Consider the following 136,345-nt stretch of genomic DNA (forward strand, 5'->3'; position numbering starts at 1 on the left):
GTCCTTCAATTTAGGTTTTTCTGATATTTCCTTGTTACTAGATTCATGCAGCAGGATGATCACAGAAGCCATGTCATGTACTTCTCATTGTATAGTATCAGATGGTGCACAATTTCAATTTGTCCCATATTGATGTCAAAAGACAAAATCTTGAATTTAGTTATAGACCTAACTGGCTTTTATTTGCAAGTTATGAGTTGAGATAGCCTCTATTCTATAAAATAGAAGAATAGAATGGCATTGGGCAATAAAGCAGTGGGTTACTTTAGGTTACTTTATTTTGTGAGACAAAGTCTTGTTCTGTAGCCCAGGCTGGAGTGCAGTGCACAATCTTGGCTCACTTCAACCTCCTCCTCCTGGGTTCCAGCGATTCTCGTGCCTCAACCTCCGGTGTAGCTGGGACTACAGGTATGCACCACCACACTCAGCTAAGTTTTGTATTTTTAGTAGAGACAGGGGTTTTGCCATGTTGGCCAGGCTGGTCTCAAACTCCTGGTATCAAACGATCCACCCATCTTGGCCTCCCAAAGTGCGGAAATTACAGGCATGAACCACCACGCCCAGCTCAGGTTACCTTTATCTAAGGGTTAAAGCAGAGGGGACTTCCTTATCAAGCTGGATAAAACTGGCATGTTTAGGGATTTGGCTATTTTCCCTCCTTCCTGATTTCTTGGAAGATCAGATAAACAACTTAGTTTTGGCTTGGTAAAGTGGAAATTCAGCATGACTTAACTCCATTTTGGTCTGTTAGGCCTAGAGCAGGAGCCCAGTTTAAACCAACGCCCTCGATTAAATTTTCTTTAATTAACATTGATGATGTTCATTTTGTATAATTTTTTTTTTTTTGAGACGGAGTTTTGCTCTTGTTTCCCAGGCTGGAGTGCAATGGTGCGGTCTCAGCTCACCGAAACCTCCGCCTCCTGGGTTCAGGCAATTCTCCTGCCTCAGCCTCCTGAGTAGCTCGGATTACAGGCACGCGCCACCATGGCCAGCTAATTTTTTGTATTTTTAGTAGAGACGGGGTTTCACCATGTTGACCAGGATGGTCTCGATCTCTTGACCTTGTGATCCACCTGCCTCGGCCTCCCAAAGTGCTGGGATTACAGGCTTGAGTCACCGCACCTGGCCTTGTATAATTTTTTTTAACATACTCTAAGAGACCAGAATAATGCTGCTGTGATCATGTCACTAGACTCCAGCCTATATATTCTAGGATCTTGCTCTGTCACTCAGGCTGGAGTCTAGTGATATGAGAACAGTTCACTGCAAGCTCAAACTCTCGGGCTCAAGCAATGATGATATTCAGTTGGATCACATGATTACCGTGATGCCTACCAGCTTCTTCACTATAAATATACTCTCTTTTCCTTTATAATGAATAACTATGTAAATATCCCATCCCTTCAAACTCTGTTTTTGCTTTTTTTTTTTTTTTTTTTTTTTGAGACAGTCTTGCTCTGTAGTCCAGGCTGGAGTGCACTGGCGTGATCTTGGCTCACTGCAACCTCTACCTCCTGGGTTCAGGCAATTCTCCTGCCTCAGCCTCCTGAGTAGCTGGGATTACAGGCACCTGCCACCACGCCCGGCTAATTTTTGGATTTTTAGTAGAGACGGAGTTTTCCATGTTGGCCAGGCTGGTCTCAAACTCCTAACCTCAGGCAATCTGCTTGCCTTGGCCTCCCAAAGTGCTGGGATTACAGGCGTGAGCCACTGCGCCCGGCCCCCTTCAAATCTTAATTTACTTATGTTTTAACGTACATCTGAGTGGGCTCGTGATTTCTATTTTAGCAAAGAGATCACAGTTTGTTACTATCATTATTTAGTGTTCAAATCCTGACCACACTGGTCAGGGGAAGCCCATTCAAGTTGACTTCTGTGTCCTCTGACAGATCCTCGTCACTGATGGAGAACTTTCTTGATTTCTGGTACAAGATGATGTAGGCTCATTGTGTACATTCTCCGTCCTAACTCTAGAATCAGCCATCTCTCCAAGAAGTCCTCATTCCTTTTAGTGAAGAACAATGTTTAGAAACCAGATCTGAGCACTAGGTGTCTTCGCTGCTCTCGGGGGTCACTGCTCTCAGCACATGGAACTAGGGTATAGAAGTACATAGGCATACATACACATTTATACCTATATTATTTGTTGATCTCTCTATATGAAAAACTTGACGTTTACATCAACACATCTAATTCCAGTTCAACAGTTCAGAATTTATTCTAGTTTTTTCCCTTTCCATAGAGACCTGGCTCTCTTATCCTTGTCCTATTTATTTATTTGCTCAATCTTCTGGAGGACGACAACCTCCCATTGAATTCTCCCATGTGACAGGCTTTCCCTCCTGTTTGAGACCTGACTCTCGCCTCTCCTGGGTGCTGACACTCCACGTCTCTTCACCTGGCATCCCACTTACACACCGTGCTCCAGCTCTGTTTCCTCATGCTGGGCCACTGTGGACTCCTCTTGCTCCCAACCATGGAGGTCCACCATGTTCACTTTATCTAAAAGAAAGAGGGAAGAGGAGAGGAGAGAAGGGAGGAAGAGACAAGTATAGGGAAAGTGATAAGTGGAAGGCAGACGAAGGAGGGAGGGAGGAATAGAAGTGAGTTGGGGCCGGGCGCGGGGGCTCAAGCCTGTAATCCCAGCACTTTGGGAGGCCGAGGCGGATGGATCACGAGGTCAAGAGATTGAGACCATCCTGGTCAACATGGTGAAACCCCGTCTCTACTAAAAATACAAAACATTAGCTGGGCATGGTGGCACGTGCCTGTAATCCCAGCTACTCAGGAGGCTGAGGCAGGAGAATTGCCTGAACCCAGGAGGCAGAGGTTGTGGTGAGCCGAGATCGCGCCATTGCACTCCAGCCTGGGTAACAAGAGCGAAACTCCGTCTCAAAAAAAAAAAAAAAAAAAAAAAAAAAAAAAGAAGTGAGTTGGGCAGAAGGAGAAGGGAAGAGAGGAGGAAGAAGAGGGAAAAGAAAGAACGAAGAAGGAGGGAAGGGTAAAGAGAAGGGTGAAAGAGAGGAAAGGTGAGGCAAAATGTGTAATTTCTTATCTCTTTAAAAAAGACAATGGCCAGGCTGGGTGTGATGGCTCACACCTGTAATCTCAGCACTTTGGGAGGCCAAGGGCAGGGATCACCTGAAGTCAAGAGTTCGAGACCAGCCTGGCCAACATGGTGAAACACTGTCTCTGCCAAAAATACAAAAATTAGTGGGGGCGTGGTGGCACATGCCTGCAGTCCCAGCTACTTGGGAGGCTGAGGCAGGAAAATCGCTTGAACCCAGTAGGCAGATGTTGCAGTGAGCCAAGATTAGGCTACTGCACTCCAGCATGGGTGACAGAGTTAGACTCCTGTCTCAATAATAATAATAATAATAAAAGGCGATGTCCAGGCATGGTGGCTCACACCTAAAATCCCAGCACATTGGGAGGCCAGGGTGGGAAGATCACCTGAGTCCATGGATTTGAGACCAGCCTGGGCAACACAGTGAGACCCTGTCTTTTTTTTTTTTTTTTTTTTTTTTTTTTTTTTTTTTTGAGACAGAGTTTTGCTCTTGTTACCCAGGCTGGAGTGCAATGGCACGATCTCGGCTCACCGCAACCTCCGCCTCCTGGGTTCAAGCAATTCTCCTGCCTCAGCCTCCTGAGTAGCTGGGATTACAGGCACGCTCCACCATGCCCAGCTAATTTTTTGTATTTTTAGTAGAGACGAGGTTTCACTATGTTGACTGGAATGGTCTCGATCTCTTGACCTCGTGATCCACCCACCTCGGCCTCCCAAAGTGCTGGGATTACAGGCTTGAGCCACCGCGCCCGGCGAGACCCTGTCTTTAACATGGTGGCATGTGCTTTAGCCCCAGCTAATTGGGAGGCTGAGGTGTGAGGATCCCTCGAGCTCAGGAGGCTGAGGCTCCACTGAGCCATGTAGGCCATTGTACTCTGGCCTGGGTGATAAAGTGAGACCCTGTCTCAATCAGTCAACCAATCAATTCAAATTAAAAAGGCAAAGGCAAATATGGTAAAATGTTAAGTTTTGCCAAAGCCTGGATAATGGTTAAATGAGTGTTTAATTTTTTGTTTTTTTTTTTTTTTTTTTTGAGACGGAGTTTCGCTCTTGTTTCCCAGGCTGGAGTGCAATGGCGCGATCTCGGCTCACCGCAACCTCCGCCTCCTGGGTTCAGGCAATTCTCCTGCCTCAGCCTCCTGAGTAGCTGGGATTACAGGCACGCACCACCATGCCCAGCTAATGTTTTGTATTTTTAGTAGAGACGGGGTTTCACCATGTTGACCAGGATGGTCTCGATCTCCCGACCTCATGATCCACCCGCCTCGGCCTCCCAAAGTGCTGGGATTACAGGCGTGAGCCACCGCGCCCGGCGGGACAGGGTTTCTTAATTCTTGAATTATTTCCAATTCATTATGGACTGATATCCTTGTAAATATCACTAAATAACTAGAAAATGAAATAGAAAACCAAAGACATGTAAAATATAGGCTCCCCAAGTTTTATTTTTAGATTCAACAGACCTAAGGCTATTCTGTGAAAGCGCCATGCAAGTTTCTGAATGCATTCTCTCAATTTCTTCGTTTCTCCGTTGACTGACAGTAAGAGCTGTGGGGAGCACTGTGCGTTCACAGCCCACAGTTTGAGTAATACTGTAGTCTAGATTTTTTTCATGCTTGACATATGACTTTTAAAAATAAGATAAAAAACAAAGACTAAGAGCCTGGCTTCTACTTTGAAAAGTCACAGCTGTGTTCCTGAAGTTGAGGGTGACTAGGTGAGGCCTTCTGCCGGCATTCATTCCGCTGCTGAAGCATCTTGCCAAAATAATGGTGTTTAGGGACTCGAAAGCTGCTCTGATCCTGACTCCCTGGAATCCAGGGATGAAAGAAGGGAAAGAGAGAAAGAGAGCAGATGGGGAGAATCAAAGGGACAGAAGCCAGGCAGACAGAAGCCCATCAGGAAGTTCCTTACAGAACACAGAAACTTCTGAGCAGAAAGGAGGTGGGCAGGCCCTTGTAAAGAGATTACTTTTAGCTGGGCATGATGGCTCAGGTCTGTAACCCAGCACTTTGGGAAGCCGAGGTGGGCAGATCATGAGGTCAGGAGTTCGAGACCAGCCTGGCCAACATGGTGAAAACCCGTCTCTACTAAAAATACAAAAATTGGCCGGGCTCGGTGGCTCAAGCCTGTAATCCCAGCACTTTGGGAGGCCGAGGAGGGTGGATCACGAGGTCAAGAGATCGAGACCATCCTGGTCAACATGGTGAAACCCCGTCTCTACTAAAAAATACAAAAAATTAGCTGGGCATGGTGGCGTGTGCCTGTAATCCCAGCTACTCAGGAGGCCGAGGCAGGAGAATTGCCTAAACTCAGGAGGCGGAGGTTGGGGTGAGCCGAGATTGCGCCATTGCACTCCAGCCTGGGTAACAAGAGAGAAACTCTGTCTCAAAAAAAAAAAAAAAAAAAAAAAAAAAACAAAAATTATCCGAGTATGGTGGTGGATGCTTATAATCCCAGCTACTCAGGAGGCTGAGGCAGGAGAATCGCTTGAACCTGGGAGGCAGAGGGGTTGCAGTGAGCCGAGATTGTGCCACTGCACTCCAACCTGGACAACAGAGCAAGACTCCATCTCAAAAAAAAAAAAAAAAAAAAAAAAGAGAGATTACTTTCAAAAATTGCATCTGTGTTTCTGGATCTTCCCCAGACAAGGCAGTCTCCTTTCCAATCAGTCATTCCTGGTCCCTGAGCCTGAGTAACTTGGATGAGTGTTGGCAGCTACTCTGAAAACCACGCCTTTGGCTCCACGTTTTGCAGACAGTGACTACCCCATGAGAGCCTTGTCTCCTGTCATCTGTGTGGAGACTCTGCAGTCCCTGTTGTTCTGGGATCCTATAAACAAAATCACAGTGGAAGAGGGGAGATAAGGAACAGATGTGACCAGCACAATCAGAAATACAAAACAAAGCACAACGGAAAATAAGGGTGCTGCACAGGCTTCTCCACAGTGGGGATCAGCTTTCTACGGGGTTCAACTTCGCCTTGGCACAGGGCGCTCCGAGTGGGTAGTGAGCATGCTCGGCACAGGCAGAGAGGGGCTCTCGGCTGTGTTCATTTTGAAGGATTTTGTTTTCAGAGCAGCCATTTTGATTTGAAAAATGTGTCAGCTTAACGCCCTCTCCCCAGGGGCGAGAAAGACCATTTCTTAAGTGGGAATTTCCCAGCAAAATATTTACTAGTTTTTTATTTGTTTTGTTTTGTTTTTAAGTGCAGTTAACCTGGAATTTTCCCTAATAGTTACAAATAGTTTTTTCTTTAAACGAACTCTTTAGCACTGTCGTGTGGAAAATATTATTCTTCATATTTTCTCTGCTAGAAGACTTTAGGTTGCATTTGCTTTCCCCTGATGGCGTTTTTATCCATGCTTGACAAGCCACTTTGACAGGTGGCCCTGGGAATTCTCTAGAGGCCAGGATGAGGTCTGGATACCATTTCTGGGTGGTCTGAGAGCAGGGTATTTAAAGCTAACTTTTCACATTCTGGGTCTGGAATCGTTTCTGAATCCATTCCTCAGAGCTCTGCTGCTTGTTCTATGAAACTTTTCCTTCCAGCATATGAACTGGGATTTTGGCTGCATATGCTCATTAAGAAAATTCATGTCACTTGTCACAAGTGTAAAAAGAGTGTTTCAAATGTTCCTGGAAAACTTTCAGCTGGTCCACGACCATGCCCAGGTCCTTCGTATAATTTCCCATGTTCCTCCCTGCCCGGGTTGCCCATCGGAGTTATTTCTCAGGCAGAATGAGTGCCACAGACCAGCTGCCTGTAGGTGAGTGGTAAAGTTATTGATGTGGATGAATAACTGACATTGTAGAGTTTCTTAGGGATGGGGTTCAGGGGTGGCAGGGGGTGTTCCTAGGCTAGATTTCTGTTAGTGTGGCCAAGAAATAAGATTTATAACAACCCTTCAAGGATTTAACATCCTTTTGTGGATATGATCCCAGAGAATCTTATTAAATACAGGGGCTCATTCTGAAGTGAAGAAACTCAATAGACGTAAAAGCAGAGGGGAAACCAAATCCAGACTTTATTCCCAAACATTTACTTAGGACGGAATTTTTTTTCTTTCTTTCTTTCTTTTTTGAGATGGAGTCTCACTCTGCCACCCAGGCTAGAGTGCAGTGGTGAGATTCCGGCTCACTGCAACCTCTGCCTCCTGGGTTCAAGCAATTCTCCTTCCTCAGCCTCCTGAGTAACTGGGATTATAGGCATCCACCACCACGTCCGGCTAATTTTTTTTTTCTTTTTTTTTTTACACAAAGTCTCACTCTGTTGCCAAGCTGGACTACAGTGGTGCAGCTCATTGCAACCTCTGCCTCCTGAGTTCAAGTGATTCTGCTGCCTCCGCCACCTGAATAACTGGGACTATAAATGCACGCCACCGGGCTCAGCTAATTTTTGTATTTTTGGTAGAGACGGGGTTTCACCATGTTGGCCAGGATGGTCTCAATCTCTTGACCTTGTGATCTAGCCACCTTGGCCTCCCAAAGTGCTGGACTTACAGGCATAAGCCACCATGCCTGGCCTTTAAAAAATATTTTTAGTAGAGATGGAGTTTCACCATGTTGGCCAAAGTGATCTTGATCTCTTACCTTATGATCTGCCTGCCTTGGCCTCCCAAAGAGCTGGGGTTACAGGCGTGAGCCACCACACTAGGATGGAATTTTTTTTTTTTTTTTTTTTTTTTTTTTTTTTTTTGAGACCGAGTTTCGCTCTTGTTACCCAGGCTGGAGTGCAATGGCACGATCTCGGCTCACTGCAACGTCCGCCTCCTGGGTTCAAGCAATTCTCCTGCCTCAGCCTCCTGGGTAGCTGGGATTACAGGCACGTGCCACCATGCATAGCTAATTTTTTGTATTTTTAGTAGAGACGGGGTTTCACCATGTTGACCAGGATGGTCTCAATCTCTTGACCTCGTGATCCACCCACCTCGGCCTCCCAAAGTGCTGGGATTACAGGCTTAAGCCACCGCGCCCGGCCGGGATGGAATTTTTTTTAATGAAGCTCCATTTAAGTGTAATTTCTTAAATGTTTTTGAGCATATGTATCCTAATTATTTTATCTTCTATTTTTTGATTAACAAATAAAAATTATATATATTTATGGCATGCAATGTAATGTTATGAAATTTGAAGTGGCTGAATGGAGCTAATTAGCATATACATTACCTTACATTATTTATTATAATTTTTAGTTACAAAAAAAAAACTTTGGTGTGATTCTTTTGCATTTATCTTCAGCATGGCTATGAACATCCCCTAGTAAGCACTTGAGACTGTGCTGAGGTCTTCAGGATATTTTTTTCTGTTTTTTCATTTCTATTTCTTTTTTTTTGAGACGGAATCTGTCTCACCCAGGCTGAAGTGCAGTGGGGCGATCTTGGCTTACTGCAACCTCTACCTCCCAGGTTCAAGTGATTCTCCTGCCTCAGTCTCCCAAGTAGTTGGGATTAGCCATGCCTGGCTAATTTTTGTATTTTTAGTAGAGATGGGATTTCACCATGTTGGTCAGGCTGGTCTCGAACTCCTGATCTAGTGATCTGCCTGCCTCAGCTTCCCAAAGTGCTGGGATTACAGGTGTGAGCCACTGTGCCAGGCCTTTTTGTTGTTGTTGTTGTTGTTGTTGTTGTTGTTTTGAGACAAAGTCTCACTCTATCAACCAGGTTGTAGTGCGATGGCATGATCACAGCTCACTGAAATCTCTGCCTCCCCAGTCCAAGGGATTCTCCTGCTTCAGCATCCCAAGTAGCTGAGACTACAGATACTTGCTGCCACAACTAATTTTTGTATTTTTAGTAGAGACGACGTTTTCCTATTGTGGCCGGGCTGGTCTTAAACTCTTGATGTTTAGTGATCCACCTGCCTCGGCATCCCAAAGTGCTGAGATCCAGGCATAAGCCACTCTGTTTTTTCCTTTCTCATCATTTTCTGAAAGAAGGTAGTACTAAAGCTATGCCACTGGGCAACACCAGCTTCAGGGATTAAGGAGTATTAACCTTCATTCAAAACAATTATCACTCATCTTTAAAAAAATAAATAAATAAATTGAGAAAGGTCTCACTCTTGTCCCGTTTGGAGTGCAGTGGCGAGATCGTGGCTCACTGCAGCCTAGATCTCCTGGGTTCAAGAATTCTCCCACCTCAGCCTCCCTAGTAGTTGGGATGACGGGTGTGTGCCACCATGCCCAGCAAATTTTTGTGTTTTGTTTTTGTCTTTTTTTTTTTTCTTTTGGTGGAGACAGGGTTTTTCCCTGTTGCCAAACTCATCTTAAACACCTGGGCTCAAGCAATCCACCGCCTTGGCCTCCCAAATTGCTGGGATTACAGGCATGAGCCATTGTGACTGGCCACAGTCTGACCCTTAAGGGAATGAAAAGACAAGACTGGGAGAAATTCTTTTTAACACATATATCTGATAAAGAATTTGTATCCAAAATATACCAAGAACGCTTAAAACTCAGCAATTAAAAATTTTAATTAAAAATGGATAAAAGAGCTGAACAGACACCTCACCAAAAAAGATACGCAGATAGAACAAACATATGAAATGATGCACTACATTATATGCCATTAAGGAATTGCAAGTTAAAACAACCATGAGATACCACTACACACCTGTTAGAATGGTAAAAATACAAAACACTGACAGCACCAAATGCTGGATGAGGATGTGGAGCACCAGGAACTCTCATTCATTCCTCATTGTGGATGCAAAATGGTACAACCACTTTGGAGGATAGTCTGGCAGTTTCTGACAAAGCTAAACATAGTCTTACTACATGATCCAGCAGTCGTGCTCCTGGGTTTTTACCCAAATGAATGAAAAATTTATGTCTACTTAAAATGCTGCACATTGATGTTTATAGCAGCTTTATTAATAATTGCCAAAAACGAAACAATCAAGATGTCCTTTGAGAGGTGGATGAGTAAATGGTGGTACATCCATAAAATGGAATGTGATTCAGTGATACAAATGAAATGAGCTATCAATTCATGAGAAGACATGGAGGAAACTCAAATGCATATTTCTAAAAGTAGCTAGTCTGTAAAGGTTACACACTTTATGATTCCAAATATATGACATTCTGGAAAAGGAAATACTGAGAGGCAGTACAAAGATCAGTGATTACCAGGGGTTGAGGAGGAGGGAGGGAGGAATGGATGTGGGTGAAGCATCACTATTGTGTGTGATACTACAATAGTGAATACATGATAGTATGCATTTGTCAAAACCCATAGAACTAAAAAAAAAAAAAAATTAAATTAAATTTAACAAAGAAAAAAAGAAAAAAAAAAAAGAACCCATAGAACTGTATAACACAAAGAGTGAATCTCTTTTTTTTTTTTTTTTTTTTTTTTTGAGACGGAGTTTCGCTTTTGTTACCCAGGCTGGAGTGCAATGGCGTGATCTCGGCTCACCGCAACCTCCGCCTCCTGGGTTCAGGCAATTCTCCTGCCTCAGCCTCCTGAGTAGCTGGGATTACAGGCACGTGCCACCATGCCCAGCTAATTTTTTGTATTTCTAGTAGAGACGGGGTTTCACCATGTTGACCAGGATGGTCTCGATCTCCCTCGGCCTCCCAAAGTGCTGGGATTACAGGTGTGAGCCACCGCACCCGGCCAAGAGTGAATCTTAATACAAACTACGGCCTTGGCTGGGTGTGGTGGCTTGCACCTGTAATCCCAGCATTTTGGGAGGTTGAGGCAGGAGGATCACTTGATGTCAGGAGTTTGACACCAGCCTGGCCAACATGGTGAAATCCATCTCTACAAAAAATACAAAAATCAGTTAGGTACGGTGGCACACACCTGTAATCCCAGCTACTCAGGAGGCTGAGGCAGGAGAATTGCTGAAGCCTGGAAGCAGAGGTTACAGTGAGCTGAGATCACCCCACTGCACTCTAGCTTGAGTGACAGAAAGAGACTCCATCTCAAAAAACAAACAAACAACAAAAACAACAAAAAACCATGGGCTTTGTTAATAACGATATATTCATATTGGTTCATTTACTGTAAGAAATGTACCACATTAATTCAAATTATTAATAATAGAGAAAACTGGGGGAGATGGGAATATATGGAAACTCTTTGTACTATCTGCTCAATTTTTATGTAAACCTAAGACTGCTCTAAAAAATTCAGTCTAGGCCAGCTGTGGTGGCTCACACCTGTAATCCTAGCACTTTGGGAGACCAAGGTGGTCAGATCACAAGGTCAGGAGTTCGAGACCAGTCTGACCAACATGGTGAAACCCTGTCTCTACTAAAAATACAAAAATTCGCCGAGCGTGGTGCCATGTGCCTATAATCCCAGCTACTCAGGAGGCTGAGGCAGAAGAATCACTTGAACCCGAGAGGTGGAGACTGCAGTGAGCCAAGATTGCGCCACTGACTGCAGTCCAGCCTGGGTGACAAAGTGAGACTCCATCTCAAAAAAAAAAAAAAGTCTAATAATTTTTTAAAAGAGAGACTCACAATGGTCAGTTTCCATGATGAAGAGAAACTATCTTTTCACTATATCTCATATCTTTGCTAGTTTCTCAAGGGCCCCCTGGTCTAGCTTGTTCACCATTGTATCCCCAATGGCACATAGGTGCTCAATAAACACTGCTAAATCAGTATATTTAAAATGCTTAGCAATTAAAACCTGCTCTTGGCCAGGAGCAGTGGCTCACGGTTGTAATCCTAACACTTTGGGAAGCTGAGGTGGGCAAGTAACTTGAGGTTAGGAGTTTGAGACCAGCCTGGCCAACATGGTGAAACCCCCTCTCTACAAAAAATACAAAAGTTAGCCAAGTGTGGCATGCACCTGTAGTCCCAACTACTTGGGAGGCTGAGGTGGGAGGATTGCTTGTGCCTGAGAGGTTGAGGCTGCAGTGAGCTGTGATCACACTGCTGTACTCAGCCTGGGTGACAAAGTAAGATCCTGTCTCAAACAGCAACAACAACACTTTTGGTTTTATCTCTTTATACTGTTTGAACAGACAGACCTTGACCAAGCACAGATCACTGTATTAATAGTTATTACATATGGAACATTCAATGTGTATCAGCCATTTTTCCAGAACCTTGACATGTAGTGCTTAATAATTCATTTACTCCTCATAAGAACACCATGAAATGGTACTTGTTTTACGGATGAGGAAACTTGTCCATAAAGAGTTTAAATAGGCCGGGTGCGGTGGCTTACACCTGTAATCGCAGCACTTTGGGAGGTTGAGGCAGGTGGATCACCTGAGGTCAGGAGTTTGAGACCAGCCTGCCCAACATGGTGAAACACCACCACTACTAAAGAAAAAAAAAAATTAGCCAGGCGTGGTGGCACATGGCTGTATTCCCAGCCACTTGGGAAGGTGAGGCATGAGACTCACTTGAGCCTGAGAGGCAGAGGTTGCAGTAAGCCGAGATGACGCTACTGCCACTCTAGCCTGGTTGACAGCAGGACTCTGTCTCAAAAAAAAAAAAAAAAGTTTATGTAACTTGTCCAAAGTTGCAAAATCTGTGAGTTATAGAGCCAGGATTCAAACCCAGAAAGTCAAGCTCCAGAGGCCACATTCTTTGACAACTCACTACATAAAGCTGTGAGAACAAAGACCCATACCTCCTCATTCAAGGAGATTTCAGTCTATTAGGATACTGAGGCGTGAAGACTACAGAGTACTGTACAGAGGGCTGACCTCTGTCCTCTGGAGGGCTCACTCAGCGCAGCTCTAATGGACACACGTCAGGCAGGTGGCTTGTTTATCTACGCCCTGGGCCTAGTTTTTCCATCAGACACTATCACAGTCGACATTACTTATTGATTCTTTTTTCTGTGTTCATCATTTCCCCCAGTTAGACTCAAACTCCTGAGGTCGGAGACTTCAGGTCTTATAATTGGCTCTCTACTTGCATGGTGAATTGTTGTCTTAGTCTGTTCGGCTTGCTATAACAAAGTATCTTAGACTGGGTAGTTTATCAGCAACAGAAATTTATTTTTCACAGTTCTAGAAGCTGAGAAGTCCAAGATCAAGGCACTGGCAAGATGGTACCTGTTGCTGCATCCTCACATGGTGGAAGGAAGGCAAAAGACCAGGGAGCTCTCTGAAGCCTTTTCTATGAGGGTGTTAATCACATGTATTCATTAGGGCTCCATCCTAATGGCCTCCTCACCTCCTAAAGTCTCTAGCTCTTAATACTATCACACTGGCAATTAAGTTTTGACATATGGATTTTGGGGGACATACTCAGACCCTAGGAGTGGTTGATAAATACTTCTGGATTGATTCACTGTTGGGAGAACACTCAATGAGTGAACAAATTCAAGTCCAATTTTTTTTTTTGAGACAGAGTTTCGCTCTCGTTACCCAGGCTGGAGTGCAATGGCGTGATCTCTGCTCACCGCAACCTCCGCCTCCTGGGTTCAAGCAATTCTCCTGCCTCAGCCTCCTGAGTAGCTAGGATTACAGGCACGTGCCACCATGCCCAGCTAGTCTTTTGTATTTTTAGTAGAGACGGGGTTTCACCATGTTGACCAGGATGGTCTCGATCTCTTGACCTTGTGATCCACCCACCTCGGCCTCCCAAAGTGCTGGGATTACAGGCTTGAGCCACTGCGCCTGGCCCTCAAGTCCAATTTTTTTTTTTTTTTTTTTGAGACGGAGTTTCGCTCTTGTTACCCAGGCTGGAGTGCAATGGCGCGATCTCGGCTCACCGCAACCTCTGCCTCCTGGGTTCAGGCAATTCTCCTGCCTCAGCCTCCTGAGTAGCTGGGATTACAGGCACGCGCCACCATGCCCAGCTAATTTTTTCGTATTTTTATTAGAGACGGGGTTTTACCATGTTGACCAGGATGGGTCTCGATCTCTCGACCTCGTGATCCACCCGCCTTGGCCTCCCAAAGTGCTGGGATTACAGGCTTGAGCCACTGCGCCGGGCCTCAAGTCCAATTTTTAATAAAAATAGAACTTGGCCGGGTGCAGTCGCTCACACTTATAATCCCAGAACTTTGGGAGGTTGAGGCAGGTGGATCACATGAGGTTGGGAGTTCAAAATCCATATGCCTGATCAACATGGAGAAACCCTGTCTCCACTAAAAATACAAAATTAGCCAGGTGTGGTGGTGCACACCTGTAATCCCAGCTGCCCTGTAGACTGAGGCAGGAGAGTCGCTTGAACCTGGGAAGTGGTGAGCTGAGATCGTGCCATTGCACTCTAGCCTGGGCAACAAGAGCGAAACTCTATCTCAAAAAAAATAAATAAATAAATAAAAATAAAATAAAATAAAGCTCAAAAGTTAGTGGGTATGTGTTTGTTTTTTAGGACCTTTGGTAGCAGATTTCTATTTCGTTTATATTTGGTTAACTGTGAAGTCATAGTGTTTGACGTTAGCCATACCCTTGATGGCCCATCAGAGGGCCAAGGCTTGAGCAAACCATTCACACACAAGCAGAGAAGGGTCCCCACTGGATCTCAGATTGCAGGGGTCAGGAATCTCCAGGCCTGGTGGGAGGGGTCATCCTTGGGGAGTTGGAGAACTATGTTTTAGCCTAATATTGTCGCTGGTGCTGTGACAGGGATATATCATTTAACTTCTCTAAGCCTCAGTTTTCCCATCCATGACGTGAAGAGAATTTTGCCTGCCCTGCTACTTCACAGGCTCTTTGTGTCAGCTGAGATTTTGGTAAGTTGAGGATCAGGATGTTACGTAAATTGAGAGAGAACATGGCAGAAAAGGATAATGATGAAATATTTATCATTTCATCGTTATTGTTTGATAAGGATGGCCTGGCGAGGTGACTCACGCCTGTAATCCCAGCACTTTGGGAGGTCAAGACGGTGGATCACATGGTCAAGAGATTGAGACTATCCTGGCCAACATAGTCAAACTCTCTTTTTTTAAGAAAGAAAGAAATAGGGCATTGTATAATTTTTTTTTTTTTTCTGCTGTTGTAGGATATGTTAGAAGCTTCTGGACAAGGGTTTTGGTCAACTGGGTTAGTTGTTGAAGAACACCCAAGTGAATGTCCTCTTTTCTCTCTAAATAAATTTCCCTCTGCTGGGCACGGTGGCTCATACCTATAATCCCAGCACTTTGGGAGGCGAAGACGGGAGGATTGCTTGAGGCCAGGAGTTTGAGACCAGCCTGGGCAACATAAGGAAACCCCCATCTCTAAAAAAAATTAAAAGAAAAATTAGCTGGGCATCATAGCACACATCTGTGGTCTCAGCTACTTGAAAGGCTGAGGTGGAGGACCGCATGAGCCCAGGGGATCCAGGCTGCAGTGAGCTGTGATCACACCACTGCGATCCAGCCTGGGTGATGAAGACCCTGTCACAAAATAAATGAATAAATAAATAAATAAAATAACATATATAAAAATCTAGCCCAGTGACTCACATGTAGTAAGAGTTCGCTGGTTGTTACTGTTTCACATGACAGCTATGTTAGGGTTATTTGCATAAATGCCAGTCAGTCCTATTTGATTATAAGTCTCCTGGGGGTAGGCACTGAGTGTACTCTTTATCTTTCTTCTTCTGGAACTGAGAACTCCCTGGAAGCAGGGACCGTTTCTTACTCTTTTTTTTTTTTTTTTTGAGACGGAGGCTCCCTCTGACACCCAGGTTGGAGTGCAGTGATGCCATTTCGGCTCACTGAAACCTCTGCCTCCTGGGTTCAAGTGATTCTCATGCCTCAGCCTCCCAAGTAGCTGGGATAGCAGTCGCTCGCCACCATGCTGATCTCATTTTTGTATTTTTAGTAGAAACAGGGTTGGCCGGGCGCGGTGGCTCACGCCTGTAATCCCAGCACTTTGGGAGGCCGAGGCGGGTGGATCACGAGGTCGAGAGATCGAGACCATCCTGGTCAACACGGTGAAACCCCGTCTCTACTAAAAATACAAAAAACTAGCTGGGCGTGGTGGCGCATGCCTGTGATCCCAGCTACTCAGGAGGCTGAGGCAGGAGAATTGCCTGAGCCCAGGAGGCGGAGGTTGCGGTGAGCCGAGATCGCGCCATTGCACTCCAGCCTGGGTAACAAGAGCGAAACTCCGTCTCAAAAAAAAAAAAAAAAAAAAAAAAAAGAAACAGGGTTTCACCATGTTGGCCAGACTGGTTTTGAACACCTGACCTCAAGTGATCTACCGGCCTCAGCCTCCCAAAGTGCTGAGATTATAGGCGTGAGCCACTGCACCAGGCTGTTTCTTGTTCTTACAGATATGTGTTCTTAGCAAAGGGAAGGCACACGGTAAGCAACATGGGAACTAGGTTGAATGAGTGAATGAATGAATGAATGAAAGAGTGAATGAGTGAAAAATGCACAAAAATGAAGAGAATAGAAACCCAGGAATAGACTGTGATTCCATATGTGTTATTTTTTGCTTAAAATTAATTCTGAGATCTTCTCTGCTGGGATCTTGGCTGACATGCGTTTGTTGGGGTTGACTGGATTCTGTAATTGCTGTTTTCTGTCTCTTCTGTGATTATGACTCAAACAGTAGATACATTTATAGTGCTATATAAATAATAATTACTTTAATTATAGTTTGACCTGTTCAACATATTCTAGCAACGTAGCTGACTGTGCATGTATGTATGTGCTCTCTTAAGAGTCCTGGAGAAGGCTCCTATTATGAGGGTACAAAGGAATCTCCCCTTCATGCGCATGGTAATTTTATAATTATAACATGGAGGAGTACAATACCACTGTAATTATCATCAGTTTTCAGAACAAAATGGCTTTGAAATAATATATAATCTAACTGCATTGTACATAGATAGTATAAAATTTAATTTGATTAACAACGTTTTATTTTTGGTGCCAGGAAAAATGGGTATATAACAATGTTTCAGGCTTCCTATAAGAGTATGGGAGTGAATTATAGATTTTAAGTGAGTTAAGCAACATGATTTGTGTAACAATCTTAGCTAAGTGTCTGGCACGTAGTAAGTGCTCAATAAGTATTATCTGAACTTAATTGACAAGGATAAAACAATGGATATCATTTGGCCATAGTATATCTATGCATTTGATATACATGATGATGTCACTGTATTTTAAAAATAATCCCAAGGAACTCGGATTTGAGCCACATGCCACCTGTAGACCCTCATCAATTCAGTGAACTTTTTTTTTTATACCACTTGTAGTGCACAGGGGACCATGTTGACACTGGAGGGGTTGAAGAATGGTTTAGGCCCATGGAATCCATGGGTAGGTCACAAAGATGAATCTGGTAGTAACTGCTGTCGTGAAACTGTCAATGGAGTGAAAGAGACAAGACAGTCAAGGAATAATAGAACTCTCACTGAGCACTTTCTACATACCAGGCAGTGTTCTACGTTTTTCACTCATGAAAAATCATCTAATCTTTATACAGATGAGGAAACAGAGGCATAGAGAGTTAAATAGGACGTTACAGCTAAGCAAGAGGTAAGATTCCAATTCAGTCTATCTGATCAGAATCTACACTCCTGACTGCTGTGTTACATTTTCCCCTTTGCACCTTAAACCTTTAGTGTGCAAATAGCAGTGATACAAATATAATTCGCAGAGAGGGGTAAGAGAACTATCGTGGGAACATTACACCCAAGAGGTGGGGACTACTTCTCCAAGGAGTGGCATGGAGTAAGAAAGGACCGCTACCTAGAGATTTTGACTGATGCTCCCCATTTCCACCAAGTCTGGGGTAAACCACTCCTACGGGATCCCACATCAACTATAATTACCCCTATTGGAGCCCTAAGTACACTTTACTGTAATTGCCGGCTTATCTGTCTCCTTGGCCATTAAATATATAAGCTCTTTGACCTGCTTGAATATATTTGTATCCTGAGCATCCAGGAGATCCTCGAGAGTTCACTGAGGGCTGGGCAGAGTGGCTTGCACCTGTAATCCCAGCACTTTGGGAGGCCCAGGCAGGAGGACCTCAAGCCCAGAAGCTTGAGGCTGCCGTGAGATAGGATCATGCCACTGCACTCCAGCCTAAATGACAGCATGAGACCCTGTCTCTAAAAAAAAGTTTACTGATATGACCTGTCACCACTTTTCCCTGAAATTAGATATTTTACACAATAAAATGAATACATTTAATTTAAAAGACAAGATGCCTTGCAGAAATGCTCATTTAAATAGTGCTAAGATTTGTTGAGCATACAGCTTAAGATTTGACACAGTTTCGTGGCTAAAAATCAGTAGGATTATTGGAGCCAACGTCAACCTTTTAAACGCATACATCATGGAGAATGAAGGTTTCTCAATCATCTGGAAAGTTAATATGGCATTTTAAATAAAAATAATAATAAATCCTGCTCCTGCTGTCATCTGAGTGCTCTGTACTTTTCTATTCTATTCGCTCATAGAAATAGGATGTTCAGCCTTTCCAGTCTATTCTATTCTATTTTCTATTCTATTCGCTCATAGAGGATGTTCAGCCTTTCCAGTCCAGCAGCAAATGCATAGCTGTGGTTGTCAGATGTATTTAATGGAGTAGAGGGGGAAACCAGGTTCACATGAGAGAGGACCAACATATTTCAGAAATGCATAAAATTAACAATTTGTGATAATTAATGTATTCTCAAATTCCTTCCCAGGAACACTGTTTTTTTCATGTTATCCAATACTGTGAGTGTCAAAACTCCATACTCAAAGGTGATATTTAACATTCCATTGTTATTGAAATGTTAGACTACTAGAAGCATATTCTTTCTCACACCGAAGTTAGTGGCTTCGGGATCTGAGCCAGCTGATTCCTAAGGACACTATTTCCTGGAAAACATTAGGGTGCTTTTTGGAGACATGGAGGGCATGGAGGGTTATTTGATTATTTTTAAAAATTCATTTTCTCGGCCAGGTGTGGTGGCTCACACCTGGAATCCCAGCACTTTGGGATGGGGAGGCGAGTGGATCATCTGAGGTCAGGAGTTCGAGACTAGCCTGGCTAACATCGTAAAACCCTGTGCTACTAAAAAATACAAAAATTAGCTGAGTATCGTGGTGCATGTCTATAATCTCAGCTACTTGGGAGGCTGAGGTGGGAGAATCCCTTGAACCTGGGAGGTGGAGGTTGCAGTGAGCTGAGATCCCATCACTGCACTCCGGCCCCTTCAACAGCTTAAGACTCTAAAAAAATTATTTCCCAGAAGACCCCAACCCTACCCCAGGACTTAAGCCATGCTCTCCTTCTCTAGAAACCCTCTTTGGGTTACCTCTCGTGCTTTTTTTCTGGAGGCTCCTGGCTCACAGACAAGCTCTGAGCCGCTTGTCTATGCATTGCTTGGCCCCCCACTCAGGCTTTCTCCGTGTCCACTTTTGGCCATGTTTTTCATGTATCTTCAGTGAGTGTCAAAACTCCATATTCAAAGGTGATATTTAACATTAATTTGGTTGGACGTGGTGGCTCACACCTGTAATCCCAGCACTTTAGGAAGCTACGGAGTGAGGATCGCTTGAGGTCAGGAGTTTGACAACAGCCTTGACAACATAGCGAGACTCCCATCTCTACACACAAAAAAGTAAAAATTGGCCGGGCGCGGTAGCTCAGCCTGTAATCCCAGCACTTTGGGAGGCCGAGGCGGGTGGATCACGAGGTCGAGAGATCGAGACCATCCTGGTCAACATAGTGAAACCCCGTCTCTACTAAAAATACAAAAAATTAGCTGGGCATGGTGGCGCGTGCCTGTAATCCCAGCCACTCAGGAGGCTGAGGCAGGAGAATTGCCTGAGCCCAGGAGGCAGAGGTTGCGGTGAGCCGAGATCGCGCCATTGCACTCCAGCCTGGGTAACGAGAGCGAAACTCCGTCTCAAAAAAAAAAAAAAAAAAAAGTAAAAATTGTTTGGGCATGATGGTTCGTGCCTGTAGTCCCAACTACTAGGGAAGTTAAGGCAAGAGGTTGGCTGGAGCCCAGGAGGTCAAGGCTGCAGCAAGCCATGATCACAGCACTGCATTCCAGCTTGGGTGACAGAGCAAGACCCTGTCTCAAAAAAAAAAAAAAAAAAAATATATATATATATATATATATATATATATATATATATATATCTTACACATCGTCTGAAGTAGACTGGATTTATTCATTCATTCTTTTAAAAAGCATTTGATGAATGCCCATTAGATGGCAAGCACTGTCTGCCAGGCACAGGCACTAGAGTGGCATATGAAGTGGTGAGGCTCCCTGTTCTCATGAACTTTATATTCTAAAGGATGAAACAAACAAAAAAAGCGAGCAGATCATTATGTACCTATAAACTGTGGTCAGTGCCCATGTGGCACTCCTGTGATGGGAATAAGAAAAAGAAGGCGGGGTCTGGGACTTCCTTCCTAAGGACAGACATTATATCGGAGATAGAAGGGTAGGAGAGAAGGCTAGTGAAGAGGTGGGAGAGAAAGTGGATGGAGGAATTTTTTCCAGGAAGAGGAAAGCACTGCGCAGATCCAGAGGTGGGAAAGAGCTCGATGGATTTGATTTGATTTGATTATTATTATTATTTGAGACGGAGTCACACCCTGTTGCCCATGCTGGAGTGCAGTGGCACGATCTCAGCTCACCGCAACCTCTGCCTCCCAAGTTCAAGTGATTCTCTTGCCTCAGCCTCTCAAGTAGCTGGGATTACAGGCACCCACCACCACGCCTGGCTAATTTTTTTGTAATTTTAGTAGAGATGGGGTTTCATGGTGTTAGCCAGGCTGGTCTTGAACTCCTGACCTGGTGATCTGCCTGCCTCGGCCTCCCAAAGTGCTGGGATTATAGGCATGAGCCATCGTGCCCAGCCCTTTGATAGATTTTAAGAAGGAAAAGACCACTGTAGAAAGGAAATAGAGTGGTCTGAGATGACCTTAAAGAAGGTAGGCAGAGCCACATTTAAGTGTCTGGGTTTTGTTTTAAATTCAGTAAGAAGCCATTGAAGGCCACTAAGTAGAAAGTGACATTAATCAGATTTATGAAACAGCATACTGCCCATAAGAATGGCTAAGATTAAAAAGACGCCAAGTCCTGGCAAATATACAGAGCAAATGGAACATTCATATCTTGCCAGTAAGAGTATAAATTGGTATAACTATCTGAGAAACTGGCAATATCTACTTAAGTATGTATGCCCGGTACCCAACGATTTCATTCCTAGGCATATTTCAATAGAAATGCATACATACACTCACCAGAAGACAAGCATAAGAATGTTCACAGCAATATTATTCGTAATAGTCAAAAGCTGAAACCTACTCAAGTATCCATCAACAGTAGAATGGGTAACTAAATCATAGAAAATTCATACAATAAAATACTTCCAAGGAATAAGAATAAACAATCTACAGCAACATGAATGGACTTCATCAACAAAATGTTGAAGAAAAGATGCCAGGTACAGAAGAGGATGCATGGGATGATTCCACTTACATAAAGTTTTAAAGCAGGAAAGACCAATCTTATGGTGTTGGAAGTTAAGATAGTGGTTCCCTTGGAAGGAGGTAGTGTGGAAGGGGCGTAAGTGGATGCTAGTTGTGTCTTATATATTGATCTGGTGCTGGTCACATGAGTATGCTCTTTTATGTAAAACCACTGTGTTAAACAGTGTGGTTTGTGTTTCTTTGTACATGTATTTCAATAGCATACACATCACTTGCATAAAAAATAAGACCTTTTTTTTGAGATGGAGTTTTGCTCTTGTTGCCCAGGCTGGAATGTGATAGCATGATCTCAGCTCACTGCAACCTCCCGCTCCCGGGTTCAAGTGATTCTCCTGCTTCAGCCTCCTGAATAGCTGGGACTGCAGGCTCACACCACCACGCCTAGTTAATTTTTGTATTTTTAGTAAAGACAGGGTTTCACCATGTTGGCCAGGCTGGTCTTGAACCTCTGACCTCAAGTGATCCATCTGCCTCGACCTCCTAAAGTCTGGGATTACAGGCTTGCCACACCCGGCCAAAAATAGGACTTTATGTTTTAGTAAGGGTACCCCGATTGCTCTGTGGGGAATGAATTGACAAAGGCAGGAATCGATGTAGGTAAGCAATTAAAAGGTGATTCCTGGTGAGAGGAATCTCTTGAGATTAGGCGGATGCTGTGCAGCAATGGAGGAGTGGATAGATTTGAGATACACTTGGAAGGTAAAATCAATAAAACTTGTTATTGGCTGGGTGCGGTGGCTCAAGCCTGTAGTCCCAGCACTTTTGTAGGCTGAGGTGGGTGGATTGCTTGATGTCACAAGTTTGAGACCAGCCTGACCAACATGGTGAAACCCCACCTCTATTAAAGATACAAAAATTAGCCAGGCATACTTGCTATTGGCTTACATGGGAGTTAAGAGAAAAGGAAGAACAAAGTAAACTACTAGATCTGGGGCCTGGGCAACTGAGGGGCCGGTGGTGTCATTATTTGAGATGGAAAAGTCTAGGGGACAATCCAGCTTATGTGAAAATCTGCAGTTCGGGACTCAAGGCTGATTTTAGAGGAAATGGAGAAAATCAAAATGACTCAGAACACCTATAGCTTTGCCAGCTTTGACAGGGACTCTCTGGACAAAAAGCGGGAACATTCATATACAAAAGAATTTTCTTCCCACAATTTCAGTCTCTCCTCCAACTCCTCTCCACTCCCTTAGCTCTGGATCTGACAGACTCCCCGTCACCAGAAAACGGGTGAGAATATCCTTGCGTTCCTCTCTCTTGCCAGAAAGTGGAACATTCCCAAGTCTTCTTTTTAGGTCAGGCAGTGTTGCAATTGAAGAAAAGGTTTCCTAGCATAAGAAGGAAAGGAAACAAACATACCAACCAGAGAACACAACGTGGAAGAAAAACGAAGAGTGTTTTCTGAGCCACCTAGGTTCGGACCCAAACAACATGATGTTGAAAGAGCTGCAGTGTTGGCCGGGCATGGTGGCTTGCGCCTGTAATCCAAGCACTCCAAGCGCTTTGGAGGTGGGCGGATCACCTGAGGTCGGGAGTTCAAGACCAGGCTGACCAACGTGGGGAAACTTCATCTTTAAAAAAAAGAACAAAAAAAAAAAAAGATCTGCAGTGTGCAGGCAGGGGTGTCTAGGACAAGTTTGAAGCGGGTGTCAGGAATCCTATATTATATGGTGGCATAGTAGTTTCTGCAGAGGATGCCGGCACTCTAGCTTATAGTCATCGAACAGTTTTGAATAGCACAGTGGGGTTTGCATTTCAGAAGGATCCTTATGGTAGCATTGTGAGTGGGTTAGGGGGTGAGGAGAAGAGGTGAAGATTGCAGTGGGGAGAAGCAGTTAGGAGGTTGTGACCATAGTCTGCGCAAGAGACGACAAGGACTGGAACTAAGGCCCTGGAGGCAAGAAGGAATGAAAGGAAGACTTGGTGCCAAGAATGACTTGGGAGGTCAATCTGAAGATTTCCCAGTTTGGGGAACTGGGAAAATTCTGATGGAGAGGGGGATGGGCTGGTCAAGGACAATGTCCAGGCTGAAGGGACCCTTGGAACCATGTGACATCAATTACTGAGATAATATAGGACAGGAAGGAGGTTTACAGGATGAGCTTGAATAGGATTTGTTGACTCCTATGATCTGGTGAGAGCCTAAATCCTGCTTTCTGGAAAAGTCCTCATTGTTCTGGTCAGTGGATGCCCCACCCAGGCACTGAGTCACCAGTTCCACGCATTTGTTCATATGTTAATTTGTTCACAAACTTCGGGGAAATCGTTTTCGATATCTTATCTCTTTGCTGCTTCTTCCTGGTCACCAAGTACTCAGCCTTGCACATAGAAGATACTGTATCCAAATTGCCTTTTGAGTTCTGTGGCATTTATACAGTGTAAACCATAATGCTAGAAGAAAGGTACAGGGGGCCAGGTGTGGTGGCTCACACCTGTAACCCCAGCACTTTGGGAAGTGGAAGCCGCTAGGTTGCTTAAGCTCTGGAGCTGGAGACCAGCCTGGGCAACAATGACCAGATCCCATGTCTGCAAAATATACAAAAATTAGCCAGGCATAGTGGCACATGCCTGTGGTCCCAGCTACCCAAGAGGCTGAGGTTAGAGGATCGCTTGAGTCTGCAGGTTGAGGCTGCAGTGAACTGTGATTGAGCCACTGCACCCCAACCTGGATAACAGAGCGAGAGCCTGTCTCAAAAAGAAAAAAAAGCCGGGCGCGGCTCAAGCCTGTAATCCCAGCACTTTGGGAGGCCGAGGCGGGTGGATCACGAGGTCAAGAGATCAAGACTATCCTGGTCAACATGGTGAAATCCCGTCTCTACTAAAAATACAAAAAATTAGCTGGGCATGGTGGTGCGTGCCTGTAATCCCAGCTACTCGGGAGGCTGAGGCAGGAGATTTGCCTGAACCCAGGAGACGGAGGTTGCGGTGAGCTGAGATTGCGCCATTGCACTCCAGCCTGGGTAACAAGAGTGAAACTCCATCTCAAAAAAAAAAAAAAAAAAGATGAACACTAAAGCCCACCCCATTTAGATGAGAGGGGAAAAAGATTGTTTTATTTTGAGTTCTTTGGTTAGCAACTGTGTCCCCATTATGTGCACATAAAGTATTTCCGATGGGGAACAGCACAGAGATGTTTGAGATATCATTGCTGGGAGCCAGGAGGGTCCCTGCTTTTTCTTTATCTTAAGTTTGAGTAAATCAGTGACCTCACCTACTCAATTTCTTTCTTTCTCTTTCTTTCTTTCCTTCTTTCTTTCTTTCTTCTTTCTTTCTTGCTTTCTTCTTTTTTTCTTTCTTTCTCTCTCTCTTTTTTTCCTTCTTTTTCTTCTTTTTCCCTTTTTTTTTTTTTTTTTTTTTTTTTGGAGACAGACTCTTGCTTCATCACCAGGCTGGAGCACAGTGGCAGCAACATCTGGGCTCACTGCAACCTCCCAGGTTCAAGCAATTCTCATGACTCAGCCTCTCAAGCAGCTGGGATTACAGGTATGCTCCACCATGCCTGGTTAAAAAATTTTTTTTTTGAGAAGAAGTCTCTCTCTGTTGCTCAAGCTGGCTGGAGTGCAGTGGCACGATCTCAGCTCATTGCAACCTCCACCTCCCAGGTTCAAGCAATTATCCTGCCTCAGCCTCCCAAGTAGCTGAGACTACAGGTGCCCGCCCCCAAGCCTGGCTAATTTTTGTATTTTTAGTAGAAACAGGGTTTCACCATGTTGGCCAGGATGGTCTTGAACTCCTGATCTTGTGATCCACCCGCCTTGGCCTCCCAAAGTGCTGGGATTACAGGCGTAAGCCACCTCATCTGGCCTTTTAAAAAAATTATTATTGTTTTTTTTTATTTTTTAATAGAGACAGGGTTTCACCATGTTGGCCAGGCTGATCTTAAACTCCTGACTTCAAGTGATCTGCCCACCTCAGCCTCCCAAAGTGCTGGGGTCACAGGCATGAGCCAACATGCCTTCTACTCAGTTTCTATGTGCATATGGTGATAAATCGCTGCCCTTTTTTTTTTTCCTGTGGCTGTGAGGAGCATCAAATAAGCTCAAATATTCAGATATGCTTTGGAAGGAGTAAAATGGCATTAGAAATACCGGGCACGCCGGGCACGGTGGCTCAAGCCTGTAATCCCAGCACTTTGGGAGGCCGAGGCGGGTGGATCACGAGATCAAGAGATCGAGACCATCTTGGTCAACATGGTGAAACCCCATCTCTATTAAAAATACAAAAAAAATTAGCTGGGCATGGTGGCACGTGCCTGTAATCCCAGCTACTCAGGAGGCCGAGGCAGGAGAATCGCCTGAACCCAGGAGGTGGAGGTTGCGGTGAGCCGAGATCGCACCATTGCACTCCAGCTTGGGTAATGAGCAAAACTCAAAAAAAAAGAAAAATACCGGGCACATAAAATGGAACAGCAAAACAAAACTGAAAGGAAGTGACCCGTATACTTCTATTGGTCTGTCTGAATTTTGGAAGCATCAGGGTAACTGAAATATTTATTTGTCATTCAACCTTCAGGTAAAATGTAGACCCGGCTAGTGTTTATCCTCTGGATGGTGTGTGTGATGGCACGTGTGACACAAGGGTGAGCTATTTGTCATGCAGCCTTAGAATGAAAGTTGAAAAGGTCACAGAGAGGGCTGTGAGTTTTAACCTCTGCTCCAAGACAGAGTTCTAAGCAGCGCCTATCAGAAAAGGTCTTCCCTTGTCCTTGAGGTGAGACAGAGAGGAAACTCTTGAGTCTCCAATCCCACTTTCTCAGGTTCTATTGGCAGCTTTAGTGAAAGCAAACAGGTCTCAGGCAGGCAGATAAGATAACCACTATCTGAAGTGTGAGTCTACAGTTTTAAATTGCCTTTTACTTGGAAATACATTCAATCTCATTTGGATGCTAAGGGCAAACCTTAAATCGATCACACACAGCTATAGACAACTTGTTTATTAAACGTGCAGAATAAAGATTTGATGTGCACTTCCATGGCAATGAACTAGGTTAATGGACTCGGTATTAGGTTAAACCAAATAAATCACTGACATTCAAGGGATTTTTGGCCTGCAACAGTTACAGATGGCAGAACTGTCTAATCTAATCCAGATTCTGTCACTGGCAAATTCAAATCACCCACAGGAATCTTTGACAAAAATATGCCATTGCACATGTCTAACATAACACAATATTGGTTAGGGTTAGAGAATTAAACACAAAGCTTGGATGTCATCATGATCATGCCTGAGTTAGACCAGAATAGAAATAGTCATTAAATCTGAATTATCAATATGGTGTGTGTGTGTAGAGGGGGTACTGGTGTCTGTAGCAACATAACTCAACCACAAAGACGTGAATCTTTTAGTTGGATAAATCACTTTGGTTCAACCAACCTGTATTTTCCCAAGTGAACAAAATACTCTTCCCACGATAATAAGAATATCGGGGTTTTCACAGGGCTGCCATAGGACATTATTGGATAATAAATATTTCCTATCATGCATGCTTGTTTTAGAATGTTGTTTTTCTGGAAGAGCCTCAGAAAGTTAAATCTTTTAATTCTACAATGAGGGCTAGTCTGCCAAAGTACTGTTTTTGTGGTAATAAATGCAAAACCACTTATGGCTCCTCTCTCTCTCTCTCGCTCTCGCTCTCGCTCTCGCTCTCTCTCTCGCTCTCTCTTTCTCTTTCTTTCCTTCTTCTGGAGACTTGCTCTGTCTCCAGGCTGGAGTGCAATGGCGCCACCTCTGCTCACTGTAACCTACGACTTTCTGGTTCAAGTGATTCTCCCTCAGCCTCCAGAATAGCTGGGACTACAGGCGCCCGCCACCACACCCAGGTATTTTTTGTATTTTTAGTAGAGACTGGATTTCACCATGTTGGCCAGGATGGTCTCAATCTCCTGACCTTGCGATCCACCTGCCTTGACCTTCCAAAGTGCTGGGATTACAGGCGTGAGCCCCTGCGCCTGGCCGAGTTCTTCTTACTCTTAAAGACAGCTAAGGCAGAAGCCCCAAAAGCCCCCCCACCCCCCAACGCCTTAGTTTGGTTAAAGAGTTAGGTTAGACTCCTTAGTTTGGTTAAGGCCCTGATTCCGTGTAGTCATGGCTTTATCTCTGTCCCTATTCCGGCTGAAATAGCCCGTGCGCCTATGCACGGCCTGGCCCGCGGTGGAACGCACGCGGCTGCAGCTGGAATCGCCTTGCGCCCTCCTCCCATCCCCCAGCACTGACGCAGGAGCCCCAGCGTCCTGAGGTTGACTCCAAACAGCGTCGGACCTTCAAGTGGAACCTCAGGCTTGTTGAGGAGTGGCCTGGAACTGCACCAGATTTTAGGGGTGCCTGAGGAGGCTTACAGATGGGAGACGCCCTGACTTGGTTCCTTTCCAGAACATTTGGGAACACTTGGCCAACTTTCAGGCACCAAACGCAGACTCGTCCAGGGTGGACTCAGTTCTGAGGTGGCCTCTTGCGCCCTCTAGTGGTGTAAGAAATCACAGCCCTGCAGAAGGGTCAAAGACGGGTCCGATTTTTCTCCAAGGAGGAACCCAGCATTTAGACATTTACTGCGCAGTGAAGTCACTTTATGAATACATTTCTGAGCAATCAAATAATTCACCAAATGCACACACAATAAGGACTTTGAACCATCTTGTGGGATCCTTGCCGGACCTTGGGCTCTTCATTTTATCTTTTTTTTCGCCCTCTCACCCGCTTCCGGCTCTTCATTTTATAAAGGAAACCTAACAGGCTGTAAGTACCAAAGGGATCATTGAAAATATGCCTTAATTAGCCAGGCGCGGTGGCTCACGCCTGTAATCCCAGGTCAGGAGTTCAAGACCAGCTTGGCCAACATGGTGAAACCCCGTCTCTACTAAAAAAAAAACAAAAATTAGTTGGGCATGGTGGCGCATGCCTGCAGTCCCAGCTACTTAGGAGGCTGAGGCAGAATTGCTTGAACTGGGACCCAGGAGGCGGAGGTTGCAGTGAGCCAAGATCACGCCACTGCACTCCAGCCTGGGCTGCAGAGCCAGACTCTGTCTCAAAAAGAAGAAGAAGAAGGCGGGGGGTGGGGGGGGTGGGGGGGGAGAAGGGGGGGAGGAAGAGGAGGAGGAGAAGAAAATATGCCTTAATCAAAGGCAATCACCCTGTCATTGTCAGCCTGTGAAACATTAGCTCATGAAGCAGGATGACAGCACACAGTTCTCTTATCGTCCCGAGATAACTCCACTAGGATGACAGAAAAGTATCAGATTTGGAGATGTCACGAGTCTGGAGTCTCAGTTACATTCAAATCTCGTGATAGCCTATCCTAGGGTAACTGAATTGTTTCTTTTGAACAAAGACAATTTCTTTCTTTCTTCTTCTTCTTCTTCTTCTTTTTTTTTTTTTTTTTTTCGAGACGGAGTTTCGCTCTTGTTACCCAGGCTGGAGTGCAGTGGCGCGACCTCGGCTCACCGCAACCTCCGCCTCCTGGGTTCAGGTAATTCTCCTGCCTCAGCCTCCTGAGTAGCTGGGATTACAGGCAGTGCCACCATGCCCAGCTAATTTTTTTTGTATTTTTAGTAGAGACGGGGTTTCACCATGTTGACCAGGATGGTCTCGATCTCTCGACATCATGATCCACCCGCCTCGGCCTCCCAAAGTGCTGGGATTACAGGCTTGAGCCACCGCGCCCAGCCTTGAACAAAGACAATTTCTTAGTTGACTGAGTTCAGTCATTTTGTGATTCAATATCAGATCATTAGAATGTCTTTGGGATACAAAAACTATCGTTTCCAGAGACAGAGAGGAGTGTGCTCTGCTGTTTGTACTTGCCCTAAACATACACTTCTTCTTTTCTTTTTTTTTTTTTAAGATGGGGTTTCACCATGTTGGTCAGGCTGGTCTTGAACTCCCGACCTCAGGTGATACGCCCACCTTAGCCTCCAAAGTGTTTGGATTACAGGCGTGAGCCACCACACCCGGCCAAACATGCACCTCTTATGGGATCTACATTTTCTGAATGACTTCAAAATAAGAGCTGAATATGACATCTTTCCTCGGAATTGCACGAAGCTTTAAATATCACCTACTGTGGCGTGCGGTGGCGCATGCCTGCAATCCCAGCACTGGGGAGACTGTAGTGTATTAGGCTTCATTCTCAGAGTTTGAATCCAGCCTGGGCAACATAGCCAGGCGCCGTCTCAATAATAAATAAGTAAATATCACCTCCTCAGGGAAGATTTCCTGAGGCACCAGACCAACTTGGGCTTCCCACAACGCCAATGGCCTCCTACAGCACTGGGTGACCACAGAGCTCTAGTCACGCCTGCCATTTAATCCAGGCCTGGTTTGTTTTCCATCTGTCTCCTCTGCCCAAAGCTGAGCTCCATGAATGTTTGTTTGTCTGTTACAGCATCCTGGAGTCTAGCACAGTGCCTGGTATAGGAGGTTCTGAATAAATATTTGTCAACTGATACAATCTAGTGGGGTAAATGCTAAGGAGACAGACTACAGAGGAGAGCTGGTGGTGATTCTTTTTTTTTTTTTTTTTTTTTTTTTTTTGAGATAGGGTCTCACTCTGTCACCCAGGCTGGTGTGCAGTGGCGCCATCTCAGTTCACAGCAACCTTCACTTCTCAGGTTCAAGCGATTCTCTTGCCTCAGCCTCCCAAGTAGCTGGGGTTACAGGTGCCTACCATCATGCCTCACTAATTTTTGTATTTTTAGTAGAAATGGGGTTTCACCATGTTGGTCAGGCTGGTCTCGAACTCCTGACTTTAGGTGATCCACCTGCCTCGGCCTCCCAAAGTGCTAGGATTACAGCTGTGAACCGCTGTGCCTGGCCTCATTCTTATCTTAAGGCTGTGAGGGAACCCTTCATTCAAATTATGAGCAGAAAAAAATATCTGATAAAAAAATACCTGATTAAAGGTAGTGAGGTGAAGGGCTGAGATTAGCGCCCAGATGGTCGATGCACATCTGTAATCACATTAGTGCAGCCAGGGTAGAGAAACCCAGAATTCTCTCATTCAGTCCCCAAGTCAAGCAAGAGTCTTCATCTCCTGGCTCACGGAGCTGCATGTCTTTGCCAAGGGCCTGATGGAAGCTGGTCTAAGCTCTGGGGGATGGTTTACCAGCAGGACTATTTTATTACCTCAAAATGTGTGGGATGTTTACCTTTCCAAAGGTGTTATTTATTTATTTATTTATTTTATTTATTTTTTTGAAACAGTATCTCAGGCTGGGGTGCCGTGACACAATCTCAGGTCACTATAGCCTCAGTCTCCTGGACTCAAGAGATCCTCCTGCCTCAGCCTCCTGAGCAGCAGGGACCATAGGTGCATGCTACCACACCTGGCTAATTTTTGTACTTGTAGGTGAAACGGGATTTCACCATGTTGGCCAGGCTGGCCTCAGATTCCTGACCTCAAGTGATTCACCCTCCTTGGCCTCCCAAAGTGCTAGGATTACAGGTGTGAGCCACAGTGCCTAGCCTCTAAAGGTGTATTTTTAAATCACTAAAAATTAAACAATAATACAAATACCTGGAGGCTCCGGAGGCAGCAAAGAGAGAAGGCCAAATGTGTGCAGACTATAAGAATAGAATAGTGGTCGGGTTCGGTGGCTCATGCCTGTAATCCCAGCACTTTAGGAGGCTGAGGTGGGTGGATCACGAGGTCAGGAGTCCTAGATCAGCCTGGCCAAGATAGTGAAACCCCATCTCTACTAAAAATACAAAAATTAGATGGGTGCAGTGGTGGGCACCAGTTATCCCAGCTACTTGGGAGGCTGAGGCAGGAGAACCGCTGAAACCTGGGAGGCAGGGGTTGCAGTGAGCTGAGATTGAGTGACTGCATTCCAGCCTGGACGACAGAGCAAGACTCCGTTAAAAAAAAAAAAATAATAATAGAATAAAGAGTAAGGGTAAGACTATAAAGACGAATGAAAATATGCGGGTCGGGCCGGGCGCAGTGGCTCAAGCCTGTAATCCCAGCACTTTGGGAGGCTGAGGCGGGTGGATCACAAGGTCGAGAGATCGAGACCATCCTGGTCAACATGGTGAAACTCCGTCTCTACTAAAAATACCAAAAAAAATTAGCTGGGCATGGTGGCGCGTGCCTGTAATCCCAGCTACTCAGGAGGCTGAGGCAGGAGAATTGCCTGAGCCCAGGAGGCGGAGGTTGCGGTGAGCCGAGATCGCGCCATTGCACTCCAGCCGGGGTAACAAGAGCGAAAGTCTGTCTCAAAAAAAAAAAAGAAAAAGAAAAAAGAAAATATGCGGGTCGGAGAAAAGATAGGGAAGAGAGAACTGATGTGTACCTTCTTGTGCGTACTTTAGCTTTCCTTCAGAATCACTGACTATCGAAAGAGAAATTTAGTTAAACAGGCAGCATGTATGAATTGAATGCTGTGAAAGACACACATACATTTAAAATACATTTAAAAACATTATAAATGTGAGCAGGTCATCAGGGAGGCACCCAGCCTTGGTAGGCGTCCTGGGATGTCATGAAGCTGGGTGTGTGTTTTCAGCCCTGCTATACCACGTTTCTTTCTTTCTTTCTTTCTTTGAGACGAAGTCTTACTCTGCCACCAGGCTGGAGTGAAGAGGGGCGATCTCGGCTCACTGCAACTTCCGCCTCCTGGGTTCAAGCGACTCAACTGCCTCAACCTCCCAAGTAGCTGAGACTACAGGCACACACCACCATGCCCAGCTAATATTTGCATTTTTAGTAGAGACGAGGTTTCACCCGGTCTTGATCTCTGGACCTCATGATCCACCACCTTGGCCTGCCAAACTGCTGGGATTACAGGCGTGAGCCACTGCACCTGGCCCCAACTTCCATTTTTGAGTGAGGGTGATTATATTTGAAGTTAGAATGAGTAAAACCTTTTTGACTTTTTAAGTTAGGATTATTAAGGTTGGCTGTAAGCAATAGAAAAAAAATTAAAATAAGTGGCTTAATAAAATGGAATTTTAGGCCAGGCACTGGCTTAAATTTGTGGCTCACGCCTGTAATCCAAGTGCTTTGGAAGGCCCATGCAGGAGGATCACTTGGGCCCAGGAGGTCGAAGCTAGAGTGAGCCGTGATTTCACCAAGGCGCTCCAGCCTGGGCAGCAGAGTGAAACCCAGTCTCAAAAAAAGTGACAATTTTCTCTCTGCTGGCATGGCCAACTTGCAAGATGGTGCCACAGAAAGACAAGAAGCCCAAGAAGTCAACCTGGAAGTTTAAATTGGACCTCACTCATCCAGGAGAAGATGGAATTTTTGATTTTGGACATTTTGAAAAATTTCTGTGGGAGAAGGTTCAAGTCAATGGCAAAACTGGAAACTTTGGGAACATTGTTCACATTGAATGCTTCAAGAATAAAATCACAGTTGTTTCTGAGAAACAGTTCTCTAAGGTATTTAAAATACTTTACCAAGAAATACATTAAGAAGAACAATCTTTGTGATTGGCTTCGAGTGGCTGCAACTGTCAAGGAGACTTAGGAACTTGGTTACTTCCAGATGAGTCAAGATGAAGATGAATCAGTTGAAGGACTAGGCAAAGGCTTCCCTTATAGGGCTTTGCTTATTAATAAAATAAATTATGTATACATGAGAAATACCAAGAAATTGGATTTTAGTTTTTCAGTGAGAAAAAAGAGAGACTTTTTTTTTTTTTTTTGATGGAGTCTAGCTCTGTCACCCAGGCTGGAGTGCACGCGCACAATCTCGGCTCACTGCAACCTCCGCCTCACAGGTTCAAGCAGTTCTTCTGCCTCCCGAGTAGCTGGGATTACAGGCTCGCACCACCATGCCCTGCTAATTTTTTTATTTTTAGTAGAGACGGGGTTTCACGGTGTTGGCCAAGCTGATCTCAAACTCCTGACCTTGTGATCCGCCCGCCTCGGTCTCCCGAAGTACTAGGATTACAAGCGCGAGCCACCGCGCCCGGCGGAGACAATTTTATTTCTGGTACATTTTCAAGAAGACAGGAGATAGCTTATCAGGATTCATGTGGGGCTCAAGAGTGACGGATCTTCTACTCGATCGCATCACAGGGCAGTTTCCCTTTTCAAGGTGACCTTATAGTCTAAGATGGCTGCTGACGCCTGCGTCACACGCCTGCTTTCTACTCAGCAAAAAGACCAAACTGAGAAGGATGCATCCTTTCTTTTTATTTTTTATTTTTATTTTTTAAGAGACGGGGTCTCTGGCTATGTTGCCCAGGCTGGAGTGCGGTGGCTATTCACAGGCGCGATCCCACTACTGATCAGCACGGGAGTTTTGACCTGCTCCGTTTCCGACCTGGGCCGGTTCACCCCTCCTTAGGCAACCTGGTGGCCCCCCCGCTCCCAGGAGGTCACCATATTGATGTCGAACTTAGTGCGGACACCTGATGGGCATAGCGCACTACAGCCCAGAACTCCGGGGCTCAAGCGATCCTACCACCTCAGCCTCCCGAGTAGCTGGGACCACAGGCACGGGCCACTGCGCCCGACGCATCCTTTCTTTTAAAAGGCATGTTTTAGCCGGGCGCGGTGGCTCAAGCCTGTAATCCCAACACTTTGGGAGGCCGAGGCGGGTGGATCACGAGGTCGAGAGATCGAGACCATCCTGGTCAACATAGTGAAACCCCGTCTCTACTAAAAATACAAAAAATTAGCTGGGCATGGTGGCGCGTGCCTGTAATCCCAGCTACTCAGGAGGCTGAGGCAGGAGAATTGCCTGAGCCCAGGAGGCGGAGGTTGCGGTGAGCCGAGATCGCGCCATTGCATTCCAGCCTGGGTAACAAGAGCGAAACTCCGTCCCAAAAAAAAAAAAAAAAAAAAAAGGCACGTTTTAGCGGTTGCACCCACAACTCCTGCTTATGTCCTGTTAGACATAACTTTTCTTCATGACCACATCGACCTGTGAAAACAGTTGGTAAAAGGAAGATTTTTGTCCTGGGGGGGGGGAATCCCTAAAATTAAAAATCAAGGGCTCTATTACTGAGAAGAAAAGGAAAATGATGACTGAAGGACAATATGCAATATGGAATCTTTGTCACTGGAATTGAACATGTGTTTTTTTGTTCCTGAAAGTGAGTCTTGCTTCAGTCTCTCCAGGGCATGGTGAGGGGTAAGCATGGTAGCTGGTAGGGGCGTGGTGGCTCACACCTATAATCCCAGAACTTTGGGAGGCTGAGGTGGGTGGATCACAAGGTCAGGAGATCGAGATTATCCTGGCCAACATGGTGAAACCCCGTCTCTACTAAAAATACAAAAATTAGCTGGGTGTGATGGCGCACCATTGTAATCCCAGCTACCTGGGAGGCTGAAGCAGGAGAATCACTTGAACCCAGGAGGTGGAGGTTGCAGTGAGCCGAGATGGCACCACTGCACTCTAGCCTGGTGACAGAATGAGACTCCAACTCAATAAAAAAAGAAAGAAAGAGAGAAAGCAAGCAAGCAAGCAAGCAAGCAAGCTAGTGTCCTTAGGACAAGGATTGGCTTTAATCCCACTTTGGGTCATTGGGTGATCTGAAATCCAAATGTGGATACAAATGTCGCTTTTGTTTGTTTGTTTTTGAGATAGGGTCTTTCTCTGTCACTCAGGCTGGAGTGCAGTGGCACTATCTTGGCTCACTGCGGCTTCAACTCCTGGGCTCAGGTGAGTTTCCCACCTCAGCCTCCCTGAGTAGCTGGGACTCCAGGTGCCCACCACCATGCCAGCTAATTTTTTGTATTTTTAGTAGAGATGGAGTTTCACTATCTCATCTAGGCTGGTCTCAAACTCCTGGACTCAAGCAATCCACCTGCCTCAGCCTCCCAGAGTGCCGGGATTACAGGCATGAGCCACCGCACCTGCCACAAGAGTCTATTTAAGAGTACAAATGAGGAAAAAATAATCTAGTTTTGCCAATTATATTATCACTAAAGCTCTTACGATTTTATAAAAAGTCACCAGACATGTTGTATAATGTCAGTCCTTCCTTCCTTCCTTCCATCTCTCTCTCTCTCTCTCTCTCTCTCTCTCTCTCTCTCTCTCTTTCTCTCTCTCACTCTCTTTCTCGATAGGGTCTCACTCTCTCACCTGGGCTGGAATGCAGTGGTGTGATCATAGCTCACTGCAGCCTCGAACTCCTGCACTTAAGCCTCCTCCCGTTTAATTTAGATGGTAAGTGTAGGCAGGTCTTTAAATTCAATCAACTCTCATCCAATGGATTTAGAGACAACAGCCAAATATCCAGAAGGTAAAGATTCCTATCTGTTCCTTCTTACTGTCTTCTTTGCTTATGGGAAAATGCTGGAGTTGCCCCAAATTCTATCCTGTTGTTTTTTTTTTTTTTTTTCCCTCTCTGTCTTGCATTTTAATCTTTCTTTCTTTCTTTTCTTTTTTTTTAAGGATGGGGTTTCACCATGATGGCCAAGCTGGTGTTGAACTCCTGATCTCAGGTGATCCACCCATCTCGGCCTCCCAAAGTGCTAGGATTACAGGAGTGAGCCACTGTGCCCAGGCTGCATTTTAATCTTTCTTGAGCTTTTTCAAATGTGTCATATTTAAAAGTGGATTCATCTTTTTTTTCTTTTTTTTTTTTTTTTTTTTTTTTTTTTGAGACGGAGTTTCGCTCTTGTTACCCAGGCTGGAGTGCAATGGCGCGATCTCGGCTCACCGCAACCTCCGCCTCCTGGGTTCAGGCAACTCTCCTGCCTCAGCCTCCTGAGTAGCTGGGATTACAGGCACGCGCCACCATGCCTAGCTAATTTTTTGTATTTTTAGTAGAGATGGGGTTTCACCATGTTGATCGAGATGGTCTCGATCTCTTGACCTCGTGATCCACCCGCCTCAGCCTCCCAAAGTGCTGGGATTACAGGCTTGAGCCACCGCGCCCGGCTTCATCTTTTTTTTCTAACCCTGTTCCTGGTTGTCCCCCAACTGAGTAGGCTGCATCAGCCATGGCCCCAGCCATGCACCCCAGTCTCCCTCACAGCTCACATTTAGTGAGTGCTGGGCTTTCTACTTCCTTCTCTCTAATTCACTTTTTGCTTTCATCAAACTCCTGCCATCTGCCAAGAACAGGGAAGCATTCTCTCTTGCTAGATTACAGCAGGAGCCTCCCTACCTCCTCGGATCATCCAGGCTGATCCTGCTAAAAACTCAACTCTATTCCTGTCTTGCCCTCTTTAAACCAAATACTTCCATAGAAGTAAGCCAGGTTCTTTTGTCAGTTTTTTTCTTTTAATTAATTAATTTATTCATTTTTTGAGATGGAGTCTCAGGCTGGAAAATGTAGTGGCATGATCTTGGCTTGCTACAACCTCCACCTCCCAGGTTCAAGCGATTCTCCTGCCTCAGCCTCCCAAGTAGTTGGGACTACAGTCACCCACCACCACGCCAAGCTAATTTTTGTATTTTTAGTAAAGACAGGGTTTCACTATGTTGGCCAGGCTGTTCTCAGACTCGACCTTGTGATCCACTGCCTCGGCCTCCCAAAGTGTTGGGATTATAGTCGTGAGCCCCTGTGCCCAGTCTTATTAATTAAGTTTTTAGAGATGGGGTCTTGCTCTGTCACCCAGGCTGACGTGCAGTGGTGCAATCATAGCCTACCTCAACCTCAAACTCCTGGGCTCATGCAATCCTCCTGCCTCAGCCTCCCGAGTAGCTGGGAATACAGGCATGCACCACCACACCTGGCCAATTTTTAAATTTTTTGTAGAGATGGGGTCCCACTAAGTTGTCCAGGCTGGTTTTGAACTCCTGGCTTCCATCAATCCTCTCATCTCTGCCAGCCTAGACCCTTAACATGGCCTAGAAGGCCTCCATGAGTTCCATCTCACCTCTTTCTCGCTTTCTCCCCTCCGTACCTTTACAGGTTGCAGCCATTTCAAACTTTTCACTTCTGATGATCTCATGTTCTCTCTGACCCCGGAGCCAATGCAGTGAGGTTCCTCCCTAACTAGATTCTTATTCCCGGTAGATTCCCAGACAGGCCTTCCCAGAAAGAAGCCCTCTCCTACCTCCCAGATCGGGTTAGGCTCCTCGCCTGTGCTGACTTCATTCTCTCCCTCCAACATTGCTTAGAGTACTAAGTTGCAATTTTATGTCGAATTGATTGCTCAACTGGTCCATAAAACCTACGAGAAAAGGGCTGTATCCTTAGCCCTTGACACAGGGCCTTGTGCATCTGAAGTCTGCATATGAACCGCTTTATTTACCTGGGATATTATCTTATTTAATCCCCAAGACAATCCTGTGGGTTGGGCGTGGTTATTCCATTGTCATTGCTGTTATTTTAAATAAAGATGGGGCCTCACTATGATGCCTAGGCCAGTCAAACTCCTGGGCTCAGGGGATCCCTCACCTTGGCCTCCTAAAGTGTTAGGATTACAGGCGTGAGCCACCAAGACTGGCTGATTATCCTACTTTTAATGGATGAGCAAGGAGTCAAGGTTCCACTGGTTTTCTACTGCAGTGTCTCAGCTGAAGGCAAAACAAAAACAGAAACAAAAACAGAAACAAAACCCCACAGGGCTGTGCTGGCCTCCTGGGACTTCCAGAGGACAAGACCCTCTCTTCAGTGAGGCTGACCCACAGAGCCAGCGTGCCTTCCCTCCCGGCCACAGCTGTGTGCTGGAAAGCTGGAGGCCTGGGCCCCTAATAAAGAGCAGACCTCCCAATCTCCTGGCTCCCTCCTCCTCCCCTCACATGGTTTTTCAAATTAAAAGCAACTAAAACCTAAGAGCGGGAGAGGCACAACAGCATCCCTAGACTTGAGGAAGGGGCCCTCTCAGGAGGGAAGGGGTATCCAAAAGCCAGATCCAGGGGGTTCCAGTCCTACCAGCCTGTCACAAGCTCTAAGGAGAGTATGGCCCACCAAGCGGGGCTGGACCACGAAACAAGTTCTGGTAGTCAGTTAGGTCCCTAAACAGGCTGTGATGTTAGGAACCCTCTGCTTCTACTTCTCCCTGAAGAAAGAGCCCCCCCAACCCAGAAGAGAGGCTGCACCTTGAGATCCAGCCAGCAACTACAGAGAAGAGGAGGTGGGTGCGGAGTCCTGGGGGGTGGGTAACTTTCACTTCCAGCTACACAGACCCATCTCGATCTTTTTGGAGAATTCCCTTTCCCAGACTTGTGCCATTCTGAATTCTCAGCATGCCAATAGACTCCTTTGAGCTCCTTCTGAGCCTTAGCTGGGGCCGACCGGGACTAGGGCGTCCCTCTCTCCGTGGGGACCCCCCACATCTGTGCATCACCTCCAACACCTCCTGGCAAAGGACCCCTCCTCGCGGGACCCAGGGAGGCGACTCTTCCAGAGGCAGCCAAGAGTTAAAGGGGGTGGGAGAAGGGCAAGTTAGCATCGTTGTTTTCTTCGTTTTTTTTTTTTTTTTTTTTTTTTTTGCAAACCACCAAACGGGCCCTTCATTTTCAAAATGTGAAGCCAGAAACATCCCCGTTCTCTTGCCCCGCCCATCCCCATTTGAAAAAAATAATTCACAAGTTTAAATGTGATTTTCACAACTAACGGCTTTGATATGTTACATTCGCAAGGCTACTAGAGCAAACGGACCTGAATTCTTCGAGGAAAGTCGAATTGGGGGGTGGAGCTGGGGAGCAGAGGAGAAGACATAAAAAGCCAACTCAGCGGGAAGCACCCTCAAAGCCAAAGGTGTGGCGCTAGGAGCTGCGGCAGCCCTCCTCTCCTCGCCGGGAAGTTGGGGCCGGGAGTACCAGCTGGCCCTGGGCACGGCGAGATTTTGTTTTGTGTTTTTGTTTCCAGTGACCATTTTGATTTGGTTGTAAAAAGTTTAAAAGGTCGTCTTTTTGACGGTCAGCTCATCGGCTGCACCTTTTCATACCCTTGCCCCCAGTTTCGTGTCGCCTGCAGGCCTAGATGTGCAAGACCAGCGACAGAACTGTCACAGTCCCTACCGTCTTCTCCCAACTTCCCCGCCCGGCTCAGTTCGGGAGGTGGGCTTCCCTCTCCACTCGCAGCCTCCTGGACTCCCAGCTTGGAGAGAAAACCCACATTCTTAATCCCTTGATAATCCCTCAAAGAAGAAAAACAAAACAAAAACCTCCAAGAGGTTGAAAATTAGAATCCGGGCGCGGGTTGAGATCTGCGCAGACCTGCCCAGGCCGGTGTGGGTCGCTCCTCTCCCCCGGGTACACGTGGTGGCCTGGTCTCCACTCCCCACTCCCCACCCCGGGGGGAAGGTGCCCAGCCAGAAGCACAGGAAGCGGAGAAAAGACCAGCAGCTGGCCTCAGGAGGGCAAGGTTTCTCGCCGGCTGCGGCTCCGGGACCACCCAGGACCCGGGGCGTCGAGGGACCAATCTAGAAGGATCTTAGAACAACACTGAGACAGCGCGGCACGAACTCGCCCCACCTTCCCCCGGCGCCCAGAGCTGAGTGATGGGCGCAGACCCGACTTCTCCCGATCCAGCCTCGGACCAGCCAGAGGAGGCGGAAAACAGGATTCAAACCCACCTATGAGCAGTGGTAGGGGCGGGTGCTGTGGGGGCAGGACTCGATTTAAGGAACCAACCGCCTCGGTTCGAGGCCCTCCTGTCCGGAGGGAGGTTGCTCCTGACCAATGATTTTTGTTGTTGTTGTTGTTGTTGTTGTTATTTTGTTTTGACCACTGGGTTTATCTTGCTTTTGCAGAGGACGCAGATGTTGACCTCTCTTCTTTGCACGGTCTCTCCGCGAAATCTTCCCCCAACCATTTGCTTTCTTGCGCCACCCCCCACCGGGGCTCTGTCCCCGGAGTCAGCTCCTCAGGCCTTTAAACCTTCGAGAATGACACACATGGAAACCTTTAGCAAATGTTTGTTAATGATCATAACAAAGGCATCTTTCAAATTAGGCAGGTAATTACTACCAGAAGGACCGACAACTGGGTGCTCGCCGGCTCATCCATTGCTTTCTGCTTTAAACTCCCGAGGAGTCGCTGCCTAGACACCCCCGCCCGGCCTGCTTTTCGGGCTCCATTAAACGGCTCTGAAATGAACTGTGAAGTTACCATTTGTGGGCGGAGAGCGCTGGGGCCCTGCGGACTGGAGACACTGGCTTGACCGGGCTAGCAGTGTCGCCGGAGCAAAGCAGGCCCTTTGGGTAGGCTCTCCGTCTCACCTCCTACCCTCTGGGACAACTGGCGTAGAAATCCAGCTCTCCACTTAACAGCAGGAAGCCCAGCACCCGCTTTTCCCTTTTATTCCGCACTCTGTTTTTTGGGGGGATCGTTCATTCTCGTTCATTGTCTACAAACATTACGGTATCCTGTTAGCATTCCGAACAAGGAGCTGTTCATATATTTGCCTTCAATGATTTCCTGAAGGAACATGTGGAAGTAATAGCGAGCGGTGCAGTCACCCGAGCTGAAGATGCACGAGAGCCGGGCGCGTAGAAGAGCTGGGGCAATGGGGCCCCCAGCGTAGCCCCAGACGCCCTCTTTTCGACCCTGACACCCCAAGATCCTGTCCTAGTTAGGCACAGCATCGCGCGCCTTGGAGTATTTCTCCACCTCCTGGTGAAGGAGGAGACGGCTGCTCGACGTGCCAGGCCCAACCTGGCCACCCTGGCCATTTTCAGAGTGCGTGTGTAGGGGTGGGGGTTGAGGGAGAAGGATGAAGGATGACCCCCACCCCCAACAAGAGAATTCAAAAATCAGAGACCGAGAGGAAGGTGAACGCGCTCCCCTCCCCCACTGTCGCTGGGAAGGCCCACTCTGCCCGGTCTGGTTCCTGGAGTATCAGCGCCCCCTTTCCCTCGCCAGTAGGATCGTTTCCTCCGGACACTCTCTGGCCTCGCGCCTTGGGCGCAGGGTTTGGGGCTCAGCTGTCAACTCCAGGGCATTCGTAGGGTTCGACCCACGCGGCGGGAGGGAACGGAGGGAGAATCAAAAGGCACCCTCCCCCAAGACGCGGAGGCGGCGGGACGATTCCCCAAACGCCCACGCTTGAGCTTTTTTGTATGCGAGATAGAAGCCAGGGCAACCTCGCCCAGATAACCCCGAAAACAAAGGCACGACCAGATAAGTGGCTTCAAGGGAATAAAGGTCGTTCTATTGGAGAACGTTCCAAACCTACACAGACCCTCTTTTCTTAGTACCCTATTTCAGACTCCACCCAGCCTTTCACACACACATACGCCGAACACACACACCACACAAAACACTCACAACAAAAATCCATCATTGTCATATTGGACTCAACAGTTTGCCTAATCCCATTAAAAAACTAGCAGTTATATAGCCCTTTCCGGAAAAGCCCCTAGTTCAAAACCGCGCAACCGCTTGTAAGACTTTTCCCGAGGGTCCTAGTTCCAGCTGGGCCGAGTTTGTAGAAGGGACATTTCTTGATTCTAGATTTACATTCTCTCTGGGCATTAAATGCAATTTTACATGTTCGTTTTCTTCTTTTCAAAGAGAACACAAAACTATAGCAATGTAAGAAAATAACCCCAAAATAGGGAAGCAAACTCATTCTGGAAATGATGGGCTGTTTGTAGTTTCATAAAACCGCTTTCCCGGCAGAGCACCAACACCTCCCCCTTCCACCTCCCCATCCCATCTGGTCTGCTTCTCCCCGCCCCCCAGTTGTTGTCGAAGTCTGGGGGTTGGGACTGGACCCCCGATTGCGTAAGAGCGAAAAGGGAAGGCGCAATCTGGAGACTGGGACATTCGGCGCGCAGGGAGTTCCAGAGCAACTTTTATTTTGAAGAGACCAAGGTTGGGGGGGGGGCTTATTTCCTGACAGCTATTTACTTAGAGCAAATGATTAGTTTTAGAAGGATGGACTATAACGTTGAATCAATTACAAAACGCGGTTTTTGAGCCCATTACTGTTGGAGCTACAAGGAGAGAAACAGAGGAGGAGACTACAAGCGATCATTGGAGGCCGTGGACACGATCTTTACTCCATGTGTGGGACATTCATTGCGGAATAACATAGGAGGAGAAGGTAAGGGAGAAGAAAAAATGATTTTTGATTTTTGTTTATAAGGGAAGTCCCTGATCAGGCTCTGGGGCTGGAGAAAGTGAAGTAACTTTAAAACTTTAGGGGACAAGAAAAAAAAAATGGAGCTGAATTCCAGTTGTGTGTCCAGAGAGTAATATTTTTTTTCGGAATAAACTTCACTTCTGGATGGGCGGGAGATAACCATAGAGTTAGAAAGTCTAGGGATTCTTCTTCTTTTTTTCTTTCTTTAAACAACAACAACAAAAAACAAAAAAAAAACCAAAAAACAAAAAACACCGCACATTTTCCAGACCTACTTTTTAAAAACAATGTTTTTCTAACACCCCTATGGCCTCCCAAAGAAACTGTTTAGGCTTACATTTTTGAGGTTTCTTTTGGGAGTGGGGTGGTATTCGTGAATACTGGGCCGAACACCAAGGAACCGGGGGTGGAGGCAGAGGTGTTGGCCCTCTTCTTGGCAGTGGGTTCTGGAAGGCGACAGGTTTTAAATGAGTGTTTTCATTCCTCGTCTGCGGTTTGGCGGGACAGCGCTGCAGCCCGTGGTGTGGAGCGCAGCTGGGGGACCAGGGGAGGTAGGGAGAGGAGAGCGCCGTGTGGGGCGCGCGAAGGGGTTGCGGGGCGCGGGAGGAGGGCAGGGCTCGGCTGGAGACCGGACCTCCGTGCTGGCCCGCAGAAACGTAGAGCGGGCCGAATGCGCGTAATTACTGGACGGCGCTGCTCTGGGTGGGAGCCGGGACAGGTTTGGCGCGAGGGTGAGGCGGCTGCGGGACAAGCAGAGGGGAGCGGGCGAGAGCAAGGGTGTGGGGCGCTCTGGAGCGGTTTGTCGGGTCAGTGAGGTGCTAGGGGAGAGCTGGTGCCTGCCCGGCAGCGCGCTCGGGTTGCACGCCTTAGAGCGGGGGCGACAGCGGCGGCGCAGGCGGGCGGTCTGGAATAATGACAAACACATTTGGCCCCGAGTGAAGAAGTGGTCGTTGCCTCGCATTCCAGTAACTGGGATTTAAGGAATTTCGAACTGCACACTCAGGGGCCCTCATTGTGCGCCGTGGCCCCCGACCCCGCGGGTCTCCCCGCACCCCCTCCTCGGGGGACTCCACTCTGCATAGCCCGGGGCTCTGCTGCAGCTCAGTACTGGCCGAAGGCAGGAAGAGAGGGAAGTTCTCCAGGGCACTGCTGAACTTCTCGTGAGGAATTTAGGGACGACTTGGAACTGGGGAAACTTGTTTGCAGGTAAGACAGAAAGGTGGGAGGTAAACTATACTCTCCTTCCGGGCACCCGATCCCTGGGAACTCCCTACGCAGCGCCCCTCTCCGTTGTGTGGCACTCGCGGTCTGCGCTCGCCCTGCGCTCTTCAGTCCTCTCTAGTTGCCCTTTTCTCCATTCCTCTCCCTGCCCGCTTGGGAGCCGTCTGTGAGAACTTCTCCTTCCTCTGCTGTCTATCCCCATGGAAATCGGGTTTTACACACGAAAGTAACTCCGCCCGGCTGCGCCCGGGGAGCAGGCGGTGTTCATTTGGCTCTGAATATAATATGTGGGATCAGCGGTTCTGTTCCGAGAGGGTGTCGCCCAGATCCGAGAGACGAGGAGTGTGGCCCGACCCAAGTACGGCTGCCGGAGGGAGCCAGGAGCCCGGGACTGGCCAGGCTTGCGGGAGCTGCCGGTGTGGCCAGGCCTCGCGACTCGGTCCGGAAGGACTTGCTGGCCCGGCCTGCTGTCTGGTGTGTATCCCTCCCGCAGCCAGATCGCCGGTCCGGCTGTTCGCTCCCCAAGTTCTGCTAAGACCTCAGGGTGTGCCGAAAGCGTGCCTGGAAGAAGCTGCCACTCACTGCATCTCCCTGGGTGGGAGGCAAGCAGGGATGGCCCCTATCAGGTCCCGACCGCCCCGCGTCCGAAAAGCCCCGGGTTGGGCGGTGTGGGAAATGGCTTTTTGGCTCCGAGGCCGAATTGCTCAATGTTTTGGACCGACTCGCCTCGCCGCGGTCGCTCCTGACCAGATTTTTGGAGAAGGAAGAGGCATCCAGGGCAAACGAGGCACCACGCTCCTCCGCCGTGCTTCCCACGGCACAAACATCCCCGGAGCCACAGGAGCGCGGGAAGGGGCTCCCCGGGCGGGCGCAACCTCACCAAACGCCGCGGGGTCCCACTACCGACCCCTAATCTGGTTAACCTGGACCTCGGCTCTGCTGAATTGCATCTCCTCCCCCTCTCTCCTCGGCCTCCTCCTTTCCACCACCCTCTCGAGGGGAAGGCCCTGCCTCGACTCCTCGACAGGCGCGGGGCCGAGCAGCCTAGCTTTGACGCTACGGTCAGGCCCTGCTTTGGAGCTTGCATAGTTTTGGGTTGACCCAAGTGCAGCTGGACCTCGCTTACAAGAGGGAGGTGGAACGAGAGTGGGGGGACGCCAAGAATGAACCCATCGTTGGTCCCCGGTGTCCTTGCTCTTGCCTAAATCCTTACTTAGAGAGGGAGTTGGAGAGCCCTGGCTCTCAGCTCTCCGCCCCTGGGCCAGTTTCCTCTCGGGACGCGGACTGTGGAGGGATGCAGGGGGAGGGGCATTGGGCTGGGCTTTCCAGCTGCAAACACGTCTGGCGCCGAGGCGGGCCCATTTTGTGCCCCCTGGGGACGGACCGTGGGCGGCGCGCAGCGGCGGGACGCATTTTGGGGACGTGGTGGCCAGCGCCTTCCTGCAGACCCCGCGGAGAGCTGCGACCAAGTTATACGTTGCTGGTGGGAAAGTGGCAATTTTAGGAAAAGAGCTAAACGGGATCGGTGACCGAAAGGTGCGGCTCTCAGGGTCCCCGGAGTCTAACTCGCCGTGTCCACCCTCAGCATCAGCCCTGGGGCAGCAGAGAATCTTTCGGTCTCGCCCGGGGCGCAAGATGTAGGGTCTGGTCAAATTGCTTTTCCCTACTGCGCCCTAGTTACGGTCCTGCGGAGCTTGTCGTTTGCTGAATTGGCTTGGCCGCATTTCCTTTTGTTTTAAACCGATTAATGAGCGAACCCGGGATGGGTTGGAGAGGTAGATTTCAGGAGGAAATAATGGGAACCCCGACTTGGGGCGCCTTCTTCCCTGCCTCCTTCTACAGTTCCCCGGCCCCCGCGAAAGGGGAGTGAGAGGCGAGGGCGGGTGCGGACATGAGGGGGCAGAGGCGGCTAAGGCGCGTGTTGGGGAAGGTGGGCACCAGAAGCCACGATTCTTTTTTGTTTTTGGGTTTTTTTTGGAGACAGTCTCGCTCTGTCGTCCAGGCTGGAGTGCAGTGGCGCGATCTCGGCTCACTGCAACCTCCGACTCCCGGATTCAAGCGATTATCCTGCCTCAGCCTCCCGAGTAACTGGGATTACAGGTGCCCGCCACCACGCCCGGGTAGTAGAGACGGGATGTCACCATGTTGGCCAGGCTAGTCTCGAAGTCCTGACCTCAGGTGATCCCCCTCCCCCCCCCCCCCCCCCCCGCCTCCTCCTCGGCTTCTCAAAGTGCTGGGATTACAGGCGTGAGCCATCGCGCCTGGCCAGGCAGGGTTCTTAAAAGCCAAGAGGGCGCAGGCTAGCTCTCCTCAGCGTTCCCAGAGAGCTGCTACCCACGGCCGTGCGGCTCTCGTGCCTGTAGGAGGCGCTGGCGAGCGCCTGTAACCCTAAACCCCTTGGCCCCTTTCCTCCCACCCGGGCCGGCCCCTCTCCCTCCCTCCTCCACCCGGTCAGGCCCCGTCTCGGGTCTCAGTTGAAAACAATGCAAACGCCGAGCATCGTGCCTGGGGCTCGGCGGCCTCTGCGGCGCTGAGGTCCAGAGCGCGGCGCGCAGGTCCCCGGAGTGGCTGGGCATCGCCACCAAGCCCTGGACAACCGACGCCAAGGGCGTGGAGGAGGCGGGAGGGAGAGCTGACGGCGCAGGATTTCTGTGGGTGTGGCGGGGTTGTAAACGGGACGGTGGAAGGGGCTGGACCGAGCGGGTGCAGAGCCTCCTGGGCGAAGTCAGCGCGCTGCGCTCCCGCTGCGCTGTCTGGGACCCGAGCCGCGGCTGCGGGCGAGCGAGCGAGCGAGCGGGGTAAGATTCGCGGGGCTGTCGCGCCCTCTAGCGGGCTCCGGGGACGCGTCCCGCTTCCCCAGCCCCGGGCGGTCGGCGCCGCAGTCTCGGGGGAGCGCGGCGCTGCAACCCCAGGACCCCAGAGCGGAGGCTAGCCTGGGTCACTGCTCCTCCGGGCCGCAGCGGACGCGTCGCAGGCGCTGTGTGGGCCCGGGAGGCGCCGGGTGGACGAGAGGGGGCCGATGTCCCCGGGACTGAGAGTGGGGCGTCCTTGTAATTCAGCGTGGGAGAAGCAGGGTAGGGTGGAGGAGGACGGGTCCCGTGCGTTCTTGGGGGGCAGGCGCCGCCTTCTGCGTTCCAGCCCCTCGCCAGCTCCCCTGTCTCGCGGGCTGCCTGTTGCTGTTTGTTTTACGACCCTGCTTTATTGTGCAACGGGAACAGTCGTTTCCAATCCGCCCGCGGTCCCCGGGCTGCGCGGCCGTCGCGACCCTCGCAGGGCGGGTTCATGAGGGGCGGCGGTGACGCGCGGACAGATAGGAAAGCGCGGCCCGGGAACGGCGTCGCGGCCCCGGCGGGCCCCCTGCCCGGAGGGGGCGGAAACGCTGAGGTGGCGAAAGCGTGGGCTGCACAGAACCCGAGCGGCGAGTCGGGCTGAGCCTCTGCGGCCTGGCTTGGCAGCGTCGTCCTCCCGTTCCCGAGGCTCCGCTGCCCCGGCGCACCCGCTCCTGGTGACCGGGATGATGATGCGGATGATGGGGAGATGTCTGCCTTCCACGAATTCTCCCGGGGTCCCGAGGAGATTTAGCCATTTCCAACAGCAGTTTTCCTATTTCTGTTTAAACTCCGCGGGCTTTCAACGGAGGTCACCGCGAAAGCTAAAGTACAACCTAAGAAAGGAAGAGACTGAAGTGCAGATGTGGGACAGTGGAGCTCGGAATTCCTCCAAGCGGCGTCTGTGGGGCGAGCCCGGGACGTCCTTGGACCAACACTGCCATCTGCTGGCCACTCGCGGGAACTACCGCGACCCGCAGTGAGAGTGGGCTTCGCGGAGATTGCCGAGCTGGCACTGGCGTTAGGAAGGTGCATTTTTTTTTTTTTTTTTTTTTTCCCTATAAGACCGTAATAGGTGACTGATTTTCTCTTCCTTTGAGGCTGCAAGAATTGCTGGAAGATAACATTTTCATTTTGTGGAAATTTGTGTTGTGTGTCGCCTTGGTTGTTGGTGCTTTGCCTTTACATTGTGAACATCTGATCATCAGAGCAAGCCTGTGAGGAAGGTGGCGGGGGGGGCGGGGGGCGGGGCGGGTATTAGTGTTCGGGTTTCTGAGTAAGGAGACCTATGTCGGGGCTTGGTGACATCAAGCCGAATGATGTTTACCACAAACTGCTGCTCCTAAGGTTGTGCCATTAGGAGTCACGCCCATTTGGTGACATTCAAAAGGATATGTCATTTTATTCTCCCGTGGTTAAATATCTGGTGAAAGGAAAGTATGTTTATGAGGGCAGATTGTCCCATAAAACGCTCCTGTGTAAAACCACTCCAGCCCCCTCCCATCGCTGGAATGTCTGATGGAGCTCCGGGAGATCAAAACAACAAAACAAGCTCCGGTAGGGTGCAGAGGTCCTGGTAAACACACCCTCTGCTGGGAAACGGGGAGAACTTTCCACCAGTGTAGACCTGTGCTTGAGTTGCCTGGGCTCAACTTAGGAGGCTGAGTAGAAGGAAGATTAGTAATTTCCACAGTTAGAATTAACTTAGGAGAGCTGAAATTAACTGAGCTTCGGAAATCTGAATCTTGAAGTCACCAGTGGCTTTTGGGGCTGTGAGAGCGTCTCCTGTGGTCTTTAATCATGTGAGGGTGGGGTGAAATTCAATATTCAATGGTTCTGCAACTGGATGCACTGTGCAACTGGTGATCGAGAAACAACGTCTCTGGCTTTAGAAGAATGCCTTGCTGTTAGTTCTTCTGGAAATAGGGCCCTTGCATTGCTTGCTGTTTACGCTAGCTTTGCACATTGCCTTTGGTTGTATATAGCCATGCCCAAAGGCTCTTTACTTCTGTTTGCAGGGTAGGAGGTGGCACCCTGTTGAAAAGAAAGGATAGTAGCTGCAAAAGCATTTGTTTCTGTGTTTCTGTGACTATATATATTGGCTCATCTTTGAATGGTCTTTATAGCCACACCAGGCTGGAGGTAACAGGAGCATGGGTGTGGACTGCTGCCATGGGCTGAATCAGAGTTCAGATCCCTGTCTCCACGAGGCAGGAGGTTCAGGGCAAGTCATGTGGCTTTTGGGGCATCCTTCACTTTCTTAGTTAAGGAGAAGTTGAAGGAACTGATCTAAAATATCTTGGGATGCTGCAGAAAAAGTCATGAAAATTGGCCAGGCGCAGTGGCTCACACCTGCAGTCCCAACACTTTGGGAGGCTGGAGTGGGTGGATCACCTCAGATCAGGAGTTCAAGACCAGCCTGGCCAACATGGTGAAACCCCATCTCTACTAAAAACACAAAATTAGCCGGATGTGGTGGCAGGTGCCTGTAATCCCAGCTACTGGGGAGGCTGAGGCAGGAGAATCGCTTGAACTCAGGCACTGGAGGTTGCAGTGAGCCAAGATCGTACCATTGCACTCCAGCCTGCCAGACAAGAGCAAGACTTCTTCTCAAATAAATAAAAAGTCATAAAAATAAAAGCACCTTCAATTAAACTCTATAATTTAGTCCTTACAGTAATGCCACAGGGCAAACAACAAGTCAGGTCTTAACTAGTTGTGCTTTTGAGAAGAGACTGAGGTTCAGAGAACTGGACCAAGTGTCAGATTTGGCATCAGTGGCTAGTCCCATGTGATTTCCATCTTTTATTCTGAGAGCAAGCATAAGAGGGTCAAGACGATGGGGGAAAAGCACAAATCAGCTGCCTGAGAGTTAACAGGGCAGAGTCTCTTTCTCAATTTGTTTCTCTAAGCTATGGCGAATGCTCTTTGAGCTGTGATTATTGAGGATGGGGGCTGAAGTTCAGCGTGTAATTGGCATGACAGAAGTAATTATGATTGAAGAAAAGATTTGGATGAAATCCATTGTTCTTTTATGCAAAGGTGGTTGTTCTCACAGATTGTTATAGTGCCATGTTTCTCAGAATTTGTAGCTTCAATTACTTATATTTGCACACCTGACTTTTAGATGAGCTCCAGGATAGCAGTTACTAATTAAGGATGAGCATTTAGAGTAGAAAAATTGGCAGGAACAGCAAGACTCACTCCCAGAGAATCTCACGACAGGTCCAGTAGGTGAGGAAAGTCCCCATCTTTCCCACTTTTCTTCATTACCTCCCGGTGAGGCAAGCACTGCCATTATTCATGAGTAAACTGTCTGAATTTCAGATGAGTAATGACATGAAACTTCACAAACAGGCCAGGCACGGTGGCTCATGCCTGTAAGCCCAGCACTTTGGGAGGCCAAGGCGGGCGAATCACGAGGTCAGGAGTTCAAAACCAGCCTGGCTAACATAGTGAAACTCCATCTCTACTAAAAATACAAAAATTAAGCTGGGCGTAGTGGCGGGTGCCTGTAATCCCAGCTACTAGCGAGGCGGAGGCAGGAGAATCGCTTGAATAGCAGGGGAAGGTTGCAGTGAGATCACACCACTGCACTCCAGCCCAGGCGAGACTCCATCTCAGAAAGCAAACAAACAAACAAACAGAGAGGCCTAGATTTCTACCCAGGTAACCACTGTTACCAGAGAAGGGAATTTGGAATCTTAAGCCACAAACATGTTGATTCTCAGTATTTGGCTCCTGATGGCTGCTCAGAGAGCCTGTTTTCATTGCCCGCTTTGTATGTCAGTAAATAGTCTTCCCTGGCAGCGGGTCCACTGTGTCTGGATGCACAGAAGGAAATCTGGGGGTGCCTGGCCAGGGCAAAACACTCTTTTTTTTTTTTTTTTTTAGATAGAGTCTCTGTCACCCAAGCGGGAGTGCAGTGGCACAATCTCGGCTCACTGCAATCTCCGCCTCCTGAGCTCAAGACATTCTCCTGCCTCAGCCTCCTGAGTAGCTGGGATTACAGGCACTCACCACCATGCCCAGCTAATTTTTGTAGTTTTAGTGGAGATGGGGTTTCACTATGTTGGGCCAGGTTGGTCTTGAACTTCCGATCTCAGGTGATCCACCTGTCGATTACAGGCATAATCTTGGCCATGCCTGGTCTACAAAACAGTCTTTAGAGCTTGCACAGGAAAAGCAGTGAGCCCTTCTTTTAAGCTCAAAAATGCTTTAAAGACGCATCATTGGCAAGCCTTGCCAGAGAAATATAGGATCTAAATGTGATAAAACCAAAGGCATTAAGCTGGCTCTGGAGCCCTCCTTTGAAGTTTGCTGAGTGGATCGTCGATGGGATGCTGACATTTTTATGTGCAAACACACAAGAGTTACTGCTAATTGTGGTAAATCAGCCTGGTCAGCCTGGCTCTGGGGCCTGCTGTGCCTCCCACGGCAGCAGTGTGGAAGCCCTGCATCCCAGGCACATGCCAGCATCCTCAGAGGCCACCAGCCAGCCAGCATCGTGTGAACTGCATTTGGGTTCACAGCACTGTAATTGTGCTTCTCCTGCCGAGGTGAGCAAAAGAAGGAAAATGGAAGGAGGCAATGTGATTTGCCTTCGGAAATAGTGGGGCAGGTGGCACGCAGAGTTGCCTAAAACACTGACCTTCCCCTGACAGAGACCATATGGTGAAGTGGAGAGGGCATAGCTTTTGCATCACACGGCCCTTGTGTTAGAATCCTGGCTCTGTCACTAGCTGTGTGACTTTGGGTCATCTACAAAACGTCTCTGAGCCTCAACTGCCATTTCTGAAAATCAACTCTAAGTAATCAAAGGGTTATTCTTCACAAACACAGTATGCACATGCAAACTTTGGCTTAATAAATAGCGGTTTCTCATTCTCTTATTTTGTTTTCTATGACCCCACTCCCCTTCCTGTTAGGAGCCTTCCACCTTTTACTCTGTTTTCCTCCTCTCCCATTTTCCTGGTGGCCTTCATTAAAGCAGAAATCTGATTTCTGCAAAGTAGGCCACCTTACAGTAGAAATACATGATTAGGCACCACCAAAAACTGTGTTTAGGCTATTATCTACTGGATGCCCTCCAACCAAACCAAACTCAACCAGGGCTAAACACAGGGCTACATGAACACATGGAATGTCTCTCTCTTTTTCTCTTTTTAAACTGGTTTACTCAGAAATCACATACACACATATTTTAGCTTCTAAAGTCAATAATGAAACAAAATGAGTCCCTTAGGCTCACTCCATTGTACGAGTTACTGTCAGAGGAGTTCATACCAGAGTCATTTCATATCGAATAGGAAAATAAAAACAAGTTGAAAGAAAGAAAAAGGCCGGGCGCAGTGGCTCAAGCCTGTAATCCCAGCACTTTGGGAGGCCAAGGTGGGTAGATCACGAGGTCAAGAGATCAAGACCATCCTGGTCAACATGGTGAAACCCCGTCTCTACTAAAGGTGCAAAAAATTAGCTGGGCATGGTGGCGCGTGCCTGTAATCCCAGCTACTCCGAAGGCTGAGGCAGGAGAATTGCCTGAACCCAGGAGGCGGAGGTTGCAGTGAGCCGAGATCGCGCCATTGCACTCCAGCCTGGGTAACAAGAGCGAAACTCCATCTCAAAAAAAAAAAAAAAAAAAGAAAGAAAGAAAGAAAGAAAAAACAGTAAGTAGTGGAGAGAGATGTGAGGAAAGTAGGGAAGAAGAGGATGAGGCCTGCTGGGCTGCATTTCCGGAAGGTTAGGCATTGGTAGTCACAGGAGAGGTAAGAGCTGGGATGAGTTGATAGATACACTCATAAAGACCCCAGTGATAAAACAGGATGCAGGCCAGGTGTGGTGGCTCATTCCTGTAATCCCAGCACTGTGGGAGGCCAAGGCAGGAGGATGGCTCAAGCCCAGGATTTCAAGACCAGCCTGGGCAACATAGTGAGACCTTGTGTCTACAAACAACAGTTTTAAAAAAATGAGCTGAGCATGATGGTGCAGGCTTGTAGTCCCAGCTACTGGTCTGGAGGTGGTTGGGGGGCAGGCTGAGGTGAGAGGATCGAGGCCACAGTGAGCTGAGATCAGGCCACTGTACTCCAGCCTGGGCGATGGAATGAGACCCTGTCTTGAAAATAAATAAATAAGCCAGCAGAATCAGGCAACGCAGCAGAATGCAGTGAAGAAGCTGGCCCAAACCCGCACAAACGAAGATGGTGATGAGAGTGACCTCTGGTCATCCCACTGCCCATTGTATGCTAATTGTAATGCATTAGCAGGCTAAAAGACCCTCCCACCAGTGCCAGGACAGTTTACAAATGCCATAGCCATGACCAGGGGTACTCTATATGGTCTAAAAAGGGGAGGAACCCTCAGTCCTGGGAATTATCTGCCCCTTTCCGGGAAAACTTGTTAATAATTTACCCTTTGTTGAGCATATAATCAAAAAATAACTGTAAGTCTAGGCAGTCAAGCAGCCGTGCTGCTGCTGTGCTCGTGGAGTAGCCACTTTTTTATTCCTTTACTTTCTTAATATGTTTGGGGTCATTTTACTCTGTGGCTTGCTCTTGAATTACTTCCTGCATGAAGCCAAGAACTTCTGTGACCTCCCATGTTGAACCCCAATTTTGAAGTCCACCCTGTGACATCTTTTCTGTCGACCAATGAAGGGACAAAGGTGACCTCCTGCCGACTTTACATTAAGACCGATGGCACTATTTGGACTTCACTTCTGGGTGAGTCTGTCCTTGTCCAGATTCAACTTGCTAACATTTTTTTTTTCCTTCAATTTTGGCCTCTTTGTTCTTTCTAGTGTTCTTTATTTTGGACTGATGGGAAAGTGTCCGTGAGGCCTCTGGCTTAGCAGCCTGATAGCAGCCACCTATTGTGTGGGTGTCCCAGATGGGAGCACGCCTGGCTGACCACATCCTTTGTAACTCACCTTGTCATTCCTTCTCTAGGACCTTATTTCTTTAAAAAAATTTTTTTTGAAGCTTATTATTTCTTTAGTTTTAGAGGCAGCATCTTGCCCTGTTGCCCCTGCTGGAGTTCAGTGACATGATCATGGCTCGCAGCAGTCTGGACCTCACAGCCTCAAATGATCCTTCGTCCTCAGCCTCCTGAGTGGCTGGGACTACAGGCATGCACCACCACGCCTGGCTAAGTTTTGTTTTGTTTTTTTCTTTCTTTTTCTTTTTTTTGTTTGTAGAGACAGGGTTTTGCCATGCTGCCCAGACTGGTCTTGAACTCCTGGGTTCAAATAATCCTCCTGCCTCAACCTCCCAAAGTACTGGGATTATAGGCGTGAGCCACCGCACCTGACCTCTCTTTAGTTTCTAATGACGGGCTGTTTGACTTCTCTCCTCTTAGGCCTGAAATGCATGCTCATGCTTTCATGTTTATGTTTGTAGTTTTTGCCTTGGCTATTTGGCAGTTGTTTAAGGTAGGACACTTGGTTGTGAGGCGTCTCGCATTGTGTTGACCCTGGGATACCAGAGTCATTGTTCTGTAGCTCCAATTATGTTAGGTCTCATGCTTTCAGGGTTTACTGTTGGCCACCCACTAGATGCTCTGGGGTTTTTGGCTTTTGGTGTGGAGACCCTCGTTAGCTGATTCTCCTGGTTTTTTGGCATTTGGATGCTCCAGGGTATTTGGCACTGGCGTTCCCTCTAGCATTGTGGCTTAGAGTCCCACCCAAGAGAAATCTTGGCCTTGCTTTTTCTTGTTTTCTACCCTAAAGATACCATTTTCTATAAAAGCATTTTCTTTTCTTATTGTCACTTTGTTTAATGCTTTACCACAGGAGGTGGGAATTTGCAGAGGAAAATAATTTGGCCCTCTCTATACTTAGAAAAACTTCTGTGTTGCCAGGCACAGTGGCTCAAGCCTGTAATCCCAGCACTTTGGGAGGGCGAGGCAGGTGGATCACGAGGTCGAGATCGAGACCATCCCGGTCAACATGGTGAAACCCCATCTCTACTAAAAATACAAAAAAATTAGCTGGGCATGGTGGCACGTGCCTGTAATCTCAACTACTCAGGAGGCTGAGGCAGGAGAATTGCCTGAACCCAGGAGGCGGAGGTTGCAGTGAGCCGAGATCACGCCATTGCACTCCAGCCTGAGTAACAAGAGCGAAACTCCGTCCCCCCAAAAAAAGAAAAACTTCTGTGTCTAGTAGAGATCCTTGTTAGAGAAAGGGACAGCAGTGAGTTCCAAAGGACTCGTCACTAGGGTGCCTTTTAGGCAATTATAGTGAATTCAAATTAGCAAAAAAAGTTTAGCCATTTGAGGCCGGGCGCGGTGGCTCAAGCCTGTAATCCCAGCACTTTGGGAGGCCGAGGTGGGTGGATCACGAGGTCGAGAGATCGAGACCAACCTGGTCAACATGGTGAAACCCCATCTCTACTAAAAATACAAAAAAAATTAGCTGGGCATGGTGGTGCGTGCCTATAATCCCAGCTACTCAGGAGGCTGAGGCAGGAGAATTGCCTGAACCCAGGAGGCGGAGGTTGCGGTGAGCCGAGATCGCGCCATTGCACTCCAGCCTGGGTAACAAGAGTGAAACTCCACCTCAAAAAAAAAAAAAAAGTTTAGCCATTTGAATACATCCCAATTTTGTCAGAGAAATAACTTGGGTCCAGCTATCTTCTATAAAATAGTTTACATTACTACATTATGGCTAAAGCTCAAAGATAAAAACTATTGGATCTTTGTCTATGTATGTGTATACACATCTAGATGTGTTTATGTGTATGTACATTTATTATGTTATATGTCATATCCATATGGTACCAAACTGGCTTATAAATAAAAGAGCGCTCATTAAAAAAATCAGTCCAAGCATTTCTCAAGCTCATGTGACTTAAGTTCACTAAAATTTAGAGTTACTAAAAATTCATATATAAGTCTGTATGAATGTGCCAAAGAAGATATACTCTTAGTGAAAATAAATTCTTTTGGGCCCGTTCAGATGTCATTTATGTGTAGGGTTTAAAATGTGAATTTAGAAAGAAAAAAAGAAAAGTAGAAAGAAAGAAAAAAACATAAGTAGTGGAGAGAGATGTGAGGAAAGTTATTAATATGAAGATGTATTTTTGGTCAGAAAGGATGTAAAGAATTTTTATGAGAAAGGATCTTGTATGATAAATTCTTGTCCTAAAGTAGAATGACTGATTGTTTAGAAAAGAAGGAAATAGAGGACAAGTCAGAAAGTCCAAGCATGATCTATGTAAATCATGACAAGGTTTATAAGAGTATTTATTAAAATTTATGTATAATTAGCCATAACTGAAAGAAAATTTATTTATTTTTTTGAGAAGGAGTTTTGCCCTTGTTGCCCAGGCTGGAGTGCAATGACATGATCTTGGCTTACTGCAACCTCCTCCTCCCAGGTTCAAGAGATTCTCCCACTTCAGCCTTCTGAGTAGCTGGGATGACAGGCATGCACCATCATACCTGGCTAATTTTGTGTTTTTAGTAGAGATGGGGTTTCCCCATGTTGGTCAGATTGGTCTTGAACTCCTGACCTCAGGTGATCCTCCCACCTTGGCCTCCCAAAGTGCTGGGATTACAGGCGTGAGCCACTGTGCCAGGCCCAAAATGTTAACTTTTAATTCTGGAATCTGTATCCTTTGAAGGCCTCTCAGATTTCTGTTTCTTTTCCCTTGACAAGGTATATCCTTTGCAAGCTCAAAGCTGACTGCTCTAGACTCCTTTTGGGAAAAGCAATACAGTGCTTGTTTCAGGTTGTGGCTCAATAGCTAAGCCTTTTTTCTTTCATGGTGGTGACCTGGGTTCGGTTCCTGGCTTAGGGAATGAAAGGTTTCCAGTTTGCTACTTCTGGGACTTTTGTCATTTATTTATTCTTTTTCTTTCCAGTGACAGCTTCTGATTTTCTGAATTGAGTTTTTTTTTTTTTTTTCTTTCTGTGAGCTACCTTATGGGTAATGCTAGATCTTGTAAAAATTGTTTGCCATCTCTTTGGAGACACCTCTTGTGTCCATGATTAAGTCATAACTTTGGTTAAAGCCTGTTGGTTTCACTTGAGAAAATACCTTAAAAAAAAAAAAAGGCTTAAAAGCCAGAGATGTTGGCTGTTTGTCCTGGCTAGAGTCTAGTATTAAGGGATTTAAAAGGATTTTTTCAAAGGACCTGTATAGTTAAAAGTCAACTTAATTAAAAATGGATATTCAAGATACACACACACACACACACACACACACACACACACACACATATTTAAAAGACCTTTATGCTTTTTTTCTTCTTGGCTTTTATTGTTTTGAAAGAACATTTGTGTGTGTGTGTTTGTTATTTGTTTTTCTTCTCAGTGGACTGAATTATTTTTTCTCCATTCTGTCTTTCTGCCACTTTTTTTTTTTTTTTTTTTTTTTTTGAGACGGAGTTTCGCTCTTGTTACCCAGGCTGGAGTGCAATGGCGTGATCTCGGCTCACCGCAACCTCCGCCTCCTGGGTTCAGGCAATTCTCCTGCCTCAGCCTCCTGAGTAGCTGGGATTACAGGCACACGCCACCATGCCCAGCTAATTTTTTGTATTTTTAGTAGAGACGGGGTTTCACCATGTTGACCGGGATGGTCTCGATCTCTCGACCTCGTGATCCACCCGCCTCGGCCTCCCAAAGTGCTGGGATTACAGGCTTGAGCCACCGCGCCCGGCCCCTTTTTGCCACTTTTAATGGCCATATGAGAGGACCTAAGATAATTTCTCACAGGTTGGGACTCCTTGGGAGGGAACAGAAGGTGCCACAGACTTTGTTTTAGGAGAAACTTCTGTTTTCATCATGGAACCCCAAGAACTATAAGCAGACAGGTCCCTCTCAGAATCCAAGGTGCTGGAGGCATGAGCAAGTTGTAGAAGGTTTGTGAAAGATGAACACTGTAAAAGAATTCTGTGTATAAACCCTGGCTAACATTAAAGATATATTATTACTATTATTATTTTTGGAAATTAAACATTAGAATTAAAAAGCACAACAGAGTTTTCTACAGCACTGATCTGCTCTTTAACAGAAAAATGTAAAGGGTTATAAAAGATTTATGAGAATCTTATTTTGTGGTCAAACTGATTAAGATTGGGAAGATTTGTCTATAAAGTTTTATTAAATAGAATTGAGTTTGATTTGGCTGGGCACAGTGGCTCTCGCCTGTATTCCCACCACTTTGGGAGGCTGAGGCGGGTGGATCACCTGAGGTCAGGAGTTTGAGACCAGCCTGGTCAACTTGGTGAAACTCTGTCTCTATTAAAAATACAAAAATTAGCTGGGTGTGGTGGCACATGCCTGTAATCCCAGTTACTTGGGAGACTGAGGCAGGAGAATCGCTTGAACCTGGGAGGCGGAGGTTGCAGTGAGCCAAGATTGTGCCATTGCACTCCAGCCTGGGCAACAAGAGTGAAACTCCATTTCAAAAAAAAAAAGAATTGAGTTTGACATTAATAGTACACTAATACAAAGGTGAAATGTGACTTTCTCTTTTGAATAAGATTTTCATATAATATTACAAGATAATGAAATATTTTTGTTTGCTTTTCAAATAAGCTATAGAAAGAATAAGGGAAATAAAAGTGACAGTTATTTTGAAAGCTAAGTCTCCCTTATGTCAATGAGTGAAAGTTCTTGCCTTTTTTAAATCTTGGAGTTATCATTTTGGCTAAATAAATGCTTTGTGGTAAGGTGACCTGGAATTCTATTTTGTAATGTCAACTGTGTAAACCTTTTATATTTGATAAATGTTCCAAAATGAAATTCCAAATTAAATATTTTCTGACCTGATTAGTCCTTCTAGATATTAGGTCCTCTAAAGTCCAAAAGTGACATATTTGGCTTATTTGGTATATTAAAATCATATAGGAAGCATTGTCAAATACTATTTGGCTTTCTTTGGGCTATACTTACATAGTATACTTATATATAGTATACTATAATTCTGATATGGCTTAGTGTACATTATCAGTAATAATTATAGTTCTTATGTTACATTATTGTATGCCACAGCAGTAACCAAATTTGTCAATTGCATCTTTAATTGGCTGTTCAAAGACTTTTGTCACCTACAGACAGTTGTTGTCTTGTTTTAATCCTTTTCAAAAGGTGGTTTATAATTAGCTCTAGGACTCTGATGGGTACTCTAAAATGCAAGTCTCTGATAACTTTGAAAATTGTGCCATTGGCTGCTCATGGTGGCTCACAGCTATAATCCCAGCACTTTGGGAGGCCAAGGTGGGCAGATTACCAGAGGCCAGGAGTTTGAGACAAGCCTGGCCAGCATCGTGAAATGCTGTCTCTACTAAATATACAAAAATTAGCTGGGCATGGGGACATGCACCTGTAATCCTAGTTACTCGGGAGGCTGAGGCAGGAGAATCACTTGAATCCAGGAGGCAGAGAGGTTGCAATGAGCTGAGATTGCACCATTGCACTCTAGCCTGGGCAACAAGAGCAAAACTCTGTCTCAAAAAAGAAAAAAAAGAAAGAAAAAAACTGTACCATTGAAATAGAAAACACAAATAAATTTCCAAGATTCTCATGGAAACTTAATATATTCCTAAAGAATGTGGCTTAATATCAGGCAAAACAAGAATTAATAGCATGGACTGGACTAATAAAAGACCAAAACAATCTTTTTTTGACTTTTTGCTTAAAACATTGCTGATCCTTTCTGTTTTGCTTTTCAGAGTCAAGAAAACTTTTCCTCTGAAAAGTATTTACTGCTTTTAACAATTTAGTAAAGTATGTTACTGTAGATAAAATTTGGAGCAAATGTCTTTCTTTTTACCTGATTTTTCCAGAATTTGGAAACTATTTGTGAGTATTCTTAACTAATGGCAATACAGTTATTTGCGTAAATGCAGTAAGAATCTTTTCTTTTGTAACAGGGCACAATTAAAGCAACTGCTTATTTTATCAAGCCTTTCACCAGAATGGTGTGCTTTCAGATACAAACAGACTGCTTTAAGGGATCAAAGTTGACTTTTAGAGCCAATAAAAGCCACTTGGGAAAACTGACTTTATTCCTTGTCTATGCAAGGAACTCTGTACAGGATTCCTGACCTGTGGTAAGGGAAGGATGTCACTTTCTGACAGGCCCAGAAGCCCCAAGTTATCTTGGGACCTCAAGAGAAGAGAAATGCACCCAACTTAATAGTTATTTGCAGGCACAGATAAATCTGTGGTTGCCTCAAGGCTTTAAGAAGTCTAATTTGAGATTCTTTATGAATTAAAGTTCCATCAAAGCCAATTTAAGAAAGAGCCTATGTGGCAAATAATTATTCTTGCTTCACTTTATTCAAGTAATCACCACAAATATAATATTATTAAAACTTAATGGCAAACAAATTGGTCCCACCATGATTTGTCTTTGGTAAAAATGGGAAGCTAGAGAAAGAAGTTGTTTAAAAAACTGTGATACGCCAGTTATTAGATTCTAGTCTTGTCTGTTGTTTTTGAGTGTTTCTTCTGAAATTTAGACAGACCCTGCTTATTCCTGAGAATCAACCAGTGATGTATGGTGTTGCTCAGAAGAAATGAGTTATGGCTAAAATAAAGATCTGGATCAGTATTCTAATTCTAGGCATGTATTGGAATTGGCTAGAGATCCTGTATCGGCTTAGTTTTAACAATTACCCAGTTCATGGAAAGCCTTCTTATTTAGTTTACCTGGTATAATTTTGCTGCTTTTGCTTTACTGTTGTGGAATATATTGCTTTTGTCCTCTTGTGTGGGAATGCAGGATAAGCTTACTTAACATTTTCTTAAATTGAACACTTATTAATTTTTCCAGATTTCACATTTTGTCAGGACTCAGAGTTATGACTGACCCTCACTGTACTGACAACAGGCTCTGGTAGGGTGCAGAGGTCCCGGTAAACACACCCTCTGCCGGAAAACACGGAGAAGTTTCCATCAGTGTAGGCCTGCACTTAGGTTGCCTGGGCTGAAGTTAGGAGACTGAGTAGAACATTTGCTACAGTGAAAAAAGAAGATGTGCAATTTTGACAGTTAGAATTAACTTAGGAAAGCTGAAATTAACTGAGCCTCGGAAATCTGAACCTTGAAGTCACCAGTGGCTTCTGGGGGCTGTGAGAGCGTCTCCTGAGGTCTTTAATCATGTGAGGGTGGGGTGAAATTCAATGTTCAGTGGTTCTGCAATGGGATGCACTGTCAATTGGTGATGGAGAAGCAAGCTCTCTGGCTTTAGGAGAAGAATGCCTTGCTGTTAGTCCTTCTGAAAATAGAGCCTTGCATTGCTTGCTGTCTGTTCTGTTTACGCTAGCTTTGCACATTGCCTTTGGTTATAGAGTCGTGCCCAAAGGCTCTTTACTTATGTTCGCAGGGCAGGAAATGGCACACTGTTGAAAAGAAAGGATAGTAGCTGCAAAAGCATTTGTTTCTGTGTTTCTGTGACTATATATATTGGCTCATCTTTGAATAGTCTTTATAGCCACATCAGGCTGGAGGTGACAGGGTCATAGGAGTAAACTGCTGGTATGGGCTGAGTCAGAGTTCAGATTCATGTCTCAAGGAGGTAGGAGGTACAGGGTAAGTCATGTGTCTCCTGGGACATCCCTCACTTTCTTAGTTAAGAGGAAGTTGAAGTAGTCATTCTGAAATATCATGAGAGTCTGCAGAAAAAGTCATGAAAACCAAAGCACTTTCAATTAAACTCCATAATTTAGTCCTTACAGTAATGCCAGAGGGCAAGCAACCAGTAAGGTCTTCCTATTCATGCTTACTAGAAGAAGAGACCGAGGTTCAGAGAGTTGGACAGAGTGTCAGATTTTGAATCAGTGGCTAGTCCAATATGATTTCCATCCTTTCTTCTGAAAGGAAGCATAAGAAGGTCAAGAAGATGGGGGAAAAGCACAAGGCACCCGCCTCAGAGTGAAGAGGGCAGAGTCTGTTTCTCAGTTTGTTTCTCTAAACTATGGCAAATGCTTTTTGAGTTGTGATTATTGAGGATGGGGACTGAAGTTCAATATGTAGTTGGCATGAGAGAAGTAATTGTAATTGAAGAAAAGATTTGGATGAAATCCATTTTTTTAATGCAAATGGGGTTTTTATTCTCATTCTTTTATTTATTTATTTATTTATTTAAGATAGAGTGTTGCTCTGTTGCCCGGGCTGGAGTACAGTGGTGTGATCTTGGCTTACTACAACCTCTGCCGCCTGGGTTCGAGTGATTCTCATGCCTCAGCCTTTCCAGTAGGTGGGACTATAGGGGTGTGCCACCACACCCGGCTGATTTTTGTATTTTTAGTAGAGATGGGGGTTTCACCATGTTGGTCAGGCTGGTCTTGAACTCCTGACCTCAAGTGATTTACCCACTTTGGCCTCCCAAAGTGCTGGAATTACAGGAGTGACCCATCACCCCCAGCCTGTTGTCACTGATTCTTATAGTGACATGTTTCTCAGAATTTGTAGCTTCAGTTACATATATTTGCACATCTGACTTTTAGATAAGCTCCAAGATAGCAGTTGCTAATTAAGGATGAGCATTTAGAGTAGAAAAAGGTAGGAACAGCAAGACTCACTCCCAGGGAGTCTCACTATGGGTTTCATAGGTGAGGAAAGTCCCCATCTTTCCCATTTTTCTCCATAACCTTCCTGTGGGGCAAGTATTGCCATTATTCATTAGTAAATTGTCCGAGTTATAGATAAGTAATGAAATGAAACTTCACAAACAAGCCTAGATTTCTACCCAGGGAACCACTGTTATCAGAGAAGGGAGTTTGGAATCTTAAGCAACAAACACATGTTGATTCTCAGTATTTGGCTCCTGATGGCTGCTCAGAGGGCCTGTTTTCATTGCCCACTTTATGTCAGTAAATAGTCTTCCCTGGCAGCGGGTCCACTGTGTCTGGATGGACACAAGGAAATCTGGTGGGGTCTGGCCAGGGCAAAACACTCCTCAGAACTTGTGCAGGAAAAGCAGTGAGCCCTTCTTTCAAGCTCGAGAACGCTTTAAAGATGCACCATTGGCAAGCCCTGCCAAAGAAATACAGGATCTAAATGTGATAAAATCCAAGACATCAAGCTGGCTCTGGAGGTCTCTTTTGAAGTTTGCTGAGTGGATTGTGAGTGGGAGGCTGATATTTATATGTACAAACACACAAGCGTTACTGCTAATTGTGGTAAATCAGCCTGGTCAGCCTGGCTCTCGGGCCTGCTGTGCCTCCCACAGCAGCAGTGTGGAAGCCCTGCATCCCAGGCACATGCCAGCATCCTCAGAGGCCACCAGCCAGCCAGCATTGTGTGAACTGCATTTGGGTTCACAGCACTGTAATTGTGCTTCTCCTGCTATGAGGCGGAGCCAGAAGGAAAACGGCAGGGAGGGGTGTGTAATTTGCCTTAGGAAATTGTGGGGAAGGAAAGTGCACGGGGGTGGGACATAGCTAAAACATGGACCTTCCCTGGAGAGAGACCAGATGGTGCCGTGGAGAGGGCATCACTTTTGCATCCCACAGGCCTTGTATTAGAGTCCTGGCTTTGACAACAGCTGTGTGACTTTGGTCATTTGCAAAACCTCTCTGAGCCTCAACTGCCACTTCTTAAAATCAACTCTAAGTAATCACCAGGTTATTCTTCACAAACACAGCAGGCATATGCAAACTTTGGCTTAGGAAATAATGGTTTCTTATTTTTCCATCTACCCCACCCCCATTCCCATTAGAAGCTTGCTACCTTTCTCTCTGTCTTTGCTTCCTCTCCCATTTTCCTGGTGGCATTCAATAAAGCAGAAATCTGATTCCTGAAAAGTAGGCCACTTAGAGCACAATACATCATCAGGCACCACCAACTTAGGCTATTGTCTACTGGATCCTGTCTAACCAAACAAACCCAACCAAACCCAAGTCAGGCTAAATACAGGAACATGTGAATATATCGAATTTCTCCCCCGTCCTTTTTTTTTTTTTTTTAAGAAAACAGCTTATTCTGTAATTTTTTTTAAGATGGGGTTTCACCATGATGGCCAGGCTGGTCTTGAACTCTTGACCTCAGGTGATCCACCCACCCCGGCCTCCCAAAGTGCTAGGATTACAGGCGAGAGCCACCCAGCCCGGCCGTTATTCTGTAATCGTGTATACATAGTTTAGCTTCCAAAGTCAGTGATGGAACAAATTTAGATTCTAGTCCCATTAGGCTCACGCCATTGCATGAGTTAGCATCAGAGGCAGTCAAACCAGAGTGACTTCATCTTGAATGTGGGGTACGTAAGAAGAGGATGAGGCCTGCTGGGCTGCATTCCCGGAAGGGTAGGCATTCATAGTCACAGGATAAGTTAGGAGTTGGGTAGGGATGGCTTCACAAGATACAGGTCATAAAGACCCCAGGATCTGGTCCAGGTGTGTTGGCTCATGCCTGTAATCCTAGTACTTTGGGAGGCCAAGGCAGCAGGATTGGTTGAGCCTAAGAGTTCAAGACCAGCCGGGGCAACATAGTGAGACCTCATCTCTACAAATTATTATTATTATTATTATTATTATTATTTTAAGATGGAGTCTTGCTTTGTTGCCCAGGCTGTAGTGCAGTGGCACAATCTTGGCTCACTGCAACCTCTACCTCCTGGGTTCAACCGATTCTCCTGTCTCAGCCTCCCAAGTTGCTGGAATTACAGACACGCACACTAGCACGCCCAGTTAATTTTTTTTTGTATTTTTAGTGGAGACGGGTTTCACTTTGTTGGCCAGGCTGGTCTAGAACTCCTGACCTCAGGTGATCCACCTGCCTTGGCCTCCCAAAATGCTGGGATTACAGGTGTGAGCCACTGTGCCCAGCCTCTATAAATAATTTATTTATTTGTTTGTTTTTTAATGAGCTGGGTGTAGCGGTTTTACAAGATACAGATCATAAAGACCCCAGGATGCAGGTTGGGTGTAGTGGCTTATGCCTGTAACCTCAGTACTCTGGGAGGCCAAGGCAGGAGGATTGCTTAAGCCTAGGAGTTCAAGACCAGCCTGGGCAACATAGGGAGACCTCATCTCTACAAATAATTTTTTAAAAAAATGAGCTGGGTGTGGTTGGTGCAGGCCCGTAGTCCCAGCTCTTAGGCTGGGCATGTGGGCCAGCTCAGGTGGGAGGATTGCTTGAGCCCAGGAGTTGGACAATACAGTGAGCTATGATTGTGCCGCTGCACTCCAACCTGGGCAATAGAGCAAGACCCTGTCTCATAAATAAATTTTAAACAACCCCACACCCAGGATGCAATGAAGAAGGAAGCCCAAACCCACAAAAACCAAGATGGTGATGAAAGTGACCTCTGGTCCTCCTCACTGCCCATTATATGCTAATTATAATAACATTAGCCTGCTAAAAGATACTCCCACCAGCACCATGATAGTTTGCAAATGTTATTATTGATGACTGGAATTACCCTATATGGTGGAAAAAGGAAGGATCCTTCAGTTCTGGGAATTTCCTCCCTGTTTCTGGGAAAACTCATGAATAATCTACCCTTTGTTTAGCATATAATCAAGAAATAACAGTAAGTATACTCAGTTTAGCAGCTCGAATGGCTGCTCTGCCTATGGAGTAGCCACCCTGTTTTATTACTTTACTGTCTTAATAAATTTGCTTGAGTTCCTTCCTGGGTGAAGCCAAGAACCCATGTGGCCTCCCACAGTGATCTCCAATTTTGGGATTCGCCCTGTGACATTAGGAGCAACTTAGGAATCCCTTGCATTCCAGGCCAAGACTAACATGATTTTTCAGGGGTTATCTTAAAACTGGGGGTTCTTCCCAGGCCCCTGAGCGTGGCTTCTTCAGTCAAGACCTGGGTACTTACTGACGCCAGCACCTACAAGTTCATCGACAGTTCCTTCTCACTGACTTCACCAGTGACCACTATCCGTGACTTCAAGGGAGAAATGAGTGGAGACATAAAATAAAGTGAATGGGGAAGAGATAAAGAAGAAGGATCATCTTTTTACAGTTTGCCAGAATAGACCCTTCAGTGGTTTTACCCCAGGGCAACAGGGGCCCTCTTTTCATTTATTTGTTTCCTTTAATTTCTTTTCCCTTACCTCCTTTCTTTTTACCCGCTTCTTGACTTATTTGTGCCTTATGGACCCTCAGCTTCCATCTCTTTCTCTACTTCTTCATTCCCAGATTTTGCTGTAGGAAATCAGAAAGTTCTTGAACTTGGTTTCTACAGATACTTTTACCTTAACATGAAAATGAATAATCAGCCTCGTTCTGATTTTATCCTAGAGTCTACTGCATCCCCCTCTACCCACCGCACAGAAATTTAGTAACACTTGTCTCTCCCACTTCCTTCACTTTCTGTATCGTTCCTCCATTCATGCCTGTGCCTGCTTTTCCATGCCTTGTTTAGCTTGGCTTGGGATCCAGCGGTTCTCTGAGGGTTCCTGTGAGTACCCAGGCTGGGTGCCTCGGTCTGAGCCTGGTATGTGCCTCAGTATCACAAAGCCCTCCTGTAAATGACATCCACTGTTGGAAGTTTCAGAAATTCTAGGTAGTTTCAGAAATATGAATGGTACTTAATAGTTAATTAAGTAGGAAGTTTCAGAAGTTAATTAGGAAGCTTCAGAAATATTAATGACACTTAAATATTAAGATATTCACTCCAATCCAAGCAACTTTTCTAAAAGTTGTAGAGAGTGTGACCTCTTTACGGATCAAAACATGAAAATCAGCTCTAGTTTGGAAGTTGGGAAAATAGACGTAAGTATTTATTTCTCTGTTGTTCGAATTCTTCATAAAAATGGTTTAAAGGACCATTGAAAACTGCATGCAATCACAGAAGGTTGCGGCTTCAGGCAGCTCCTGCCATGATCTTGGAGCCCCATTGATTCTTTCATCTTTCAGGTGTCTTACTGTTTGAATCTTGAATTTTTTTTTTTTTTTTTTTTTTTTTTTTGAGACTGAGTTTCGCTCTCGTTACCCAGGCTGGAGTGCAATGGCACGATCTTGGCTCACCGCAACCTCCGCCTCCTGGGTTCAGGCAATTCTCCTGCCTCAGCCTCCTGAGTAGCTGGGATTACACGCACGCGCCACCATGCCCAGCTAATTTTTTGTATTTTTTTTTAGTAGAGACGGGGTTTCACCATGTTGACCAGGATGGTCTCGATCTCTTGACCTTGTGATCCACCCGTCTCGGCCTCCCAAAGTGCTGGGATTACAGGCTTGAGCCACCGTGCCCGGCTTGAATCTTGAATTTTAATCTGGGACATGTTTGATGAAAATGATGCTGTTAATATTTTCTATTGTGCAAAACACAAAGAGAAGTAGGCTCCAGGGTTGTTTCTATTTGCTAATTCTGCTTCTGTTGACTTTTGACTTTTCTAGTTTTCCAGAGCTATGGGGACTTCCCATCCGGCGTTCCTGGTCTTAGGCTGTCTTCTTACAGGTACGGAGCCCAGTCCCCTCTGAGTTCCTTGTTTGGGTGTCTTGTTTTCTAAGTTTTGTGCTCCATGGGTTTATTACCTGTACTCTGCATACACAGTCCAAAAGAGTTAAAAGAAACAGAAAACTATAGGACGTTATCCAGAATGACCACAAACCTTCAGTTCCCTTTGCTGTATTGCATTTATTCCATCTCAAAAGGAATGCTCTCCAGTGGCCGTTTTAGTACATAATGTTGGCATTGAAATGTTGTTAATAATAATCTCTAAATTTACTTGCTACCCTCTTCTTTTTCCTAGGACAAGTCTTCTTATAGAGCTGGATTAGACAAATTCAAGACTGGTCAGCTGGGAGAGGTGGCATACCTGTAGTCCTCGCTGCTTTAGCAGCTGAGGTGGGAGGATGTCTTAAAGCTGGGAGTTCAAGGCTGCAGTGCACTATGGTTATGCTTGTGAATAGCCACCACACTCCAGCCTGGGCAACATAGCAAGACCTCACTTCGAAAAATTAAAAAAAAAAATGTTCAAAGGAAATAAATAATAGAAAATTTTTACCCAAGAAACCATACCAGTCTTAAATCATACCTGTCCTGATGAAAGATGCTTCCATTTATTCCAAGTCTCAGAGTCACCTTTATCTTCTCTAGGAATCAAATTGATAGATGAATGTTTGGCTCTTTAAAAATCTTAAACTCTTTCCCACCAAAAGGATGCTATTTGGGTTATTTGTTGAAGTATTTTTGGACTTCCTTAGTTTTCCTCCAGATATATACGCACAGCAGATGTTTGCCGTGAAACAAGTGCTCTTCTATTCTGAGGAGTTAGCTCAGCCCGTTAGTGTCTTTGTCTTACCCATTTGGATATGGTGGAACTGAGCAAGATAAGAGCTCCGTTAAGTATACCCCAGCCACAGAGTAATAGGTGATCCCGATGTACTTACAAATCCTATCTTAACAAGCTTCAGGAATTATAGGGGTCACATATTGAAGTTGGGTAGGAGTCTCACATCAGGCTCCAAGGAAGATTACAGATCATTAATTAATAGTTAAGTCATATCTCTTCTATCAGCCTTGGTGTCTTGTTTTCTAAGTTCTGTGCTCCATGGGTTTATTATCTGTCCTCTCCTTACACAGTCCAAAAGAGTGAAAATAAATAGAAAACTACAGGACGTTATCCAGAATGGCCACAAACCTTCAGTTCTTTTGCTGTGTTGCACTTACTCCATCTCAAAAGAATAGGTGCCGTTTCAGTCTAAATAAGCAAGACTGAAATCTGAGGTTCAAAGATGAACTTAAGAGTGTTCACTCTTGGGTTTGACTTACGAATTGTGAATTAAAATGCACGTTATCTAGCGCCACTGCACTCCAGCCTGGGTGGCAGAGCAAGACTCCATCTAAAAAAAAAAAAAAAAAAAAAAAATCCACATCATCCCGCTTTGGCCCTGGAAGTCATGGGGGAGAGATGGTATGCCCAAGGGCTGTAAGAAATGGAAGATGTGGGCCGGGCGCGGTGGCTCATGCCTGTAATCCCAGCACTTTGGGAGGCCGAGGCGGGTGGATCACGAGGTCAAGAGATCGAGACCATCCTGGTCAACATGGTGAAACCCCGTCTCTACTAAAAATACGAAAAAATTAGCTGGGCATGGTGGCGCGTGCCTGTAATCCCAGCTACTCAGGAGGCTGAGGCAGGAGAATTGCCTGAACCCAGGAGGCAGAGGTTGCGGTGAGCTGAGATCGCGCCATTGCACTCCAGCTTGGGTAACCAGAGCGAAACTCCGTCTCAAAAAAAAAAAAAAAAAAAAAAAAAGAAAGAAAAAAAGAAATAGAAGATGTGGAATTCTTGACCACAAATGTGCTTTGTGTTTTGTTCAGTCCATATCCTTGCCTCCTTTCTCATTCCATGGTTTTTTTTTTGTTTGTTTTTTTGTTTTTTTGTTTTTTTAATAGATAGGGTCTTGTGCTCTATTGCCTAAGCTGGAATGCAGAGGTTCACTGCAGCCTCAATCTCCTGGGCTCCAGTGATCCTCACACGTCAGCCTCCAGCTAATTTTTTGTGGAGACCAGGTCTCACTACATTGCCCAGGCTGGTCTCGAACTCCTGAGCTCAAGTGATCCTCCCACTTCCACTTCCCAAAGTGCTGGGATTACAGACATGAGCCGCTGCACCCAGCCTCCTCTCTAGCTCTCTCTTTTTTTTTTTTTTTTTCTTTTCGTATTTTCACGCTGTTGGCCAGGCTGGTCTTGAACTCCTGATCTTGTGATCCACCCACCTTGGCCTCCCAAAGTGCTGGGATTACAGGCGTGAGCCACCGTGCCCGGCTCCTCATCTCATTTTTAACTACGGGAAACCTCTGCAGTGACGGTGAACCATAAAGAACCCATATGTGCTTGAGCCTGTGCCACTTGGGATATTTTATGGTTACACATAAGAGTCTGAAATGTGGAATTGGAATCAGATGTCCTCTGATCATTTGAGTGTTTGGAGGGGTGAATCTAGCAGGGCTTGGTGGAGCTATTTGCAACATTTGCTGTTCCCAGCAGATGCAGTGGCCGTTATAATGGGGGGCCTTTCATGAGCGTCCAGGCCAACGGATTTTTGTGTAGAAATGGTCATTGTTCATCTAAGCTGCTACTGTTGCTTCTCTCAGTTCTCGGGATGAGACCGTCCTTTCTGGCTGCATCCTATTCAGAGTGTGTTTCCTTTTGCAGGGCTGAGCCTAATCCTCTGCCAGCTTTCATTACCCTCTATCCTTCCAAATGAAAATGAAAAGGTTGTGCAGCTGAATTCATCCTTTTCTCTGAGATGCTTTGGGGAGAGTGAAGTGAGCTGGCAGTACCCCATGTCTGAAGAAGAGAACTCCAGTGTGGAAATCAGAAATGAGGAAAACAACAGTGGCCTTTTTGTGACGGTCTTGGAAGTGAGCAATGCCTCGGCAGCCCACACAGGGCTGTACACTTGCTATTACAACCACACTCAGACAGAAGAGAATGAGCTTGAAGGCAGGCACATTTACATCTATGTGCCAGGTGAGTTGGATGGGTCCCCAGTACCAAACTCCTTCTTGTCCTGTCTCTCCTGTTAAATGTACCAAGGTTTTGAAAATACATATAAATAATTAATATTTACTGCAGGAATTTTGAAAGATGTACGCTAACACGCACAATTAAATAAAAATCATTTGTAATGTTATCAAGAAATATTTATTGTTAGCATTTCAGAGCTGTATTAAGTTTTGAAAGGCATCTTTGTTATGACCTGTCCTGTACTGATACTGAATAAACTATCTGAAATATACTCATCTCTATTCAGTTCCATCAAGTTGCACACATACTCACAGTGTGTCTGGCACTGGGCTAAGTGCTGAGGACACAAAGATTAATAGGTAGGCCCTGTCTTTGAGCTGCTGATAGTACATTATAATATCTTCCAAATAAACCCTCAGTTTTTCAGATTTACTATCAACATATATTTATTCTCATAGAATTGGAAGAAATTTTCTTTTTCATTTTTAAAAACTTTGTTTTTATTTAAAGGGTCTTACTCTCTTGCCCAGGCTGGAATGTAGTGGCATGATCACGGCTTACTGCAGCCTCAACTTCCCTGGTTCAAACGATCCTTCCACTTCAGCCTTCCAAGCAGCTGGGATTACAGGCATGCACAACCATACCTGGCTAATTTTTATATAGATTTAAAAAAATTTTTTTTTTTTTTGTATTTTTAGTCGAGACAGGGGTTTCAGCATATTGGCCAGGCTGGTCTTGAACTCTTGACCTCAAGCGATCTGTCCGCCTTGATCTTCCAAAGTGCTGGGATTACAGGCATGAGCCATCACACCTGAGGTTTTATATTTTTTGTAGAGATAGGGTTTTACTATGTTGTCCAGGCTGGTCTCAAACTCCTGGGCTCAAGGCAATCCACACCCACCTGAGCCTCCCAAAGTTCTGAGGTTACAGGCATGAGCTACCAGGCCTGGCCTACTGCTATGTTTTAATTAAAGGACAAAACGGCCGAGTACAAGTGATGACCATTTCAGTCTGCAGCTGGGTAAATTTAAAAGGACTGTGGCTAGAATACTTGGTTTTAGAACAAAGCATAAACTGTTTACAATTCTTGCCATCCTTGCTGTTTTGGCACAGGTCGAGGAAGGGGGTTCTCACAGAGGTATGTCTTCCTACCTTTCTGTCTTTTAGTTTTCAGGTTTTAAAGGGCTCCCCTTCCTACCCTCTATAACTATAGGTGTCCCCCGGGGATCTAGACCCTCTTTAGTTCTTTCACGATACGCTTATTCATATGAACCTTCCTTCTTAACAATTTAAAAAAAAAAAAAAACCTTTGTTTTGAAAAGGGAAGGTATTTAGAATGTCACCCCAACTTCATTCACACTTAGATTCCTTCAGGAAAATCCTCTAAGTGTGGAGGGATTTTCCCCAGCTGTGAAGAAAACAGCAGAAACGGGAATGCGTTAAAGGTACACCAGTCTCTGAAGTTTTAATCTATAAGATTGTCCAAAAATTCTTCTTTTTCCCTACCTTCCTCCAGCACAGACACCATCAAGTATCACCTGCGTCGCTGTCTGACCGAGATCTTTTTATTGCCAATAATGGAGATTTGGGGGCCTTTTCTACAGCTGCTATTTGAGACTCTTAGAACTTCATACTACAGTAGCTTAAGTAGCTGGTTTTCTTTTGGAAAGGAAATTCTCAGGCTATGGAATTATACATTTTATGTATTTCTCAGAGGATTGCTTTTTTTTTTGAGACGGAGTTTCGCTCTTGTTACCCAGGCTGGAGTGCGATGGCGCAATCTCGGCTCACCACAACCTCCACCTCCTGGGTTCAGGCAATTCTCCTGCCTCAGCCTCCTGAGTAACTGGGATTACAGGCACGCGCCACCATGTCCAGCTAATTTTTTGTATTTTTTAGTAGAGACGGGGTTTCACCATGTTGACCAGGTTGGTCTCGATCTTTTGACCTCATGATCCACCCGCCTCGGTGGATCAAAGTGCTGGGATTACAGGCTTGAGCCACCGCGCCCGGCCTACTTTTTAATAAATAGATTTCTGTGCTACTTTTCAATGTTACTGACTATAGTAGATAAGCGTTTTTAAAAGCATTTCCTAGTAAAACTAGAAATATTTTTTTCCTGTTTTGAACAGAGGTGGACTCTATTATTTTATTGTTCATTTTTGTTTATCGTTGTTTAAATTTTGTTTTAGATTCCTAGTCAGTATTTATTCATTTATTTATTTATAGAGACAGGGTCTCACTATGTTGCCCAGGCTAGTCTCAAACTCCTGAGCACGAGCAACTCTCCCACCTTGGCCTCCCAAAGTGCTAGGATTACAGGCATAAGCCACAGCTTCTGTCCAGTATTTATATTTATCATCAGTATTATCCATTAGGATACAGGCAATTTGATATTATTCATACTTTAAAATCACTTTGTAGCTGTCATGATAACTAATGCCAGTGGGGTAATTCTTCTGGATGTATGTGTAAAAGTGAACTTCATACCTAATATCAGTACTGCCAGTAGAATAGTTTTTCTGGATTTATGTGTAAAGGTGAAATTAATGTCTAATAGAGTCTTCATTCTTTTTTAAATTGCAGACCCAGATGTTGCCTTTGTACCTCTAGGAATGACGGATTATTTAGTCATTGTGGAGGACGATGATTCTGCCATCATACCTTGTCGCACCACTGATCCTGAGACTCCTGTAACCTTACACAACAGCGAGGGGGTGGTACCTGCCTCCTACGACAGCAGACAGGGCTTTAATGGGACCTTCACTGTCGGGCCCTATATCTGTGAGGCCACCGTCAAAGGAAAAAAGTTCCAGACCATCCCTTTTAATGTTTATGCTTTAAAAGGTACTTGTATTATCTCTTTCTTTCTTTAGATAACAGGCAAAATCATCAGATGCATGTAGGATTTTTTTTTTTTTAAATCATCATCACTGGTGATCCTAAATTCCTATTTGGGAATTTAGGACCCCAGCTAATACAATGTCAGGCTGACCTCTGTGTGATTAATAATAAGCTTAAAATTACTAAAGGCTAAAGCTTGATTACCCATGCAAGATTTCAGGTTTCATCAGTTGACTTCAAAATAATGTAAAGAATTCTTTTCTTACATAAGCCTCTTACTTTTATTCACATTCCTGACTACGGCGGCCCTAAAAACAAACATACACCCAGGGGGTTAGATGCCTAGATTAATTTTAGTAACTCAAGAAAAGTAATTTCAATTTTGAAGAAAGATTGTAGTTGTAGACATCTACACCCTTTGATGTCTGCAGTTAGTATGGTTGGGGAAGTGCAATACCTGCTGAGGTCAACAGATACTTCCTGAACACTTATTCTGCGTGGAAGAATGGGTAGCAGCAAGAGTACACTGTTTTAAAATCAGAGCACAGCTAATTTTGTGCCAGGCACGGTGCCATGTTCTGGGAAAGTACTGAGGAGAAGAGTGGAAGAGAAGAAGAGAAGAAACAGTTGGATAGAAACAAAGTATCTAGAGCAGTGTGGATCAGCAAAGGTTGGTGGATTAAATGAATAAATATATCAGTCAAGGTGATTGCAGCAGAGTATAACCATAACTAACCCACTGCTGAGGAATGTGGTGTTCTGTTTGATTGGAATTTATTTTTATTGTTATTGTTTTGTAATTCCTTATTATAACTATATGCCTAATTGTTGTACACCATCTCAAAATCAAGCTGTGTGAGATTTTCCAAATTTTATGTAGATCAAACTGGTTGGAAAATTATTTTCAAGGTTTTTATAAAAAAAAAAAAAAAGAAAGAAACTCTCAAACTTTATAAGATCCTGACTATCCTGTAAGATCCTGGCTATCCTATGGATTTTTAAAAGCCCGTTACTTTTGTTCTTTTTTATAGCAACATCAAAGCTGGATCTAGAAATGGAAGCTCTTAAAACTGTGTATAAGTCAGGGGAAACGATTATAGTCACCTGTGCTGTTTTTAACAATGAGGTGGTTGACCTTCAGTGGACTTACCCTGGAGAAGTGGTAGGTACCCTCAGGACATGCAGTGGCTTGGAGCAGAGCTGCAGGGCTCAGAAGACCTGCATTCAAGCTTGGTCTGTCACTAATGGGGATATCAAAGAGTTTCTCTAGATCTTATCTTCACACTTCTGTGATGAACACATTTGATTAGATGGCCGTTAGGGCTCCTTGATCAATGGGAGAGTTTGAAATGATAATTGCTGGACCCGGGCCTTCAGAATACGTAAAGAGTGTGCACCAAGCCTTCTTTTTCAGAAGTCAGATAGAAATAGGAAGGTTCTCTGGCTACAAGATATCAACCAAAAAATTAGAATAGCAAAAAAAAAAATACTGGTTTTTACCATTTCGGAGGCAGCCATTGCTTCTCACTGACTTGGCTCCTGTGCCCCTGAGGGTTGATTCATCTAATAGGGTTGATTGCCCACACCCCTTCCTCTTCTGCTTTGCTGGCACCCAGGACACTGTGTCTTCCTGTTCTTCCTCCTCTATGCCTGACCTTTTTCATGGGTCACCTTCAGGCAACAGGCATCATGTAATCAATCAGCAAAGATTAAATGATGTTTGCTCAATCCCAAGCACTGTACCTGAAGCTGGTCTGGTATTTCGGGAAGAAGGGAGGAGGAGAGATGGAAGTGGGGAAAGGGAGCCACCATGCTGCCTGTTGGTCACTAGAGATTTACACAAGGGGTCTCAGTCATTCTAATGCATTGTCGTTAAGTGTGTAAGAGAGCCATGTGTAAGAGGCTGTGAATGCCCAATGCAGGAAAGACTGATGTTCTTACAGAGAACAAAAATCAGATCTATATATTTCTTCCCTCCACTCCTGACTTGTAAATTTCTGCTGCCTGTCCTTTTAGGCACTTGACATCTTTCTCTCCTTCTATTTATTGATCTCCCTCCTTTTATTCGTTTATCTCCCCCGCCGCTCTTCATTCGTCCCTGAAAATGCCCTGATTGGAAGTTGGACATTTTCACTATTGTTTACAAGCTTCACACCATGAAGGGACATTTGTAGTCCAACAAATGCATCTTACCTGAAACAGGAAGTGATTTGGTTCTTCTGTTCATACTTGACTGCCTTTAATTTTTAACACATAATACACTGCATTTTGTTTATGGGAGACAGAAACTTTTTTTCCAAATCAAAGTACATGCTATTTGGCTCACAAATATATAGTCAAAGTGTCATTTTATACAATATGTCTTTTCTGATTGTAAAAGTAATGCAGGTTTATTGCAGAAACTTTGTAAAATATGGAGAGACAAAGGAAAAGCCACTTCCCAGAGCACCACTGTTTATATTTTAGGGAGATAAAGCTTTTGTTTTTTATTTCTATTTATTTATTTTTCTTTGTAGAAATGGGGATCTCACTACATTGCCCAGGCTGGTTTCAGACTCCTGGGCTTAAGTGATCCTCCCACCTTGGCCTTCCAAAATGCTGGGATTACACATGTGAGCCTATGAACTTGACTGAGATAAAGTTTTTAAATATTTCTTATTCATAGATAAACATTGAATAATTAATAGGTGTTATTCTTTAAACAATAGTTTGTTACATTCTTCATCCTTCAGCAGTATAGCACAAACACCTTATATGTGTCATTAACTAACCTTTTAAAACATGGGCCGGGTGTGGTAGTTCATGCCTGTAATCCCAATACTTTGGGAGGCTGAGGCAGGAGAGTCACTTGAGGCCAGGAGTTTGAGATCAGCCTGGGCAATGTATCAAGACTCCATCTCTACAAAAAATTTTTTTAAATTAGCCAGTTGTGGTGGCATGAGCCTGTAATCCAAGCTACTTGGGAGACTGGAAGGGTGGGAGGATCACTTGAGCCCAGGAGGTTGAGGCTGCAGTTAGCCATGATTATGCCACTGGATTCCAGCCTGGGCAGCAGAGCGAGATTCTGTCTCTAAAAAAATTGAAAACAAAAACAAAATAAAAAATCTCATGATTTTCTAAGCAGCTAGTTTTTTTCTTTAGGTTTTACCTTTTAGATCAGTTTTAGGTTTACAGCAAAATTACAGAGATTTCCCATGTGTCCCCTGCTCCCAAACAGGCATAGCCTATCCCCTTGTCAATATCCCCACCTTCCATTGGTTGTAACTGATGAACCTCCATTTTCACAACCGTATCACCCGGAGTCCATAGTTTACCTTAGAGTTCACTCCTAGGAGCGAGCTTTTTAAAAGTCGATTTTCTTCCCCTTTTGCTGTAGAAAGGCAAAGGCATCACAATGCTTGAAGAAATCAAAGTCCCATCCATCAAATTGGTGTACACTTTGACGGTCCCCGAGGCCACGGTGAAAGACAGTGGAGATTACGAATGTGCTGCCCGCCAGGCTACCAGGGAGGTCAAAGAAATGAAGAAAGTCACTATTTCTGTCCATGGTACATTCCGCTTTCTAAAATGTCAGTCATCCATGCTGCTCGGGATCCATCTATGGTAATCATTATTTAATGGAAACTCTTCCCTGTACAGAGAAAGGCTTCATTGAGATCAAACCCAACTTCAGCCAGTTGGAAGCTGTCAACCTGCATGAAGTCAAAAATTTTGTCGTAGAGGTACAGGCCTACCCAACTCCCAGGATATCCTGGCTGAAAAACAACCTGACTCTGATCGAAAATCTCACCGAGATCACCACTGATGTGGAAAAGATTCAGGAAACAAGGTAAAGAAACACTCTGCCCAAGTATTCCTTTTTTTTTTTTTTTTTTTAGTGTGCATCAGAGGTGGACTGAGGTTTGTGTATGTTGTGTATATCTTACAACGCAGACCCAAAGTCACTCTAGAAGATGTAGCAATCTGGTTAAGAGATGCTCAAAATCGCATCCCTTTAATGATAACATTGCAATATGGTATCAGTACGCTGGTAAGTATTTAAAGAGAAGATGAGGAAAAAGAACTAAAAGCTCTGGCCCCCAGGGAAAGACAGGTCACTGGATTTAGCTATGGTAGAAGAAAGGAAGGAAAACTGGACTCACTAGGATCAAATAGATTGAATATATTTCCTGATGTTCATGATCCATATTGCAGGTAGACATGTGTGGTGATTACACCCATAAGGCAGTTATCACACCACCTTACATGAACGTAAACATCATAGGCTTAATATGGAATGCATTTGCCCTAACTGAGGACTCTACAGGAAAGAAGAGTAGAGCCTGACTAAATTTAGTCAGGAGAGAGATGTGCAGTGAGTGAGTCGCTTAGATCCCTGCCTTTTAATCAGAATGGTAGATTGCTCTTAGCTCTTACCTGGTGGTGGAATTTTGAGTGAGTCACCCCACATCCTCAGTTTCCTCAACTGCAATGTAGGATAAACAATACCTCATCTCCTTCAAGGCAAAGAATTGGATCAGATAATATCTTGAGGTTCTCTTGAGGTTTTAAGCTGTGATTAGAATCCAGGAGTCAGAAGGTACATGATGCAGCACCCAGCTAATCAGCCCTATACTTTTGTCAGAAATGATCTCAGAAAGACAAAGTCAGTCCTATGTTTCAAGCCTTCAGCAGGAGGAAGAACAGAGCCTTTCTCATCAGTTCAGTTCACCTCAGGATTTGCTTTTTTCTTTCTGAACTAAATTCCACGTGTAATTGAGAAGCAGTGTCTGAGAAAATGGAATTTTACAACCTCTATAGAACAGTAAAGGAAAAATGAAGTGGGAGGCTGAATCTGGATGGGTTTCTGATGCCACAAAATGAACGTGCCCAACGAGGAAGTCAGCTTCCCACAAGGAACTTCCACGAGGCTGTGAAGCCAGAGAGGAATAGGGTGACCCTGGTACGGCTAATACCTCCAACACGTGTGTGAGTGTTGGGATCGCCCCAGTTGGGCACCACTGTCGGGGTCACCACCCTGAGTGAATTTCCACATGTGAGCACTGTCTGCAAGCCATAACCAATAGCAGTGGCAGGATAGACTCACCAACTGCATGGTTCTGGAAAGATGCCTTTCCTTTTTAATGGTTCAAGGATTCTTCAACACGTATTTTTTAGTTCCTATTACAAGCCAGTGAATACAAAGATAAACATGGTAGATGAGGGATCTGGCTTCCTGGAGCTTAAAACTAGTGAACCTACTGGTTTTCTTGGCCAAAGAAGTGTAGACAACAAACAGCAGAGAAGAATCTGGTAATCAGCATCCCAGGGTGCCCTCGGGGACTCTCTAAGGAAATCCAGTCCTGCAGCACACCCAGTATGGCCCAGCCTGCTCTCTTCACAGGTCTGAGTGCCTCAGCATTTGCAAAGTGTTTTGGAGTCGATGAAATGCTTTCACACATACAATCTCCTTTCACTAACTCTCACGATGACTCTGTGCTATGTGTACAGTTATCACATTTTACATACAAGGAAACTGAGGCATGGAGAACTGTGATAATACCTGATAACCTTCTTACTCCATAACCAGTGCTTTTCGTCTCTGTTCCAGCTGCTTTTCCACACTGATGAAAGACAATCAAATGGACACATACTGTGTTTACACACACACATGCACACACACATACAACCTGATGTCATTCATAGTCCAAGTAAAATATTTTTGGGGAAGCTTCTCTTTAATAAAGTATGAAGAGGCATATTTTCTAACTTTTTCTTTTTCTTTTTTTTTTTTTTTTTTTTTGAGACAGAGTCTCACTCTGTTGCCCAGACTGGAGTGCAGTGGTGAGATATCTTGGCCTGCTGCAACCTCCACCTCCTGAGTTCAAACTATTCTTCAACCTCAGCCTCCTGAGGAGCTGGGATTACAGGGATATACCACCATCCCTGGCTAATTTTGTTTTTTTTTTTTTTTTTTTTTTTTGTATTTTTAGTAGAGATGGGAGTGTTACCATGTTGGTCAGGCTGATCTCAAACTCCTGACCTCAAGTAATCTGCCTGCATCGACCTCCCAAAGTGCTGGGATTACAGGCATGAGTCACTGAACCCAGCCTATAATTTTTTTAAATAGGTGATAGAATCCCATGCTTGAAAAACAATCAAGCATAAAGAGAGTGCATTGTAAGTAGCCTCACTGTACCCCGGTTCCCAACTACTCAGTTCTTCCCTCCTCCCCACAGGGATACACCTGTATTAGTTTTATCATGTTCTTATGAAGCCTTCCAGAGTTTCTTTAAGCAAAATACAAGCAAGTAGGAATGTTACATCCTGAGATCTCTCCATACCAATAGGTAGAAAATATCCTCATTCTATCCTCCAGTGGTATTCCATTGTTTGGCTGAACCACCTAAATGATGGAGATTTAGGGGAAGCAAGTATCTTTTTTTTTTTAAGGTAAAAATAAAAGGTTTTTATTTTTATTTATTTTTTTTTTTTGAGACGGAGTTTCGCTCTTGTTACCCAGGCTGGAGTGCGATGGCGCAATCTCGGCTCACCGCAACCTCCGCCTCCTGGGTTCAGGCAATTCTCCTGCCTCAGCCTCCTGAGTAGCTGGGATTACAGGCACGCGCCACCATGCCCAGCTATTTTTTTTTTTTGTATTTTTAGTAGAGACAGGGTTTCACCATGTTGACCTGGATGGTCTCGATCTCTTGACCTTGTGATCCACCCGCCTCGGCCTCCCAAAGTGCTGGGATTACAGGCTTGAGCCACCGCGCCCGGCCATAAAAGGTTTTTTGTTTTTAAAGAAAAGCTGGTGAGCTGTGCTTATTCATTCAGAAGTCAGGCCCTGGCTGAACTGATAGCTCTTGGAGAAGGCCATTGCTCATCTCTGAAGGTCTGGTTTTCTCTTGTAAGAATTGTGTTTATGATCCAGACCGTCAGTGTGTGCGCTGTATATTGAGAATTCCAGAAAAGAGATGATATGGACAAGAAAAAAAAAAAAAAAAAGACGACTTTACTTTTTAAAGTAAAAATAAAACTGAAATTGAAGAGTACAATTGCTTAAATGATTGGAACTTACTTAGCTACTGCTTGTTGAAACAAAATCCTTCTTTTAAAAGGTATCGAAGCCAATTAAAGCTGATCCGTGCTAAGGAAGAAGACAGTGGCCATTATACTATTGTAGTTCAAAATGAAGATGATGTGAAGAGCTATACTTTTGAACTGTTAACTCAAGGTATGTAAAGGGAGCATAAAGATAATGCTAGCTGTATAGATGAGTGTCTTCCAAGGAAAGTCTGACACTTTTCTCCCAAGTCATAGAAGAAAAGCAACATTTGGGGGAGAAGCAGTGTCTGTAGATGTCACATATCAGGGATACTTGTGCTGGAATCATGAATTCAGGTATTTCTGGGAAGTTCTGGGTTACTCCAGAATAAGAAGGGAATCCCTAGGCTCCACTAGCTTTCTTTCTTTATGGAGAGATGGGGTCTTGCCATGTTGCCCAGGCTGGTCTCCTGGGTTCAAGCTATCCTCCCACTTCGGCCTCTCAAAGTGCTGGGATTACTGGTGTGAGCCACCACATCTGGCCTCCACCGACTTGCTCAGGACTCACTTCTCAATATGGCATCTCCAGATCTGAGAGGAGAGAAGTGTTACTTTTTGGTCCAGATGACCTTAGATTGTTCTGGAGAGTTTTGTTACAGATTTTCCGTGTAGACATTGTACAGTGGTCCCTTTATATTCGGGCTCAGCAACTATCCTGAGTCCCGGCCATCTGCCAGATGCTGTTTGAGGTGTGCTCATGTGATCCTCACAGTAAAACCTGTGATACAAGTATCATCGTATCTCTAATTCATTTCACCACAGATTGAGAAAAGAATCTTTAAAACCTAATAACAGGCCGGGCGTAGTGGCTCACACCTGTAATCCCAGCACTTTGGCATGCTGAGATGGGTGGATCACAAGGTCAGGAGATCGAGACCACCTTGGCCAACATGGTGAAACCCCATCTCTACTAAAAATACAAAAATTAGTTGGGCATAGTGAAAGATGCCTGTAGTTTCAGCTACTCAGGAGGCTGAGGCAGGAGAATCACTTGAACCTGGGAGGTGGAAGTTGCAGTGAGCAGAGATCGCACCACTGCACTCCAGCCTGGGCGACAGAGTGAGACTTTGTCTCAAAAAACAAACAAACAAAACCCAAAACATAATAACATACCACAGATGCATTTTGGTAAATGCTGTTTTAGATTATACTTTAGCTGAATCCATTAATTGAATCCTAAGCTGTAATGTAGTGTTAAGAACCTCCTTGCCTTTCAAGCCAAGTAACCAGGGACTTTCCCTCCCTCTCTGCCTATCTCCTTCCTCACCTATCTCCCTCCTACCTATCTACCTACCTCCTCACTTCCTTCCTTCCTTCTTTCCTTCCTACCTTCCTTCCTTCCCTCCCTCCTTCTTTTTTTTTTTTTTTTTGAGACGGAGTTTCGCTCTTGTTACCCAGGCTGGAGTGCAATGGCGCGATCTCGGCTCACCGCAACCTCCGCCTCCTGGGTTCAGGCAATTCTCTTGCCTCAGCCTCCTGAGTAGCTGGGATTACAGGCACGAGCCACCATGCCCAGCTGATTTTTTGTATTTTTAGTAGAGACGGGGTTTCACCATGTTGACCAGGATGGTCTCGATCTCTTGACCTCGTGATCCACCTGCCTCGGCCTCCCAAAGTGCTGGGATTACAGGCTTGAGCCACCGCGCCCGGCCCCCTCTCTCCTTCTCTTCTTTTCCTTCCCTCCTTCCTTCGCTCCCTCCCTTCCTCCCTCTCTTCCTTCCTTCCTGCCTGCCTGCCTGCCTTTTGTTCGCTTTCCCTCTGCTTTCTTTCTTTCTTTCTTTCTCTTTCTTTCTTCCTTTCCTTTCCTTTTCTTTCTTCCTTTCTTTTCCCTCTCCTCTCTTCTCTTTTCTTTCCTTTTTTTCTTTCTTCTCACCACGTTGCCCATGCTTGCCTCAAACTCCTAGGTTCAAATGAGTCTCTTCCACCTCAGCCTCCCAAGTGGCTGTGGCTACAGGTGTGAGCCATCACGCCCAAGGACTTTTTGCTTTCTTCACTCCAGGTTTAAAACATCACAGGCATAAATCTCAAAACCCCAAAACTGTGAAAATGCTGCTAACCAAGTGGGTCTGTCTACACTGGAGTGTTACTTGTACAACTGGTTTCAGCCCCGCTGGAGTAGTTTGAATGGCACGTGGATGAGTTGTGAACTCATATTCCGTTTTGTGGTCTCACATGTACTGGGACACGAACTCTTCCATTCTGACTTCTTTCTGCCTCTTGCAGTTCCTTCATCCATTCTGGACTTGGTTGATGATCACCATGGCTCAACTGGGGGTCAGACAGTGAGGTGCATGGCTGAAGGCACACCGCTTCCTGATATTGAGTGGATGATTTGCAAGGATATTAAGAAGTATGGAAAACAGATGTGTCTTCTTTTGTGGTCAGAATCTTTCTCCCTTGACTCGGATGATGTCAAATACATTTTACTTATTGACTGTAAGATAGGGTTTTGGGTATGATAGCTTCAGGGTATGTATCTTTTGTCACGAATAGCTGTAAAGAGAAGGTCCATGGCTTTCATTAGACCTTCAAAATGTCTCCAATTTGAAAAAAAAAGATGAATTTTAAGAACCACTGTCCTAAGGAGATTTCTACTACCCTGGCTCACATTTCTTACTTGGTGAACTTTGTTTGGTGGCTGGACTGCATGTAAACATAAATGTGACTGCTTGGTCCCTCATCTGCCCACCCGCTGTTTGGTGGGTTAATTCGCCAGTCCTTCCTCCCTCCCAGAGTCCTCAGCCTTCTTAAATGGGCACATAAGTGCTGTGTTTACACTTCATCCGTGGTAACTGGTTATGTTCAGAAGCCTCAGTTGCTTCTTCCTCTAGATGGAGACTCCTTGTCTTAACCTAGGGCTAAGGACGGACTAGGATGTTGACTGGAGTTTCTAGAAGATTCCAGCATGGAGCAGGAATCTAGGTTTTATAACTCAATCCGAGGATTGCCACAACCTTAGGGGCTCTTCCCAGTGTGGGTGGTGAGAAGGGAAGGCTCCAGGCCATTTTGAAGGGGTGAGAGATTGAGACCATTAAATATGGTTGAAATTGAACTGTTCAGTTTGCTTATAGGTTCGAGACTGGGGAATGGTCGCCATATTTTATTAAACTTGTTTATCCCTACCTGCTCTGTAAACAGTTAGCTTTCAGTTGTTCATGTGTGAGTTATTCCCTCTTGAGCATGTGCAAACAAGTTTTAATGTTCATTTGCATGTGAAATAAGTCAGCATGTAAAGCCCTGAAATGTAGACCAGGTCCCATCTAACCTCTTGCCATCTTAGAGGGTTCCCATGCTGCACTCATCACCATGACTTTCAGGAATTGGCCCTATACTTAGGCCCTTTTTCTCTCTAGATGTAATAATGAAACTTCGTGGACGATTTTGGCCAACAATGTCTCAAACATCATCACGGAGGTCCATCCCCGAGGCAGGAGTACCGTGGAGGGCCGTGTGACTTTCGCCAAAGTGGAGGAGACCATTGCGGTGCGATGCCTGGCTAAGAATCTCCTTGGTGCTGAGAACCGAGAGCTGAAGCTCGTAGCTCCCAGTGAGTTGCTCAACAGTCGGGATGACTCATCAGCTGAGCCCCATCTCCCCACCATCCCATGGAACCTTGAATCTCAGATAGGGTCATATAGGAATGAAGGTCCCAAGGAAGAAGTTCAGTTATGAATGCCGTTAAAGGCATCTGGGACTTTGTTTTATTTTTGGAGCAGAGTCTTGCTCTGTTGCCCAGGCTGGAGTGCAGTGGCATGATCTTGGCTTACTGCAACCTCTACCTGGGACTTTGTTTTAGATTCAGATCCAAAACCACATCTTGCAAAGGCCCCTCAACATTTTGCTTGTCTAATAATTTTGCTTATCTAATAAATTTGTCTAATAATTTTGCTTGTCTAATAATTTGCAGTCTCTACTTTGAATGTCTGTGTATGTAGATGGAGTGTGGGGAAGAAGGATCTTCTGTCTTCGTTGCTCCTTAAAAGATGGATGAAGACAAAAGCAATATAAGCAAAATTCAACTTAAAAATAAGCTTTATAATAAAGCATATGAAGTAGAAGTTTCTGCCTATATAGTAGCTGTCAGTTGCATTTATCTGTCTTTTTTTTCTTTTTTTTTTTTTTTTAACGGAGTTTCACTCTGTCACCCAGGCTGGAGTGCAATGGCATGGGCTTGGCTCACTGCAACCTCCGCCTCCCAGGTTCAAGTGATTCTCCTGCCTCAGCCTTCCGAGTAGCTGGGACTACAGGTACATAACACCACACCCAGCTAATTTTTTTTTTGCATTTTTAGTAGAGACAGGATTTCACTCTGTAGGCGAGGCTGGTCTCGAACTCCTGACCTGTGATCCACCCACTTCAGCCTCCCAAAGTGCTGAGATTACAGGTGTGAGCCACTGTGCCCAACCTGCATTTATCCATCTTTATGGATGGATATGATTCCTATTCTAATTCTGTCCACAAGGTAACTGTTGGAGCAACTTTGGAGAAAAAATACTGAGTTTTCCTGATTGAATTTTGTCCCCTTCTTGTATAAGGAAAGAGTTGATGTAGTTTCCTGGGTGTAGATGTTTGAGAGTTGGTACTGCCTATCCTTAAAACGAACCAGGCAGCCCTCACACTTCCCCATCAGCATGAGAGATTCCTGGCTCAGACAGCTACACTACCTTGCTGCCGCCCTGCGTGTCCTCGAGGAAACTCTCCATTGTACCTCTCTCTCTTGTCACCTAGCCCTGCGTTCTGAACTCACGGTGGCTGCTGCGGTCCTGGTGCTGTTGGTGATTGTGATCATCTCACTCATTGTTCTGGTCGTCATTTGGAAACAGGTAGATATTTTCTCGTAAAACTAAAGATCTTTGAAGCCAATGGTAACAAGAAGAATAGCAACCTAGTTCAGTGCTTGGCACAGAGAAGGAGCTCACTATTTATATGTGGAGTGATCGTTGTTGGACTCTACTTTGTCCAGTCACTGTGCTGTTTCAGTGAAGCTCTGGTGCACTGGAATTTTGGTAACTCACCAGTTACCTGTCCTGATCATTTATAGAAACCGAGGTATGAAATTCGCTGGAGGGTCATTGAATCAATCAGCCCTGATGGACATGAATATATTTATGTGGACCCGATGCAGCTGCCTTATGACTCAAGATGGGAGTTTCCAAGAGATGGACTAGTGCTTGGTAAGTTCCATGGGGGTGACCTCCCAAGACTCCCTTTTCCCTGGCACACAGCTGTACAATTTAGAGGCCTTGGCACAATGGAGATCTGAGCCTGTGCTTAGTAAGAACCAAGCAATAGAAATTTGCTTTCAGAAATATATTTCCGTCTTGACAATGAGTTAATTGGATCATTGCAGTGATTTTTTTTAAATCTCATTCCATAACAAATTATGGTTAAAGAAAATTTTACAAAGGGAGAAGAGAATATGAAGAGGGCTGGCAAAGATACCCACCAAAACTGCTTTGCTTTAGAAATGGCACAAATGGAAAATGAGATGAGTTTCTGTGACTAAAAATGAGCAGTTGAGAAATGAATGAGGACAACCGCAAAAATGTATTTTGATTCTGTACATTCTGAAGATGCATTAGATATTCCTTTTTATATACTTGGAATATGGAATATAAACATATAGGTACATTTTAAGGCAAAATGTGTAAAAATAAGCAAGCCAACTTATCACAAGTATTTCAAATATTTCAATCCTGGGCTGAGACCAAGTATGTGAAGTTTTAGTCCAAGGGAATATTTCTTTTTTAAATCACATTCCGAATGAATGAAAGCAAGACAAAGGCAAATGAAAGTAGAGGTAGAGGTTGTGTTAGATAAATAATCTAACAGGATATATGTTAACGAATGCCAAATGCAGGTTTTAATTATCCACCTGTTTCATTCCAAAATACAGAAGAGTTTAAATCTTCTTAGAGAGTTAAACTGAAATCGAGCAAGGCACCGGAGTGAAATCACCTTTGCAAAAATTGTAACTGAGGAAATTATGACAGTGAATGAGATATGATCCAACCAACTCCATCTTGCTTTAGCTTCCAAGCTGTCCTCATTCCTTCCTGGGCATAGGCCAAACTGACTTTGAGAGGAACTGAGTTTATAGTTTGACTTTGATAAGAAGACAAGAACAGCCCTTTCTCCAAACAAACCCTCTTCTTGCCTGGGAACTAGACTGCCTTTGCAAGACTAACAAATTAACTACAAGATTAGAAAGGACAGTTTAGGAATCACTGTTGTAGAACCTGAGGTCAGAGCTTGAGATCTTTTAGAGGCCCTGTATTTCTTTTTTTTTTTTTTTTTGAGACGGAGTTTTGCTCTTGTTACCCAGGCTGGAGTGCAATGGCACGATCTCGGCTCACCGCAACCTCCGCCTCCTGGGTTCAGGCAATTCTCCTGCCTCAGCCTCCTGAGTAGCTGGGATTACAGGCACGCGCCACCATGCCCAGCTAATTTTTTGTATTTTTAGTAGAGACGGGGTTTCACCATGTTGACCAGGATGGTCTTGATCTCTTGACCTCGTGATCCACCCGCCTCAGCCTCCCAAAGTGCTGGGATTACAGGCTTGAGCCACTGCGCCCAGCTTGAGACCCTGTATTTCGATGCGCCAGCTGACACCACACCAGTCACATCTGATCTTGTGGCCTCTACCTAGGAACTGACTCAGTGCAAGAGGCCAGGGTCAGCTACCTGTGATCTCATCTTTGACCCAACCAATCAGCACTCCCATTTCACTCCGTACCCACCAAATCATCCTTAAAAACCCCATCCCCTCAGTTTTCAGAGACACTGATTTGAGTAATAATAAAATTCCAGTCTCCTGTACAGCTGGCTTTGTGTGAATTGAACTTTTTCCGTTGCAGTTCTCCTCCCTTGATAAATCCGCTCTGTCTAGGCAGTGGGCAAGGAGAACTGCTCCCAATTTCAAATACTTATAAGCATTCTTTATTTTCTTGCCTATTTCCCAAAAAGGGATGAGGAGCTTAGAGAGTTAAAAAAGTAGTAAAATAGGCCAGGCACAGCGGCTCCTGCCTGTAATCCCAGCACTTTGGGAGGCCAAGGTGGGCGGATCACCTGAGGTCGGGAGTTTGAGACCAGCCTGACCAACACGGAGAAACCCCGTCTCTACTAAAACATACAAAATTAGCCTGGCATGGTGGTACATGCCTCCAACCCCAGCTACTCGGGAGGCTGAGGCAGGAGAATTGCTTGAACCTGGGAGGCGGAGGTTGTGGTGAGCCAAGATCGTACCATTGCACTACAGCCTGGGTAACAAGTGTGAAACTAAGTAGTAAAATGTGGGGAGAAGGGCACTATTTCCATTATACCAAGAGACATTGCTGGCAAAGCAATATCTTTCCAGGTACAATTTCCAGTAACACAGGCATAAGAGGCAATGTTGGCTGTTAGTGTCTTTGATGAGCCGAGTCTTTCCCTGGCTTGGCTATCCATGGTGAGACTGACACCTTGGGAAACAGTTCTCGCAGACCGTGAGCTCTTTCAGGGTGGCAACAGCAGCTTCAGTGTGCTCTCGGGCCTGGTTAGCTCCTGGTGGAGTAGCCTTCCTAAGGAACAGGGAGACTTGAGCCCTGCCTGAAGTTTTTACTTAGTCACTCCTTGGAATCCGTGATATTTTGAATACCGAAGTATTTCCAGTGACTAAGAATTTACTAAGACAAAAGATGCCCCTGTTTGCATGTGGAAAACAAAAGAAGAGAGAACCAGGGGTTCTGGGTGAGAGCCCCTGAAGGTGGAGGATCCCAGGGGCTGGCCCTGCACGCAGGGGAGCTGATAGGCAGAGAGGTCACACCGCTCGCTCACACCGGGGAAGGCTGCACCCTCCTTTCTCCCTTCTGTGTTTTCTTTCCTTTGCAAATGTTATTTGGCAAAAGCAATTATGCTAATTTCCTTCCCTGTGGGCTCAATTCTGTTTTTGACACCGTGACTTGGAGGAGTCATTATGCTTACTCCAAACGGGAGACACCCGCCCAGCTGTCCACCCGCAGAGCTGGCTTCCCTGCAGAACGCTGAAGAGGCGTCTGGAGTTCTTGGGCGTTAATGATTCTGCCTGCTCACAGGTCGGGTGTTGGGGTCTGGAGCGTTTGGGAAGGTGGTTGAAGGAACAGCCTATGGACTGAGCCGATCCCAGCCTGTCATGAAGGTTGCCGTGAAGATGTTAAAGCGTAAGTGCTCCTTTCTCGGGATTTTATGAGCATGGTGATATTAAGGGAATTGCTCAAAATCATACAGCTAGTAAATAAGACATTTAGGACTAGGTCCCGGTTCTTCTGACTCTAGGTTTTATGTGTATTTAGACAATTTTGTCAATTACATTTAGTTAGACTGCTCTCTTTGCCCATGTGTTGGAAAATTAAGAGTTGTTGTTTCCAGTGACTTCTTTTTACCAGAAAGGCTAGGAATTAGTTATTAGCATTGAGGCCAAGTAGCTATCTGCTTCTTTTAGACTTTTGATTAATAGAATGATATCTAATCACAGGATTAGTCATGTTCTTTTTTTTCAGTCTGGGAACGGGAAGTTGGTAGCCCAGCTGGACTCATATGTGATTTATTCCTTCAACAGCCACAGCCAGATCCAGTGAAAAACAAGCTCTCATGTCTGAACTGAAGATAATGACTCACCTGGGGCCACATTTGAACATTGTAAACTTGCTGGGAGCCTGCACCAAGTCAGGTGGGCTCGCTGACCTGGAGTAAGGGCTTTCACTGGACACGTGTGTTTGCGAAAACTGTTCAATCAGGCTTAAATCCTCCACTCTGCATCCCTGCACGTGCCAGGAAATAGAAGTCCCTTGAATGGAGCTGACCAGTTCCCTTGAATTGATAGAAGCTCATTGTTTCTGAGCAACATCTGTTGCCAGTCCAGTCATAGCCATTCATGGCTTTTTTTTTTTTTTTTTTTGAGTCGGAATCTCACTCTGTCACCCTTGCTGGAGTGTAGTGCCATGATCTCGGCTCACCACAACCTCCACCTCCTGGTTCCAGCGATTCTCCTGCCTCCGCCTCCCAAATAGCTGGGACTACAGGCATGTGCCGCTACAGGCGCCTGGTTAATTTTTTGTATTTTTAGTAGAGGCTAGAGAAGGCGCTTCACCGTGTTAGCCAGGATGCTCTCCATCTCCTGACCTCGTGATCTGCCTGCCTCGGCCTCCCAAAGTGCTGGGATTACAGGTGTGAGCCACCGTGCCCGGCCCATGGCTTTAAAAAACAAAAACAAAAACTTTTTTGGTGTCTTGTTTTTTTCTGCCCCATATGATCTGCAGGACAATTCATGGCTTTTCTGTTCTTCATTTTCATACCAGTCTCCTAACGGTTTTGGTCTCCATAGGCCCCATCTACATCATCACAGAGTACTGCTTCTATGGAGATTTGGTAAACTATTTGCATAAGAATCGGGATAGCTTCCTGAGCCACCACCCAGAGAAGCCAAAGAAAGAGCTGGATATCTTTGGATTGAACCCTGCTGATGAAAGCACACGGAGGTGGGTGCAAAGAGAGATGCTGTTGTCTATCATTACCTTACAGGCATCAAACATGGAAAGACCCATATCCTGATAGATTCCATGTCTGCAGGTTCAGTGCCCAAGGTGGCAAGATTTAGAGTCAGACCATCCTACCCAGCCATTCCATGATCATGCAGAGAGATACATGATGTCAACAGGTGTTTTGGACTGGGATATCACATGGGAAGGCCTTGTTGATAGATTTGAATGGGAGTGAGAGTTGGATGGAATCACTCTGGGAGCTCTTCTGCTCTTTACATGTGATCCGCTTAGGACCTATCAAATGAGCTCTGGCCAGGGACGCTTGAGTTCTGGAACCTTGTGAGAACTCTCTGTGGATCTCGAAGCTCAAGGTCCTTGCTGAACCTGAACCTATAAATGACACCCATGATAGTGATCCCCAATGTAGAAACTTAAAAGTGGCTGTAAAGAGCTCTGTAGATAGGAAGTTCTATAAGATCAGAAAGTACAATGAATTCACTTCATAATAAATAACTTGGTGGACACCAAATGGATGCTACATTGATTGGGTAGAAGGAATTGTATGCCCAAGCCACATGGCCACGTGGCCCAGGTTCCAAGCCTTGTAAGTTGAAAAACGGAGAAAGAATAATGGCAGACTCAATGCAGTGAATTCTTCAAAGTTCAAGTGTAATGGACTTACAGGTCCATGGGCGTGCAGCCCCACTGTCCTAGGTGTAGTTCTTCATGATGTGCGTGCTCCTGCCGAAGATGTGCGGGGAACTGGCTCTGAAAACAAGTGAGTGATAGTTACCATGGCAGCTGACATTTGTGGAGTCCTGTGTATGTGCCAGGTGCCATGACAAATACGCCCCTCGTCTTTCCCATCTTTGTCAATGGGATTCATTCTACATCTTCTGAAAAGTGCTTTCTTGATCCCCAGTTGGAGTCATTTTCCTTACAGGCTATTGAAACCTTTCTTCCTTCACAGCACATCTGAGTTTGAGTTGATCTGTATATTTGTTTTGTTTTGTTTTTTTACATTTCTTTTTTTTCCCCTCTTTAAAAATATTTTTTATTTCCCTAGGTTTTTGGGGAACAGGTGGTATTTGATGACATGAGTAAATTCTTTAGTGGTGATTTGTGAGATTTTGGTGCACCCATCACTTGAGTAATATACATTTCACCATATATGTAGTCTTTTCTCCCTACCCCCTCGACCTTTTCCCTGAGTCCCCAAGTCCATTGTGTCATTCTTATGCCTTTGCATCCTCATAGCTTAGCTCCCGCTTAGGAGTCAGAATATACGATGTTTGGTTTTCCATTCTTGAGTTACTTCACTTAGAATAATAGTGTCTAATCCCATCCAGGTTGCTGTGAATGCTCTTAATTCATAACTTATTTTGACTGAGTCGTATTCCATCATATATATACACATACCCCATTGTTTCTTTGTCCACTCCTTGATTGATGGGCATTTGGGGTTGGCTCCACATTTTTGCAATTGCGAATTGTGCTGCTATAAACACATGTGTGCAAGTATCTTTCATATAATGACTTCCTTTCCTCTGGGTAGATACCCAGTAGTGGGATTGCTGTGATCCATGTATTTGTGTGATTATGTGATTAATGGTCATCTCCTTGACTAGATCACCTCAGGTGAAGGGTGTGAATTGGTTTTGCTTTTACCTAGTTAGCTCCCCTGCCTACCTCAGTGCCCGGCACATTGTAGATCCCCCCAAATCATTATCTACTGCAAGTGGAATGACCACTTCAGAAGGGCACCCTGGGTAAGATTTCTCTTTCTGTGTTTACAGCTATGTTATTTTGTCTTTTGAAAACAATGGTGACTACATGGATATGAAGCAAGCTGATACTACACAGTATGTCCCCATGCTGGAAAGGAAAGAAGTTTCTAAATATTCCGACATCCAGAGATCACTCTATGATCGTCCAGCCTCATATAAGAAGAAATCCATGTTAGGTAAAAGTGACTATACTCCCTCTGGGTGTTGGTACTGTCCAGTGGTTTAATTTGATGCTTAAAGTATTCACGAGAAAGTGTAGAGGGATGATAAGTGAACCTGGCAGCCCACGTGGTCTCTAAATGCAGGTCTGCACAACCAGTTCTGTGACATGTTTCCAGGTTCGTGGCCTGTAAATTGAAAAGAATAAAAGCAGACAATGTAACAAATTTTGTAAACTTTAAATGTAATAGTTTTAAAGAATTTTCCTGGTATCTGCGGTAAACATTTTTTAAACAATTATTTATTCTGATATAATGAATTTCCTTTTTTGTTGCTAACATGTCTTTTTCTTTTTTAACGAAAATATGGTGCTTGATTTGTTTTTCCAATGCCCTCACTTGGCAGAATTACGAGTTGGCAGTTTTATGTTGGTTCCTCATGCTGGTTTTTTCCCTTAAAAGTTTTAGAAGTAACCCTTGCTTTTTCTTTTCCTAACATTCAATTTGTGATGAAAGTAGAGAGATAATTTGCAGTTGTATTTTCTGGCTAAGTGTTTCTGTTGAATGTTCTCGGAAGGTAGGTCTAATTGTTTTTCAAGCACACGAGTATGTGGCATGGTGAAATTGATTTATAAACTCCAGGGAGTCTAGCTGATGCCTAGACCAGATGGACCACTTCTCATCTGCTCAGGGTGGCCCCTCCAGAGCCCTGGACTTGTCACGGGCTTGGAGCTGGAAGTCTGACATCGGCTTGTCCTGTGAGCTTGTCTTTTCGGGTGTGAGCCCTCCCATTAGTCAATGCAAAAAAGTGTTGAGCTGCCCTGGACATTGTTTTGGAAATTATTGTTGTGCTCTGAATGTTTTCAGGGTTCTTCAGTGAAAGGTACAATCCATTTAAAACAGAATGTGCTTGTTTTGCAAAGCTCAGTACACAACAATATTTTCCATTTCTGCAGTTCCAAGTTCCATTCACCTTTCATTGCCAAATGGGTGAACTTCCAAGCGCTTTTAAAAGATTAGCCAGTGAGAGTTATCGGAACCAGTGCTTCCTCTCCCCTCCCATATTGTTAAAAATAGTTTACATTGCTTCCGAGCCTGGGCTGGTGGACTTGGCGTGAGATGTCAGAGGAACCCTGAGTCATCCTCAGGCCCAAGCCCTGTTGGCAGGCAGACCACTGCTTTCTGGCCTTCTGTGGCTAGCTGAAAAAAATGTGAATGGCTGGAGCTACTCTTCACTTGCCTGAACATTTTTCAAAAAGAATTGAGAACTTGTGGATTAAATTGCCTTCTTCCTCGAAAACGCTGGGACCCTTCCAGATGGGATTAACTGGGGAAAGTGAACAAGTTACAAACAAAGAAACTCAAAGCAAAGTCATATTGGCACTGATCTCTTAGATGCTATCGCATGTGATTGGCGGTTGATTTTATTAACAAACTATAAGCAAAGGACTAAGAAGGTGGCTTTTAAAGGAAAATAAGGCAATTCCCAGAAGCTACTTTTTCACGTAGCTTGTATGTGTGCTCCATATATGTTCATCATGGGAGATTTTTAATGTGTGTATGTATGTGTATGTGTATTTTAAAGGTGACTGAGAAGATTTGCTAACTACGGTTGAAAAAAAAAATTTAGGAGGCAAACAAAAAAATTGTGTGTGACATTGCTCTTTGTGGCTGTTTGTGTGTTTTATGTGTGCGTGTATGTTTGTGTGTAGTTTAGGCTGTTCTTGCATTGTTATAAAGAAACACTTGAGACTGCGTAATTTGTAAGGGAAAGGGGTTTAGTTAGCTCATGGTTCTGCAGGCTTTACAGGAATCATGGTGCTGGTAGATCTGCTCAGCTTCTGGGGAGGCTTCATGAAACTTCCAATCATGGCAGAAGGCAAAGGGGTACAAGCACATCACATGACCAGAGTAAGAGCACGCAAGAGAGAGAAAAAGAGAGAGGTGTCACACACTTTTAGACAGCCAGATTTTACAAGAAGTCACTTACTATTGCCAGGACAGCACCAAAAGGATGGTGCTAAATCATTCATAAGAAATCTGTCCCCACAATCCAATCACCTCCCATCAGTCCCCACCTCCAATACTGGAGATTACAATTCAACATGAGATTTGGGCAGAGACACATATTCAAACCATATTACATTGGCCCTGAACCCTCCCACATCTCATGCCCTTCTCACATTTCAAAATATAATCATCCCTCCTCAATAGTCCCCTCAAATCTTAACTCATTCCGGCATGAACTCAAAGTCTGAAGTCGTTTTTTTTTTTTTTTTTCTGAGACAGAGTTTCGCTCTTGTTACCCAGGCTGGAGTGCAATGGCGCGATCTCGGCTCACCGCAACCTCCGCCTCCTGGGTTCAGGCAATTCTCCTGCCTCAGCCTCCCGAGTAGCTGGGATTACAGGCACGTGCCACCACGCCCAGCTAATTTTTTGTATTTTTAGTAAAGACGGGGTTTCACCATGTTGACCAGGATGGTCTCAATCTCTTGACCTCGTGATCCACCTGCCCCAGCCTCCCAAAGTGCTGGGATTACAGGCTTGAGCCACCGCGCCCGGCCTAAAGTCCAAAGTCTTATCTGACACTAGGCAAGTCCGTTCCACCTGTGAGCCTGTAAAATAAAAAACAAGTTATTTACTTCCAAGATACAATGGGGTTATAGGCACTCCTATTCCCAAAGGGATAAATTGGGGCTACAAGCCCCAAACAAGTGCAGAACCCAGAACACAGCAGGGCTTAAAGCTCTAAATAATCTCCATTGACTCCATATCCCATATCCAGTGCAAGGGGTGGAACTCTAGGGACGGGCAGTATTCCCTGTGGCTTTGCAGGGTTTAGCCCCTGCAGCTGCTCTCAGGGGCTGGTGTTGAGTGCCTGTGGTTTTTCCAGGTGCAGAGTGCAAGCTGATGGCAGATCTATCATTCATGGGGGATGGTGACCCTTCCCTCATAGCTCCACTAGGCAGTGCCCCAGTGGAGACTTTGTGTGGGGCCTCCAACCCCACATTTCCCCTCTGCACTGCCTTCCTAGAGGTTCTCTGTGAGGGCTCTACTCCTGCAGCATGCTGCTGCCTGGACACCCTGGTTTTTATATACATCATCTGAAATCTAGGCAGAGGCTCTCAAGCCTCAACTCTTGCATTCTGTGCACCCACAGACTTAACACCACGTGGAAGCTGCCAAGGCTGTCGCTGGCTGAAGCAGCAACCCAAGCTGCACCTGGGCTCCTTTGAACCACGGCTAGGGCTGGAGTCGCAGGGATGCAGGGAGCAGTGTCTTGAGGCTACACAGGGCAGTGGGCCCTCGGCCTGGCCCGTGAAACCATTCTTCCCTCCGAGGCCTCTTGACCTGTGATGGGAGGGGCTGCCATGAAAATCTCCAAAATGGCTTCAAGGCCTTTTCCCCATTGTCTTGGCAGTCAGCCTTTGCTTCCTTTTTAGTTATGCAGATTTCTCTAGCAAGTGGTTGCTCAGCAGTCCTCTTTAATTCTCTCCCCCAAAAGCTTTTTCTTTCTCTGTCACATGGCCAAGCTGCACATTTTCCAACCTTCTATCCTCTGCTTCCTTTTACTATTTTTTTTAAGAGGTGGAATCTTGCTATGTTGTCCAGACTAGTTCAAACTCCTGACTCAAGCACTCCTCCCACCTCAGCCTCCCAAAGTGCTGGGATTACATGTGTGACCTTCTCTTTTAAAGATAAATTTCAACTTCAAGTCATTTCTTTGCTTCTGCACCTGAGTGTAGGCTATTGGAAGCAGCCAGGCCATATCTTAAACCCTTAGCTGCTTAGAAATTTCTTCCACCAGATACCCTATGTCATCACTCTGAAGTTCAAACTTCCACATATTCCTAGAACATGGACATAGTGCAGCCAAGTTCTTTGCTGAGGCTTAACAAGGGTGACCTTTATTCCAGTTCCCAGTAAATTCTTCATTTTCATCTGAGACCTTGGCAGCCTGGATTTCATTGTCCATATAACTATCAGCATTTTGGTCACAACCATTTGTCCAGTCTCTAAGAAGTTCCAAACTTTCCTTCATCTTTCTATCTTCTTGTGAGCCCTCCAAACTCTTCTGAGCTCTGCCTGTTACCCTGTTATCTTTATAGCAATGCCCCATTTCTTGATACCAATTTTCTCTATTAGGCTGTTTTTGCATTGCTATAAATGCCTGAGACTGGGTAGTTTTTGAAGAAATGAGTGTTCATTGATGCACAGTTCTGCAGGCTATCAGGCTCTGCAGGCATCTGCTTCTGGGGAGACCTCAGGAAGCTTCCAATCATGGTGGAAGGTAAAGGGAGAGCAGGCACATCATATGGCCAGAGCAGGAGCAAGTGAGAGAGAAAGAGAGAGAGAGAAAGAGAGAGAGAGAGAGAGGTGCCACACAGTTTTAAATAGACAGATTTTGCAAGGATAGCACCAAGTAGATGGTGCTAAATCATTCTTGAGAAATTCAACCCCATGATCTAGTCACCTCCCACCAGGCCCCACCTCCAATACTGAAGATTACAATTCAACATGATATTTGGGTGGGGACATATATCCAAACTATATCACTGTGTGTGTGTGTGTGTGTGTGTGTGTGTGTGTGTGTGTGTGCATGCATATAATTTTTTAACCAGATACATGGTTGTGTGTATATATCTCTTTTCTTTTCGAGACAGTCTTGCTCTGTCACCCAAGTTGGAGTGCCATGGTGTGATCTCAGCTTACTACAACCTCCAGCTCCCTGGTTCAAGCAGTTCCCCTGTCTCAGCCTCCCAGGTAGCTGGGATTACAAGTGCAAGCCACCACGCTCATCTAATTTTTTGTATTTTTAGTAGAGACAAGGTTTCACCATGTTGGCCAGACTCATCTCAAACTCCTGACCTCAGGCAACCTGCCTGCCTCGGCCTCCCAAAATGCTGGGATTACAGGGATGAGCCACCATGCCTGGCCTATATATCTCTTTTCTAAGATAGAACTTTGGCATAGTGATACCTGTGGAGTCCAAACATTCTACAAGAAAATTAAGAAAATATTTTTGGATATGTTCTTAGGGCAAGCCTCTGCAACCTGGTGATTTCTTGCTGCCTACCAGTACCAATACATTTAATTTCTTTTTTGTAGACTCAGAAGTCAAAAACCTCCTTTCAGATGATAACTCAGAAGGCCTTACTCTGTTGGATTTGTTGAGCTTCACCTATCAAGTTGCCCGAGGAATGGAGTTTTTGGCCTCAAAAAATGTACGTTCAAGGAAAAGAGACATTTTTAGGCCGAGCCACAGAGTTCAGAGTGAGCGGAGTGTGGAAGGAGATGCTAGGAGATAGATCTCGGAAAGGCCATTAAATACAGGGGCCTCTCACTTACCTGTCTCTCTCCTTCATTCCCTACGCAGGGCAGGGAGTCCAACATCATCAAGCGTCTATTCTTCTCTAGAGCTTTCTCTCTGTTGGCAGTGGGTGGAGTGAGAACCGGGGGGAAGTCCAGTCCTTTATGTCCAGGCAGGCAACTCCAAGTGCCACCATGCAGGGGTGATGCTGTCCAGCCACGGATGGCTTGACCCGGAGTCATTTCCTCCTTTTCCATGCAGTGTGTCCACCGGGATCTGGCTGCTCGTAATGTCCTCCTGGCACAAGGAAAAATCGTGAAGATCTGTGACTTTGGCCTGGCCAGAGACATCATGCATGACTCGAACTACGTGTCAAAAGGCAGCGTACGTCCTCTCTTCCCTCACTGGGCATGCGCACCCTCCTTCATTTTAATCTCTGAAGTCAGGTGTTGCTTCTAGACATTCAGTGCCTGTTTTAAAAAACATCAGTAGACTACAAAGGGTCAGTACACAGCCGTGGCAGCAGATTGCCCAGTGTGAGTGCCAGCTCCACCCCTTACTTGATTTGGATTCGGGGCTAGATACTCGACTGTTCTGCCCCTCGGTCTCCCTGACTGTAGTAGGAAGTGATAATAGTGGCTATTTGTTGAGTTGTTGTGGGGATTACATCAGTGAATTCGTGTGAAGTGCTTAGGACAGTGTCTGGCATATAGGAACAGCACTCAATAACTGTTAGCTATTTTATTTATTTATTTATTTTCTGTTGTTTTGGACATAGTCTCACTCTTACCCAGACTGGAGTGCAGTGGTGCAATCTTGGCTCACTGCAAACTTCCACCTCCCAGGTTGAAGTGATTCTCCTGCCTCAGCCTCCCGAGTAGCTGGGATTACAGGCATGCCCCACCATACTCAGCTAATTTTTGTATTTTTAGTAGAGACAGGGTTTTGCCATGTTGCTCAGGCTGGTCTCGAACTCCTGGCCTCAAGTGAACCACTCGCCTCAGCCTCCCAAAATACTGGGGTAATAGGTGTGAGCCACTGCACCTGGCAAGTGTTAGCTATCAATATGTCAGTTGCATGTATGCATGGACGAGCATGCATTCCCAAGGACGGTGTCTCTAGATTTTAAGCTTTTATCACATTTTCGAAAGGCATCTGTGATCCCTAAAATGTTAAAACCCTTTGCGTTTACGTATCTTGGAGGCAGAGTTTCCTTAAAGATAGTCATTTTATTGTTTTCTTGAGCCATTCTCCCCGTGCCTTCCGCTTCTCAGCAGATGACACAGCTTGGGAGACATCTGCTGCCTGTAGGTACAATTCCAAATCACCTCGCTGCACTGGATGTGAGATAGCTCACTGCAACTGCTGCTTCCACCCAGGGAAAGACATGGGCCTGTGTCCATGTTGGCTGTGATTCATGTACTCATGTGGCTGTGACTTGTAGCTGGGGGGCTCTTCCTACACAACTTTAAACACTTGGAACAAATCACTAGACTTTGGTGGAGCTAATTTCCCACTTGTATGAATCTCTTATTTCCTCAGAAATCATAGAGGATTGAAGGGTGGTATGTGGCTACTTTATATATCTGTTTCAGTTTATAAAGTAGCCATTTGTAGGCTCTTTTGTGAAGCTGGTCCAATCTTCAGTGTAAATACTGAAGGTTGGACCAGCTTCACAAAAGAGCCTACAAATGTCAACTGAACATCCGGCTCTCTGTAGTGGTGGAAAATTACTATTTATTTATTAGAGCTCAAAAGCTGTAACCAGCTCATACATCACTGGATCTGTTCTTAATTTTGTTTGCAGGAATACCTAAAAATAGGAAACCCATTCAGGGCTTACACTTCTTGAGTGAAAATTCAGGATTAATGTTTTTGGATATTATTCCTTTGGAGGGCATAAAAGGCAATATTGACCATTCATAATTTATCCAGTATTTGTTGAGCACCTACTACATGCCAGGCACCGAGAGTTCAGCAATGAACAAAACACATATAAGAGACACTCCCATAGGACAGGATAATTAGCACAAGTTAGTTACTAATAGTCCAGGGTGAACTCTTTTCCATTTCCACTGCTCTAGATCATCAGTGAGTAGATGTGGGTTTAACTCTCTTCCTCCCTCTTTGCAGACCTTTCTGCCTGTGAAGTGGATGGCTCCTGAGAGCATCTTTGACAACCTCTACACCACACTGAGTGACGTCTGGTCTTACGGCATTCTGCTCTGGGAGATCTTTTCCCTTGGTATGGGCCTGACATCTCTGTTTGTTTGGACTGTTCTGAAACACCCCTGGAAGGGAAACGTGTTCTTTCAAGCTTCAGGATATAGATGGTGTTAAGATAACCAGATGTGAGCCCAGGACGCTGCAGCCCTCTCACACCACACGTTGTGCCTTATTGTGTTTGAGATGGGCCCATGCAGATGGAGATGGGGTCTTTGATGGGAGTTGTGTCTGACTCCCGGCCTCTGCCTCCTCTCCACTGGGCTATGCCAGAGTGACTTCCTCCCACTGGAAGTGGCCCCAGTGACATTCACGTCCCAGCTACTTTTTCATTTTGGGCTTTGGGTCACATGGATTCACCTGTGGAGAGTGGGCCCTCCCTCACCTAGTGGTGATTGATGCTCAGGTGAAAATGGGTATGTGGAGGACAGGTCTTACATTCTTGGTTGTCATTGGCCAGTCCCCAGGTGCTGAACAATCCAGGTGCCCTGGGCTGCCCAGGTGAGGTCCCTAAGAGAAGGATGAGCCACAACCCTGACCTCTGGATGGTTCATCTGGGGAGATGAGACTTACGCATTTAGGGATAAACAGTGTGGTGCTGATTTAAAATTGTAATTCGAGTCTTGAGTAAAGAGAAAGGAGTCCCGGAATAGTGTGGGAAGGCTTCAGAGAGGGAACCGAACTTGACCTGGCCTTGGCTTTGAAAGTGTGAAATGTTTCATGAATTTGTCTGTGATCAGGATGTGACAGGAAAGTGTGTCTTCCTGCCCCGTCTCCTTTTTCATCCTGGTTCTCCCTCTGTGCATGATCACAATGCACCACCCGGCAGTGGCTTAATGGAATCTCGTGTTCCCTCAAAAGTAGAGAATTATATCAATGTTTCAGGCCCTCGCTTTGACTTTTGCTTTAGCTATTTGAGCATACCTGATAAAAAGTCTCTCTGGGTTTTAATGAATCAGAATTTCTCCTTGCTTTTCTATTTTGTTTGTGTTGATCCAATAGTCAAACACATTGAAAAACCCTTGAATGCTTGTTTCTAAAGATGTGGAATTTTTGTGATGGTACTTGGACTTGACCAACCTGAAGTCCTAGTTAAATTTAAGATTTGAGCTGGTCTGTGAAGTCCAGGAGATGACGACACTGAATTTTCTTGAAAAAATTAGTGCTTCAAGGCTCTAGGATGTGAAAGGTTTTCTAACAGTGCTCAATCATGCCAAGTGATAAGTAAATAAATGCACTGAGCATTTATTAGTCCTCGTGTTTTATTGTTTGGCTTTTAGGTGGCACCCCTTACCCTGGCATGATGGTGGATTCTACTTTCTACAATAAGATCAAGAGTGGATACCGGATGGCCAAGCCTGACCACGCTACCAGTGAAGTGTGAGCTCTCTTCCCATCCCGGGGGCCTGTGGTTATACTCTGTGGGGCTAGGGGGCGGGAGGTGCCCTGAGACTTCCCCCTGTGCCCACTCTTGAGTTCTGTGCCCCTCCAGCTATGAGATCATGGTGAAATGCTGGAACAGTGAGCCGGAAAAGAGACCCTCCTTTTACCACCTGAGTGAGATTGTAGAGAATCTGCTGCCTGGACAATATAAAAAGGTGTGTCTGGATCTATTACGGTGGGTTCAAAGGTCTGGATAAAGCTGGAAGTTATGCCAGTAGGCAGTGCGGTTTGGCAGTTCTGGAGGAATATTTTCAAAAGAGGCAAAAGATTGTGTGATCCAGTGGTTGGGCTTCATGGCGGTGCTCCACAGAACCCTAGTAGCAATGATGAATGAAACCCTCCCTTTGCCTGGGGCTCTCCTTTCATCTTAAATGTGCAGCACCTGTAAGCACTGTATTATCCAGATGTTTGAGTATCAGAAGCTAGTGTGCAGTTCGGAGTCTCAGGGCATCCATGGCCATTAAATCGCTAATTTGAATACGCTTAAATCCATGCGAAATTAGCTTTTACCAGCTGACTGGAAGCAACAACCTCAGCTGTTATCTGTGGCTACAGCTGGTTTTCTGTGGAATAGGAATTATTGTTCAAAGGAACAAATGTAATTTCATGGAACCAAGCAGGATATGTAAATGAATGGAGCAACTTTCTGCTGAGGCATTGAGAGGAAAACTCAGACATAACCTCAGTTTCTGAGACTCAGATTAGTCCCTGTGTAGACGTTTTATACTTATCATGTCTCTTCCTTCTTCTCAAGGAGGCATTAAGAGATTGTGTGCTGAATTGGAAGTTCAATACTTCTGTCTATTAATTATCTCACTGCCCACTCACTGCAACTTTCACAGGTGAGGAGGCAGTGAGGAAATTAACCATTGGTTGGTCAAAGATGCTCTGATTGGTGGAAATGTGTTGGTGGGAAGAGATTGAAACTGTTGTTGAAAATAGGGTCTTTTCACATCCAATGTTAGACCTCTTCAATGTTTAACAATCATGAAGGCTTTAGGTATTATCCACCCAATGGAAGTCCTCACTGCCTCTCTGGGACCCATCCAAGCTCTGGAGAGGTGATGTGATGGGGACCAGAAGGGTTCTTGCTGGTCCTGGGTAGGGATGGGGAGGGGACATGGTTTGTAGCTACTGACTTAGAGAAGGGGCTGTTGGTATCTTCTTTTTTCTTTTTGAGACAGAGTCTCACTCTGTCACCCAGGCTGAAGTGCAGTGACGGGATCTTGGCTCACTGCAACTTCCACCTCCTGGGTTCAAGCAATTCTCTTGCCTCAGCCTCCTGAGTAGCTGGGATTACAGGTACGCACCACCACACCTGGCTAATTTTTTTGTATATATATATATATATTTTTTTTTTTTTAGTAGAGGCAGGTTTCATCATGTTGATCAGGCTGGTGTCAAACTCCTGACCTCATGATCCACCCGCCTCAGCCTCCCAGAGTGCTGGGATTACAAGTGTGAGCCACCGCGCCCAGCCAGTGGGGCTGTTGGTGTCTTAGGACACTAGCAGAAGCTCTTTACCATTGGTCGCCCCTTCTTCATGTCCTATTTCTCTGACATGACTTTCCTTCAGCTAAGTCCCACATCTTCCAGGTAGTTTGGAAACATGCAGCATTAAATAATAGTTAAGTTCTGAGTGTCTCTATTCAGTTTTGAGGTTTGGTCATTAACACTTGATTCCATATGTTCAATGACTGTTTATAGAGTTACGAAAAAATTCACCTGGACTTCCTGAAGAGTGACCATCCTGCCGTGGCACGCATGCGTGTGGACTCAGACAACGCGTACGTTGGTGTCACCTACAAAAACGAGGAAGACAAGCTGAAGGACTGGGAGGGTGGCCTGGATGAGCAGAGGCTGAGCGCTGACAGTGGCTACATCATTCCTCTGCCTGACATCGACCCTGTCCCCGAGGAGGAGGACCTGGGCAAGAGGAACAGACACAGGTAGCAGTGGGGGCAGCCTCGGGGTCTCGCCTTTCCCCTCCCCAACAGGCCCTAAAGGAGAGGACCCATTGCACCCGATAATGATGCACTCCTGGGTGGTGAATCTGTACTCAGGAGCAAGTTGCAGAATCCCCAGGACATCTGTGTGGTTTTGAAAATGCTTCCCAGATAATTCTGATATGTTCCCCCTGGGGCTGGGGGAGGGGTGTGTGAGTTGTGAGGAGGGGGACGTGCTTCACTGGTGGAAAATCTTTGAGCTAAGTTCTTAGGTAATCGATCAAATTGATACAGAGCTGTGATTATTGAGATCCTATGCGCTTTTCCTGTCTTAAATAGTCATTGAACTAGAGAAAAAGTGGAGAGAGGCAGGACTGGGTCCTTTGATGCTACACCCTACCTGTGAATTGGAATCACCTGCAGAGATTTAAAAACTGCTGATATACAAGCCTCACCCAAAACAACAAATTGGAATCCTGGGGGTGGTGGCCAACTGCTCCCTGGCTGATTTATTTCTTCTTTCTTTTAAATTTGGTATTATGGAACGTTTCTAACATGTGTACAATTCACATAGTATAGTGAGCTGTTTGGTATCCATCACCCAGGTTCAACAACTATGCAGTCTGCCAGCCTGGATGCATGCATGGCCAGTCTGTCTCCTCAGCCTCCTCTGGATTGTTTGGAAGCAAATCCTAGGCACCGTATCATTTTGTCCATAAGTATTCCAGTGTGTGTCTCTTAAAGTTAAGGGCTCCATTTTAAAGAATAATAACATTATTTAAAAAGGTTATTAAAAATAACTACAATGCCATTATCTCACCCAAAACAGGGACAATAGATTGTTAAGGCATCAGATAGCCAGTTAAAATTCAAATTACCTCAAATATTATCATACTCCATTAAAAAGTGGGCAGAGGACGTGAGCAGACACTTTTCAAAAGAAGACATCCATGCAGCCAACAAACATGAAGAAATGGTCAACATCACTGATCATTAGAGAAATGCAAATCAGAACCACATTGAGATACTATCTCACACCAGTCAGAATGGTTACTATTAAAAAGTCAAAAAATAACAGGTGCTGATGAGGTTGCGGAGAAAAGGGAACACTCATATACTGCTTGTTGGAGTGCAAATTAGTTCAGCTACTGTGGAAAGCAGTGTGGTGATTTCTCAAAGCACTTAAAGCAGAATTACCATTCCACCCAGCAATCCCATTATTGAGTATATAACCAAAGGAATATAAATCGTTCTACCATAAAAACATGCACACATATGCTCAGTGCAGCACTATTCACAATAACAAAGACATGAGATCAACCTAAATGCTCATTGACAGTAGACTGGATAAAGAAAATGTAGTATATATACACCACAGAATGCTATGCATCAATAAAGAAGGACAAGATCTGAGATACCATCTCCCACCTGTCAGAATGGCTGTTATTTAAAAGTCAAAAAACACAGATACTGGTTGAGGTTGTGGAGAAAAAGGAACGCTTTTACAATGTTGGTTGGAGTGTAAATTAGTTCAACTGTTGTGGAAGACAGTGTGGCAATGCCTCAAAGACCTAGAGGCAGAAATGCTGTCTGACCCTTCAATCCCATTATGGGGTATATATCCAAAGGAATAGAAATCATTCCATTATAAGGATACATGCATGTGTATGTTCACTGCAGCACTATTTCAGTTGTAAAAGGGTTCTGCTTCTAAGTAAAGTTAGAAAGTCACATTGAAATAAATAACATGATGAGACAGGTGCCCAGAAGTTTCCTAGGGCGACAGCAGGCTGAGCTGCAGAATTAGACACATCAGAAAATGAACTTTCTCAGTTGAAGTTGAAGTTAAGTAAGTGACATCACGCAGCTAGGAAGTGACGGGACCATTCCAGACCTAAGACCTTTTGACTCCAGAACTCCCCTTTCAACCACTGCCCTAGTACATAAGGAGGCCTTCAAGATGTGGGGGGCATTGGCTGTCAAGAGAGAGTGGAAGAGGCCATTCCAGGCAAGTGGCAGGAGAGCCTAAGAACACAGTTTGGATCTCAGGAGGCTTCCGGGAGACCACCTGACAGGCCTGACTACAGCTTGCAGCTCACCGCACCCCTCTGCTCTGCCTTCCTGGGTCTTTGGATCAGGCATTGCTTATTTTCTCTGCCACTAGGACTGAGTAGGGAAAATAGACATTGTTGCAGCTGGTCAGCAACTCTGATGAAAGGCCCGGCAGAAAAGCAGGAAAGCTGAAGTGTAAAATGGCAGGTGGACCTTGGTTTTCCATGTGGCCTAGCACAGCCTGTCAGGCCGGGGCAGAATCCTGCCATACTCTGCAGCCCGATTTTGAATGCCGAAGGCTTTCCTTTGTCTCTGGGGGAGGGGGGCCACACTCTAGTTCTAGTTCTGTGCAGGAGAAGCTTTGTAACCTTTGCTCTTCTCTCCGTCCTCCAGCTCGCAGACCTCTGAAGAGAGTGCCATTGAGACGGGTTCCAGCAGTTCCACCTTCATCAAGAGAGAGGACGAGACCATTGAAGACATCGACATGATGGACGACATCGGCATAGACTCTTCAGACCTGGTGGAAGACAGCTTCCTGTAACTGACGATTCGAGGGGTTCTTTCACTTCCGGGGCCACCTCTGGATCCCATTCAGAAAACCACTTTATTGCAATGCAAAGGTTGAGAGGAGGACTTGGTTGATGTTTAAAGAGAAGTTCCCAGCCAAGGGCCTCAGGGAGCCTTCTACGTGTGAATAAATGGGATATTTTGAAAGGAACTTTTTCAGCGTTGCCTCTTGTAATGCCTCAGTAGCATCTCAGTGGCGTGTGAAATTAGGAGATAGATGAACAAGGGAATAATAGGCCACAGAAGGTGAACTTTGTGTTTCAAGGGCATTGATGAGAGTCCAATGGACACAATTTATTCTGCGACAGAACTTCAGCATTGTAATTATGTAAATAACTCTAACCAAGGCTGTGTTAGTAGATTGTATTAACTATCTTCTTTGGACTTCTGAAGAGACCACTCAATCCATCCATGTACTTCCCTTTTGAAACCTGGTATCAGCTGCTGTTGAACTTTTTTTGTGAAGTGCATGAAAAACCACTTTTGAACCCTGAAAGGTACTGGTACTATACATTTTACTTTTTTTTTTTTTTTTTTTTTTTTTAGTGTTAAAGAAATCAAGAATAATAATTAACCAACCTTGTTTAATAGATTTGGGTCATTTAGAAGGCTGACAACTCATTTTCGTATTGTAATCTACATTTATAATACTACTACTGTTATCAGTAATGCTAAATGTGTAATATGTAACATGATTTCCCTCCAGAGAAAGCACAATTTTAAAAAATCCTTACTACATAGGTGACAAGTTTGACAGTTTTTGACATTTATATTAAATAACATGTTTCTCTATAAAGTATGGTAATAGCTTTAGTGAATTAAATTTAGTTGAGCATAGAGAACAAAGTAAAAGTAGTGTTGTCCAGGAAGTCAGAGTTTTTAACTGTACTGAATAGGTTCCCCAATCCATGGTATTAAAAACAATTAACTGCCCTCTGAAATAATGGGATTAGAAACCACAAAACTAAAGTCCTAAAAGTTCTCCATGTAGGGCCATAAACCTGTGTTGAACATGACTTCTCATCTATATTACCCAATGGAAAATACAACGATCAGCAAAAAGACTGGATTTGCAGAGGTTTTTTTTCCTTCTTCTTCTTCTTCGTGCCTGGTGAAAGCTTCAGCAAATCCCAGTCTATATATTTTTTGAATCTGTGAACCTGAAAACGATCAGAAGAATGCCCAGACATCAGCCTCCTTCTTCCACCCTTTACCCAAAAAAGAAAGAGTTTGAAACTTGAGACCATAAAGGTATTGTTTCGCAGAGGCTGCACGTGCTGTTCTGATCGGCCAGTTTTCAGAAACACTGACTTAAGTTTCAGGAAGTTGCCATGGGAAACAAATAATTTGAACTTTAGAACAGGGTTGGAATTCAACCACACAGGAAGCCTACTATTTAAATCCTTGGCTTCAGGTCAGTGACATTTAACACCATCTAGCTAGCAATTGTGACCCTTAATTTAACTTTCCAGTCTTAGCTGAGGCTGAGAAAGCCAGAGTTTGGTTTTGGCGGGTTTTCCAAAAGTAAAGACGCTACTTCCCACCATATGGGGAAGCTGAACTTGTCCCATCTCCAATCTCCCACCTCCTCCTCCGTCCCCCACCAAGGAAAAGCATGTACAAAAATTATGCAGTTCAGTGTTCCAAGTCTCTGTAACCAGCTCAGTGTTTTGGTGAAAAAAAGAAAATAAGTTTTACTGATAATTTGGGTTTAGATGGGAGGAGGAATTGTCACGTCTTATCCACACCGTCAAACAGGTTGGTGTGGGTTCATTGGCATTCTTTGCAATACTGCTTAATTGCTGAAACCATATGAATGAAACATGGGCTGTGATTACTGCAATCACTGTATGTGCTATCGGCAGGTGATGCTTTGGAAGATGCAGAAGCAATAACAAAGCACTTGACTACCTACTGGTATAATCTCAATGCAAGCCCTAACTTTCTTATCCACCTTTTTCATAGTAAGTGCAAAGACTGAGCCAGATTGGCCAATCAAAAAGGAAAACCTGACTAGGTTCTGTAGAGCCAATTAGACTTGAAATACATTTGTGTTTCTAGAATCACAGCTCAAGCATTCTGTTTACCGCTCACTCTCCCTTGCATAGCCTTATTTTGTTGGTGCTTTGCATTTTGATATGGCCATGAGCTTGCATGACATCATGAGGCGGGATGAAACTTCTCAGACCAGCAGTTTCCAGTCCTAACAAATGCTCCCACCTGAATTTGTATATGACTGCATGTTGTGTGTGTTTGTGTGTGTGCGCGTGTTTTCAGCAAATTACAGATTTGTTTCCTTTTTGGCCTCCTGCAAAGTCTCCAGAAGAAAATTTGCCAAACTTTCCTATTTTCTAATTTTATGATGACAATCAAAGCTGGCCTGAGAAACACAATTTGTGACTTTTAAAAACATCAATGATGTCCTTAAGATGTGGTCTGCCAATCTGTACAAAATGGTCCTATTTTTGTGAAGAGGGACGTACGATAAAATGATGTTATACATCGATATGTATATATGTATTTCTATATAGACTTGGAGAATACTGCCAAAACATTTATGACAAGCTGTATCACTGCCTTTGTTTATATTTTTTTTAACTGTGATAATCCCCACAGGCACATTAACTGTTGCACTTTTGAATGTCCAAAATTTATATTTTAGAAATAATAAAGAGAAAAATACTTAACATGTTCCCAAAACAGCAATGTGGTGAATGTGTGATAAGAACTAACTTGATAGGGTCTACCGATACAAAATGTATTACAAATGCCCCTGTTCACGTTTTTGTTTTAAAACGTGTAAATGAAGATCTTTATATTTCAATAAATGATATATAATTTAAAGTTATACTAAGGTTCCAGCATTTTTGTTTTGAGTTTAATCATAAGAATTAAAGCAATCCTATTCAGTTTACTTTCTTAGCAACATTTGTAGGATTCTATATTAGGCTATAAAATTTTTTTTTTTTTTTTCGAAACAGAATTTTTCTCTTGTCACCCAGGCTGGAGTGCAATGGTGCAATCTCAGCTGACTGCAACTTCTACCTCCCGGGTTCAAGCAATTCTCCTGCCTCAGCCTCCCGAGTAGCTGGGATTACAGGCGCCTGCCACCATGCCTGGCTAATTTTTTAAATTTTAAATAGAGATGGGGTTTCATCATGTTGGCCAGGCTGATCTCAAACTCCTGACCTCAGGTGGTCTGCCTGCCTCAGCCTCCCGAAGTGCTGGGATTACAGGCTTGAGCCACCACATCTGACCTATATTAGGCTTTTGATGAACCAATAGAATAAGAATAGAATATCTAAGGCCTTATTTGGGCTAGATGGTTCTACAACACAGTATTTGACTTAAGGATGATTGGCACTTGGCTCATCTTTGGTCTCATCACTTTTTTGATTGTTCATCTTTATTCTGTGGTGTTTTCTTCCCCTGCATAAGGAATACAGGACTGCATTTACTCTGTACAACTGTCATAAAAGTGTAGGAAGTAAAATGTTAGTCTTTTTTTCACCCTGTCTTCTTTCTGTTGCTGTCCGGTTTCCAGGAGGCACAGCTGCATCACTTGGTGTGTATTCTTTCAACCTTCCAGTTCCTTCTATGCATCTGCATATATATACTCCCATACACACACATCTACTTTTGCTTCATAGCTTACCTAAATGGGATCTAAAATAATCCTTTGTAATGTGCTTTTTTTCTTTTTAAAATAGACTATTTATTAAAGCAGTTTTATTAAAGCAGGTTTGCAGCAAAATGGAATAGAAGGCACAGAGGTTTCGCATGTGTCCTCTGCCCCCACACCCACATAGCCTCCCCATCACTAACATTCTCCACATTTGCTGCACCTGATGAACCTACATCATCACCCATCGCACAGTCCACAGGCTCACAGGCTGCCTCATCACCCGTAGCACAGAACACATTTCTTTTAATGCCATGTTTTAGAGATCTCTGTGAAAAGCATATAGAGACAGACAACCCACTTTTTTTTTTTTTTTTTTTTTTTTTGAGACAGAGTCTCTCTTGCTTAGGCTGGAGTGCAATGGCACAATCCCGGCTCACTGCTACCTCCCCATCCTGGGTTCAAGTGATTCTCCTGCCTCAGCCTCCTGAGTAGCTGGGATCATAGGTGCCTGCCACCACGCCTGGCTAATTTTTTGTATGTTCAGTAGAGACAGTGTTTTGCCATGTTGGGCAGGCTGGTCTCAAACTTCTGACCTTGTGATCTGCCTGCCTCAGCCTCCCAAAGTGCTGGGATTACAGACATAAGCCACTGTGCCCAGCCTGCCCTCATTTTTTATTAGCTTCATAGGATCCCATTATGTAAATGTACCATAATTTGTGCATTCATGGTCCTGTACAATGGATTAATAGTTTCCAGTTCTTTGTTATTAAAATGGCTTCATGAACATCTTTGCAACATATATATTTGCACACATAAGTAGCATTTTGTAGAATGGATTTCTACAAATTGCTAGGCCAAAGGGTGTGCAAAAAATTAATTGATATTGAGCTCAAGTCATCAGATAGGATTGCTACGTAAGTTCTTGAGCATCTGAATGTGAATCACTGGCTTTGCAGATTACATGCAGTTTTCTGGTTTCCTTTACCTCACATTGCCCAGGAATCATGGTCTTCAAAATAGGATTGAAGAAATACAGTGTAGTAAGTGTGACAGAATGTGGGTTTTGTGTTCTGAAGCATGCTGAAGCAAGTGACTTTAGGAATTTTTAAAAAATGGTCCAACTCACCTTATTTTGAACTCACAGATAATGAAAATTGATTATGTTGTTAATAATCGGAATATAGCACCCTATTCCAACATAACTCCTTAATCCAAATTCAAATAGCCTGCAGCTGGAAGAATACTTCCTTGGACTTAAACCTCCAACGAGGGATTCAGAGGATCATGGCATGCGAGAGGCAGGACTAGATTGCAGTGCGAGACAGAGCAGCATGCAGAGGTTTGCATTGTCAATTTTAGCTCCAGATTGACTGCAAGAACAAACCAGCAACGCTGAGAGGACCCACAGACCCTCTGAAGGATGTGGACTGCTCCTGCAGGACAGGGAAGACACCCCAAATACTGTGAGTGCCCCAACTGTGGAAGTGGGAAAAGGAGACCTTCCTATCCTGAATGCACAGCCCCACTGGAGAAGCTGAAGGGGTGTTTGCAGGAGAAGTTTCCGATTTTACCTGGAGCTGAGTCAAGTTAGAGAGGCGAGCAAAATCTAGGGGCAGAGGAAGCAGCAGAAAGGCCCTGGGAGCTCACTGGTTCCCCAAGCAGCCTATTCCTGCCTGGCACCACAGGGATCCATTGAGAGGGTGGCCAGAGGGGCAGGGGGTAAAACTCCACAGGAGGAAGGGATTCTCTAGCTGAACTTTGTGACAATTTGAATGGAGCGAGAAGCCTCCTGGCCAGAACTCAGAGGAGGGTGCAAATTGGGCATGCAGACTTCACATTGTTATATATAAATTTTTGGTCTTGCAAAAGAAGTAGCACTGGAATGCAAATTTCCTCAGCAAGGCAATTTACTTCTATAGAAGGGTGCAGCTCACACATGGAACAATGGACAAGGGAGGGGAAGGGGTATTTATGTTTGATGGCCCCTACTGCTGTGTTGTTCCCCTATTGGCTAGGGTTAGACTGCACAGTCTAGTCTAATTCCAATTGGCTATTTTAAAGGGAGTAGGGGTATGAGCTGGACTGGCAGTGGTGGGGTGGGTAGTTTGGCAGGAAGGATCATTCTGGGCAGGTCAGAGCAGGTAACCAGGGATTAAAGCAGGTGACCAGCACAGGTGACCAGGATGAGTCAGAGTCGGGCAGAGAACTGGGGGAACAGATGTGAACTACTGATTAGAACTGGTAGAAAAGGTTGTTTACTGAAACTACAAGGAAGTTAAACTTTAAAACGGAGAATTAAAGAATAAGAGAGCTGAATATATTGACATACTGATTCTTTGAAGAGAAATTTGGGGTTCATTGTATCTAACAACAGACAGGGGAAGAACTAAAGCCCTTTTCTCTTGCGGCTGGGAGGAGGATAGCCTCAGGCAAGTTTTCAAGCCCATCTTGCCCTCCGCCTGGAAACAGACTCAGGGCTATTGGGGGAGGGACACGGTGGGAGTGGGACAGGCCCTTCAGGTTGCATGGGAGCTGGGTGAGGCTTGTGACTGCTGGTTTTCCCCCATTTCCCTGACAACCTGCATGGCTCAGCAGAGACAGCCATAATCCTTTGAGGTATACAACTCCAGTGACCTGGGAAGCTTGCCCCCATCCTCCACAACAGCCTCAGCAAGATCTGCCCAAGGAGAGTCTGAGCTCAGATATGTCCTAGCCCTACCCCAGCCTGATGGGCCTTCCTTATCCACCTTGGTAGCATAAGACAAAGGACATATAATCTTGGGGGTTTAGGGCCCTATCCACCACTGGTTCCTCCATACACCACTACTGCTGATGCTTTCTGGGAGGTGCCACCTCCTGGCAGGAGGCCAACTAACACAAAAACAAAGCATTAAACCACCAAAACTAAGGACCCTCGTGGAGTCCATTGCACTATCCACCACTTCCACTGGAACAAGCACTGGTATCCATGGCTGAGAAACCTATAGACAGTTCACATCACAGAACTCTGTGCAGACAACCCCCAGTGCCAGCCTGGAGCTGGGTGGACTCGCTCAGTGGTTAGACCCAGGAGGGAGAAAACAATCACTATAGTTCAGCTCGTAGGAAGCCACATCTATAGGAAAAAGGGGAGAGTACTATGTCAAAGAAACATCCTGTGGGACAAAGGAATCTGAACAACCGCCTTCAGCCCTAGACAGAGCCTACTCAAATGAGAAGGAACCAGAAAACCAACCCTGGTTAATATGACAAAACAACGCTCTTCAACACCCCCCCCCCACCCAACAAAATCACAATAGTTCACCAGCAATGGATCCAAACTCAAGAAATCCCTGATTTACTTGGAAAATAATCCAGCAAGTTAGTTATTAAGCTTATCAGGAAGGGACCAGAAGAAGTCGAAACCCAATGCAAGGAAATAAAGAAATGATGTAAGAAGTGAAGAGAGCATGGAAATAGACAGCTTAAAGAAAAAAACAATAAAAATTTGAGGAAACTTTGGACATACTTTTAGAAATGTGAAATGCTCTGGAAAATCTCAGCAATAAAATCAAACACATAGAAGAAAGAACTTCAGAGCTCAAAGACAAGGTCTTCAGATTTACCCAATCCAACAAAGACAAAGAAAAATGAATAAGATAATATGAACAAAATCTCCAAGAAATCTGGGATTATGTTAAACAATCAAACCTAAGAAAAATTGGTATTCCTGAGTACGAAAACAATTTTAAAAGCTTGGAAAACGTATTTGGGGGAATAATAGAAGAAAACACCTCCAGCCTTGTGAGATACTAGATAGCCAAATACAAGAGGCACAAAGAACATCTGGGAAATTCACCACAAAAAGATCTCCCCCTAGGCACATTGGTATCAGTTTATCCAAAGTTAAGACCGAGGAAAGAATCTTAAGAGCTGTGAGACAGAAGCACAAGGTAACCTGTAAAGAAAAAACCTATCAGATTAACAGCAGATTTCTCAGCAGAAACCCTACAAGCTAGAAGGGATGGAGAACTATCTTCAGCCTCTTCAAACAAAACATTTTATAAGCTAAGAATTTTGTATCCAGTGAAGCGTGAAGCTAAGCATCATCTATGAAGGAAAGATACAGTTGTTTTCAGACAAACACATGCTGAGAGAATTTGCTATTACCAAACCACCACTTCAAGAGCTGCTAAAAGGAGCCCTAAACCTTGAAACAAATCCTGGAAACACATCAAAACAGAACCTCTTTAAAGTGTAAATCACACAGGACCTAAAAAACAAAAACAAAAAAACCAAAGCACAAAGGCAACAAAGAGAGCAATGAAAGTAAATGTACCGCACTTTTCAATACTAACATTACATGTAAATGACCGAAATGCACCACTTAAAAGATACAGAGCCCCAGAATGGACAATAACTCACCAACCAACTATTGGCTGCCATCAGGAGACTCACCTAACACGTAAGGAATCACATAAACTTAAAGTAAAGGGGTGGGAAAAGGCATCTTATGCAAAAGGACACCAAAAGTGAGCAAGATAGCTATTCCTATATCCTAAAAGACAAACTTGAAAGCAACAGCAGTTAAAAGAGACAAAGAGGGATATTATATAATGGTAAAAGGCCTTGTCCAACAGGAAAATAGCACAATCCTAAACATATATATATATATATACCTAACACTGGAGATCCCAAATTTATAAAACAATTACTAATAGACCTAAGAAATGAGATAGACAGCAACACAATAATAGTGGGGGACTTCAGTATTCCATTGACAACACTAGACAGGTCAAGACAGAAAGTCAACAAAGAAACAATGGATTTAAACTGTACCTTGGAACAAATGGACCTAACGGATATATCAAGAACATTTCATCCAACAACTGCAGAGCACACCTGCTATTCAATAGTGTATGAAACTTTCTCCAAGATAGACCATATGATAGGCCATAAAATGAACCTCAATAAATTTAATAAAATTGAAATTATATCAAGTACTCTCTCAGACCACAGTGGAGTAAAACTGAAAATCAACTCCAGAAGGAGCCTTCAAAACCATGCAAATACATGGAAAAAGCTGCTTCTGAATGAGCATTGGGAAAAAAATCAAGATGGAAATTTAAAGATTATTCAAACTGAATGACAATAATGACACAATCTATCAAAATCTCTGGGATACAGCAAAGGCAGTGCTAAAAGAAAAGTTCATAGCCCTAAACACCTACATCAAAAAGTTTGAAAGAGCACAAATAGAACATTGAAAGTCACACTACAAGGAACTAGAGAAACAAGAACAAACCAAACCTAAACCCAGAGCAAGAAAGGAGAATAACCAAGATCAGGGCAGAATTAAATGAAATTATAACCAAAAAAAAAAAAAAAAAAAAAAAAAAGCAAAAGATAACGGGGAAAAAAAGCTGATTCTTTGAAAAGATAAATAAAATAAACCATTAGTGAGATTAACAAAGAAAATAAGAGAGAAAATCCAAACACCCTCACTAAGAAACGAAGCAGCAGTTATCACAACTGACACCACTGAAATACAAAAGATCAGTCAGTGCTACTATAGTACCTTTACACGCATAAACTAGAAAACCTAGAAAAGATGGATAAATTCCTGGAAAAATACAACCCTCCTTGCTTAAATCAGGAAGAATTAGATACCCTGAGCAGACCAATAACAAGTAGAGATATTGAAATGGTAATTAAGAAATTTCCGACCAAAAAAGTCCAGGACCAGACGGATTCAAAGCCGAATTTTACCAGACATTCAAAGAATTGGTACCAATCCTTTTGACACTATTCCGCAAGATAGAGAAAGAAGGAATCCTCCCTAATTCATTCTCTGAAGCCAAGATCACCCTAATACCAAAGGATGCAACCAAAAAAGAAAACTACAGACTGAAATCCTTGATGAACATAGGTGCTAAAGTCCTTAACAAAATACTAGTTAACTGAATCCAGTAACACCAAAAAGATAATCGACCATGATCAAGTGGGTTTCATACCAGGCATGCAGGGATGGCTTAACATACGCGAGTCAATAAATGTGATACACCACATAAACAGAATTAAAAACAAAAATCACATGATCATCTCAATAGATGCAGAAAAAGCATTCGACAAAGTCCAGCATCGCTTTATGATTAAAACTCTCAGCAAAAACGGCATACAAGGGGCATTCCTTAACGTAATAAAAGCGATCTATGACAAACCCACAGCCAACATAATACTGAATGGGGAAAGGTTGAAAGGACTCCCGCTGAGTACTGGAAAAAGAAGGATAATCACTCTCACCACTCCTCTTCAACACAGTACTGGAAGTGTTAGCTAGAGCAATCAGACAAGAGAGAGAAAAAAAAAAGGGTATCCAAATCAGCAAGGAGGAAGTCAGACAGTCACTTTGCTGATGATATGATCATTTACTTTGAAAACTCTAAGGACTCCTTCAAAAAGCTCCTAAAACTGATAAAAGAATGCAGCAAAGTTTCCAGATACAAGATTAATGTATGCAAATCAGTAGCTTTTCTTTTTCTCTTTTTTTATTTTATTTATTTTATTTATTTTCTCCTTTGCCCCGCCATTAGTAGCTCTTCTATACACAAACAGCTGCCAAGTGGAGAATCACATCAAGAACTCAAGCCTCTTTACAATAGCTGCAAAAAACAAACAAACAAAAAAACTAAGGAATATACCTAACAAAGGAGTTGAAAGGCCTCTACAAGGAAAACTACAAAACACAACAGAAAGAAATCATAGACAAAACAAACAAATGGAAACACATCTCATACTAATGGATGGGAGGAATCAGTGTTTTGAAATGACCATATCACCAAAACTAATCTACAAATTCAACACAGTCCCCACCAGAATACCACTATCATTCTTGACAGCATTAGAAAAAACAATTCTAAAATTCATATGGAACCAAAAAAGAGCCCACATAGCCAAAGCAAGACTGAGCAAAAAGAACCAATCTGGAGGCCTCACACTACCTGATTTCAAACTATACTATAAGGCCATAGTCACCAAAACAGTGTGGTACTGGTGTGAAAATAGGCACATAGACCAATGGAACAGAATAGAGAACCCAGAGATAAACCCAAATACTTACAGTTAACTGATCTTTGACAAAGAAAACAAAAATATAAAGTGGGGAAAGGACACCGTTTTCAACGAATGGTGCTGGGATCATTGGCTAGCCACATGTAGGAGAATGAAACTGGATCCTCATCTCTCACCTTACACAAACATCAACTCAACATGGACTAAGGACTTAAGCCTAAGACCTGAAACTATAACAATTCTAGAAGATGCCTTTGGAAAAAAACTTCCAGACATTGGCTTAGGCAAGGATTTCATGACCAAAAACCCAAGAGCAAATGCAATGAAAACAAAGATAAATAGCTGGGACTTAATTAAGCTAAAGAGCTCTTGCACAGCAAAAGGAATAGTCAACAGAGTAAACAGACAACCCACAGACTGGGAGAAAATCTTCACAATCTATTCATCTGACAAAGGACTAATATCCAGAATCTACAACGAACTCAAACAAATCAGTAAGAAAAAACAAACAACCCCATCAGAAAGTGGGCTAAGGACATAATAGACAATTCTCAAAAGAAGATATACAAATGGCCAACAAACATATGAAAAAAAGCTCAACATCGCTAATGGTCAGGGAAATGCAAATCAAAACAACAATGTGATACCACCTTACTCCTGCAAGAACGGCCATAATAAAAAAATCAAAAAATAGTAGACGTTGGCATGAATGCAGTGAACAGGGAACACTTCAGCACTGCTGGCGGGAATGCAAACTAGTACAGCCACCACGGAAAACAGTGTGGAGATTCTTTTTTTTTTTTTTTTTTTTTTTTTTTTGTCTTTTTGAGATGGAGTCTTGCTCTGTCACCCAGGCTGGAGTGCGGTGGTGCGATCACGGCTTACCGCAACCTCTGCCTCCTGGGTTCAAGCGATTCTCCTGACTCAGCCTCCCAAGTAGCTGGGATCACAGCTAATTTTTGCCACCATGCTTAGCTAATTTTTTTCATTTTTAGCTGAGACGGGTTTCACCATGTTGACCAGGCTGGTCTCGAACTCTTGACCTCAGGTGATCCACCTGCCTCGGCCTCCCAAAGTGCTGGGATTACAGGCATGAGCCATTGTGCTCAGCTAAGATTCTTCAAAAAACTGAAAGCAGAACTACCATTTGATCCTGCAATCCCACTGCTGGATAACTACCCAGGGGAAAAGGAGTCATTGTTTGAAAAAGATACTTGCTTACAAGTACAATTCACAATTGCAAAATCATAGAAGCAACCCAAATGCCCATCAATCAATGAGTGGATAAAGAAACTGGGATCTCTCTCTCTCTCTCTCTCTCTCTCTCTCTCTCTCTCTCTCTGAATCTATATCTATATCTATATCTATATCTATATCTATCTATATCTCACACACACACACACACACACACACACACACACACACACACACGTGATGGAATACCATGCAGCCATAAATAGGAATGAATTAATAGCATTTGCAGTGACTTGGATGAGATTGGAGACTATTATTCTAAGTGATGTAACTCAAGAATGGAAAACCAAACGTCGTATGTTCTCACTGAAATGTGGGAGCTAAGCTGTAAGGACCCCAAGACATAAGAATGACACTATGGACTTTGGGGATTTGAGGGGAAGCGTGGAAGTGGGGTGAGGGATAAAAGACTACAAATATGGTCCAGTGTATACTGCTGGGGTGATGGGTTCACCCAAATCTCACAAATCACTACTGAAGAATTTACTCAGGTAACTAAATACCACCTTACCCCAATAACTTAGGGAAAAATAATTTAAAATTAAAATAAAGTAAAATAAAAGCCTCCGAAGAGCTGGCCGTAGGTGGGATATCGGCTGTACCTCAGTTCCAGCCCCAGGAGGGACACAGATCAGTGGGAGCAAGAACCCTGCTGATTAAACAATAGCTGCCTAATACAGCAGAAACGAAGGGTACTCCAAGCTTGCTTGGATCATTTTGTCCTTTTAAAATGTACAATTCTGGCTCTTAAGACAATGCAGACAACTCCACCTACCTTATACTTTCTCTAGTTATGATAAAATAAAAATGACTTCTACTCTTAGAATATTTTAAAACTTGTTCAAAGACTCTTTCACATTGACTTCTCTGATTTTTACAACAGCCTTTTTTTGATTTTTACAAAAGGAGGGAAGACATTTTATAGATGAAGAAACCAAGACAGCCTGAGACAAATGACTTTTTAAAAATCGTGTAACTGAATACTGACAGCACTAGGATTAGAAACTGCAAATATACCGATGGACCGATGGCGGTGTCATTTACACCGCAACAAACCGTGGGAAAAGTAAGAGGAACTGAAAAACATCCGTGCTCAGAAGTAGGTTGCTCGCTTCTTGAGATATTGCAAAAGACGAGTGATGAGCTAGTCAGCCTGTGGAACTATTGTACATGTTTATAATCAGAACTATTTCTTTTCAGGGTATAATACACCAGTTCTAATAATGGGTATTACGATTTTAATAGCTATGTGCTTCATAAAATGCAGTTCAGGAAAATGACTGAGAGTATCTGAATCCATCATAAACTAGGCAATTTTCCCTAGGATAACATTGATAGAAATGCTTCACTATCTCTCATTCTAAATACACGTAAGGATTAAATCCAACTACATTGTTATAGCAAAATTAATATACTGTATTTATAACAGGCACAATTTTTCACCCCCTCCCATTAAGACGTATGTGAAAATACATAGGTGGCCTTAATTAGCAGATTATAACATTTGGTTCCACGCAGTTAGATACATAGCACCTGTGTCCTAAAGAATAATGAATGTATTCTCCACAATATATTCATCTGTGGGTAATGTTTCCATCACCCACACTTTCGTTTACATATAAAGTGATGGAGACATCAAGGACACATGGTCTCATATGGCAGAGGGAGCATATTTGCTCCCTGTTTCTGGTTTATAGGCTAATTGGAATTTTAAAAAGATTTGCCACATTATGCTGGCAGATGGTATTTTGCTTTATCATTATTCATGGGTATTAATGACTTCCCTCTGGAGCATGTGTATCCTGTCTATTTTGAATTTCATTACATTTCATGCTGACTGCTCCGAACAGAATCGGATCCAGTATTTTCTGTGTGGTGTTTGAGCTGCAGATTGTGTGGTCGGTCAAAGTTTTAGACTTGATTAAGAATTAAGTAACTCTTTGAAATAGAGAAAACCTTTTTTGGTCTCTGTTCTGAGTCTTCCATCAGACTTCTCATTTTGTTCGGCTTGCTATCCCACAGGGTGGCATGTAATATCAGGTATATGTGAAGGCAATTCCAGAGTAGATGCATCTTTCATTAGCCTGAGATTATTAGTCATCCTTTCTTTCTTCCTAGAAAGACTAGGGTTTGGTTTCTTAAAAGGAGAAAAGGCATGAGAACATGCTGTAATAATCCAGCCATAGAAAGGCACTTCTTATTAATTCCTTCAACAAATATTTATTAGAGAACAGCCTCTTCTTTGTTTACTTGATCTCTGAAATGCCTAAATGAGGCAGCTGGCACAGTTGATTTCAACCAGCTAATTACCTCAAGGAAACATTACATCATAGAGAAGAAAATTGTGGTAGGTGGAGGCCACATTCCTTCCTTGGAGTGAAAAAAAGAAAGCCGATGAAGTAGGATAAAGAATAAAGCTTACCGTATTGCATGGAGGCTAGGAACTCCAGTACAAAGGGAAATGGAAACGGCAAAAGCCACATCCCTGCTTGATTCCTGATATTAGGGGAAAACTATTCAGTCTTTCACCATTAAATATGATGTTAGTTATCGGCTTTTTATGGACATTGTTCATCAGTTTAAAGACGTTTCTTTCTCTTCCTAGTTTGGTGAGGGCTTTTTATCTGGAACGGATGTTGGGATCTGTGGAAAGCATTTTCGGCATCTATTAAGATTATCACATAGTTTTCTTTTTTTTGTTTGTTAATACAGTCAGCCTTTAAATCTGCAGGTTTCACATCTCTGGATTCAACAAACTGTGTATGAAAAATATTTTTAAGAAACCAATAAAAATACTAATACAGCAATACAGATAATATAAATAAAAAACAACTAGTATAACAATTATTTGTATGGCACTGACATTGTATTAGGTAGTATAAATAATGTAGAGATTTTTCAGGTATATAGGAGGACGTACATAGGTTTTTATGCATCACCACACCATTTTTTATAAGGGACTTGAACATCCTCAGATTTTGATATCTGCAGAGAGGTCCTAGAGCCAATCCTTCACAGATACTGGAGGATGACCGTGTGGTAAATTGTATTGACTGGTTTCCAAACGCTAAAGCAATTTTACCTTCTCCAGTTCACACCCTCTTAGTTATGATATGTTTACATATTGCTAGATTCAACCTGTTAATGTTTTGTTAAAGAGTTTTAACTCATGTTCATGATTGATATTGACCGGTAGTTTGTTATTCTTGTCACGTTTTTGCCTTCATTGGTCTGAGTAATAATGCCATTGTAGAATGAGTTGGGACATTTTCTCCTTTTCTATTTTCTGGAACAGTTATTGTAGAATTGGTATTTCTTCCTTAAATGTTTGATATAATTTACCATTGGATCCACCTGGACCTGGTAATTTTTTTGGTGAACGTTTATAAATTGCTAATTCAATTTCCTTAATAGACATAAGGCTATTCGGGATAATTAATTAATTAAATTATTTATTTTTAGAGATGGGATCTCCCTCTCTCACCCAGGCTGGAGTGCAGTGGCACGATCATAGCTCCCTGCTGCCTCCACCTCCTGGGTTCAAGCAGTCCTCCTGCCTTAGCCTTTCCTCAGTAGCTGGGACTACAGGCATGTGTCACCATGGTCAGCTAGTTTTTAATTTTTTGGAGAGATAGGGTCTCACTATGTTGCCAGTGCTGGTCTCAAACTCCTGGCCTCAAGCAATCCTCCCACCTTGTCCTCCCAAAGTGCTGAGATTACAGGCATGAGTCATCATGCTCGGCCAGGATATTTACTTATTCATGAATAAGATTGGATAGTTTGTGATTTTCAAGGAATCTGTTGATTTCATGTTATCGAATGTGTTAGCATGAAGTTGTTGATAACATTATTTTATTACTCTTGAATACTGTGGGGTCTGCCATGTCCCTTCATTCATTCGTGATACTGATAATCTGTGTGGTCTCTCTTTTTCTTTTGATGATTTTACCTAGAGTTTATTAATTTTAGCAATAATTTTAAGGAATCAGCTTTTGGTTTCATCGTTTGTCTATTCCCTATTATTCGTCCCATTTTATTTCATTGATCTCTACGAGTTATTACTTCTTTGCTTCTGCCTACTTAGGTTTGTTGTTTTTCCGCTTACTTTCCTATGGTAGAAGCTTATGTAATTTATTTGAAACCATAATTTTTCCTTTTTTTTTTTTGAGACAGAGTTTCACACTGTCACCCACGTTGGAGTGCAGTGAGCTATCTCAGCTCACTGCAACCTCCAGCCAAGTTCAAGTGATTCTCCTGGCTCAGTCTCTTGAGTAGCTGGGATTACAGATGTGTGCTACCACACCTGGCTAAATTTTGTATTTCTAGTAGAGACCCGGTTTCACCACGTTAGCCAAGCTGGTCTCAAACTCTTGACCTCAGGTGATCTGCCCACCTCAGCCTCCCAAAGTGCTGGAATTATAAGAGGGAGGCACCACGCCCCACCAATTCTTTCTAATATAAGAATTTAATGTTATGTTTCCCTCTAAGAATTATTTTAGGCCGGGTGCGGTGGCTCAAGCCTGTAATCCCAGCACTTTGGGAGGCCGAGGCGGGTGGATCACGAGGTCAAGAGATCGAGACCATCCTGGTCAACATGGTGAAACCCACATCTCTACTAAAAATACAAAAAATTACCTGGGCATGGTGGCACGTGCCTGTAATCCCAGCTACTCAGGAGGCTGAGGCAGGAGAATTGCTTGAACCCAGGAGGTGGAGGCTGCAGTGAGCCGAGATCGTGCCATTGCACTCCAGCCTGGGTAACAAGAGCGAAACTCCGTCTCAAAAAAAAAAAAAAATTATTTTAGTTGCCTCCTACGCATTTTGATTAAATGCAGTATGACAGATAATTCAAAGTATTATCAGAGTACCAAGAAAAGAGCTTTTAGTCAGGCTAGCAGAAATTGAAGAGAACATTTGAGTTGCATTTTGAAGCATTTTTTTTTCCAGTCAGAGAAGAAGGTAAGAGTATTTTAAGCCAGAAAACAATAAGCCATAATTCATTAATTGATACTTCTCTTATAAAGTGGGCTCATGAATACCTAATAACTATAATCTGCAGATAGAACATCTCTTTGAAAGGCAGGCATAGAATCCATCATTCCCATAAACTAAAAGTGAATGGAGCTGAAAGGTTGTTTGGCCCTTGAAGTCACCCTCTTGAGCCGATCTCATTTTAAATGAGAATTGTATTGGTCCAAGATAGAGTTAAAACAAAAGTTGTCACATCTGAAATTCTTGGATATTGATCAGGATAAAAACAAAATGAGGTTCAAACGGAAGCAGGGTAGTGGTCTAGTTATAACTCTCAGGTACAGGTACAACGCCATTTAGATACTTTTTTTTAAACAGAGAGATATTACCTTGGACACTCCAGCTTTCTATTTATTTCTGCAGCCATAAGATCCTTATCGTATCATTTTTTACCCTCTGCTGCAGATACTGCATATGTGATTGGGTAGATTGGCTCACTGAACATCTTTTCTAAGTATTGTTTTTATTACTTTTCTCCAATGCAAGTGTTGGAAAGCAACCTACTCAAATTCCCTTGCAGATGGAGTTTTATTCTGGCCAGTAAGATGTAGGTGCAATTTCTTGGAAGGACTTCCTCAATGCATTGAAAAAGTAAAGGCTTGAGGTAAAGTTTCTGTCTTTCTCGTTTTGCTCTTCCCATTTCTTTCTGCCTGGAACTTAGAATCACTGCCTGGAGTTGCAGCAATCATCTTTTGACCATGAAGTTTAAAATTACCCTCTAATAGGGAAATCCAGGAGACAGAAGACAGGCTTTTTAATGACATTCTTGCATAGGTGCATTAGCTCTGACCTATCTGCCTCCAGATTATTTTCTGCATAAGAAAAGTACATCTTTAGGTGACTATTTTCAGTTTTTCATTCTTTGTAACAAATACATTCATAAGCGTAAGCAATGCAACCTTTTTGCAACAAACTAAAAAGTTGTTTGGGGATGTCTGTCATTTTAATCTTTAATGTATGCTTTCTTCACTGGGCTTCCAGGCATCAAACTCTCTTGGTATTATGGGTTGTTTTTGTCTCAGTTGCTTTGCTGATCCTTTTTCTCCTGGCCTCTGTTCAGGTTAGAGTGCCCAGGTCTCTTGGTTAGGTGCCCCAGACTCTCTGGCAGTCTTTGATACTCTTTGTTTGTTTGGTCCCATCTAACTTCAGGGCTTCAAAGACTATCTATATGCTGGCAGATCCTAAACGTATATTTGTAACCCAGACCTCTCTTTCTCTCTCTCTCTCTCCCTCCAAGAGGCCGACTTTGACTGCCCTACTTAACTTTACCATTGGCATCATCACACCACGTCTACTTCTATGCTGCCCCTGTCCACAGCACATCCCATCCCCACTACCCTGATAACTTTCTGTTTCTTCCCCTACAACTTATAATCTTCTAACTTACTGTATAGTTTATTGATGTGCTTTTGGTTATTTTCTGTTTCCTCTGCTAGAATGTAAGCTATATGATGATTGATTATGTCCCTGATGACTGTAATAGTGCTGGTTCAGAGTAACAGTGAGAGAGAAAGGGGGGTGGGGGGAGAGAGAGAGAGAGAGAGAGAGAGAGAGAGAGAGAGAGAGCTGTGTGTGTGTGTTCAACTGCCTCCTCAACATCTTCATTTGGATGTCAAATAGTTGATCTATCTATCTATCTATCTATCTATCTATCTATCTATCTATCTATCTGTCTGTCTGTCTTAGAGATGGGCTCTCACTACATTGCTCAGGCTGGACTCAAAGAGATCCTGTGCTCAAGAGATTGTCCTACCTCAGCTTTCCCAGTAGCTGGGACTGCAGGCATGCCAGGATATAAAATAGTTGGCCTCTTATCTTCAAAACAATTTCCATCACTTGAACCCAGGAGTTTGAAACCAGCCTAGGCAATGTGGCAGAACCCTGTCTCTACTAAAAATGCAAAAAATTAGCCAGGCATAGTAGCCCATGCCTGTAGTCCCAGCTACTCAGGGGGCGGAGGTGGGAGAATCAGCTGCGCCCAGGAAGTGGAGGCTGCAATGAGCTGTGATTGCATCACTGCACTCCAGTCTGGGCAACTAGAGTGAGACTCTGTCTCAAGACAAATCAAAACAAACAAAAAACTTAACTTCCAGGCTGGGCATGGTGGCTCACACCTGTAATCCCAGCACTTTGGGAGACTGAGGTGGGCTGATTACGAGGTCAGGAGTTTGAAACCAGCTTGACCAACATGGTGAAACCCTGTCTCTACTAAAAATACAGAAATTAGCCTGGTGTGGTGGTACACACCTATAATCCCAGCTACTCAGGAGGCTGAGCCAGGAGAATCACTTGAACCTGGGAGGCGGAGGTTGCAGTGTGCTGAGATCGGGCCACTGCACTCCAGCCTGTCCAGCCTGGGTGACAGCCGTTTCAAAAACAACAACAAAATAAACTTCCTCCTTCCCTCGAGCTGGATCCGCCATCAGTGTCTGTCACCTCAGTTGATGGCGACTCTAATCTTCCAATTGCTCATGCCCCAAATCTTGGAGTCATCCTTGGCAATTCTCTTTCTCACATTCTGTATCTAATCTGTCAAGATTCTGGTTCTACCTTAAAAGCATATCTGAAATGTATTCAGAATCTGACTGCTTCTCACTCTATTGCTGCCACCCTGGGCCACGATACCATCACCTTTCACCTGCGTGACTGCAGTAGCCTCCTGGAAAGTATCATTTTGCTTTTTTCCCTCCCACAATGGACTATTTTCAAAACAGCAGCTAGAGGAATCCTTTTAAAATCAAGTCCTGGTCACTCTTCTGCTCAAAACCCTGCAAAGCCTTTCCATTTTACACAGTGTAAGATTAAAGTCTTTAAATTAGCCTGTCACGATCTGGCCTTCGTCACCTCTTCAGTTCTATTCTGTTCTCTTTGTTCACTTCCTTCCAACCTCACTGGCCTCATTGCAGTTTCTAGAGCATAAGAATACGCCCCTGTTACAGCCTCTGAACTGGCTGTTCCCTTTGTATGGAATGCTCTCTCCCTAGCTGTGTTTGGTTAATTCTCTCACTTCCTTAAAATGTCTCCTTAATTTAATCGTTTGCAAGAGGCAGACTTTGACTGCCCTATTTAACCTTGCCATTGGCACCATTTCACCACGTCCACCTCTGTGCTGCCCCGTCCCCAGCTCATCCCATCCCCCAACCCTGATCAACTTTCTTTCTTCCCCCACAACTTAGACTCTTCTAACTTACTGCATAGTTTATTGACACGCTGTTGGCTATTTTCTGTCTCCTGTGCTAGAAAGTCAGCTATGTGATGACACAATGTGCACGTTTTGTTCACTGATAGGTCCCTGGTGCCTGGAACAGTGCTGGTTCAGAGTAAGCGTTCAGTAAATATTTGTTGCAGGATTGAGTAGAATAATTGATTCACAGAATAGTTTATGGGGGAGCTTCAGGGCAGCAGACGAACTGACGAACTGAGAAACCAACACTCAAATCTGTCAACTCCTGAAGCCAAATGGAACATTGACCTCTAAGTTCCTTCCTAACTCAACTCAAAATGCTGGTGACATAATGATTGTGGTCACCTCTAGTGAAGAAAGAACAACAGTGATGAGAGTGACTGTATGGGAAGCGTGTAGTAGGGCCACAGCTAAAAAGCACCCCTTGCAGTTAAATAGAGCTTCTCTTGAATCTAGAAAAATCAAACGCTCCATAGAATGCACTCATTTGTCATTAGACAAATAATTATATTCCGGATTTTAAACAAAACCCAGAGTTTTACTGGCAACCTGTCCAAGCCTGGAGTGAGTGAGGCTAAAGGAAGAAGAACTAGATTGAGGGAAGTTTTTGGTCCCAAGCACTACTGGAATTAAGTACCTGGGTGGTGGCTACTTTCATAAGATGTGTATTTGTAGAACTTGTGAATTTCTCGGAAACACTGACTCGTACCTTCCTGAGATTGAGAATTTGTTCCACTTCTGGTCTGAATAAGCAAACGTTGTTTAATTTCAGTTCCTCTTCAAATTCAGGACTCTCGTTAGATTTCTATGAAAGCTACTTGGCAAAGGACCCAGTCCATCCATAGAGGCCTGCTTCAGCGTGGAGTACCGTGCACAATAGTCTGCATTTAGATTATGCTACAGCTGAGGCCTAGCCACTTGATAGAGCTCCTCTATGTTAATGGCATTAGAATGGAAATTCTTTATCCTTGTAGCTGTACCATAGGGTGGGGGACCAGGGACACTCAACAGAGTTGGGAGTCTGCGTGCCTTCTTAAATTTTGCACCCTGGGCGTCTCACATGCCTCACCCTGGTTGTGATCCTGCTGTAACCTGTTCTCACTCGGAACCACATGGAGTTAGCATTAAATGCTACGGGAAATCTAGAAATTTCCTCATGCTGAGTTCCTTTAAAGAGAGTCACCATCTTGGTTCTGATACTCTGAATGGTCTTGGACAAGCCTTTCTTTGTTAGTATCTTGAAACTGTGGGAGGTTCTCTGTGGAATTACCGTTATGTTTTGGAATAACAGTAACAGCAATTTGCTGCTAGAAAAGGCCATTTTCCTTCTGTTTGCTTTTTTCCCCCATGTACTGCCTTTTTTTTCTTTCTAGAACCATGTTTTGTTTCATTTTTTGTTTTCAAACCATTGTGTTTAGAACAACAATAACTGAGAGTCTAGTGGGAAGTTTTGGTAAACTAACAGTTGGGTTTAAACAAAGGCTCAATAGCCAAGTTCTGAATAGTTGGACTCCTGAAAAGTTCTAAATAGAATGATCATAAATATAACCTTTTTAAAAATACACTAGGGGAGTCCTTTTGACTAATTTTTCTTCTTTAAGTGCAGAGTTTTGTATGCATCAGGTAAGACCATCCAACCCAGTTGCTCCTACGTCTGTATCTGTTGCTTTATGAATTTACCAAGCTTATAGGAGACCCTGAACCTGGACAGGGTTGGTGCTTCACGGACATGGATTCGTTGACTATATTGTGCCTGTAAGAAGCTGAGTTTGCTGGAAACAAGGCACTCGCAGATCACATCCTTGAGAGTTAGTGATAGTAATGAACATGCTTATAATGTGCAAAGACTGTTATTACTTCTTTTCAAGAGATGGGGTTCTCTTTTTTGTTTTTTTAAAGGTGGGGTTTCATCATGATGGCCAGGCTGGTCTTGAACTCCTGACCTCAGATGATCCACCCACCTCGGCCTCCCAAAGTGCTAGGATTACAGGCGTGAGCCACCGCACCCAGCCGATGGTGTTCTCTCTATGTTGACCAGACTGGTCTCAAACTCCTGATTTTAAGTGATCCTTTTATTTCAGCCTCCCAAAGTGCTGAAATTACAGGCACGAGCCACCACACTCATCCTGTTATCATATATTTTAAATAAGCCTCATGACAATCACATAAAGTAATTCTTTTTATTACTCCTATATTTTAGGTGAACAAAAGAAAATTAGAATTACAAAGGAAAAGGTGTGATTTGTGCTCAGGTCTTAAATTTTAAAGTGGATTGAGGCCAGGTGTGATTGCTCAAGCCTGTAATCCTAATGCTTTGGGAGGCTGAGGTAGGAGGATCACTTGAGGTCAGGAGTTCCAGACCAGCCTGAGCTGGTGAGACCCCCTAACTCAAAAAAAAAAAAAAAAAAAAAAAAGCTGGGCTTGGTGTTGGTGGTACATGCCTGTAGTCACAGCTACTTAGGAGGTTGAGGCTGCAGTGAACTGTGATAGCATCTCTGCATTTCAGCATGGGTGACAGACTTAATCCAACTGGTGAGACCTTGCCTACAAAACAAGATAAATTTTAAAAATTGAATGATGTCACACAGAAGTTAACACCACTGAAAGATTTTTATTACATTTCCCAAGAGGAGAAGGCATGTCATATCATACAGGGTCACATGGGGAAGCATTAGAGGTCAAGAGGCAGAAGGGGAGAGCATAAGCCACAGCCTGGACTGGGATTTCTGCAGGAAAGGCAAGTCAGGGCAGGGTAAATGGCGTTGGACTGGCTAGTCTGAGTCCTTCTAGCAGGCTCTGGGGCATTGGGACCATCCCTGGTCATCTGGTGCCTGGCCCTTGGTGTGTGAGTTTGATAGGGAAGGTGATTGGGGGTATGGACTGAGGACTGGTTGGAAGGTTTGTATATGATTTTCATGCGCCTGTGAAAGCCAGACTTCTGGGGAGATGTTAGCAACTTTGGCCATTAGTTTGGCCTTCTGATTAATGGATGCCAAATAGACAACAGAACCAGGTAGCATCAGCGCAGGAGACTGATTCCAGAGGGCAAGCTCTTTCCATGAAACCATCTAAACTCTTCCAGTTCTCCTCTTCCCATCTCCCTACACCTTCCTTACTCCACATCTCCTGTTTTCAGTATCAGTTCTTGACACTCCCAGACACTGACTTGCTTTATTTGGAAATCTGACCATTTCCTAAGGCCTTCAGTTCTACCCACGCATGTCTCTTCAAGCTCTTCTTTTCTTTCTTTATGTCTCCACCTTTACCTTGGGTCAGACTGTCTTGATGTCACAGTGTCCTAATCCATCATTCTTCCTCAGCCCAACCTGTTTCCAGGATGATCTTTTGTAAATGATAGATTTGATCGTGTCACCTCCTCATTTACATCCAAATGCCTTAAAATTTCTCAGCAGAACACAAAGCGTCCTTCATGAGTCAACCCTTGCCTACCTCCTGGCTGTCTATCCTACAAAACTTTGGTATTGTGTCCATCGATTTACCTGAGCATGAATTTTATGAAATGTTTGGAGAATGGGAAAGACACAGAGAGAGAGATTCTTAACCTAATTGGTTCTCTTAAAGAATGAGCTTCACCGGTGTGCAGAAAACGGATGCAATGATGGTTTCCTTTTGGTTACTGTGAACTTTTTCTTGAAAGGTCTATGAGATTCTTGTTCCTACAAGAGGGATTGTAATGCATTTGAGGTATCAGTTTCTTAGAGTTCAAACCTCTTGCAGCTAAGAGCCGGCTCTGAAGACGCACGGGGCTGCAGATTGTTTCAAGTACCACAAGGGGCCGCTAGAGAGCAAGAGAAGCTTCAGAGAAATTTCTTTAAAATTTCCCCTTTTGGCCACATCCTCATTTCTTTAGTCTTGGTAGGAAGCAAAATGCTTTCCTCCTTTTGGAGTTACATTAGTGGCTACAGCTCCGTCACAGGTTACCCAGACTTGTCTGCCTGTAATCAATTTCTGGATACCAATCCTCAAAGTGTTCACTTGCCTTCTCTGCTATTTGGAGGGACTCCTGCTATGCCTTCCCATGCCTCAGCTTCTTGAATGCCATTTAAAGGAGCATCATGAGTCCATGAATCTACCAGAAGACTGGCTAGCGCACTAGCATCTCAGTGTCAACTGCTGAAGGATGCTTCTTGGGACAAGTTGTAAAAAGTGCTGCTGCCTCCAGGCCAAATTGGCCAGAGCTCTGGGTAGTCTTTGGGCAGAAAGACCAGGTTGGATTTTGGTCTTCACTAACTTTCTTCATGAGGCAACCTGAAGACCAACTTCTAGAAGACTCAGTGGACTAACAGGAACTGAGAATAACGTTATATATATATAAATCATTTTCCGGAAATTTTTCAAGCAAACTTTGTACAGAAAGAGTATGCATCCCAAGCAGTTGAGATATGATGCATTTTCTTTTCTTTCTTTCTTTTTTTTGAGACAGAGTTTCACTCTTGTTGCCCAGGCTGGAGTGCAATGGCGTGATCTTGGCTCATCGCAACCTCCGTCTCCCAGGTTCAAATAATTCTCCTGCCTCAGCTTCCCAAGTAGCTGGGATTGCAGACATGAGCCACCATGCCCAGCTAATTTTGTATTTTTAGTAGAGACGGGGTTTCTCCATGTTGGTCTGGCTGGTCTAGAACTCCCGATCTCAGGTGATCTGCCCACCTTGGCCTTCCAAAGTGCTGGGATTATAGGTGTAAGCTACCGTGCCCAGCCAAGATAACACTTTCTAAAGTGTCTGAAATAAACCTTGCAATAATTCAATTATAGTTGTTAGGTCTTAATCATGTTGAGCACAATTTTTGTATTTGCTTTCAGTATATGGAATTGAAATGCTTGTGATTTCAAAGATGCTCAGTTGCTAAGAGACTCCCAAGGGAGGTACTTGGGACCTTCTGCTTTGCTTGTTGCACTCCCAGTTCAAGACATTGAAAGAAATGTGGAAAATTTCCCTGATGGATAAAGCACCAACCTAACCTGCTTTATCCCTTCTTGTGCATTCCTATATAATCTCTTGAATTAACTGTCATGCTTGATTATCGTAAGAATATTCTATCAGTTAGATTAAGTTTGACTGCATAAATCACAAAATCCAAATATCAGTGGCTTATACAATGCAGAAGATTATTTTTAATTTCATATCAAAGAAACCTGGAAGTCATCCAGACTGGTATGGTATCTTCACAGTCATCAGAGACCCAGAAACTATCTTTCTGCCCATTCTCCCACCCTTAGTATGTAGCTTCTATCTTCAAGTTTACCTGGTGATCCCAAGAGGGCCACTGGAGCCCCAGCTATCAGGCCCAAGTTCCAGAGAGGAAATAAAGAAAAATAGAAGACAAAAAGATTATATGCCTCCTTGCTGAGTCAGCCCTCTTCGGACGTTTTTTTCTTTTTTCTTTTCTTTTTTTTTTTTTTTTTTTGAGACGGAGTTTCGCTCTTGTTACCCAGGCTGGAGTGCAATGGTGCGATCTTGGCTCACCGCAACCTCCGCCTCCTGGGTTCAGTCAATTCTCCTGCCTCAGCCTCCTGAGTAGCTGGGATTATAGGCACGTTCCACCATGCCCAGCTAATTTTTTTTTTTTTTTTTGTATTTTTAGTAGAGACGGGGTTTCACCATGTTGACCAGGATGGTCTTGATTTCTTGACCTCGTGATCAACCCGCCTCGGCCTCCCAAAGTGCTGGGATTATAGGCGTGAGCCACCGCACCCGGCCCTTCGGACGTTTTTAAAAGTCTTGTTCAACAATTTCCATTCATACTCCATTAGCCACTCTTATCTGCAAAGGAGGCTGGGAGGCATAGTTTTCTAGCTGGGCACACAGGCCTTTGACAATAGTGGGGTCTGTTAAGGCTGAGAGGAGACAACAGGTATGGGGTAAACAACCATAGCCTCTACCACATGTGAAAATGGAATTATCTGATGCCCATGAAAATGCAGACTAGGAAAAAAAAAAAAACCACAGGAGGAGTTACCTCACAGTTGCTGGGTTGCCCTGGATCATCCTGGCGGCCTAGCCCCTGGCTGGTCGGTGGACTCCCTCAGGCTTCTCCCACCTGGACCTGCCCCGTTCATTTACCATTCACAAGCGCTCTGTTTCCAGCACTGCCGTCTCTCAGGCTCCAGACTCGCACAGCAAGTACTGGACGTATGGCTCTTCACAGGAGCCTCAAAGCCGAGATGCTCCCAAATGAGCCCAGGGACTGGCCCCTTTTCTGAGTGTCCGCGTATCAGGGGCCCAAAGCGCAAACCTGATGTTATCCCTGACTCCTGACTCCAAGTCCACTCTGCAAGTTCTTCCGAAATTCCTCCCGGATCCTCCCGGATCCTCCTCATTTCCAGGACGGCCACCAGGATCAAGCCTGTATAACCTCTCACCTGGACTTCCGCCGCAGCCTCTCGATGGGTCTCGCCTTCTTTATTCTTCCCTCTTGCCAATCCATTCTCCACACAGCAGCCAGGAAAATTTATATATATATAATACACACACACACATATATACACACACACACACACACACACACACACACACACATATATATATTTTAAAAGAATAGACTTAATTATGTCACTGCATGGCTTACTACTCATCAATGGCTTCTTCTTCTTCTTTTTTTTTTTTTTTTTTTTGAGACAGAGTTTCACTCCTGTTACCCAGGCTTGAATGCAATGGCGCGATCTCGGCTCACCGCAACCTCCGCCTCCTGGGTTCAGGCAATTCTCCTGCCTCAGCCTCCTGAGTAGCTGGGATTACAGGCACGCACCACCATGCCCAGTTAATTTTTTGTATTTTTAGTAGAGACGGGGTTTCACCATGTTGGCCAGGATGGTCTCCATCTCTTGACCTCGTGATCCCCCCGCCTCGGCCTCCCAAAGTGCTGGGATTACAGGTGTGAGCCACCGCGCCCTGCATCAATGGCTTCTTACTACCCTTAGTGAAAAGCCCAGCTCAGTAAGGACTAAAGGCCCTGTGCAACCTGGCCCCTGCCCCCTCACTCTGTGCCCTCCTCCCCTTCCCTCTGGCCCAGCCACAGTGATTTTCTTTCCCTCTTGCTAATGAGCTAAGCTCTCCCATGCCTCGGGTCCTAGCATGCACAGTTCTGTCTGCCTGGCATGCATTTTCCTCAGATCCCTGCCTCTTTGTTTCGTGCATTAAACAAAGCATTTTTTGAGGCATTAAATCCATGTACACCCAAACCATGCCAGGTTGCTGGAGACTCTCATAGCTCACTGCCCTTGTGCTTGGAAGCGTTCCTCAGCCTTCTGATTACTCGCGCCACTGCAAGATCCTTGAGGCCAGGCCTCCTCTGTTTTTATCTGGATCCCCTGTGCCCGACAGAGCACTCAACACCGATTCATTCAGTGACACAGCCCTTCATTCATTCACTCATTCACTCAAAGACATTCGTTGTCATCTCTGTCCCCATTTCTGATTCAGTAGTGAAGAAAGACTTAGTAAAATAATTACCCAAATAGCTTCTTTGTTAGAGTTAAAATCAGGGCTGCAAGTAGAAAGAGAAGGCATTATGAACAACGTAAACAGGACCCAGGAGGCTTTTCTATCAAGAACATGAATAGGAAAATGTTTTGCCATCTCACCTGAACCTTACACTAGACCAAGTCACATAGACTCAGTGTGAGACAAGTTCCGTTGAAATATATTTTTTAACCAACTAATTGCCATTAGTGCTACCTCCTTGGAGCTTCTGACTTCAGAAAATTAATCCAGGAACTTTCTGCCCCTAATTCCTCTATCCTGCCCGCCACATTTTTCTGATGATTTTTCTACTCTCAGGCACCCTCTGCCATCGTAGGCTGGCTCTGCATGTCTTGGAGCCAGTGTAGAGCAGGACTCCGTGTGCCAGGCTAAATCTGCCCCGCTTCATCATCGCTTCGGCTCCCAAATTGGGTCAATGTTGTTTCAGAATGTAAAAATATATTTCTATTCAGTGTATCTACATATATATGTATATATATCTACATACTCCAGTGTGTATATACTGAAATCCTCATTTATATATTCCAGTATATATATATGCTGAAATACATATATGAAATTTGTAAATTGTATTTATACATACATAAGGAAAGAATAGGACCACCAAGGAAGGCTTGAGGGTAGCTTTGGTGAAGATTATGGGACGGATAACCACCACCCCTCTCTTCCCCAGTCATCCTGAACAATTGGCCATTGTTTTCAGTCTATTAACACCCCTCAAGACAAGCTGAACGTGGTTGACAGTCATGCACTGATGTTTCTTAGAGCATCAGCCTGTGAACAATGATACATTTCTTCACTGGAATTTGGATGTCAGAGACTATTTTGGGGGCCCTAATCTTTGAACACTCCGATTTCTTATGGGCCAATCTGTCCTCCACCTGCCTTGCCCACAAAGGAGTGGAGAATGGATGAAGAAACCGATTCTTCACGTGAAATCTCTGAGCCTGGGGCATGGGAGAACCCACCCAGGCCCAGGCCGCAGGCCCAGGCAGTTTACCTGCCTACGTGGTAATCCCTGAACTGCAAGACTTTTGGAGAATTCTTTACTTCCTGTCCAAAGCGACAAGTTGGCCACAAGGGGGAAGCATCACACAGAGATAACACCGGCAGACCTGGTCTTTGCTCTGGCTTTCCAGCTGTTATCTGGGCGGGGAAGGCAGGTGAGGAGGTCTCACTGCAGAGGGCTGTGGTTCAGCTGAGACCATGCCCACCTCGGGTCTTGGAGGCGGCCATGCAGCCAATGAACACTTGATGAATAGTCATCGACATGTTATGAATATTCAGGATGTATTAATGAAATTAAGCAGCGCACTGGAAAAGATAAGTGTCGGTGGCAAAATTCTTAGATCTGAAGATTCATCATAGGCTGAAAACTGGGAATCGGACAATCTGGTTCCAACACGGGCCCTGCGATACAGTCCCTGGTGGGATTTTCAGGCCATCTTTGACCTTATCCGGTACATAGTAGTGCTCCCCTTTCTGTCTTTATCACAGTGCTGCTGTGAGGATGAAGCAAGAGAATGTGAAACTGGTGATGTGGGATTGCAAATGTACAACCACTACAACTCAGGCGAGCAAAGAAGATGCAGCTGATCATTCCTGTAGGTGGTCATGACCTTCCTGAAGTGGGGGGGTGTGTGTGCGTGTGTGTGTGTGTGTGTGTGTGTGTGTGTGTGTGTGTGTGTTTGATTCAGCCTGGCATAACTTAGTTTAAATCTTAGCTCAACTAAATCATTGAAACAGCCTTTTCAGGCTAGGGTGCCAACCTTCCTGTTTGCTGGGACTTTTCTAGTTTTCAAACCCAAAGTCCTGGACCCTGGAATCTCCCTCAGCTCCAGGGAAAGCAAGACTCAACTCAAGTCTCCTCAGGCTCTCTGCTCTCCTCCCCATCTTCATTTCTTCTCCAAAAAGGTATGGGTGTAATGTAGAAAGGCCTGGCTCCCTGGATTCTCAGCAGGAAAGAAGAGCCCAGACCTTTGTGTCCCTGTGCAATACTCTGAACCTTTCCTGCCTCTCTTGAGGGTGACAGGACTGGTCAGCTTTGCAAACTTCATGGGCTTCCACACTGGGGAGTCTGTGGCTTTTGCTCAGGGTCTTTGATCTCAGAGTCTCTACCGACTCCATCCCCTTAACTCTGCCCTATGATCAGGCCAGCAGCCCTTATGCCCACCAGGGCCACCGCCGCTGCCTGTGCACTTCTGAGTCATCTGCTCACCATGGGAAGGCCTTGGGCAGCTGCAAGTGCTGCCTTTGGCTCATCTGATTATTCACCTCCACAGCAATACCCATCACTGCTCTTGTCCTGTTACAAGCTGCTGCAACAGACAAGGCTTTTCCCGCAGGCTTGCGACCTCCTAGAATGCCCTGGGTCACGAGCACTATCAAAATGTCTCCAGCCTTCCTCACACATCACTGGGTACCAGTGACGGCTTGTGCTGGGCAGAACTTAAATATGACCCCCAGGATTCCGAGCCCTTGGTGCACACAACTTCTCCCGGTATTCAAATGCTCAGCTAGGTGCTGTGTGTGGTGAAGGGCTTTTGCAGATGTGATTAAATTCCCAACTCAGTTGATCCTAAAAGAGGGAGATTACTTAGGTACCACAGACCCAGTCACATGCACCCTTTAAATACATGTTTAGAGGTCAGGAATAGACAAGTCAGAGAAATTGGAAGTGTGAAACAGCCAGAGGGAGAGGCCACATGACAATGAGCTGAGGGCAGCCTCTAGCAGTCGAGAACCACGTGTGTGCAAAAGCTAGCAAGACATTGGTCCCACAACTGCCAGAAAGGAATTTCGGAATTCTGCTAACAGTTGGAATGTACTTGCAAGTGAACCTTTCCCTCATTGGTCTACCAGATGGAAATATAGCCAGTTGACACCTTCTTCTGTTCTCTTCCCTCAGCTGAGGACTCAACTAAAATATGCAGTCTCCTGACCCATGGAAACTGTGAGAGATAAACATGTGATGTGTTAAGCCACTAAGTTTATGATAATTTGTTACACGGTATAGAAAACAAAGACAAGGGCCGGGCGCAGTGGCTCAAGCCTGTAATCCCAGCACTTTGGGAGGCCGAGGCGGGTGGATCACAAGGTCAAGAGATGGAGACCATCCTGGTCAACATGGTGAAACCCCGTCTCTACTAAAAATACAAAAAAATTAGCTGGGCATGGTGGCGCGTGCCTGTAATCCCAGCTACTCAGGAGGCTGAGGCAGGAGAATTGCCTGAACCCAGGAGGCGGAGGTTGCGGTGAGCCGAGATCGCGCCATTGCACTCCAGCCTGGGTAACGAGAGCGAAACTCCGTCTCAAAAAAAAAAAAAAAAAAAGGAAACAAAGACATTGCCCCTTCTTTCGGTAGATGGGAAGGGGAAGCACCTTTATATTTTCCTTTCTCCCCAACTCCTTTCTCTCTTTTCTTCCCTACAATCCTTCCAGTTGGACAGGCAGACTTTTCCTTGCCTAGTACAGCCAAGCCTGTGGCCTTACTGCCATGTGGGAAGGAGTCATTTCTCAGCAATTCCAAGGATGTACATACATGATTTGAGACCTCCAGGCATGAAATGACTGTGCTCTGAATACCCTAACGTGATTTGGAATTGAAGACCACTGAAAATTAATGTGGTGTTTTCCCATACCCCAAATACTATCCCCCTTACACATTATGAAGATGCAAATGTGATATATGATTACAGCAAATGCTGCAAAGCTGGTGATCTGAACAAGGAGAAAAAAAATTTCACTCCTTGACATTTTCTGAGTAGGTGTTCAAACCTACCATTCCAAATCAATTTATTTCCCAAATATTGTCTCAACTTTCTGTTACTTGTTGTCAACATAGACTTAGTAGGCAAATCGTCTACTCACATTTGTGACATGTGTGTCCATTACTAGGGGCTACTAGGCTGTGTGTTAGGGCCAGTTAGAAGTCACAGAATCAAAGTAACACTTTATACTGGAGAGTCAGTTT

At 44.7% G+C, this 136,345-nt stretch overlaps 1 protein-coding gene and 1 pseudogene across 3 annotated transcripts; both read left to right on the forward strand.

Moving 5' to 3' along the window:
- Positions 1 to 32,595: 32,595 nt before the first annotated feature.
- On the forward strand, positions 32,596 to 40,786 carry LOC104652294 (ribosomal protein eL22-like pseudogene; annotated as a pseudogene).
- Positions 40,787 to 42,094: 1,308 nt separating this feature from the next.
- On the forward strand, positions 42,095 to 105,297 carry PDGFRA (platelet derived growth factor receptor alpha). 3 transcript variants are annotated; one of them, XM_010344157.3, is made up of 23 exons: positions 42,095 to 42,341; positions 66,735 to 66,795; positions 69,499 to 69,816; positions 72,400 to 72,660; positions 73,689 to 73,819; positions 76,034 to 76,205; positions 76,297 to 76,486; positions 79,758 to 79,873; positions 81,967 to 82,093; positions 83,097 to 83,290; positions 84,472 to 84,566; positions 84,785 to 84,917; positions 87,816 to 87,920; positions 88,319 to 88,429; positions 89,084 to 89,237; positions 91,037 to 91,203; positions 96,295 to 96,410; positions 96,758 to 96,880; positions 98,630 to 98,741; positions 100,000 to 100,099; positions 100,212 to 100,317; positions 101,870 to 102,111; positions 104,554 to 105,297. In XM_010344157.3, exons 2-23 carry the CDS (start codon positions 66,747 to 66,749, stop codon positions 104,699 to 104,701), a joined length of 3,270 nt encoding a protein of 1,089 aa, XP_010342459.1. In that variant the 5' UTR covers positions 42,095 to 42,341; positions 66,735 to 66,746; the 3' UTR covers positions 104,702 to 105,297. The 3 variants fall into 3 exon arrangements, with proteins under 3 accessions (XP_010342459.1, XP_074252239.1, XP_010342458.1); XM_074396138.1 differs by lacking the exon at positions 42,095 to 42,341 and adding an exon at positions 43,284 to 43,586; XM_010344156.3 differs by lacking the exon at positions 42,095 to 42,341 and adding an exon at positions 52,013 to 53,148.
- Positions 105,298 to 136,345: the final 31,048 nt, after the last annotated feature.

This window comes from Saimiri boliviensis, chromosome 3 (genome assembly GCF_048565385.1).
Source record: "Saimiri boliviensis isolate mSaiBol1 chromosome 3, mSaiBol1.pri, whole genome shotgun sequence".
NCBI classification, from domain to species: domain Eukaryota; kingdom Metazoa; phylum Chordata; class Mammalia; order Primates; family Cebidae; genus Saimiri; species Saimiri boliviensis.

What these genes read in the sequence shown, in the direction of transcription:
- PDGFRA (XM_010344156.3), top strand. Translation starts at nt 53,122, where the DNA reads ATGGCACTATTTGGACTTCACTTCTGG. An exon ending in TATTTGGACTTCACTTCTGG is followed by an intron (nt 53,149 to 66,734) that starts GTGAGTCTGTCC and finishes TGACTTTTCTAG; the next exon opens with TTTTCCAGAGCTATGGGGAC. An exon ending in GGGAGCCTGCACCAAGTCAG is followed by an intron (nt 88,430 to 89,083) that starts GTGGGCTCGCTG and finishes TGGTCTCCATAG; the next exon opens with GCCCCATCTACATCATCACA.